At 40.2% G+C, this 135152-nt stretch overlaps 3 protein-coding genes across 13 annotated transcripts; 2 read left to right on the top strand and 1 right to left on the bottom strand.

The window, feature by feature from the left end:
- Window positions 1-3331: 3331 nt before the first annotated feature.
- HNRNPA2B1 (heterogeneous nuclear ribonucleoprotein A2/B1) lies at window positions 3332-13667 on the bottom strand. Of its 7 annotated transcripts, none has more exons than XR_836302.3 (13): window positions 13437-13667; window positions 10540-10575; window positions 10332-10442; window positions 10018-10164; window positions 9548-9758; window positions 9323-9424; window positions 9169-9249; window positions 8460-8522; window positions 7043-7162; window positions 6675-6797; window positions 5930-6012; window positions 4424-4559; window positions 3332-3882 (listed from the first exon to the last, which is right to left on the bottom strand). XR_836302.3 is itself a non-coding variant. In XM_010968639.3 (12 exons), the coding sequence occupies exons 1-11, from the start codon at window positions 13440-13442 to the stop codon at window positions 5951-5953; spliced, it is 1062 nt and encodes a 353-aa protein (XP_010966941.1). In that variant the 5' UTR covers window positions 13443-13667; the 3' UTR covers window positions 3332-3882; window positions 5930-5950. The 7 variants fall into 7 exon arrangements, 1 of the variants encoding a protein (XP_010966941.1); XR_006719633.2 differs by having other exon boundaries at window positions 4487-4559; XR_012508152.1 differs by having other exon boundaries at window positions 4424-5773; window positions 13437-13665.
- Window positions 13668-14298: 631 nt separating this feature from the next.
- On the top strand, window positions 14299-25544 carry CBX3 (chromobox 3). 4 transcript variants are annotated; one of them, XM_074367329.1, is made up of 7 exons: window positions 14299-14450; window positions 15907-15958; window positions 18782-18924; window positions 21273-21435; window positions 22285-22347; window positions 23768-23862; window positions 24221-25544. In XM_074367329.1, exons 2-7 carry the CDS (start codon window positions 15935-15937, stop codon window positions 24345-24347), a joined length of 615 nt encoding a protein of 204 aa, XP_074223430.1. In that variant the 5' UTR covers window positions 14299-14450; window positions 15907-15934; the 3' UTR covers window positions 24348-25544. The 4 variants fall into 4 exon arrangements, with proteins under 4 accessions (XP_074223430.1, XP_074223429.1, XP_074223431.1 ...); XM_074367328.1 differs by lacking the exon at window positions 14299-14450 and adding an exon at window positions 14598-14742; XM_074367330.1 differs by lacking the exons at window positions 14299-14450; window positions 22285-22347 and adding an exon at window positions 14602-14742.
- A 35858-nt stretch (window positions 25545-61402) lies between these two features.
- On the top strand, window positions 61403-124494 carry SNX10 (sorting nexin 10). Of its 2 annotated transcripts, none has more exons than XM_074367327.1 (7): window positions 61403-61613; window positions 97320-97366; window positions 111391-111477; window positions 114496-114596; window positions 115183-115281; window positions 122008-122220; window positions 122675-124494. In XM_074367327.1, exons 2-7 carry the CDS (start codon window positions 97343-97345, stop codon window positions 122754-122756), a joined length of 606 nt encoding a protein of 201 aa, XP_074223428.1. In that variant the 5' UTR covers window positions 61403-61613; window positions 97320-97342; the 3' UTR covers window positions 122757-124494. The 2 variants fall into 2 exon arrangements, with proteins under 2 accessions (XP_074223428.1, XP_010966945.1); XM_010968643.3 differs by lacking the exon at window positions 61403-61613 and adding an exon at window positions 86927-87005.
- The last annotated feature ends 10658 nt before the right edge of the window (window positions 124495-135152 follow it).

The raw sequence follows: 135152 nt of genomic DNA, 5'->3' as shown, positions 1-135152 counted from the left end.
CTGGAGGGATGGCCCCACATCTGGAAGATCGACAGCTCACACACACAAAACGCAAACTTGCTCAAACGTGGAAACACACAAAAGCCCAAGCTAACATTAAGAAAAGTCTGCCCATCAATAATCTAACAAAAAATAAATAAATAAATAAATAAACCAAAATACGGATTAATAGGCAAAGATAGCCTTTTGATAAAAAGATCAGAGTTTGAAAATGAACTAGTCCTAGAAATGGCATTTGAAATGAAAACTCAAGGATATTAACAGTAAACAGGAAAGTTAATTTTCTGAAGATAACTTTTTAGTCTAATTTTAGAACTGAAAGAATCAAGGTTGTCAGATGTAGTACCACAAATCGAAATATTCTTTTGCTCCAGAAACACAGCATATGTATCTTTATCATTTTAAATTGGGCCTAAGAGTTTCAAACCCTAGATTTTGCTAGTAAAATGCTGACCAGTTTTGTACAATGGCCCCTTTTTAAACGTTGATAGGCTTTTTACAAGCACACCTCAGATGTCATGTTCTAAATAGAGCTCCAAGGCACATGAGAAATATAAAATGCTACAGAACCAATTTACTTGTAGGTTTTTGAAACTCCAATTATCACTGGCTCACTTTGAGTACCTGCTCTTAGACTCTGCATTCTTCCTCAAACCCTGAAAACACAATAAAATAGGATCAACTGGGCAAGAAAAGAGGCACACAGTGCAGAGCTGGGACTCATCACAGTAACTGAAATTTAAACACTTTTAAGTATAGAAGGTAATTTGCTGCATTGTAACCAAAGGTCAATGAGCGCAGCTTTCATCAGCCAGTTTAATCTCATTTCCATTGGCTAGTTTCTTGACAATTATCACTTCACACAAAACTCAATGGGCTTGCATACAAACTGAAGCTGTGGAAATCTCACACCATGATTTTAGTTTAAGCTCCCTATTCACAAATTAAGATAAACCGAGATTGACTAAACCAGTTTTTGCGGGTTCAGTGGTCTTGACAAAATATGCCATGTTTTACCATGAGTTGAAAGGAATAGGTGGAGTGTTGAGAAAACTTTGGTTTTAGAAACTATACATTTTATTGTGGGGAACAAAGCTGTTAGGTGTCTGACCCATTACTGAAACATCAGTCTTCAGTTTATGTGAACAAGATATGGATCTAAATTGAGAACCAACTTCATCAAAGGGTTAGGGGCAGGGGAAGACAAATTGTCTCCAAGTATTTGTTGTGGGGTTTAAAGTCACAAACCTCGAGACCAATAGAACTGGACACTTAGGAACGATCAGTAATGTTTTACTCACTTACCTGACAGTTTGTATGTTTAAGTCTTTAACCTCTTGAAAGTACTTTCGTCTAGGCATCACTTACCCTCCTGAGTTCACCGTGAATTGGCCCAAATTAACATTCCATTTTGAATTGCTTAAAATAGTCTTACCTTCCTCAGCTACAGAAAATACTTACTCTTGGAATTGTTCATAAAATAACATCAGCTGAAAAATCAAAATCTGGTTCAACAACCAGATGGAGCTTATCCTTTCCCCATTAAAACCTTATTCCTTTTGGTAGCCATCAACAGGACATGTTGGAATATCCTCACAGGTGAAATAAAATCTATTATATGTGATCTCCAAGCAATGTAGACTGAACAAAAACATCTGGGTGTTTGGGTTCCATTTCAAGGCTAGCTCCACACCAGCACTGACCTTTAGAATACAGGAAGTCAGACCAACTTCTAAAATTCCCAACTCACAACAGTCACCCTATGGAGTAATATTTTTAACAATTATTTTTCATTTACTTTTACTTTAAATAGCTGGAATCATTTCCCCCCTTCCCCATCATCTTCAAAGATCTGAATATATTCCTTTATTTGCAGTAACAGCAGTGTTGCATTAAGATCATATTCTGTGTATCACCCGAGAACATCATTTCCATAAAGACTGATTGTAATAAAAATAAGCCAAAATGCACATGTACTTTAGGTATAGTGTTTTCTACCTTCTGCAAAGGCGCACGCCCACACAGAATTAACAAGCTTTCATTCCTAGGGAACTGAAACATGATTCTTTCAAAAGCTTCCCTCAATTGGCTCTCAGTGCTTTTCAATATTTGACCCAAACAGGAGTTATAATCAAAGTTTAGACCAACTGACGTATTCATCCACCTAACTGGGCTACTGAAAACCACATAGAACCCGTTTCAAAACCTTTCACAAGAACAAATTCCAGGTACGGGAACCAGCCCCCATGATGACACGCAATGCTTGTCTTTTGGATCATATAAAAACCTCCCCTTCCCTACACCATGACAAGACAGCAACTTTCACACCCTGGTTGTATTTTGAAGATTCTTTTGTCGCTTCAACTATGGGTGAAGGAAATAGCACCAACCTGCCAGTCCTGTCAGTAGGCCACTTCAGATGCAATTTTTTCCTAGCCCCAGTCAAGTTTTCTGATTCTTCAACCCTGAGCTTCAGCTAGAATCACACAGCTAAGTTGCAGTTGTTGACCTATGAGTAACAAGTTTACCATGCTCTACGCTACTCTTAAGTATTGGGGTAAATGTGTTAATGCAGCAGTAAAGGGTTAAGTCCAAGATAAAAACCGTTAAAATTCTTCAAAGTATTTCCTTTTAGAACAAAAATTTCCTTAAACCTCAATTTCTAAAATTAGCAGCTCAACACACAACATACACAAAATTATTCAACATCACCTACTATGTGTTTCAATAAACCATTTCAGCCGATCATGTATTAACAGATGTTTCCCCTCATTCGTGCTGGTGTTAAAGGCTATTTTGGCTTGTATTATACCAATTTGATTTGACTTCTTCCAAGTTCAAATTCTTGGTAGAGCTGGACATTTTTAAAACCTTAATTTTTTCCTAGTAAACCCACATCCAAGTTCATAGTTGATAATGGACAGTTACAATTTTAAAACAAAAAAGCTCATCTTCTGTTAGTCATTAGTCTGACTTACCTGTGATAGCCTTTGTTATCAAAACCAAAAGTTAGAACAAGTATGTTTACTATTATTTTTCTGGTTTCTTTCATTGTTTCAGGTTAACATCCAAGTCAGAAAGTTGCTGCTTGCTATTTAATTGTATCCACCATGTCTAACCCTTTAATGACAACCACTTCATACTAAGTGTAAAACAAAAGAGCTAATTTACATTTGTGAAACTAATGACAGATTTTGTTTCAGTGCTCTGCATAGCCACTTAATTTAGACCACTCTAGCTGGTTAAAATCCATGATTTTAAAACCACCACCAGCAATGTTAAACATACAAAGCAAAGCCAGAAATCTGTAGCATTATTCAAACGCTGAATATACAATGTATAAAGAATGCCATTTTATTAGGGACAGCCAATAATGTCCACAATGCTTTTCTCATTTGTCTACCAATATTGAAAGGAAAATGGCAAGATGCATTGCTTTGTGAAACTGCTTTAAAATTCTAGGGGATGGCAATCCTTTAGACAGCTTAATGTTCATAGAACAAGATTCACACATTTTATGTGTAAACATTACACCAAGTATTTGAATACAAAAGTATTTATTTTATAAACTTTATATTTAAAATAGAATTTTAATCTGTCTACTCACAAAACCTAATTTAAAACATGATACATTTTCTCTCTAGCTGATTTGATGTTACTCTTTTACAAACAATGCTCAATTTGTAATTGTTTTATATTAAGAACCTGTACTAAATGAAGTCTGTTATTTTATCAGAAAACATTTCCCTTTAATCTTAAAAGAGTGCTTTTTTAAATGAAGGCACCAACAAGAACTACTTTCAGATGGTACAGAATTTCTTATTTCTTGAAGACTCTGTGGTTGACCACTTCTTCATTAGTTACCTGCAGCAAGACACCTTCCTGCCAAAGGAAAAAAAAAGTATCTGAAGAAGTTTATCATGTTTGTCCAAAGAACCTAAATAACTTCAGTGGTGGTCTTAGGATCAAAGAAGACTCACAGGTGCATACAGTAGAATATGCCCTGGTTATCACATTCCTGAAAAGGCAATAAAGCCAGGCAATCAATTAGACATCTAAGAAAGGAAATTTCAGCAGCCAACCTATATCTCTCCTATAGGGTAGGGGATTGGGAAAGAATTACATTTAAACCCATGTGTTTAGTACTGGATACATACAGGATTTATAATGTAGACACTTTATTCATAAATATAAGTTATCTGAAAATAGATTCAACCATCTTGCCCTACCTTCTCCTTAGCCTGATCCTGGATAAGAATGTAAAGCTAGAACCTTATCAAATAACAGAAGAACAAAATGTTTTTATTTTTAATAAAAACCCCCAGTTCACTCAAAATTCTTGATCCAAGAAATGTGAATACACAAGGGTGTAACGACTGGAAATTGCATGATTTATTGAACTTGCAGCCTAACTTTTACCTACCATTTTACTACCAACACCACTGAAGGAACCAAGAAAAGCTTTATTAATGATCACTTGGCTTGCCTCAGCTGTTGAAATGAAGCACTTTACAGTCTTTGTGGCAGCAGAATATACTTGTCCATGGTTCATATCAATGCTAAAATTCCAGCAGGGAAAAAAATGATATGTTAAGAACCTGAATCTTCATAGAAGGGGAGGGGGATGGGAAAGAAGGAAAAAAAGGGGGGAAAAAACAACCAAAATAATTTAAGTAAACGACAGATTGGAAAACAGGGTTTATAAAATTATTCTCTTGAGTTTATAAATTGTTAAACTCAATTTATAGCTATGTTAAACTACATGAGACCCACTATACTGAAAGACCATTGAAGAGTATTAGTTAATCTTTTGGGGAGGAAAATTAAGAAAGGAAAAGTAAATAAGATCTTACCTAAAGAAGTTTAACTGAAGCTTAGAACTATTTTGCTCTACACCCTCAGCTTTCGTTGGCATCCTTATAAACTACTGTAGTTAAAGCTTTGTAGAAACAGCACAGTTTCTTAAGACTGGCTGAACTTAGTAGTCGCCAAGAGTTCTCTTGTACTAGACCTGTATCCCTGAAGAGTACCTCGCTGGGGTTATTTCCTTTCCTTGCATTGAAGCAGCAGCATCTAAAAGATCTAAAAAGGTGTTTCTCCTTGCAGAGATATCCCTTAAGTTATCTAGGTAATTTAATCCTGATGAATTGCAGACAACACACTTATATCTGACCAGCATTTATCTTATACAAATATAACAACAGCTTTGCAATGGACCTTAATTATACTACCCACTCCTTAACTTATTTAAAATAAAAAGTCTATAATTACACAATTTCCTTTAGAATTATTTTATTAAATCATAAATGTACAACAGCTTCTTAACTCTACACACGCACTTAAATTTTTTTAAAGGAAAAACGTTATGTCTTATTACACCATGATCCTGGCTAATAGCTTTTCAAAACTTTGAGAAAAATCTTAAAAAAGGTTTCACATGTCACCTGAAACTTACAAATTTAACATTATCAAAGAAGGAATGCTTCTACACTCTTACAAAGACCACTAGAAAGAAACAACAATTAAAAAGCTAAGAAACTGTCTCAAAGGCATTTTTTTTTTTTACAATCCTTCCTCCACAGTAAGGTAATGTTATTAAATAATCCAATCCATTCACAAAATGGCTCTCTGCATCTGCTCTGGTGTCTTCTGCCATATCACTGCATATTTATGCATGACTGAGATAAGAGTTTCCTTAACATTGTTATTTCGATAACCTGAAGCTGTTCTGTTACCTCTGGGCTCTCATCCTCTCCTATTTATACAGTGAAGCCTGTTTCAACAGAAGTAAAGAGTAAAAAAAAATAGGTTATGAAATTATCCATCTAACCAGATTTTAAGGAAAGATAACATGATCCTAAAAAGCTTTTAACTCCTGGCAGCTAGGTCTCCCAAGACAATAATAATGTGAAACTTAAAAGCTACTTACCCATGGCAAATAGGAAGAAGCTCAGTATCGGCTTCTCCCTCCATAACCCCCACTTCCTCCACTGCCTCCTGGACCATAATTTCCTAGAATGTTGAAACAAGAGAGAGCAAACTTACTTTAATTTCCCACAATAAGCCTAATTCTATAGCTGATTTTATTTTTATAGCCATACACTACAACAAGCAGATTATTTGACTAGTTAACCTAAGTATTCAGGAGATAAATTATCCAGATTCAGAGATACTACACTTTTGTCCTTTAAACTTGAAAACATTATACTGCTGCTTTTTTAAGGAATCTCTTCCATAATTACCTGAACTTAGATTGGTATTTTGTTTTTAAAAAGTGTACCAAGCATAAGCATAACTGGTCCTCTTAAAAATAACAATGGTTTGAACGAAAGCTCAGATTTACTAAATCTGCTTTCAAAGACAACTCATAAGACTCAAAAATGTGTATCACTTGCAATCCGCTCAGCAATTTAATTTGGCTCTCCCTTAATCAGCCAAAGGGGGAAAACACCCACTGAAAGTAGCTAATCCATTTTGCCACTGAAAATTCCACCTCCACCACAATCCCCCAATATATATTTGTTTGCTGAAATATTTTACCCAAATTTATTCTTAGTAACACTGTGTATTTCATGGGAAGTGTTACACAAGCATAAATTAACAATGTTATCTTCCTTCAAGTCATGGAATACTAATTTTCAAATCATACAAATTTGAAGAATCTAATAAATTACCTCCACCATATGGTCCCCCCATGTTTCTGCTACCACCAAAGTTTCCACTCTTCATTGGACCGTAGTTAGAAGGTTGCTGGTTATAATTTCCAAAATCATTATAATTTCCACTTCCATAATTTCCTATAAAAAATTGGTCATTTTTGCACAATGAACCTCAACACAATCAAATATTAAACCAGTGATACACGTTAAGTATTTAGGACAAATCTCCCATAAAAATAAATCAGAACAAATGGAAAACACCTATCTACAGTTCTACAGTTTTTAAAGGCAACTATTGACAACAATGAAATGAAAAAAACCTCATGTGTTAAAAGTCATTAATTCCAATCCAAATTCCCACATAAAGGTTGCAGGTGAATTACCTCCTCCATAGTTGTCATAACCACCTCCGTAGCCCCCACCCTGGTTGCCATATCCAGGTCCTCCACCACCATATCCTCCTCTTCCTCCTCCATAACCAGGGCTACCTCCAAAATTGCCACCTATTATAAAATAAGCCTTTAAGTAATTACTTAGTATTTTCAATGCCATTTGAACTGTCTTATCAAACTCATTTCCAGCTTTCTGAAACACACATATTTATAAGTAAAATACTTGTTCTATAAAATCTCTAGAATAGCCTCAAGGGCAGATTCTGAATATCTCTCATTGATAAACAGTTGGGGGTGGGGATTACCTACCCATATCCAACTGGATAAAACCTTTAGAAACAAATACCTGTAATGCCACAGACCTCCCCTAATACTAAAGATATTAACGATTCTCTTGAAGATATCTTGAAATATTATTTATATTTTGTGTAAGGTTGCGGGGGGTGGGCAGATAAGGTGTATAGGCTAATGGGACAAAGTAGAAGTGCCACATCTTACTACTGGTCCAAAAGATTATTCCCAACTCGTGTTTCCCTGTGAATTACAATTCTCTCAAATAAAATGCCCACCACCCTTCTCCTGAGTAGAAATGGGGGGGAGGACCAGAAATTAGCAAACTTGCATGTAATTCACAATCTTAAATTGGTAGTTAGTCTCAGATTACTTGCAACAAGCACAAAAACTAATCTTTATCATAAAACCAAATCAGTATTTGGATTTCAAAGCAAAGTTGGAAATAGTGAGATGTAGGAGTAACTTAGTCATGCCCAATGAGTGCAAAACCAGAAGTCAAGTCTATTATTTGGTCAGTTTTTAATGTCCCATTTCCTTCTTAGGACATTGGTCAGCAAGTATCAATCTTTTCTGTACTCCAACAGAACGTACACCTGATACATCACTTGATATTTAACAGTGGCTCACAACCTTAGCTAGACACAGGAGCACGCTTTTTAAAAAGTTCCCTTCAAGACTTATGGGACATTATCCTGGGGGACTTGTAAGAGCTAAGACAACGCAATGCTTACATGTTGATCTTGGTCATATCCACTGTTGTCTACTTTTTCAGAAAAAACACAGGATACAAAATATCACATGTCCAATTGTTTTGCTTGAGAAACAACCAGATATGACGGCATCTTAAAATTTCTCATTTAAAATCTACCCAATTGATTTTGCAAAGTATACTAACACCTACAAGTATACTTTTCTCGAGCTATACAACAGCTAAGATGAAAACTATGAAAAAAAAAACAAATAATTCAACCACCATCAGGTGATCACTTTATAAAAGGTTTTTTTTAAAATAAAGTAGAACATTAAGAAAAATCTCATGTACACTCAAATGGACAACATGCACCAGTATGATTAAATCTAAAGACACATAAACCAAAATGTAGAAGAAACTGACCTCCAGGTCCTCCTCCATACCCATTATAGCCATCCCCAAATCCACGACCACTTCCATATCCATCTGTTAGGGACAGGAAAAGAAGATAATGATTATTTTACCGTGATTCAGGCTACTCATTTTTTACCCTCCTTTCGCCACCACCTTATGCTGTAGCACGTGTTACTCGCTTATTCTTAAAAAACAAACATTACTAACGGGTAGTTAAACCTCATCAGGGTAACTGCCTGATTTGGGGGCTTTGAACTTGCAAGCCTCATCTTAAAATATTCCATTTATTAATACATAGGAATGACACTGGAAAGGGGCAGTGATTTTCCTGTTGGCACTTCACTACAGTAATTAACATACATAAACTGTAAACCACAAAACTTAAAAAATATAAACCTTTTTTTCAAGTCTACAGGTGAAGGCTCTACAGGATTTCCGCCCACTACTCAGGAACATCTCATAAATGAGATGGTTGCAATGTCTTTTTAACTTTTAGACCACAAAAGCATCTCTACATTTGACCTTGATTAGTTACAAAACTAGGTAAGTAATCTCTTGCGCCTAACTGAATCAGAATATCCCACCAGAAGAGAGCCTACTGTAAAAAGTTTTAAGGATAACTTTTAAAAATTAGATTGGATTTCTCCAATAAAAACTTACTTACTGCTTTCAAGCACATTCACCCTTCTAAACTTAGAAAGAAGGTGGACTGACTTACCAGATCCTCCTCTAAAGTTACTTCCTGGTCCTGGTCCAAAATTTCCACCACCACCACGAGAATCTCCAAAACCAAAGTTGCCTACAATAAATACTCTGGTTAGTAACCAACACTGACACAGATGAATCTTAAGAATAAATGAAACTGAAGTTACCTCCTCTTCCACTTCTAGAACTTTGGACTTCCTGCATTTCTTGTCTAGACAAAGCCTTTCGCACTTCTGCATTATGACCATTGATGGTATGGTATTTCTGCACTGGAATGAAAAGTTCAGATTCCATGAATTCCCCATTCTATGCCGGCCAACTTAAAAGTTTACTTTTTACTTAAAACTTACTTGTGAGAGACCCACAACACTTAACATTTATAAGACACTTACACACAATCTTATCCACAGGATCATGGTCATCAAAAGTAACAAATCCAAAGCCTCTTTTCTTCCCAGACTGCCTGTCAGTAATTATCTCAATGGTATCAATTTTCCCATATTCTTCAAAGTAATCTCTAAGATGATGTTCCTCAGTATCTTCTTTAATTCCACCAACAAACAGCTTCTTCACAGTTACATGAGCCCCAGGCTTTCCAGATTCCTGAAAGAGAAAAAAAGTCACCCTGACAGAAGAACCCACAAACACAGATGGCTTCTACCTGTGATCAAATACTAAGTAAGGCAACAGCTTATAAGAGCCTAGTCTTTGAAATAAGCTAGTCTTGAAAACTAAAAATACACAAACCCAACAAAGCTTTTGTAACTGAAAAACTCAGAGCTGAATACAAATAACTTTCAAAATTAACTTTCTAAACAGAATTTTCCTCAAATTACTTACTGTACAGTATGTATTTGCTCACCTCTCTTGCAACAGCACGTTTTGGCTCAACCACTCTCCCATCAATTGAATGAGGTCTTGCAGCCATGGCAGCATCAACCTCAGCCATGGATGAAAAAGTTACAAAACCAAATCCTCTTGATCTTTTGCTTGCAGGATCCCTCATTACCTTTAAATCCAAAGGGGTATGGTTACCATTTAATCTCAATACTTCACAGCATTTTAATATAATGAACATATTTAAAAGTGATTTTCTCCACCATTCACTTAACATCTTAAAACAGAGAAGCCCAACAGTTGAAGGACCACCCGTAAACACGTTCACATTTAACGTACCACACAGTCTGTAAGTTTTCCCCATTGCTCGTAGTAGTTCCTCAAACTTTCTTCTGTAGTTTCAAAGCTCAAGCCACCAATAAAGAGTTTACGGAATTGTTCCTTTTCTCTCTGCAAAGGAAAACATCATTTCAATTTTTATTTACATTTTCTCTTTGTATGCAGGAAATTAAATTCTTAAATATGAGGTGACCTGCTGGCAGAGTACCTTTTTCCTCTCCAAAGGAACAGTTTCTAAAGTTTTCTGGGGGGGAAAAAAAAAACTTACATCAAATTTAAACCATATGTTAAACTGCATATTAGTTGTGTTACACCAAAAAAATTGCCTCAGCTGAATTACACAAGTTTCAAAGTCATTAATGCTTGATCTAAATTTCCTTGACATTAAATTATTTTAAACAAATCTAATATCATTTAGTTAAAAACACTTTCTGAAGAAAAAGGAGCAAATTCATTCCCTGGTAACTGAAAAGTTAATGGACTCTTACAAAATCTGCATTCAATCCTACATTGTAGAACAGAGAAGTTAACTTTTGAATATTCATTTTAAATATACTTTTAAAACATAAAAAACTGTTAGCTTCTTACTTATGCCCAATACTTGCCATTTTTTTCAGGATTCAGTATTTGAAAAGTGACATTTTCTCTTCAATGCTCCCTCTGGTGGTGATTGTAATGTAACTCAATGTTTTAAAAAATGTTAAGAACCTAGTTATGTTTGCCTACATTACATAGCCACATTGTCCATTAGAGAAAAACTTTAAATGTTCACTATATGTACTAAAATATCCTTAAAGTTTACTTCTGACCAAGGCAGAATGATTTTTGTGACCGTCTAAAGCTTAAAAAGTTTTAATGCAGCCGGGTTTTGGCATTTGGATGACAACACTGATACAATCTTAATTGTTACTGAGCTAAAAAAGCAGTAAAAGACACTATAATCATCTCACTTTTCAAAAACCATAGAAACATTTCAATGATCACTGTGACTACCCAATAGCTACATAGTATTACCACTTACACTTCATGTTGAACTTAGTGGCCTTCTGGCAAATTACACTGTATAAACATTTTTACACGTGAAAAGAAAAACTCTGGGCTGAAATCTCAATCCTTATAAACCAGCGAGTAACTAAACTGCATTCCAGCTCTGCATTTTGCACTCAGTTAAAGGCTGAGTTTCAAGTTACTAGGTTTTCAGTTGACTAAGTTAAAAAGCCAAAAATAATCAAAAACGAAAATTATTCTTAATTTCCTCGACCAACTGCTATAAACAATATAAAAGGAATGATCACATGTAATTTTTGAGACAGCAGGTATTTTATCCCCTGCAAATAACATTACAACTCTCAACCCACAATTATACTGAAGGTTCTCCCTCCATGCATCTATCTTCTCCCAACAGGTCAAAAAATAGATGAGCAATTCAGAGACTCTTTTGCAGTTAACTTTTCAAGATTCTCAATATTTAAAATACATGCCCGAACTAGTTCCTGAGACATTTTTACTCCTCTGACAAATTTTTATAACAATCTGTTAAAACGGTTACATTTAAGTTTTTAAGCAAATTTTACTTACTCCAAATAGTCAATAAAAAGGCCTTTTAAAACCCAAATAAAGAGATTTCAAAGACATCTACAACAAATTTTACAAATCACTAACAAAAGGCAAAAACTCGTTACTTACCTCAGTTTTTTTCCAAACTTACCCGCTGTCCACTATCGATTACAAAGTTATTTAATAAGCGTGCTTAGGGTCAAAGAAAATACCCAGGTAGACCCCCTTCGCTTGACACTTTATGCTTATCAATGTAATCATCAACCATGATTGCAAACATAAATGAGAAAAGCAAGTGACAAAGTTCAAACATAGTGGCCCAGCCTAAAACAGTTTTGTATACAGTAATACACGCATTTAAGGACTGAGCCACGTTTTAACCAGAGTACAATTAAAGTCATCTTTATTTCACTTTCATCATAATTTCTAGCTTATCACTTACAAAGATCCGTGGCCTTGTCGAATAAAGATTAAATTTCCCAGTAAAAACAGTATTTTAAAAAACGAATGCATTTTACGATTCGAAAGGAATCCACGAAAATAAAGGATTCGAACCGGAATACCGGCCCCGTAAAGACCTCTTTACCCATGGCCTCCCACATAGTTGGTAGTAGTCTGATCGCTCCAAATTTTGCTTTTTCATTTCTAAAGTTTCCTACGTTCCAACTGCCTTTTTAATCACCCCAGACCCAGAAAAAAATCGTTACTCAGAAAGGGGGGGGGGGCAGAAAACAAAATGTTTCCTTTATACTATGGCTCGCCTTAAAACCCGGCCCGACTCCCTAAAGCATTTGTTTTACCTCTTCTTAAGCCGTGAGAACCAGTCCCGGAGCCCCCCGCCCCCCCGCCCCCCCCCCCCCCGCCCTTCGGTGTGGCTCCTGAACGCAATGGCGCCATTTCATCGAGGGGACGGGAGCGAGCCTCTAATGAGGTGCGCAGGACTTTAAAGATCCAAGCTCACAAAATACTCGGAATCCACCTCGAAACGGCATGAAAACAGCCCGAAAAGGAAAAAACATAGTTAACCACTCCTACTTTATCTCAAACGGGTCAAACTAGTTGAATTTAGAGAGTTAAAAGGAAAACGCTGCGAGGAAGGAGAGAAACGAAAATGGCGGCCGCCAAATCCGGTTCCCGGGAGGGGGGGAGGGGAAGCTCCGCAGCCTCGCTCGCGAGGACCCGAAGCCCGCCGAAACGCTCAAACGCCGGGACGCCGGGGCCCCCAAACCGGCGTGCTGTGAAAGGGGAGTAAAAATTCCCGCCTCCGCGCCCCACTTTCACTAAAGCAGGGCTGCGTCCGCCATGTGGAAGTTCCCCATCCCCCACCCCCAGCAAAGGGAAATGGCGCCGGGAGGCTGAGGGTGGGGATGGCGCTATACAACCAGGCCTCCGCTAACAACCCCTCCTCAAAAACATCCCGAGACCAACCGCTTCTGAAGTGGCCCCATTTCGCTGCCTCTCTCCCAGAGGCAGGCGGCCGACTTCCAATAAGGCGCCAACGGCCTCGCCATGCCCTTTCCAACAACTCATTGATTTCAAACCCGTTACCTCCATCGCGGACTCAGTCGCTTCAGCCCGATTTCCCGCAGCCGAGCGAGATGAGAGAGATCTCCGCGGACGAACACGAACCGGACTCGTCCTGGCGCTGTAGTGAGAACTGCCGCTGCTCGAGAAACAACACCGCTAGGAGCACCTCCACTCCGGACCCCGCGCTGCTGCTACTGCCGCTAGAGCCGCTGCCGCCGCTTTTCTAGAACCTTCCCCCCGACTAACGCGTCTTCCCCTACGTCAGGCCGTTACGTAAACGCCCTAACCGCCGCCAATGGCGGGAACGCTCTACGCCCTCCTTACGCCAAGTGCGTGCCCCTCCCCGCCTTGCGGGCAACAGTGGTATTAGACGCCACTTGCGTAAAAGGGCTCTGTGAATTGCGGAAGGCTCGAGTCCTGCATATCTGTGTGTCTCGGAATTGGGTCCAGCCCCCGCCTTAGCGCAGGGCAGGTGAGAAACGGTCGCGCAGTTTGAAATTAACGCTGTCGGGAGGAGCTTAATCCTCAACCCGAAGGCCCAGCCCCTCAACCCGGGAGGTGGTCCTTACGGCAACACTGTGATAATCTCCCCTTGGCCCAGGTTCTCCAGGTATAAAAAAAAGTCTGTTGTCTCCTCCTGCGTTTTCCCTCCCCCACCGTCTCCCTCTTGCGCTGAGGACTGACTCGGCCCCTTCCAGAAACACCCGAAGCGACCTGTAGTCCACAAATAATTAACTTAACACTCCACCAACCTAACAGTGGCCAGCGCCTTAAGGGTCGACCTATAGGGTTCAGGAGAGGTCTGAAGAAGGTAGCCGAAAGGGCACTCGTTCTTGGTTCCCGATTTCTCCAGCTCCCCGCCCAAACGTTAGGAGGCACGCAACCCAGGGGCGAGGAAGTGGGCGGAGTCTGGTTTTGGCGCCAGCCGCTACTGCTGCAAAGCAGAAACGCCTCCGCTAAGGAGACTCTTGTCACGGTCCTCGCCCCTCCTCTCTCCCCCCCCTCGTGGGACCACCAGGCGCCACGGCGCGGACGGTAAGTGCCGTTGTCGCCGCCGCCTCCTCCCTCCGCCCTTCTCCACCCGCCCCCTGGACCCGAGCTCCCGGCGGGCACAGCGCGGCCCGCGGTCCCTCCCCCCGCGGGGCGCGCGCCCGTCCCGCCCCTTGCAGCCGCCCGTCGTGGGCGGTGCCACCTGCCCCCCTCCCCCCGGCGGCGGCCCCGCGCGCAGCTCCCCAGCCCCCTCCCCCTCGGATGTGGCTCGAGCTTGAGGCGCGCAGGGCCGGAGACGCCGCAGACTCGGGACGTGGAGCAGCTCGGAGGCGGTGAAGTCTGTGTCTTTCTTTCTCTCTAGCTTTCACTCGGTGGTGTTGCTTAAGATGCCACATGCGCCCCAGAGAAACCCCAGTTCCCCGCTTCCCATCCTTTCCCGCCCGACCCCGAGTCGGGAGCTGGTGGGAAGGAAAGGAGAGGCGAAAGGAGACCCCGCGACAGGCCTGGCCCTGGGCCGGTGCCTGTAGTTGGTTAAGGGGTCGAGACTGTTCTCGACAAGGTTGAGAGCTATGGCGACAGCCGCCTTAATTTAGACAAAGCGTATTTCTTTTCTCCCTTCCCCCATCCCAGACCTAGATGAGGGGCCCACCTCCCCCTCCCGGCCTTGGTGGGCGACTCGGGCCTCCAGGGAGGGCGGTGCATTCTCCCGCATCCGCGAGACCCGATTTCGGGAGACTGCGGCGGGCGCTCCGTTACGTGGCCGCCCCAGGGTTGGGGGAGGCCCGGGCCCCGTGGCGCAGTGCCCTTGAGCCCCCGCGCAGCGGCCTTTGTTTCTCCCCGCGGATGCGCTGACCACGAGGCCCGCGCTCCCGTGTGGGGGGCGGGGGCCGGGCGCTAAGGCCTCGTTAAGCCGGGTAGAGCCTGAGGTTTAAGGGGAGCGGAAGAACGTGCAGAAACAGGTGATTTGTTTTCAGAAGTGGCACAAAATGGGACTGGAGCATCTCGGTGTGTTTTGCCTTTAGTTTTCTAACTAGTGATTGGAAAGAGGGAGGTTTCTAAGACGAAACCGAGTTGTGATTACATAGGCGCTTCTTGGGACTGTTAAAAGATACAGAGGAAAAATTCAAAATAATTTTTTGTTGTGATCCTTTAGGCAATTGTTTGATTTGGAACCAAAATATTTGGCCATTTCTTAAAAATGCTAAATACAGTATAAATGGGATTTGGATTGTAAAAACACTTGTCTACTGTTTATTACCCTATAAAGCTTTCTCGGGTACCAGTTTCCCCAGTAAGGTTTTCTAGATACACGTGGTTACAACACATATATTCTCAGACGTGTATCACTAATTTACGCAGAAATTCAAATCTGCTTCTCTTTGGATTGGTATACATGTTTGATAACGAGCTCCTAGGTGGGGGTTGGAATGCAAACTAAACTTGTTTGCTACCTTTTTTGTGTCTTGCAAACTTCTTTTTTAACTGTCATGCGTTTTTCTAGTAATAGCTCTTCAAGTCTGCAATAAAAAATGGCCTCCAATAAAACTACATTGGTAAGTTAATGAAAACCTAAAAATATGTAAGGATCTAACTCAAACTTTTTTTCCAAAAATTATAACTTTGCATCTCTGTGGTTGAAAAATATACATCCCTACAGTTATTATGGAAAGAGTTAGGGGCAGAGGCAAAACTATTACTTTGAGATACTTATTGATTTGGCTTGTGTCTTAATTCATTTAAGAAACCTATTCTTGGGAGGATATCACAATATGAATTTTACTAAGTGTTTTTATCTTGAAATAAAGATACACCAATGTTAGGTGACATAGAGGAATGTTAACAAGCATAGACACACAGAACAATAAAGCTCTTGTTGATTGGTATACTATTCCTAAATCACTTTACTGAATTCTAAAGAAAGCAAGTATTTTCACTATTGCCCAGGTTAAAGAATGGGTACCTTGCACACTTAGATTGAGACAAGTCATTGAATCTTTCAAATTACTTTGGTCACTATCATATTTCAAGCTTGCTTATTCTAAAATACAGAAGGGCCTTTAAATCATTGCAGTGTGTTGTTGTTGTTGTTTTAATATAATACACAAATTGAAAAAAAAAAATCACACATGTCCACAAAAGAAGACTGGGTCTTTTGAGGAATTAAATTTTTTCTCTCCAGAAGTTTCTTAAACCCACAGTTTGCATTCTTAGGCTTCTTTAAAAGTTCTACAAATACGCATTCGCACAAAATACAAGTGTGTATTCAGCCGTGTTAAGTTATAAGTTTCAGCATAACCACTGGAATAATCACATAAAAATTGTGAAATTCAAAGTTATGGTTCTCACAGTATTTAATTCTAACACATTCTGTTAATTGCAAGTATATAAAGGTGTTAACGTCTAAGTAAAGTAGAACGTTTGGTTTTGGTTTGTATATTCTCCTCTTGGGTTTCAACACTAAAAAGGGCAAATTGGTGATTTTTAATTTGTTCCATCATTAGGTTGCACTTTTTAAGTCAAATATGCTGGGAAACATTGAAATAAGACATAAAAAGCCTGTCTGATGAGTCTCATAAATTATTCCCATCAAAGCCATCAATGGAAAAAGCACAAAGCATCTTCTGTGCTCCCTCAGGATTGAACTGTCCTTCAAATTCCATAATCAGTAAGCCAAAGTGTAGATAATTAAATTGGCTTTACAGTCCCAGTATCCTCAAAGTATTGAATGGGGAAGAACTTAGCTGTCCATGAGGATCCTGGATATAGATAAAGAAAGCAAACAGATTCTTCTAAAACAATTCTTTTGCATATAGTTTTCAGTAGCTAAGATTCCATTTTAAAGTAATTTTGCTAATGAGATAATGTGTACTGTAATTTAAATGGAAAAGTGGGTGGGTTTTCTTTTAAAAAGGAAAAGATGAGCATTTGAAACTAGCTTATGAATGGCATAGTAGTAAATACTGCATTTTTTTCTCTTTCATTTTCTGTTTATTTTTGTCATCTTCTTCTGTTAGCCTCTTTCACGGATATAGTTATTTTGTTTTTCATTTGGGATTGGTATTTAATAAGCTTTTGTCTACAGCAATTTTGCTTTGCTCTTCCCACTACTATGCCTACCTCCTTGTACTGTACAGAGGCAGAAAGCTATTTAACTGAGTGCAGTACCCAAGTATCAACTAATGAAAGTTGTAAGGCCTGACTTGGAGATGATGGTATCCAACAAAATGAGATGTTTCATTTTAAAATGAACATAACGTGTTCCCCCATTAGTCTCTTTTAATTAACCATTTCAGCTTTTTGAAAATTTATCCATTTTCAATCCTTATAACCAGTCTGTTTTGAGTTACCAGAAAATAGGTTGAGCTTGGTATCCTGCTCTCTCAAATAGTGTTCTACCAAAAAAAAAAAAAAAAAAAAAACACCTAGCCTAAAAACTTGTTTAAAGTGAGTTTCATTTGCTATCAGTTTAGATTCTTTCTCTTGAAAAACCAAGAAAGAAGGATTTTTTTCACACTGGAGAATTAAAATGATCCAGTATTTTGTCCTCTTGAAGTGACAACATTCTAGGTTTGTTCCAAGTGGTCAGAAATATTATCTACAAAGATTATGGGAATATGATCTTGTCCTTTTTAACCTATACATGGTCTCCTTGGTTGACCCTGCAATTAATATCAGGATTCTGAACCAGGTTTTCATTCTGTAGTTATCTTTTTTTCTGTATTGTTGAGGCTTTTTTTTTTTTTAACAGTGTTTGTTTGAATTGGGAAAGGGGGTCTTAGTGTTTGAGGGCTGTAGTTTTAATGGGTCTGTGATTCACTTAAAATCTGTCACTGCTAGTTACTCCCCTCTGTATCATTCTCTAACAACTCCTAGTTGTTTGTTGCTGTATTGTAGTTAAAATGAGTGAAAACGCTACTAAATTTGGTCTTGTAGACTATATAAAAATAAGACCAGGAAAAGATAAAAGAGTTCTCCAAATAATGTTTTTAATTTTATTATCTCACTGAAGGATGGTGGGTGATAGGTTTGATCTAAACCCACAGTATCAAGCATTTTTTAAAAAATTTTATTGGTTATCAACTTTTATCTTTTCAAAAGGTGTCTGCCTTAGGATACATAAGTGAAAATTCAGGTGGGGGAGAATATAGCTCAATGGTAGACTGCATGCTTAGCATGCACCAGGTCCTGGGTTCAAGCCCCAGTACCTCCATTAAATAAATAAGTAAATAAATAAGTCTAATTATCTCTCCCCAAAACAAAAAGAAACAAACAAAAATAAAAATTTTGGTGTTGAATGCAACAATAATATAAGGAATTTAGCCTTTAAACTGTACTTAAAAATTTTAAAAGTTTCTTAAATCTCTTTTTTGTTTTAGCAAAAAATGGGAAAGAAACAGAATGGAAAGAGTAAAAAAGTCGAAGAGGCAGAGCCTGAGGAATTTGTGGTGGAAAAAGTGTTGGACCGTCGTGTAGTGAATGGGAAGGTGGAGTATTTCCTGAAGTGGAAGGGATTTACAGAGTAAGAAATCTCAGTGCTTTTATCATACATTTAACTGCACTTAATACTTAAAATTTGTTTAGTCTGAGATGTTTTTATCAGTTTTCCCATAAGTTCTTTAAAGACACCTTTATTTAATCCAGGGTTATCTTGTTTGAGATCTACTTAAAAAGAGCCCAGTGTTTGGCCTACAGTTGTAACCTAGCATGTTTGAGACTGGTTGATTACCTTGGAGAGTCAAATTTATAGAATTATAGAGTGCGGTTTACTTTTTAATGTAGTTGGATACTGTACCAATGAGAATATACCTAATCTACATTATTTCCTTATGTAACAGAGGACATTAAAAAATATTGAAGCTTGCTAATGTATACTGGTTGGTTTTATGCAGAAGTGCTCATAATCCAGGTATCCAGGTCCTACACTTGGTTTACTGTATTGTAATCTCTAAGAAGTAGAGCCTGGGCATTTTTTAAGCTCCCTGGTTCCTCCTGTTCCTTGATAACTAATTGCTCTCATAATCCTACTGTTATGTTAATGCTACTGTTCTGTGAATAACTTACATGCAGAAATTATACTCAAACATGTTTATTGTGTACAATCTACTTGGATTCTTCTGTCTTACACCACAAAAACAGCAAGGCTCCATGGACAGTGACTATTGAAAATGGATAGGTGGAGATGGACAACAATTTTCTGAGCATGGTGGAGATGGAGTATGATAGTCAAATAATTAGGCTTCAAGTATCTCTTACCTACTACTCTCATCATTCACATTTAAAGCTATCTTCATAGCAATTTGGGAATTATGAGTTGAATAGAAGATTCAGGTTTCTCTCTCCTTCTAGGACCCTTAGTTGACCTTAAGTATATAAGTTCATAATTTACCACGAGAAAAAAAAAATTCCTACGTTAAGGAGAATCAAGCAAGATAAATCAGTTATTTTAAATAAGATTTCACCAGTTTGCCAAAGAATTGATTACTTTCATATGGCAAGTTTTTTTCCTTCACATGAGATACTAAAAAATGTTTGTCTCTACATCCTACCCATCAGAACACTAGGAAACTCTTACCTCTTTCTCTGCACAGTTAAGGTCACTAGTATGATTGAGAACCTGCTATGTGAAGTATAATCTATTAGGTAATATATGATAAAAATAACACTGCAGAATGGAGGTTTCACTTCAGTTCTTTTGTCCTCCTCCACCTTCTTAATTTAGGTTTGCCAATTTTGGAGTCTCAGAGTATCAACAGACTAAGTTGTAAACAGAGGTTAACAGCTTCCCAGCCTCTCTAAAATGGTTAATTTCATTCTGTCTAGTTCTATAAAAGTTTTTTGGATCAGAGCACACAAAGTTAGCAAGCTTGTCGCTAGTGTGGGATGACCTTACTTTCACATTTTGTAATTGATATTCATTTTCTTTCCAGCCCTTCTGAAAAACACATGTAAGTGGTCATCTTGGTCTTGTATTATATCAAGGATTGGCAAAACTTTTTCCCCTAAAGAGTCATACAGTAAATACTTTGAGCTTGGTGGGCTGTAGGTTTCTGTCACAGTTGCTTAACTCTGCAAATGTAGTACACAAGCAGCAACAGACAGTACATTAAACAAATGAACATGGCTGTGTTCTAATAGGTAACACTTTGTTTATGGGTCCTAAAGTTCAATTTCATAATGATTTTTATTTTGAAATTTTTCCCAACCAATTAAAAATGTTAAAAACTTTTTTTTTTAATTTTTAAAAAATTTTTGTGGGGGACTAGTTAAGGGGGGTTGTTTTTTACAGAGGTACTGGGATTGAACCTAGGACCTTATGCATGCTAAGCACATACTCTACCACTGAGCTATACCCTCTCCTCCTGTAAAAAAAAAAAATTCTTAGTTTGCCTGCCATACAGAAGGCTGGATGTGACTTGGGTTTCCAACCCATTTTAATGTAATTTTCCAATTTGAGCACCAGCAGAAATTGAAAATGCTGTCTCAACATTTGAGAATGCCTCTGAATTATTATGATTTAAAACATAGTATTGGTGGTCTCAACTCTGGACACAATCTGATAAAGTAAATTGAGGTGAGAACCAGGAATCCACATTTTTTAAAAAAGGCTCTTCCAGAGAAATTCTGAAGTGAGTTGTCTGCATAACTTGGAAAAATATCTCATTATCCTTCTGGAGTCAGGTTCATTAATTACTTGGAGATAATAAAGAAGATTGCCCACTTAGCAGGGACTGTGTAAATACAAAAAAGTGTAAGAGTCTCTCAAAAGAATGTGGGAGGTAGGGAGGAATGGTTAATATCTGCAATGGAACTGGATGATAGTGATGACCATGTTTAATTGAATGAACTTTTTTTTTTAACTGAACACAGTGCTGACAATACTTGGGAACCTGAAGAAAATTTAGATTGTCCAGAGTTAATTGAAGCATTTCTTAATTCTCAAAAAGCTGGTAAAGAAAAAGATGGAACAAAAAGAAAATCTTTATCTGACAGTGAATCTGATGATAGCAAATCAAAGAAGAAAAGAGATGCTGTAAGTATAAAATATTTTTCAGCAGACTCACTTTTTCTAAAAGGATGGCTTGATTTTTAAAATACTTTTTAAAACGCAGGTACTTTTAAAATATCATTTAAAAGCCTTTTAAAAATACTTAATATTTAGGACAGCAAGGATAGGCATGATTTAGCCTACACTGTGTAAATGTTCAGTAAGTGCTTATACCACTTAAAATTGTGCTAGTATTATTTTAGGTAGATTCATAGAATTGTTGTGCTAGTGTTATTTTGGGTAGGTTGATAGATTTGACTTCTGATCAATCTTCTCTGACCTAAGACCAGCCGTCTTGAATATTAACACCGTAAAATTAGATTATTGAAATCCCTTATAATACTATGAAAATTTTACATAGCACGTTTTGATTATAGATCGTTAGTGATACTAACCAAAATTTTGGCATGTGATCCTTAATATTGGCAAACAATATTTTGAAGTATATAATCTTTGATAATAATTTACTAATTTTTTATTGGCATGAATTGATATAGTTGGTTCATTCACTACGTGTGTATTCTGAACCAGTCTTTGCTTCACTGATTTCTCTGTGGCTTTGGGCAAATCACATAACTCCTTGCTTCTACCCTCAACTTCAAAACAGAGTATACTTGCCCTGCCTTCTGGCCTAGCATGGCAATTTGGGGAAAAGCCCTGGGTCAGAATTACATCTAGGCTTGGGGACTAAATATATACAATACATATTTATTGATAAGGACTTTGGATTTTAAATTTTATTGTTTAAAATAGATGCTAAGTACTTTACAGATAGTCCATTAAATCTTCATGACAACTCTATTAAGATTATAGGTATTATCCTCATTTTTACAGATGGGAAACAGAGAGGTTGGCTACAAATTTGGTTCTGGATGCTTTAGCAGCCAAAGCAAAAAGGTAATAATGTTAAAAATCAGTGTATGTAAATTGAAAGTCAACCACATGCTCAATATAAGCACTGTTTAATAACAATAGTTATCCTGTATTGAGCCCTTGTAATGTGCCAAGGAGTGTTTTAAATAACTTAATTAGCATTTCATGTGCTTTGAAATGTATGAAACAGTAATAATTATTCCTATTTTATAGATAATGAACCTGAACTATAAAGATATTAACTTGCCCAAAGCCACACAGCTAGTAAAGGTTAGAGCCATCGTTCTAACCTAGACAGTCTGACTCCGGAGCTTGAGATAATGATGTAAAAGTCTCATAGGGAGAAAGGATTTGTTTTTTGTGCATATATGGTTTTTGGGGGGAGATGTGATAGTTAGATTTATTTGTTTATTAATGGAGAAACTGGGGATTGAACCCAGGACCTTGTGCATGCTTAGCATGCACTCTACCACTGAGCTATATCCTCCCCTAAGGATTTGTTATCTAAGCAGTTCTAAATTTTTTTTTTTTGGCTTCAGGTCCCCTTTACACTCTTAAGAAATAATTGATCCCAGGAACTTTTATTTATATGGATTATAACTATCAATACCAACTGCATTAGAAATTAAAATAGAAATTTATAAAATTTGTATATTCAGCTAAGGACAGAAACCTGTTGCATGTTATTCATAACTTTCTATGAAAAATAACTGAGAAGAGTAGCATTTTACATTTTTGCAAATCTTGTCAATGTCTGACTTAAGACAGTTCTACTTAATATTTGATTTGCAGTGGTACGTTGTTTGGTGGAGGTATGTGAAGACAAAGTCACAGATACATGAAAAGAGATCTTCCAGATAAACAGACACACTGAAAGGTCTTGGGGACCTCCCAGGGGTCCTCAGACCACACTTTTAAGGTTTATACTAAGTATTTTATAAGGTCTCCTGTAATTAAGATTGATACAATTCTAATTAGTCTGAGTTTAAAAGTTTTTACTGTTTTGCTGTTTATACATTGTGTGTGCTTTAAAAAAATTATTTAGACTAATGCCTAGAAGTAATTTGAAATACTAACTTTGAAAAATTTATGATTATGAATTAAGAGTTACCAGGGGAAAAAAAGAGATTAGGTTTTTTCTGTAGTCCCTTAGTTCTGCCTTTTGATGTCTTTGAATGAAGAAAGTTTTGTCTGTTTTCTTATGATTCAGAATATTTTTAGACATCCAGATTTGTTTTTTCTACTTGTAAGGTTAATGGGAATTAGTATGTGTTTTAGTACTATATATGGGCTCTTGCTCTAGTCATTTCTGTTTCGCAATTGGAAGGTTTATTTAAAAGTTATGTATTATGAAAACAAATTGGAAGTTACTATTATTAGTATGCCCTATGGAAAAACATATGGAAACATTTATGTAAATGATCATTCAACTTCCTCTAAACAGGCTGATAAACCAAGAGGCTTTGCCAGAGGTCTTGATCCAGAACGAATAATTGGTGCCACAGATAGCAGTGGAGAATTAATGTTTCTCATGAAATGGTAAGTGTGAGGTGATTGCTGTTATATTTTAAACTAAGAATAAATATTTTTTTAATTTGAATTTTTAAAAAATGTATCTAAGTTTTATAGTTTCTATTGTTAGGTAGAGAGTAATAATCTGCTGATAGGATGATTCTAGTTACTTTTGCTAATGATGTTTTAAAGCAAAGCTTGGCAAACTGTGGCCTGTTTTAGGAAATGAAATTTTATTGGAACACAGCCACAAGTAACCACATAACCCTCTTGAAAGCACTTAAATATTTTCTTGACTGAATTATGATCTCTTAAATGAATGATTATCAGTTGACAAAAAAAGGAGTTTAGACTTTTTGACCGAATATTTTTTTCCTCACAACAGGAAGGATTCAGATGAGGCGGACTTGGTGCTGGCAAAAGAGGCAAATATGAAGTGTCCTCAAATTGTAATTGCTTTTTATGAAGAGAGACTAACTTGGCATTCTTGTCCAGAGGATGAAGCTCAATAATTGTTTGCGTTGCTTTTTATATATATTTATATATATATAAAATCTGGGTCTTGGTTTTTTTGATTTATTAGTGTGAAGAAATAACTATTCTAATGAAAATCAAGTTTGATATGTTCGTTTTGAAGTAGTATTGGGAAGTTGTTGGGGGGGTTTTTTTTGCATTCTATAGCACTGGTTACTTTGAACAAATAAAAGCTTTCTGTAGTTGCTTCCTTTAGCAGAAAAAAAGATTTGATACCATGGTATATTACTTCCTCTGCATTAGGGAACAGCTTTTCTAAATGTTGGGGGAAATCCCCAGTCATTACTCAATCAATTTACATTTAACTCATATGCCTAAGGACCATTCTTGGTTTTTTGTGCATATATACATAAAATACATATGTAAATGGCTTTCTTTTCATTCTTTTTGTTTGTTTGGTTTTAATACATTTACCAAAACAAACAGTATTTCACAACTGTGGATAAGCCCATGTTTCTAGGAGTCCATCATTTTGAGCAATCTAATAAATCACTTCAAGTTAAGATGAAAATTTTTGGAAGTCTTAACTTTTCAAATTAGATAAATAATTTTCTAATTAATTGGACAGTTTAAATAGAATGTAAACGATTTAAATTGGACAGTTTTTTAAAGCAGCCGTATCAGAATCTGTATCCATGTCTGTAGTTATATAAATGCAATTTTATATGCAAAACCCCTGAAAGAAAAGTTTTATCACTACTGACAACCTCCCCATCATCCAAATGAAAAAATTAGACAAATTCTGTTGTGTTTTAATTAGCCAAGCAAGACTTAGTTAAATGGACATTTAAGGGTTCCTTCTGGTGAACCGTTCCTTTACAGGAAATTGAAGTCCCTGTGCTATATTTACTGAAAGCTCGTGATTCATGGAATGTGTAAGACTTGTTCATGGAAACGTAATCAGATGGTTAGAGACGTTGGCAATTTAGGATCTGCAGGAATAAATGAGTGAACAGACTTCTGTAATCTAAACTCTTGACCTGCATGTTTTTTCTTTACTCTAACCCATTCCTTACATTGTAGGCTCAGTCTTCTCAGTATTTGGGCTACTGGTTCAGCAGAAGCCAGGAAAAACAGTAACTTTGTAGTAATCAGAATGTTATTCAACTGTATATTGTTTACTTTATTGTAAATACTGGTGAACAGTGGTCAATAAATAGTTTTATATTCCTCTATGTGATTAGACTTTTTTTCGTCTAATTGCCTTTGTAGTGAGTAAAAACACACACATTGTACATTGAATTGGCTTCTTATTTATAAATAGTATGATACCACTAAGGCATTAGAGTACCTGTCTTAGATCTTTTGAGTTTAGGAGTTTCCAACTTAACTAGAATATATATTAACACAAAAAGGGTTTCTTGTGGGGAATTAAAATTAGTTTCAGGTAATACCTAAGACGAACTTGTTTCATTTGAATTTTGATACTTAGACTCTAGTTTGTTGAAGCTGCCATCTGAAAAAAAAAAATCATAGGTATTCTGATAGGACTGATCCTATTGTGATACATACATTTCTACTAATTTCCAAAATCTATATACAGAAAAAAAAGGAAATTATCTATACTAAAGTGTTTCTTAATATTTTTGTAGACCTAACACTGCTCTTAAAAAGGGAAATGATACAGAACCTTTGTGCAGATCAGAGATTGATGGCCCTACACTGAATTTTAGTTTAATTAAGGGCATTTCTGGAAACAATATGTTGTCCATATATTTTAATATCCCCTGTGTTATATCTGTTTCTTATTGGTGCTATAAAAAATTGTTACAAACTTAATGGCTTAAGATAAATTTATTACCTTAGTTCTGGTGGTCAGAAGTCCAAAATAAGTCTCACAAGACTAAACTCAAGGTATCAGCAGAGCTGGTTCTTTCTGGAGACTGATGGCAAAATCTGTTTTATCGTCTTTTTCTGTCTCTAGAGGCTGTCTATATCCCTTGGTTCCTAGCACCTTCCATCTTCAAAATGAGCAGTATAGCATAGTCTCTCAAATTCCTTCACTTCTCTGTGCCTCAGTTTCCTCATCTATAAAATAGAGATAAATCAAGGCTTCTAGAAAGATGAAATATATGCAGGTGAGACACTTAGAACAGTGCCTTGTGTGTAGTAATAAATATTTTTTATCTATTTTTAATAGGGACATTGTAGGCTGTTATATGTAGGTTCCCCAACTTAATCAATTGCTGGGTATGAGTACTTAGGTTGTAGTTTTGTGCTGTTCAATGTAGTAAACATTCTCTTATGTAATGTACAGTGACACTTCAGTAGATAAAGATGAGTTCCCAGAAATTAGTGAAATCAGGCTTGTACTGGTGTACTCTTCCATCAGTAGTCAATTACCCCATATCCTCAGTTGTGCTACAAATTAAAATACTAAATCTGATTTTTTTTTGCCAGTGCCATCTTGTAATTTGCATGTCTGTGGTATTTTTGTTGAGCGTTCTTTTTATGCTTGACAACTGTTTGCATTTCCTCACCTATAAATTTATTGCCAACTTCACAAATTTTTTAATTTGTAGGATACCAAATTATTTTTGTGGTCAACTCTTGTCAGTCTTTACGTCTTGTTTAAAAATACCTCTCCCATCCTAAAGATGAAGTTAAATGGATATTCTTTTAAACTTTCTTCTATTTAATAATTTCATTTTTGTAGTCAGGTCTTAAATTTGAGATTTTGTTGAATATTGTGATGAAGGTTTCTGATTTTTGTTTCTCAAGATGGACATTCATATCTCTGTGAAGATATAGCAAAATTTCCCTAATCTTATGGATCAAAGGAAATAATCATTATGCCACTAACAAAAAATTGGGCCAATAGATAATACTGAAGTTTTTCCTTTTCATAAAAGCCTGAAATCTTTTCAGATGCCTGGACAAAAGTGTTGGTTTGGCAAAGCAATCATGAGTTTAATACCACTGAGAACAGAATAAGACACATTGACTTGGAGTTTATTACCAATAAGCTACTTTTAAAACCTCTCAAGTTTTAGTACTGTGATCCCTCACTGCTTTTTTTCCCTCTCCATGTACTTTCCTTTTGTAATTGAGGTCAAATGAATATCCCTTCTTTATGAGCCAGAGATCTGTTCTTGGTAATTCTGACAGGACCTGATACAAGTTATCTCCCACATTTGGAAGTTTGCTTTATACCAGCCACTTTGCTTTTACGAAAGACCTACTTTAGTGCCTGTTTTCAAAGCTAACCGAAAGAAATCTGAAAAAGATTTTCACCTTGATGAGGACAGCACTGAGCATTTGTTTTGCACTGAGTGGCTGTAGAGGCAGCAGGCACCCTGAGCTGTGAGAGTGGCAGCACCACGCTCCTTCCCCTGGAACCACTCAGCATCTGGCCATAGCTTTGAACCATGTCTGTGCTTCACCTTGATTTATTTTGTGCACCTGTTAGCAAGATGTGTCCTAAGGTAATTGCTTCTTAGTTTTACACCATTTCAACTTAACAAAAGGTTTCATAGGAATGCTCTACTTCCAGATAGTGGGGAAACCTGTACTGCACAGAGTGCTTGTGTAGTAAATACCATGGATGGTAGTGGAGAGGTATGAAAATCAGTAATGGGAAGAAGTCCTTCTGGGTAACTTAAGACATTTTAAAATGTGGTCACCCTATCCTTTCAAGTTCTTAAACCTTAACTAGGCAATGAACATATGATGGAAAGGAAAATGTGAGGAAGTCATGAGTTTGAGCTTGATCATTATTATATTTTTCGTTTTCTGTGTCTGTCACACAAATAACAGCTCAGTTTTGTCTTAAACACCCACCCACAGGCTCCTAGCTGAGCTCATATTGGCTACATTCCCCTAGAAGGCTAATGAAGACAAGTGCTTAATTCTGCAATTTCTGAGTGTGCAGTCAGAATGGCCATCATCAAAAAGTCAATAATAAATGCTGGAGATGATGTAGAAAAAAGGGAACCCTCCTACACTATTGGTGGGAATGTAGACTGGTGCAGCCACTATGGAGAATAGTATGGAGGATCTTCAAAAAATTAGAAAGTTACCATATGATCCAGCAATCCTACTCCTGGGCATATATTCAGAAGAAATTAATTCAAAAAGATATACAAACCCCAATGTTCATAGCAGCACTGCTAACAATAACTAAGACATGGAAGCAACTTCAATGTCCATCCACAAATGACTGGATAAAGAATTATTCCATTTAAACAGTAGAATACTACTCTGCCATTAAAAAGAATGAATGCCATTTGCAGCAATATGGTTGGGTCTAGAGATAATCATACTAAATGAAGTAAATCAGACAACGACAAATATCACGGTATCACTTAGATGTAGAATCTAAAAAAAACCAGTACAAATGAACTTCTCTATAAACAGAAATCAACTCAGACACAGAAAACAAACATGGTTACCAAAGAAGAAAATAGGGTGAGGGATAAATTTGGAGCTTGGGATTAACAGATGCATACTGCTATACATAAAATAGATAAACAGCAAGGTCCTACTATATAGCATAGGGAACTATATTCAATATCTTGTAATAACCTATAATGGAAAAGAATCTGAAAGAGATATATATATATATATCTATATATATATATCTATATATATATATCTATATATATATCTATATATATATATCTATATATATATATCTATATATATATATCTATATATATATATCTATATATATATATAACTGAATCACTTTGCTGTACACCAGAAACTAACAACATTGTAAATCAACTTTATTTCAACTTTTTTTAAAAAGCCTGAGAGCAAGAGAATACAAGACATTCAGAAAAATACACAATTCTTTTATACACCTGTGCTACTAACTATAAGCAGGAATTGAACCTGTATAGTCAGTTAGTGATGCCTACCTTACCTGCCTAATTCCCTTCCCTCCCAAATCTGTTTTAGGAATAAGTACATCTTACATCAGCAATAATAGAATTTATCTAGTTTAAAGTTTGTTGATTATAAAATAAATACTTTGATATCCTAAAGAAAACCATTTCTGACATGCAGTCATTGTATTAACTTTTATGGAAAGTTCGGGGATATAAACTGCTTCCACGGATCTTTTTTAACAGTGGATTGTGCAGCAGCAAGGTCAAAAGAAACAGGTCCCTGAGTAAAAAAAAAATTTTCTGAGTGTGTATTTTAATAGATAAAGCTGAATGGCTATCTTACATTATATATTACAATACACTTTGTTTTATTAAACTAATATGGAAATTGGGTATCAAGATAAAGATAATAATCTCTAATATAAAGTTGAATATGAATAGTATGTGTTCTTGTATGTAACCTATATGATACACAGACCCTATTAAATGAATTTGTACCTTTGAATATTCACAAAAGGAGGAGAGCAGTTTTAACAACTTAACGCTCCAGTAGTTGATTTGCTATAGTCAAGGAAGTAGTAGCAGGTGCTGATATCTCATTAATAATCCTTCACAGATTGATCCTTCTTCTGAATGTAGTATCTCCTGTGAATGTGCTGCACTTTTCAGATACATGACAATCATTAGCATATCTGCTAATAGAGAATAAGAAGGGGGGATTTAGAGTTATTGGGTTTTTGGTGGGATTTTATGGGTGTGTTCTAAGAATTTATATTACATTAAAAGACTTCGGCAAGCAATCATACATGTCCACCTGGAAAAGTACAAAAATATGAAGTCATATTCATTTGGAGTAGCTATTTTATATAAACAAAATAAATAAATAATGCAAAGAATTTCAGCCAATTTGAAAATACTTTAAAATACTCTTTGTCCTTGCCTTTTAGAAAACTTCAAATGTGAATATTTTCAGTGTCCTAGAACATCCTACTAACTCTACTTTTCAAGTGAAGGTTGAAATCTACCCTTTTCCTTAAATTTAAGTATTGTGGGGTGGGTGTTGACCTGAGAGCAGGACAAGAACAATTTTTATTTAAAACTGCTCTTGTAATTCTATGACTGCATACAGAATTTTCACTCTTTCTAGTTTTACTGAGAAGTACTTGACATACATTACTATTTAAGCTTAAGGCACACAGCATCATGATGGTTTGATTTATGTATATTGTGAAATGATTACCACCTTAGAGTCAGCTAAAATCCATCTCATATTGATACAATAAAAATAAAAAGAAAGAAGGAAAGAAAAATGTTTTTTCTCCTTGTGATAAGAAATTCTTAGGATTTACTCTCTTAGCAACTAACCTGTATACGCTCCAGCAGTGTTAGCTATGGCCATCATGTGGTAAATTACATTCCTAGTGCTTATTTACCTTTGGACTACCTTCCTCCAGTTCCCCCTCGCCCATCCTCCACCTCTATAAACTACAAGTCTGATCTCTTTTTCTATGAGTTTTTTGTTTGTTTTTGTGTTTTAAGATTCTATATATAAGTGAACCACAATTTCTTTATCCAATAATCCATCAATGGACACAAGTTGTTTCCATGTCTTGGCTATTGTAAATAATGCTGCTATGAACATGGGGTGCAGATATCTTTTTGAGTCTGTTCTTTTTTCCTTTAGATGTATTCCCAGAAGTGGAATTGCTGGATCATACTTAGTTCTATTTTTATTATTTGAAGATCCTCCATACTGTTTTCCATAGAGGCTGCACCAATTTACAATCCCACCAACGGTGCACATGGGTTCTATTTTCTCCACATCCACATCAGCATTTTTTTAATCTCTTGTTTTTTTGATGACAGCCATTCTAACAGTTGCAAGGTGTTAGCTCATTGTGGTTTTAATTTGTATTTCCCTAATGACTATTTCATGTACCTGTTGGCCTTTTTGTACATCTTCTTTGGAAAAATTTCTATTTGGGTTCTTTGCCCATTTTTTAATTGGGTTATTTGTGGGTTTTTGCTATTGAGTTCTCTGAGTTCTTTATATATTTAGGGTATTGACCCCCTTACCAGATATATGGTTTGCAAATATTCATTCCATAGGTTGTTTTTTCACTTTATTGATGGTTTCTTCTGCTGTGCAGGTTTTTAGTTTAATGTAATCTCACTTGTTTATTTTTTTGTTGCCTGTGCTTTAGACATCAATCCAAAAAAATCCCTGCAAAGACCCATTTCAAGAAGCTTTATTCCTATGTTTTCTTCTAAGAGTTTCATGGTTTCAGGTCTTACATTTCAATTTAAGTCTTTCCTCCATTTTGAGTTAATCTTTGTAAGTGGTGTAAGATATGTGCCCAGTTTCATTCTTTTACATATGAATATCCAATTATCCCAGCACTATCTACTAAAGAGATTGTCTTTTCTTCATTGAGTATTATTGGCTCTTTTGTCAAATATTAGTTGACTATATGCTTGTATTTATTTCTGGGCTCTTGATTCTGTTCCTTTGGTCTATTTGTCTGTTTTTATGCCAGCACCATACTGTTTTGATGACTATAGCTTTATAGTATAGCTTAAAATCAAGAAATGTGTGCCTCCTGCTTTGTTCTTCTTTCTCACTTCTTTGACTATTCAGGGTCTTCTGTGGTTCCATATAAATTTTAGGAGTGTTTTTTTTTCTACTTCTATAAAAAAAAATGTCATTTGAATCTTGATAGGGATTGCATTGTATCCATAGATGGCTTTTGGTAATACTGACATTTTAATAATATTAATTCCTCTAACTCATGAACACAGGATACTTTTCCATTTATTTGTGTCTTCTTTGATTTCTTTCATCAGTTCTTATAGTTTTCAGAGTAGAGATCTTTTTACTTCCTTAGTTGAATATATTCCTAGTATTTTATTGTTTTGGGTGCTATTGTAAATGGGATCAATTTATTTCTTTTTCAGAAAATTCGTTGTTAGTGTATAGAAAGGATATTGATTTTTGTATGTTAATTTTGTATCCTGCAACTGTACTGAATTCATTGATTAGATTTAAGTTTTTTGGTTGCATCTTTAGGATTTTCTATATATGAAATCATGTCATCTGCAAATAGACAATTTTACTTCTTCCTAATTATTTGTGGGGCAGTTTTTTTTTTAATTGAAGTATAGTTGACTTACATTCTAATTCTGATTGCTTTCATATCTTTTTTCTTGCCTGATTTCTCTAACTAGGACTTCCAGGACTATGCTGAATAGGAGTGGTGAGAGCGAGCACCCTTGTCCTGTTCCTGGTCATAGAGGAAAAGGAAAATCTTTCAACTTTGCACCATTGAGTATGATGTTAGCTGTAGGCTTGTCATATATGGCCTTTATTATGTTGAGGCATATTCCTTCTATGCCTAATTTGTTAAGATTTTTTTTTATCATGAATGGATGTTGAAATTTTGTCAGATGTTTTTTCTGTGTCAATTGAGATGATCATATCATTCTCTTCTTTCACTCTATTAATGCGATGGATCACATCAGTTGTCTTGCATATGTTGAATCATCCTTGCATCCCTGGGATAAATCCCACTTGATCATGGTGAATGATCTTTTTAATACGCTGCTGGATTTGGTTTGCTAGTATTTTATTGAGAGTTTTTGTATCAATATAATGCTGGCCCTAAACAATGAGTTTGGAAGTGTTCCCTCCTGTTAGATTTTTTGCAAGAGTTTGAGAAGGATTGGTGTAAATTCTTTAAATGTTTGGTAAAATTTACTAGTAAAGTCACCTGGTCTTTGCCTTTCCTTTGTTGGGAAATTTTTGATTACTGATTCAGTCTCCTTACTAGTAATTGGTCTTTTCAGATTTTCTATTTCTTCCTGATTCAGTCTTGGTAGGTTGTGTGTTTCTAAGAATTTTCCATTTCTTCTAGGCTGTCCATTTTGTTGGCATCTGGTTATTTATAGTAGCCTCTTAATGATCCTTTGCATTTTCATACTATCAGTTGTAATGTCTCCTTTTTCATTTATAATTTTGTTGATTTGGGTCTTTTCTCTTTCTCCCTTGGTTAGTGTAGCTAAAGGTTTGTCAATAATGTTTATCTTTTTAAAGAACCAACTCTTAGTTTAACTTTTTTTTTTTTTTTTTTACTGTTGTTCTGTTCTCTATTTCATTTATTTCTGCTCTAATCTTTATTATTTCCTTTCCTCTGCTATCTTTGGACTCAGTTTGTTTTTCTTTTTCTAGTTCCTTAAGGTGTAGAGTTAGGTTGTTTATTTGGGATCTTCCTTGCTTCTTAATGTAGGCATTTATCCCCTCTTAGAACTGCTTTTGCTGCAGCCTATAAGTTCTAGTGTTTCCACTTTTGTTTGTCTCAGACTTTTTAATTTCCCCTTTAATTTCTTCTTTGATCTTTTGGATGTTCAGGAGAGTGTTTAATTTCCATGTATTCATGAGTTTTCTAGTTTTCTTTTTGTTGCTAATTTCTATTTTCATGCCATTCTGGTCAGAGAAGATATGTGATATGATTTCTGTCTTCTTGAATTTGCTAAGCCTTATTTTGTGGTCTAATATATGATCTATCCTAGAAAATGTTTCATGTGTGCTTGAGAAGTATGTGTAATCTACTGTTGTTGTATAAAAAATTCTGTATATGTCTGTTAGATCCATTTTATCTATTGTTTCTTTAAATCGTATATTTTCTTATTCTGAATGATCTATCCATTGTTGAGAGTGGGGTATTAAAGTCCAACTATTATTGTATCATTGTTTATTTCTCCTGTTAGCTCTGTTAGTTTTTATGTTGTATATTTAGGTGCTCTGATGTTGGGCACAGAAGTAGGTTCTAGGGCCAGGAAACTCCTCATTTGAGGACCCGAATCAGGCAGATCTGCACCCTGCCACATTCTCTAGTCAGAGTACACCGTAGACTTGGTTCTGCAGATAAGCAGAGCTGCTGGTTGGGATTATTACCTGGGCACTGCAGGGATAAACTTGGTCTACCAAGATCTGTGGCTTGTTGTTGCAAGTCCTTTCCTCTTCTCCATCACAGTCAGATTCCCAGTGGTTGAGCCCCACAAATTGTCCTGCAATCCCCATGGGAGCAAGATCAGAGTTGGGGGTCCCACAAAGCAGCCCCAGTGCTAGAGGGGCTGTTGTCATCACCCTGGATTTTTCCCCACTGCAGGAACTGGAAGTTCAAGAGAGACCTCTCTGCATGGCCCTGTGGTGCTTCAGCTTCATCCCCATGTTCTAGGATTCTCTCTCTGATGTCTCATTCTCAGATAGTTAGTCGTTCTTCTTATAAGCAGGGGCAAGGTTAGGAATGACCTATTTTGCCATCTTGGTGACATCATTCCTTACTTTTAAAAAATAAAACCACACACTCAACCTTTTATCCTTATTCAGAAGTCCTACATTTTAGCTTCTTAAAGGAAAAAGTAATGTCACTGAAACTAATATTAAGTGACCTTTCATAGTAACCTTTTTCCTTATCATGATATTTCAATGTCTACTATAAGGATCAAGCTCATTGGTATCTGCCAGCTCCTACCTATCGCCTGATGCCCTTATTGGATACTGAATATAACACCCTAATATAATATTCTGAAGTGGTTGTTGTGGTATGTTAAGCTAATATTTTTAGAGCTCCAAGGCCACTTTTGATATCTCAAAGCTCTTAGCCATTTTGAGGAGCAGTAGGAAAGAATTAAGTGAGAAAAGAAATGAGGAGCAGATATCCAGGGGAAAAATCTAGGTGAGAATGGGCATTGAGAAATTTGAGAATGAGATTAGTAAGCCAAGGAAGATACATATTACATTCAGGATCCATGCCACCACTTAACAAGGCCTTTTTGGTATTTCAGTAACTGAATACCTTTGGATAGACCCCAAGATAGACTCACTTTAAAATGAATTCATCTTTCTAGCAAATAACGTAACAATGAAGTTCCCTTTATACCTTCTCACTCCTCTATTCTGTTTAGCTTACATGGATATCTGATTCCTCTGCACCAGGAAAACTTCCGGAGCAGTAGAAGCTTACCTCTGATGTGCTGAAAGGGATAAGAGTTTGTATCTTTTGCAGAGGGAATGCTGGAGCTCTCTTGCAGTTTGCTACAGAGTAGCCACACGATGAAAAATCCAGTTTTATTCTTAAATTCCAGTTGTTCTCCACAGAAAGCCATGCTCAGTAACTTTCTAGCACCAGAGCATTCCACCTAATAGGAGAGGGTTTTTAAGTTATACTTCTGTCTCTCTTATATTATTATAGGTAAATATGATATCCATCTATCTACAGGTTGTTATGTAACCGAGGGCAGAGGAAGACTCTAAACGTTTGCTTTCTCGTCTTCTAGAATGTAAGCATCATGGGAGCAAGCACACAACTTTCTCACTGCGTATCCCTAGCACCTAGAAGAGGGCCTGGTATCAATTTGAGGGAGGGAGTGATGGAGAGAGAGGGGGCCCTGGATTTAAATTTAGACTTGTAATATTGTGTTTCTACCACTCAAAAATTCAAAAAGGATCTAGCAGAAGAGTAAACCCCTAACACAAAACAAGCTCAGTATGTGGACCTCATATTAAGGCACGAGAGGGCCAAATTATATATTTTAAACTTTAAATACTGAAGTTTGGGTGAGTGAAGTGCCTGAATTAATAAAATAGATCTAGGAATGTTCATTTTTTTTTTCAAAATCATGAAGCCTACTATAAGTTACTTCCACATAATTTGCAATGGCCTCCCTTGTGCTTACTAATGTTTTCTAAACTGTTGATAATTTCTCCTTCTATTACTTATTAGTCTAACTAAAAGTATAAGTATTTGTCTTCAGTAGCAAATATGTACTCCCCATTCAGCATATGTATTCCAAGAAAAGTGGACTAGAATGGTCCTATTTTGCTATTTTGACCTGAAATAAGTGAGAGTAAGGAGGAGAAATGAGAAGAACTTAGACATTGTGAGTACATGTTCATTTTCACAGATGAATTAAATCTATGATGGAAATCACTATCATCCCTTCCAACAGTTTCTAATTTAAAATGGTATAATTATTATGAAGTAAGTGTTGACCATTTGCTCTGTTCTTGCTTGGTACTGTCCTAGGTGTTGGACCCAGGTCTATTTCAGACAGACATACTTCTCTTCCTGGTGGCATTTACATTTTTAGACAGACACTGGTGAGAACACTCAGTCAGGCTGACCTGAAAATAAAGGATTGAATAAAACAGACTTGCAGCCATGACACCTTGTTCAGCCAGCCAAAAGGAGGAATGTGCCACATTGAAGAGTCATGCCTCTGGTCGCACAAACCCGTGAATATATTCAAAGCCATTTAATTGTACACTCTATGTGGTTTAATTTTATGGTATATTAATTATATCTCAAAAGTTTTTTTTTTTAAAGACAAAGCTGGGGTATGAAAAAGCTCTTAATTGAAAAAAATACTTTTTAAAAAAGTCATGCCTCTTGGGTTTTTTTTCCCCATAAATTATTCAATTTGATCATGCCATCATTTTCTGTCACCTCCTTGAAACTTTCTCTCTCATTCTTGCCTCCAAGTCTTCCTTTCCTCATACTTGTGTGGTGTCACATCTCTAAAATAGTCATGACATTATCCATCTCACAGAGTTGACAAGATGATTATGAGAGTGTTTGGCACACAATGACCTGAACTGGGTAAATATCTTGGAATGCCCTCCACTCCACAAAGCTGGGCTGGGGTTAAGAGACGTTCTTATAGGCAGATTTCCCAGTCAACTATTGTGGAAAGGTCATCTGTTAACTTACAACACTGAGAACCTAGATGCTGTATATGGGTGCTGGCAAGAGGGCTCTGCATTTTGTTTCATATTCTCAGCCACATCTTTGGCTATTGACTCTGGGATTCCAGGTTAAGTCTTTTGGGGCCCTTGTTAGATTGTTTTGATTCTCCTGGGGTTGTAGTGATTTCCTACAGACTGAAAACCTGAAAGCCTTCACAAGAGATAAACCAGGATGAAATGGACCTTTTGAACAATTCCTGAACTTTAGCAGACTTTCCAGGTTTTGAACAGAAAGTCTGAAAATAACTCCCACCTTTTTTTTTAAACAATTTGTTTACTGATTGATTTTTACTGGTTCCTCTTTGACTCCTGAAAAAAAAATTCCAAAATCAAAATGCAAAGCAATCGCTAAAGTAACCCAAAGAAAAATCCTGCAATAAATTTCTTTTAAAAAGCTGGTGAATGTTTAGAATAATTTCTCCTAATGTGTCAAGTTAACTATTATTACCAACTTGTTCCTATGCAGCAACAAGCCAGCAGTTTAATTCTCAAACACAAGAAGCAAATATTTTTAGGATAAAGACTCTAGTTAGAAGATTGCAAATCATAGAAGAGTCCTTAGACCTTGACAGAAATTTTCCTGAGAGGCTTCACATTTCATGCTCATTGAAAGGACTCTTGTAATAAGTGGCCAACTAAATTATAGAAGAATTATTTTAAAAAGCAGTGTGACTGTTAGAGTGCTCTGATTTGTAGCATCAAAGATGCTAGTGATGCTAAAATAAATACAACTGTACTGAAGTCTGGCAGAATAGCTACACATACCAACCAGTGAACAGAAAATTCCAGTAAGGGGTGGAAGGTAGACTGACTTAACTATAAAATTATACCTTGACTTTAATATCCCTTGTTTTTCCCCTTTATTTTAAATAAGCAATCACCCTAGATTAATACTTCATATGTAGATTTATTGCATATTTTAAATCATCGTAGCCTTACTGACATGTTCCCTAAAGATGAATACAAAGGTGAGTACATGAGATCTTTGTAAAGAGCTATCTGTAGTTGAACTGGTATATAAGAAATTAAATGACCAGTTTTTATGAGAATAATTATTTCATTGATATTAGCCGCAATTAATTCATATCACCACTTAGGTCTTCTGATGCCTCCTTGCTTTATTTGAAGCAGAGGATGGCAAACTTTGCCTGTAAAGGACCACATAGTGCATATTTTAGGCTTTTGTGGACCATATGATTTCTGTCTTAACTACCAGCTCTGCCACTGTAGCAGGAAAGCAGCCATAGATGAACGAGGGTGGCTGTGTTCCAATAAAATTCTTTACTGACACTGAAATTTGAATTTCATATGCTTTTCACAAGTCATAAAATATTCTTTTGCAGATATTTTTTCAACCATTTTAAAGTGTTTACATTTTTAACCTATTCTTTGCTTTTGAGTCACAGAAAACCAGGCAGCTGGTCATATAAAAACAGACAGATTTGGCCCAAAGGCTGTAGTTTGCCAATCCCTGTTCTACAGGATTAGGTGTGTGGATAAACCTTCCCTCCAAAAGAATAGTTTGGGATCTTTCCCTTACATTATCAATGTGGCACATCTTCTTGTACCACCGTACACTACTACCTTCCAGGGCCAATGTTTGGAAAATCATGAGATTTCTGCGTCCCTCCTTCTCACTTCCTAAGATTCCCCTTCCCCTTCCCCGGTTCCCCTACAACTGCCCAGGGTCTCCTCCATGGCCCTCCACTGGGGACTACACACATCTGTGCTTTAAACCCGTGTTCTTAACCTGATGCCAGAGGCCCCATGAATTTAATGCAAAACTGTGTGTGTGTGTGTTTTAACCGTTTTGGGGGAAATGGTCCATAAGTGGAACATATTCTCAAATAATTTTATGACTAAAAGTTGGTTTAACACTACTGTTCGAATTCTTTTCTGCAGCATTTTTCAAAACCACAGGTCCTGTTTCCTATCTTTCAGAATCGTATCTAAGTAGTATTTGCAGGCATGTTAAATAAGATGTAGGGGGTAGGATATATATAGCTCAGTGGTAGAGTGTGTGTCTAGCTTGAACAACGTCCTGGGTTCAATCCCCAGTACTTCATTAAAAATAAATTAATAAATTTAGGGGAGGTGAGTATAGCTCAGTGCTAAGCATGCACAAGGTCCTGGGTTCAATCCCCAGTGCCCCCGTTGAAAGGAAAAAACAACAACAATAAAAAAATTAATTACCTCCCCCCACCAAAAAATATCATCAGAGTAGTCACAGGGGGCTTCCATGACATCTGTGGATGGAAGAAAGGCAGTCTCCTTGCAGAAGAAAGTATTTTTACTCAATTGTATTTGTTAAATAGAAAGAAAAAAAAAAAAGCAAGAATCTCATGGTGTCTTCTGTGGTGGAATTTAATTATTGTGTTAAAAATAATGATATATTCCCAACTGCCCCCCCTTCCAAGGTGAGATAGGTAAACTAGGGAAAATACTTTGCCCTCCTTCCCCATCCTTTTAATACATGTGCACTGTAACAGTGTCATTAAAATGACGCCCACAGAGTTGGAATTACTGGTAGGCTGGAGGTCTCATGGTACCCCTTAGAATGTTCATGTAGAATCTTAGACGTGTCCTACCCTTCTGTGATCTCTCCCTTCTTTTACTTACCTCCTCTATTTCTTACCTACTTCTTTCTGCGTTCACTTATCATCTACCTACTAATTTACATTTTTCACCTAAAAAGAAATGTATGAGTTAGACTTCCTGCCGTAAGCCTCCTGTCTCTACCCCGTCACACCTCTTACCTCTCACAGTATTGTCATTGCTAGTTCATTTTCCTGTCTTCCTATGACAAGCTCCTAGGCTGCAGGGACTGTATCTTGTTCAGTTTGAGCCTCAGTGCCCAGCACACACACAACTGGTTCTGACTACCACTTGATACATATATGAATAAAATCTCAACCAGTTACCTATTCAAGCACCAGACACATCCACATGCTCCCAGAGCCTGAAGACCATTTCCATATAAACTTTTAGGTTTATTCTTTGTAATGCCCTTACCTGCCTTTGGCCAAAAAATTCAACTCACTTCACAAACCAGACACTTCCAAACCTAGACAGATGCAGTTCATGTAGGTATATGACATCTTGTAAAATTCCAAATACTATCTCTAATATATCATAACAGTGTATCTGTACCACACAGTGTTACTGTATCATAGCAACAAAGGAAGCACTAGTCTGATTATTTATTGACTCCATATCAATAATTCATAGCTCATTTGCTTCTACCTACAGAATCCATTGTTCATCATCTATAAACATGAGATAGACTCCCAAAAAGCTATAAAGAAATCCACTCTTCAGAAAACAAATTGGGAAGAAGGACAAATTGCTTGAATTTATAATATTTTTAACTAGAGGGCTAAAAGCTCTCTGATTTATTTTCACCTCCTGATGGCAATTCTAAAGCACCGAAACAATATTTTAAATGCTCTAATAAATAGTAAAGTTTAGGGATTACATTATCCAGTCTCTCACTCATTCTCAGCCCTCTTCTTTCTTTAATTTTTCCTGTATTTAAATTCTTTGAGTGAGGAGGCTGATAACTGCATGGATTCTGAAGGGAGATATGAACTGGAACCACTAGAAACCAGGGTATAGCCTGTGAATGGAATTGCTGACTGGAATGCTCAGGGAGGAAGTTCCCAGGAAGATATCAGCTCTGACAATGATTGCAGTGTCTACTAGGTGGGTCATTTCTATTTGTCTACGCATCTGACTGTTGCCTGCTTTCCCCCACCAGAATGTAAGCTCCATTAGAGCGTAACTGTTTTGTTCTCCACCGTAGCTTTATCAACTAGAACGGGCCCAGGTAGAGCAGATGCTTAGTAAATATTTGATGAATGAATGATTACTGGGGAGATAGTGTCTCCAGTACATAATTAACCCAATTTCACCTTTTCCTTCCTATTCTCCATGGATTGTATTAAATTGGCTTCAAGATCCTCAGGGATCATGGCTAAAGATTTCTTAATGGGTTATACTCACAACTTAGCAACTATACGGAGCAGTTTCTCAAACATTTTGATGGTGATTCTTAATAAGATAAAACTTTTACATTAGCATAAAGTATACACAGCCACCCACACACATAACTGAAATTAAAGTTTCACAAAATAATACTATGTGTTTTCTAATCCTTTTTCTTTTTTTATTATGACAATTATTATTGTTTTGCTGGTCCAAGACCACCACTACTTTCATGTACAACCCACTAATAGATGGGAACCTATAGTTTGAACAGCACAGGCATAGAGCATGCTCAGTCCTGCCCAGCTGTTCCTGATCAGCAGTCAGAAGAGCCCTGCTCGAGGCAGCAGGTAGTAGCAAAAAAGACCACCGTCTTTCTAAGCTGAAAGAAATGAGTTCCAATTCTCCTCCCACCACAAGGTGGAACTAGGGCAAATAACTTCTCAGCCTCGGTTTCCTGGATAAGGAAATTGAGGAAAGGAAAAGGTTCCTTATCTGGAAAAATAAGATAATATCCTTGTGGGGCTTTTGTGAGGGCTACATAAGACAGGCTATAGCATGCTTTCTCAACCTTGCCATGACTGACATTTGGGGTCAGATAATTCTTTGTTGTGGGCCATTCTGTGCATCATAGGATCTTAAATAACATCCCTTGCCTCTACCCACTAGACACCAGTAACACCCCCTCCTGCAATGACAACCAAAAATATTTCCAGATACTGTCAATTCTTCCCTGGGGAGCAAACCACCCCTGGTGAGGATCACTGGTGTTATATTAAGTGTCTGCCACACTCCCTGGCCACCATTATTCCCTAATGCTTCTTGCGTTGAAGAGACTGGTTTAGTTTATGGGAGAGGACATACATGGAACACAACATGACGCTGTGTGTCCATCATTGTAAGTGAGGACATAGCACTGTGGTAGCAGGAAGACAGGCATGGACTTTTCCTTGGACACTGTGCAGTAATACATGACTTGTACAAAAATCCTAGTAAGCAAAAAGAAGAGAAAACTATGCCATACAGCAAATAAAATGTAGGTTTCTCTTTATAATTCCTTTTTTAACTGTAAAGAGCAGTAACCTAAGATGGTATCATTACCATCACAGTTAATATCTTTTATTGTGCATTTGTATCCTTTATTGAGAAACAGAACACCTAGGACTGTATGACACAAGGGGAAAGCAAAAGTGTTAGTATTTTTTCCATGATCTTTCATCCTTTTTTGTAGAATATTAGTTGCAAATACTTTTTATCGACAGACTTTTAAGTTAAACTGTAGGTTAAGTAATAGAAACTTTTATTTAGGCATAGGAAATTTAAGAGTAAATTATACAGCTGTATGCCCACAATGCCCACAATGGTATGTGTGTTTCTTTTATAATATATGCTGAAAATGTGAATTTGAGCTCACAATAAAACAAAGATTCTATGAAAAGATGTCATAATTATTAAAATAAAGTTGGAAACCTTCTGGGGAAAAAAAGCATTTAATGTAAAAAAAAAAAAAAACAACACACACACACACACACACACACACACACACACACACACAAAAACCACATCAGCAATCTTATAAGTAGAGAGCTGGTAGAATGTTATATGAAGTTAGTTACTTCAATAGGGAAATAGAGACCTACAATGAAGTAACAAATACCAACAGTACATTGTATACAACGTCCAGATCTCAGATAAGCACATGTGCAGATTAAATACCACCAAGAGAACTAGGAAATTTCCACTCCCTGCAACATATATCTGTACAAACCACATGGGGCTTGGTAAACCATGGGTAAGCTTACAATTCCCAGAGTGACTGAACAGGAAGTGCATTGTTTACAAGTGAATTGCGTTCCCCTGTTTCTACTGATCTTCGAGAGGCACAGGCGGGTCGCAGCGGCAGGAAGTGTTGGTTAGATGCTGTGGTAGCCAGCCTCCAAGATGGCCCCCAATGACCCTGCCTCCTGGCATTCACGACTTAGGGAGTTCTCTTCCAAACTGTACCAGCCTTGGTCTGTGTGACCAAAAGCATATAGTAGAAAAGATGGTATGTCTCCTCCAAGATTAGACTACAAAAGATTGCAGCCTCTGTCTGGTGTTCTCCAACCACCCTTCCACCCCCGCCCCAGATCACTTGCTCTCTGGTGAGCAGTCCTATGGAGAGGCCCTCCTGGCCAAGAACTGAAGCTTCTAGCCAACAGCCAGTGAGAAACTGAGGGCTGACAGCAACCTCCTGAGTGAGCTTAGAAGCAGATTCTCTGGACAGTGGAGCCTGGGGATGACTGCAGCTCCAGCTAACAGCCTTACAGCAACCTTCTAGAGAGACTCACCGAACCACTCTGCTAAGCCACTCCCAGATCCTGGACTCTCAGAAACTAGTGTGAGGTAATAAATGTTTGCTGTTTTAAGCTGCTAAATTTTGGAGTAATTTGTTATGCAGCAATAGATAACTAATACAAATGTCTTCCTTATCTTTCACAGAGAAAACTCTCAGAAAACTGGATGAAGCTGGTTTTGCTAATCTGACAGACCACCAGTATGGGAAAAAATAAACCCAGGAAAGAAAATCAAGCAAGATTAATTTTATAAATACGGATGGCACTGATATGCTGCTAACTAAAGAAGACGCAGCTGTGCATATACCAATGGAGAAAAGTCTGAAAGGATGCATGCCAAAATATTAACAATGGTTATGTCTGAGCATTGCTGTTTCAGTAATTATTTGAATTTTTGGCTAATCTAGATTTCTGATCCTTCTACAATTAAAATGTACAGTTTCTGTAATTTTAAAAACAGGGAGAAACTTAGGCATGCAACTATGCTGCATATTCTTTTCTTATCTTCTCTCCTTGAAGAACAAGATGCCAGTTTGATGTCCAGGTGGCATATGGACAGTTGCATTGAGCCCCAGTATATACCCCTGTCAGATGCACAGATGGGAGCAGCTATGGAAACCTGTGGCCCAGAGGAATGAGCAGTGATCCCAGAGTTAGTCTTAGTTCTACCCCTACTTCCTCAGGGCTTTGGACAAGTCCCTTAACTGCCACCTCTTAATATTTTTGGAAGCAAATTGAAAATAAACCATCATAAGTAAGCAAAATCAGTTAACTTCCCCGAGTCTTATTTCCCTTTATTTACTAAATGAGAAAATAATACCTGTTCTTCCTATTTTGCAGGGTGGCTTTAGGAATCAAGTGAAAGAATAGGAAAATATTTCTAAACACATCAACATCATCACTTCAGAATAACAAATATGCACATTATAAAACAACATGGGAAAATGTTTCCAAAGTGAAAAAATAAAACATCACATCCTTGCACATACACACTGATGACAGTGATGTAAGACAGGTATTGGGGTTGAACAGTGATATTTTTGCAGTACTTTTTTGAGATATAATCTATACAATAAAATGCCTAAATCTTAAGTGTACAGTTCAATGGCTTTCTTCACAGGTATACAACTACAGGACCATCACCCAGATCAAGACACAGAACGTTTCCTTCTTCCCAACGAGTTCATTCATAGCTGTTTCCAGTCAATCCTCACCTCCCACACACCAGAGGTAATCTGACCTTCATTTTCATAATAAAGTTAATGTTTAAAAGTTGTTCAAAAAATCCATTCAAGGATATTTGACATAGAACTCACAGTCCTGGGTTCATGCCTGTTATCTGCCGTTTCCTAACTGTGGCCTATCGCAAAGTCAAAAAGGCTTTTTGTGCCTCCCATTTATCATCTGTTTAATGAGAATAATTCTCCCTCAGCCTTCAAGGCTGTGGGAAAAATAAAAGCATCACAAGTGAGTGCCTGATACAGTCCCTGCTCACAAAGGCACTTTACAAACATCTGTTGCTTGTGTATTTTTCCTGTAGTGATTAGTGCTCCAGGGGCTGGAAGTTCTGGGTTTGGATCTCTGCCATCTCCCAGACCAGCTGAGCCATCTTGATCAACTTTTTACTCTATATCTTCCTCAATTTCATCTTCTGTAGATTAAATACTTTATGGCTTTCAGAATATATACCATACAGAGAAAGACATAAGAACCCCCATGCAAAAAAGATTTTGAAAGCTGGGGCTAGGGCACTATTCCGGACACTGGGAGAGCTTCTCAGGTCACTGTTTTAAACTCTTTTGGAAACAGGCACAGAGGACCTGGGACACGGTGGATTAGTGATGGAAGTAAGATCAGCTTTGTGTCACTTCCACCAGGTTTGACCTTCACACCAGCAGACATTTCTCCTTGTGGCCATATAATTTAAAAAGAACAATGAACTGACCATACTTCAATTTAAAATGTTTTTAAATTTTTAAAAAGAACAGTGAAAGCATAAAATATGGAAACCACTGTCAAATTTTTTTTCACTAACAATTTTTTTTTTAAGAAAGGACTACTTTGTCTTAGAGACTACATAATTACTTTTTGTTATCTTGTCATCACATACTTCTAAGCCAACTTAGTGTCATCTATATCCATGACAACAGCTTCCAGTGCCGACTTCTGCCTTCACCATGGGAACATGGAAGAACATAAGCATAACTGAGAGAAAAATCCCCAGAAACCCGGATTTAATTCAAAGTAAAAAAGATAAGCTTGGCAAAAGCAATAGCTATTATAGTAGAAACACCTTGACAGCAAAAGCAAAGTGGAAACTGAATAATAACAGTAGATTATTAAAGGCAAACAGTAGAAGTTGAGCTCAGAATCACTTCTAACAGCACTGTTTTATTTTTCAATTCCAAAGGTAATTCTTATTTATTCTAAAAAAAAAAAAAATGAAAAGAAATGCCAAAGTTGCAAAAAATTCACTATGTAAATATTTTGATATATATTCTTCAATCTTTTTCACACATACTTTTATAAAAATCTTAGAATCAGTCATTAGATACAAACTCAGCTGTGCAAGAATTATACCTTTTTAAACTCTTGTGTATAATTGACCTTAATATTTTTTTCAAGACCTCTTCCATCTAGGAGTAGAAATTAACTCTCAGTTGATTAAATGTCCCTCTTTTTTCTCTGCCCAGAGTTGAGGGAAAGGAAGAGAAGGTTGGCATCTGGTCTGAGCTCATTGTTCTCTGTCTCCACTGGCTACTTCATCTTTGAATCTTAAAAATATTTTTCTCTTCCCCTGAGATAATGGCTACCACATACTGAATGGGAGAGAGCAAATGGTTCTAGGAAATGTGGGGGACCATTTCTTAATATCTCAAAAACGTAACTGTATTTTCTTTAGCTGCATACTATTCCACCATGTAGATACTATAATTTACTTAACTACCTTCCATAATTAGGCATTTTAATGGGAATTTTTATTTGCTTCCTTAGTACAAATTCCTTCAACTTATTCTCAAATCGTTCAGAAAAATATGTAATATAAAGATAATAATAAGGCAAATATAATAAAATGTTAGCAATTGGGGGAACTGGGTAAAGGATATATGGGAATTCTTTGTAGTGTACTTGCAACTTCTCATCATGAACATGGGTGAGAAACCCTAAACAAAATGTTAGTAAGCTGAACCCAGCAATTTGTAGAAAAGATAACACACCTAAACTAAGTTCAGTTTATCCAAGTTTCATTTAGCATCTAAAGTTTCATAAAGGTAATTCATTACATTAATAGATTAAAGAAGAAAAATCCTATATTCTCAATAGTTGTAGAGAAAGCATTTGTGACAAAAACCTTGGCAAACCAGGAAACAGAGTGAAATTTCTTTAGCCAGATAAAGAATATCTACCAAAAAACCCTACAGTCAAAATAATTCTTATTAATAAAACATTAGAAACCTTCTCCTTAAAAATCAGGAACAAGAAAAAGATGCTCACTATTATCATTTCTGTCCTACAATGTAGTAGGGTTTTAGCCACTGCATCAAAGAAGGAAGGGAAAGAAGGAAGAGGGAGGGAGGAAAGGAGGAAGGACAGTAGGAAGGAGGGAGGGAAGAAAGGCAGAAAAACATTAGGGTTAGAAAGGAAGAAACAAAATTGGCTTTATTCACAAATGATAATGTCTACACAGAAAACCCAAGATTCTTCAGACAACTTTATAAGTTTAGTAATATGGTGAATATAAAGTCAATATACCAAAAAAAAAAAAACCAAAAAAACAAAAAACCAAACCCCGTTATACTTAGATACAACATTCACAAAGAAAATTTAATTTCCAAAATACCATTAACAATAGCAAAATATAAAGCCTAGTAATGAGACAGGCTGGGACCTGGGACCCTTTACCGCAGTGCTTGCACTTACTAAACATCTCCAGCAACAGAATACAAAGAAACCATAAGGGACTAAAAGTAACTGCATGCAGGGGAAGTTGGGGCAAATTATGAACAAGATACAAAAAAGCCAAAACCCAACTGCCTCTTCTGAGGTTCGGGGAGCAAAAACAGGACCCTGTACATGGTCCCTGCACACAGCACCACCAAGCAGGTAGGCAGACCGTCTAAGCCACCCCTTCCCCTTCACTACCCAACAATCTGCCGCCACCCTCATCCCTTTTACGGGACCAGCTGGCCCTCCCTCCATGAGGGAGCAAGGGCGCCTGTTACTTGTTCTGGCTCCCTCCTGCTGCAGGAGTCCCAGTAAACCCTTGCCTGAATTCCTGGCCTGGCCTCTCATCAATTTCTATTGATTAAAGATCCAAGAACCCAGGTCGGTAATGGTAGTAAGTTTAATAAAAATGTCCAAGGAATTAAAGAACACTTCAATAAATGTACGTATATCCATGCTCCTGGGATAGGAAGATATCTTTAAAATTTGACTTCAGAGCATAAACTCTGGATCCAGATTAGATTGCCCCTGGCTCTGCCACTTTGCGGCCGGCAAATTACTTAACCTCTCCCTATCTCCGTTTCCCTCTCAGTAAAACAGAGGTAATAACAGCACTTACAGGGTTACATGAAATAATGCATGTGAGAAGTTTAGAACAGGGCCTGCCACGTAGGAAAACTTCTGGACCAAATGGTGAACTTGGGATGGAAGCCAGGCGCTGTAGAGCAACAAAATAAACAGAGTCCCCTAACCAACGTGTGGAGACCTCTCAACTCTTACCTGAGAAAGTGAAATACACTTCCATCTTGTTCAAGTCACTCTTGTTTGGAGTATTCTGTCCCTTATCGGTGAGCTTTATCCTAGCCAATACACACACTAACCCAAGCACCAGGGCCGGAGGCCCCACCTCTCCCCCGTCTTCCGCCGCGGTGCCTCTCCCGGCTTCTCAGCCGCGCAGGGAGCCCGCGTGAGCCTGTTTGACCAATAGGTTGTAAGGGGAGCCTGCAGAGGCTTCTGGGAAATTCCTCCCCCCAACACCTTTCCGAACCTTAGAGCCCCAGGGTAATAGGGCTCCTGGTGCTGCTGTCCCTGACCTTCTGACCTTCTGTCCTAGTGGGTTCTCCTAGGAGCAGACTTTGAAACAAGGATTTGAGCATCAGTGGTTTATTTGGGAGATGTTCCCAGGAAACGTTGGTAGGGAAGCGGGGAAGAGAGACCGAGAAGGACAAGAAGCCACTAAGAGACGAGTTATTGTTACAGAGTCCAAGCTCGGTCTGCTCGCTGCAAGACAGGCCAATAAATCAGGAGATGAGGTGTTGGGGCAAGGAATAACGACTTTATTAGGAAAGCCAGCAGACCCAGAAGATGGCAAACTAATGTCCTGAGGAACCATCTTCTCCAAGTCAGAATTCAGCTATAGGCAATATTCTTTTACAAAAGGTGCAGAACAAGGCCAGAAAACAGAGCACCCTCCTGCAAAGGTGCCCCAGCTTAAAATCTTTACATTTGGGTCCCAGACCCCCTTCCAGATTGCAGCCTGGGTAGTTTGTCCTGGCTACACACAACCCATCTTTCTGAGCCCTGTCTGAAAGGACTGGGTAGCTGTATTTCATTTTCTGGCAGGCCCAGGGCCCTGGGAGGCCTATGGGGTTGGTGGTAACTTTAGAAGTCAAATGACCTCTGGGCTTTACCAAAGATCCTTTCTTCCTATCAGACTTGAAAGAGGCAGAGCCGGGCTCTGAATCAATGGGTGATTAGGTAGTAACTAGGATAAATTGTTATCTGATGATCCAAGCAAGGCCTCCTTGGTACCTTGGCACTATGTAGGACCTTTGCCCAACCACAGCAGGCATAGTCCCAAGAATAACTAAGACTGAATTTCACATAAGTCAAGTGAAATGGAGAACCAGGGCCAGTTGGTTTAATAAACCAAGTCAAGATATTTCTTACACACCTGAATTTCTAAAGTGTCATTAATATGGGTTACTTATAAACAAGGAAGTTAAAGCTCAGGGAGTTTAAATAACAAGTCCAAGACTACACAACTAATAAGTAGCAGAGTTAAAAATTAAGTGTACTTTTCCTTCCACAGTCCAGGCTTTTCCCATTCTAACTTGCTTACCTCTCTGGCATTACGAGAATGGTGTTCTTCTTTTCTGAAATTACTGCCAACCAAACCCTTAGAGTTAACCGAGACTGTCAATCTTGCTTTCTAAATACTTCTCAAAAATCTTCATGTTCTCCATATTCACTGCCAACACCCTAGGCCATCATCTCCTACCTACACTTTGTAATAGTGTCCTAACTAGTCTCCTTGGAGTCACTCTTTTCCTTCCCACTCCCATTCCCATTTCAAATACAATCTGGAGTGATCTCCTCATAACAGAAAGCTGATCATATTCCTGTCCTATCTGAAATGCTTCCCTGGCTTCATGATGCTTTAGAATTTAGCCCCAAATCCCTAACCTGGCTATACACCTCTGCATTACCTATCCTATAACCACCTTTGCAGCTTCAACTCCTGCTGTCATCCCCAGCTCTGTGCTTCAACCACAGGACCTTTGTACATGCCATTCCAAATGCCTGAAACACTCTCCTGTGTTCTTTCCCTACCCTTTCAGATCTTGTGTCAAATCCCATTTTCTCACTGAAATCTCCCTTGATTCCCCCAGGTTGGGTCATTTGGTTTTTACTTTCATAACATTCAGTACTTTTTCTTCACAGCACTTAACACAGATGATACTTAATTACTAATTCTTGTGGTTATTAGGTTAACATCTGTCTCTCAGATTGTTAACTTGGTGAGGACAGGGACAATATCTAGTGAACAAAGTAGCTTATGGACTGACACATAGTAGATGCTCAATAAATACCTATTGGATGAATGAACAAACTTTGAGAAGATAAATATAAACCAAAGCAGGGGCAAAGGAAAGGGTTGTGATCATCTATGGTCTAGGTTTTCTTTGACGGCCTTTCAAACATAGAAGGAACTGTGGAAAATAAAGAAAGACATTTCAATATTTTTTTTAAAAATAAGTAAGTATGGAGGTGATGTTTTCTAACTGAAGTATTGATATACAGCTAAAGTCTATTAATTTCTATATAAGAAAAATACTCCAGGACAGCCTGTGACTGGCTTCATCTGGTCCACACTAATTTCCAGGAAAAGAGAATCACAGTGAGACTGAAGAAGGAAAAATATTCCAAATGAGGCACTGGAACGGGAGAGACTGTTATTAGCTTTGTCTCAATGCTGCCTCACACAATTCAGTGCCACTTGTATTGATTACAAAAGGAACTGAACGTTTCTATTGTTAATTTCATTTTCTCTCAACTGAAAATTGAAACAGGCTCTCTGGAGAGTAACACTTTGAAAAATTCCAGAACCAAGTTATAATTTCTTCAGGGCTTGACAAAGGTGTACCTGAGGAAGAAAAGAAGAGAGCCACTCTTTGAATGACTCTTATCTTTGATTGATGCAAAGATCTGAGCTGTTTGTTTTCTTCTCATAAAATTTGTGGGGGGTTTTTTCCCCCAGGTTCCCTTTACTTTATGTAATGAGTATCACAGGAAAAATCCTCAAATGCTATCTCTCTTCTTTACATGATTCTATTATTCAGTTGGAAATTTATTTCTACAGGGGAAAAAAAAGATTACCCCATGTGTTAAAAATACACCTAGAATTTGTTTTAATCAGGTGTAGTAAGGCAACAGACATGGACATGACTGTCATGAAGGCAGATGTTTATCCTCACTGATCCCTAGATGCAGGAGACATACCACGCCTACCACACAGGGCCAGGCGGCAAAGGACCAGAGATGGTCAGAAGGCACAAGAGTGAAAGGGCAGAGCATGGCCCAGAACCTTTATTCGGATTCTCTCAGGAAGGAATGGGCCCAGCAGAGTAGGTACACTGAATAGATTAAGGATGGGATGATTTAAATAAAATTGGGCAGGCTCTGGTCTATATGGGTGGTCCCTAGTTGCTAGCACTGGGCTCTGGGGTGACTTAGGGCAGGGGATGACTGGCTCCGTGTGTGAGAGTTTGATAAAGGGGAGGGTTGGGCGTGGGTTCTGGATTGGTTGGTTCGTTTGTACATCAAAGGCGCACTTGCAGCGGAGTCATTTGCTTTTACCAGGAATTAGCTGCACCATTAAAAAAGAGAGAGAGAAAAAATTAGTCAATACACCTTAGGATCTACCAACTGGGGCAGGGTTTCTTCAGAGCGTCCCTTTCAGTTTGCTTCCTTTCTTCTTTCCTCTCCTTCCCTCATCTCTTCTCTGCTTCCATCCTAATAACTGCTTATTGAAGACCTACTGCCTGTGTGTCAGGCACTGTGCCTGAAGCTACAGAGTTTATACAGCCAGAGTCCCTGCCCTCAAGATGCTCACAATCTGGTGCGGAGGGTGGGCATCAGCCTTGGGGGTGGGTGGTTGGAACTTCCGGAATTTTTTCAGACTTGCTTTCAAATTTCTCTCTCCTTGCTGATGTTGTCATATCTACCTCTAACGTTTCCCATCCCCTTCTGCTTTCTGGGCTACCAGATAGTCAAGAATTGCAATAAATAGACAAATGCTGGAGAGGCTGTGGAGAAAAGGGAACCCTCCTACACTGCTGGTGGGAATGCAGTTTGGTGCAGCCACTGTGGAAAACAGTATGGAGATTCCTCAAAAGACTAGGAATAGACTTACTGTATGACACAGGAATCCCACTCCTGGGCATATATCCAGAAGGAACCCTACTTCAAAACAACACCTGCACCCCAGTGTTCATAGCAGCACTATTTACAATAGCCAAGACATAGAAACAGCCTAAATGTCCATCAACAGATGACTGGATAAAGAAGATGTGGTATATTTATACAATGAAATACTATTCAGCCATAAAAACTGACAATATAATGCCATTTGCAGCAACATGGATGCTCCTGGAGAATGTCATTCTAAGTGAAGTAAGCCAGAAAGAGAAAGAAAAATACCATATGAGATTGCTTATACGTGGAATCTAAAAACAAACAAACTAACATAAATACAAAACAGAAACAGTCTCATAGACATAGAATACAAACTTGTGGTTGCCAAGGGGGCGGGGGGTAGGAAGGGATAGACTGGGATTTCAAAATGTAAAATAGATAAACAAGATTATACTGTATAGCACAGGGAAATATATACAAGATCTTATGGTAGCTCACAGAGAAAAAAATGTGACAATGAATATATATATATGTTCATGTATAACTGAAAAATTGTGCTCTACACTGGAATTTGACACAACATTGTAAAATGATTATAAATCAATAAAAATGTTAAAGAAAAAGAATTGCAATAAATAAAAGGAAAAGAGGTCTGACTGAGTTTTAGGGGTGTCATACCTGTGAGCTGTTGGCTTTAGTAATGGGGTTTGTCCCTCCTTTGTAATAATTATGGAGCTTTGTTGCAGGCAATAGTGCTGGCCAGAATCCTCTAGGTGAGAGAGGGTATTATTCTTTTCTATCCTATCTCATATAGAAAGTGTGGAGCACTCTATTTTCCAAAGATGTCAAGTAAATGAGTTACTACAGAGGCAAAGTAACATATAACAGGATATACCTGTATTTTCCCCTATTTGACATTTATGTACTTTGACCACTTGTATGGCAGGGGTTGAAGGATAAAGTGAGGTGGTTTATAAGAATGCCTGGCACATGGGACACCAACTCATGGCAGCTCTTTTCAGAGCCAGTGCATTTTCTTGGCAACAACTGATCTCACTGTGGGCCAGAGCTGTGGCTGCCTCAGGAGCCCTGATTTTGTCTGTTTGTGGGTAGGAAATTCCCTTTGTCTTTGTGTACCTCAAATTTTGACCTCACTCTTGAATGATCACTCAGCTGGATAAAAAAAAAATTCTGGGTTGTGCGTTGTTTTTGCTAAGCATTCTGGTATCTGTTGCTGCCAATGAGAAGTCTGTGGCCAGTATAAGTCATTCCTGTCATCTGCTTTTTTTCTCTGGTAGCTTCATAGATTTGCTTTGATCCCCAATGCTTTGGAATATCGCTTTTATAGCTCTAAGTGTATATTTATTTTTATTTTTCCTTCTTCGATTTGAGAGTGAACTTTCTATCTGATGAATCACACCTTTCAACAGTTGTGGATAATTCTCAACTGCCTTTACCTTAAACATCACTTCACTACCAATGTCTTTTACTGGAGCACCACCTTTATGTATTTTGGAGTCTCTCAATGTATTATCCACATCTCTTAACTGTCTCTGTGATATTTTCTGGGCAAATGCTGCAATTATGTTTTCCAGTTGAATAATTCTCTCTTCACTCATATCCAGCTTAGAGCTTATCCATGTATTGAGTTTTAAATTTCATTGACTACAATTTTCCTAGGTGTTTTAGTTGATAATCTTTTATACTCAATTATTCTTCTGCCTATTTTGCCTCCATCACAGCAACCAGTGGGCGCTCCCTTGAAGTAGATTTATGGGCCATGGACAGCAACATGTGATTGTTGGAGCAGGAGAGGAAGAATATGGTGATTCCAGGTGGTAACTGAGGTTTACAGTTTACAGGCGCACATGAAGACCCCTTTGGGAGCTTCCAAAGATAACTGTCAGAAAGGTCTGGGGAGAGGGAAGCTGAGGTTCTGCTCTCAAGCAGGTGACGATTCAAAGCATTATGATTTGGTAATTAATGTAGATGCACCATTTTTTATGCTTATGGATGGAGCTCATTTGGGGGGCCTTCATCTGGGGTTCTTTTTAAACCCTAGGGCATCTGTAGCACATTTGTACAAATTAATTATCTGAAAATATGAAACAAGAGGTATATGTGGTAAAGGTATATGTTATGGCCACTCAGAAGAAATAGAACGGATCCCAACCCAAAATCTGGTTGGGATGTTGAGACTGATGATGTCACATACACACATCAAAAGGACATGAGAAATTTTACTCACTGGGGAGAATAGGGTGGCTCCTAAGCAGGTCTGAAAACAGCTTGAGAGAGCAGGGAAAAGAGACTGGCTTGAGAATATAATGATGTCTGGGGATAAGGCCAAGGTGAGGATTCCGTGTGTGTTTGAACTTCCTGCTGTTTCCAAAGGAGGGAGCACCAGACTTTCTTATCAGCTTGCCCAGTTGTGGGACACAAGGGCAAGAGCAAGGTGAAGACTTAAACGCTGTCAGAAAACATTAAAAAAAAAAAAAAAAAGAGTCGAGCTCTTTATTACAGTATGTGACCCTGTCAACACAATTATCTCGATACCAGCTTTTTGAAGCTGATGTTGATGTTTTGACATAATATACTTTAATGCAGACAAAAGAAATCATTAAATTTGAGTTTTCTTTTCAAAAAAAGACTGAGTCACATACACAAAAGACACCATACTCTATCCCCCCATCCCTGAGCCTCTCTCCTTCCTACATTCTTTTCCTTTTGATTAACTCCAGGAAGCTGCCCCTGCTGCTGCTTCCACCAATTATGATAATAATGCCACCATGATCTACAGTAGGTTATCAGTTGTCTCTGAATCAGTCAGGAGGCCAGGGAGGCAGGGCAGCATGCACAAAACTGTACACAAGGTGTGTTAAATGAGAAAAATGCTTCACAGTACAGGAACTAATGCAATAGTCACATCTAGTTGAGATTGTAGAAAATTTGCTCACGAAATCCATTTATTCCCCTTTGATAAGATTCAACCAAAGAAAGTCATTTGCTATTGGCTCAAGCATGCTTCACAGAGCTGTAAAGTGCGCTGTGCTGGCCCAGGGAAAATTCTGCCTGTGGGGAATGAAGACCTTTACAGAAGTCACACTGCTCAAGTTCTTATTGCTGGGATTCGTGCTCATGTAAATGTCGAGCAGGGACATTCTTGAAGCTTCATCTATATTTTCCAAAGATATTTATAAGGACACCTGAGAGGCAGTGAAAAGAAATTTCCAAATATTGAAACAATGAAAACATACTCTCATGGAGGGGAGGCCAGGACCATTACCAGGTCCCGCAAAACCATGGACTTGAAACTTCAGTGGTTATTCTGGGTGCCTAGGATGTCAGAGGAAGACATCTTACACAGTGGAACACTGCTTGGCATGTGACCCTCCCAGGGGACATGGGCCCTTAGAATTACCTAAGTGCTTCAGCTAGGAGCCAACAGTTTCCTATTCCCAAGAGGAAGTTCTGGGAAGAACCTTCATAGGAAGTATAAAGAGTTTACAGGAGGGAGATTATATACAGCAGTCTCTTGGCTGGTGAGAGCTGAGCTGCAAGATGTGTGAGAGAAATCAGATCAGACCTTTGTCTCCCTCTGTGAGTCCTGTCTCCATATGCCCCGGTATGGACACCAGCCAGATCAAGAAATAGAATATTATCTCATGCCCTTTCAGTCACAACCTCCCACTGTCATGAGTCAGAGTGCTGCAGATGACTTTGGCCCACTTTGTATTTTATATACTCTTTTGTGTTTGGCTTTCACTAAACATTATGCGCTAAGAGTCATCCACATTGCTGCGCTTAGCATGCATTCACTCTCAGTGTTACATGACTACGCCACAGTTTATTTCTCTTTCCTGATGCTGATGGTCATTTGGGTTGTTGACAGTTTGGGGTCATTATGAACAGTGTTGCTAACAACCTTCCTATCATCCTTACATGTATTTAGGAAACGTGTGTGCGTTTTTGTTGGGCATCTAGCCAGGAATGCATTTACTAGGCCATATGGTATGTGTCTGTTCAGCTCAAGTAGATAGCACCAAAGGGTTTTCCAAAGTGGATTTTGAGAGTTCTAGTTGCTCTACATCCTCAGCAAAATTTGGTATCATTAGTCTTACTCTGGTTGGCAGTTTTAACGTATATTTCTCTGATAACTAAAAAGACTGAAGACCTTGTTACATGTTTATAAGTTTATTGTTTATTGAAGTATCATCCTCTGGGAAGTTCAAGGCTTTACTCATTTTTCTGTTGGGTTATCTGGCTTTTCAAAAATTGATTTTAAGGCGTTGTTTATATATTCTGGATATAAGTCCTTTGTCAGGTTTTATATACTGCAAACATCTTCTCTCATTCTGGTTAATTTTTTTCACTCTGTTAATGATGAATAGAATTTCTTAATTCCAATGTAGTCCAATGTATCAAATTTTTCTTGATGACTAATGCTTTTCATGCCTTAAGTCCAACAAATAGGATTCTAAATATTCACTAGAAGCTTAATAGTTTTACCTTTCACATTTAGGTCTATGATACACCTTGAAATGATATTTCTATATGATGTGATACTAATTTTATTTTTTATATATGTATATATCTCCATAAATGTGCCCCTAATGTTTATAGGTCCTGAGCCAAGAATAAAATGAAGATGTGTATATCATATGTCTAAGTATTTGCAAGTTATAAATCAAGCTGACAAACTGTTAAATGAAATATAATCTATTCTTCTACTTTGACAGATCTACTTTCATAATGTCAGAATTGAAAAATATGTTCATAGTCATGTTTTTATGTGATTGACGTTTAGTAAAATATCAAAGATGACTAAATTTAATTATTATTATTGGACATGCCTGGGTGTTCTGTTGATGGGCTGGTGATGTTTTTATGAGTGATAAAATAAATACACTCATAATTCATAAATTATTATATATTTATTCCATAAAGTTATTTTTCTTAACTTTATTTTAGCTAAGTCATTACTTTTAATATCACAGTGAGGATGTTTTATATAATTTGTCTTCTATTGACAGTAATGATCTAAAGAATTAAAAATAAAATGTAGTTATAGTAAAAATAAACAGTATGTATAGTTTGCATATATTTTTATCAAAAGTTTTGAGTTTTTAAAAAGTTATTCTAAGCACTCACTAGCACCTATTAAAATTAAAAAGCAAAATTAAATTATATTTAAAAACATAAATTAAATTATTTTAATCTATTAAGTTTAATTATATTTAAACATAAATTATTTTAATAAACTGATAATTTTTCAATTTGATTCTTTGGAAAAATTAATGAAATATTTAATATTTTCATATAAACAAAATTCTTCACAATTTTAACATTTACTATCATTTGGGATCACATTTCACCCATGTGGGTCTAAACCCACAGGTAGAAATTTAAGAGTAATTTTAATTAATACTGCAAAAATGTTTTAAGCTGCTCTTAGCAATGACAGCAAATACCTTAGTAATTTCTATTGCCTTCAAAACAGGATTTGAAACATAAACAGAAGCAAGAAAATGGATGCCTGATGCTACTGAGAAATGATAACTTTGTTATACAAGAATTTTATTGTATTCCTGACATCTAAAAGGAAGGCTCTGAGAGGTAATGAATGTGTCTTGTCTGGTACCCAAGATTACTGCTGCTCAAATCCTCCCTACACTTGGAAGCTTTAAGTCTGATGCTGGCAGTGATATAACCCACAAACCTTACTGCATTGGCACTCAGCTGCCTTTGTTTACATATTTTTGTTATTGACGTATGGTTGGTTTACAATGTTGTGTCAGTTTCTGGTGTATAGCATCATGTTTCAGTCATACAAATACATACTTGTATTCCTTTTCATATTCTTTTTCATCATAGGTTACTACAAGACATTGAATATAGTTCCCTGTGCTATGCAGTAGAAATTTGTTGTTTATTTATATATAGTAGTTAGTATCTGCAAATCTCGAATTCTCAATTTACCCCTTAGCACCCTCTTTCCCCCCATAACTGTAAGTTTGTTTTGTATGTCTATGAGTCTGTTTCTGTTTTTGTTTACATATTTTTGAATGCACTCTAAAATATCTGAAAGGTTCAGAAGGATATAAGTAAAAGGCAATCTTGACACCCTTGCTCCCATCCCCCCCCCATTTCTCCTTACCAAAGTGTATCTTTTCAGAGATATACACAGCCTAGTTGTCTTTGAAAATTAAGGCCTGTGCATATCCATTCAAAGAAAATTGTATAAATGAGTATAAGCATATCCTCTTCTGCAAAAGTTGATGTAAGAGATTTGGATATTAGGCAACCATTTACGCAGGAAGGATGAGATGCGCATTAGGGACAACAGTGCCTATTTAGGAAGCTCTTTCTTACTCTGTTGCAGCACTGGGTCAAGTTAGTTACATACATGATCTCCTAACGCCAACCCTGTGGGTGGATCCTTTTTCACAGATAAGAAGATTGAGGCTTGAAGAGATGAAATGACTTGTCCAAGGTCATCTGGCTCCTAAGTAAAAGCTTTGGGATTAGATTCTAACATTTGGCTCTGGCGTCTTAGCCACTGCCCTCTACTGCCTCCACATGGCTATTGGCTGTACTGTACCCATGATCTAGAACCAGTACCATGTGTATAAAAAAAGGCACCTGGCACATGCAGTGCAGGAACCTATAGCTGTTCTGTCCAAGAGGATGGGCTTCTCCACTGGTCTCCTGCTTTTTGGTTGACTGTCGGTGCTAATTATATCGCAATGCAGTTTCTATCAAAGGCCTAGAAATTAGAAAATTTGGGACTGGATTTATGTTTAAGATATGCTCAGTAATGCTAGGGAGGTATTGGAGAATTAATGGAGGTACTTTAACGGAGGAATTGGGATTGAACCCAGGACATTGTGCATGCTAAGCATGCACTCCACCACTGTGCCGTTACCTCCCATGCCCCTCGTTTCTGGTCAGTTCTAACCAATAAATTTGTTATATTTAGTTTGTAATACTAAAATAAAACCCCTGTCCTTCAGGGGGAGGAGAGCGATCGGAGACTGAATTAACAATGAATCATGCCCATGTGATGAAGCCTCCATAAAAATCCTAAAGTCAGGCTTTAGAGAACTTCTGGGCTGGTGAACACATCTACATGCCAGAAGCGTGATGCACCCCAATTCCAGGGAATATAAGTTTCTGTGCTCGGGGTCCTTCCAGATCTTGCCCCTTGTACCTCTTCACTTGGCTCCTTATCTCTACTCTTTATCACATCTTTTAGTACCTAATACACTGATAAATGTGTTTCCCTGAGTTCTGTGAGCCATTCTAGCAAATTATTGAACCCAAAGAGAGCATTGGCACCCCAATTTACAGCTGGTTGGTCAGAAGTACAAGTGACAGTCTGGAACTTGAACTTGGTGTCTGCAATGCAGGCAGTCTTGTGGGACTGAACCCTTAGCCTGTGGGATCTGATGCTCACTCTAGGTAGATAGTGTCAGAACACCCCAGCTAGTGGCACAGAATTGCTTGATGTGTAGAAAACCCATACATCTGGTGTCAGAGGTGTTGTGAATGTTGTAGTAGTGTGAGAGTAAAGGAGAGATACAAGAGGGTTTTTTTCTTTTTTGTCTGTTACAGTTGTATAAAGACAAGTGAACATGTAGCATGTCTCATGCAAGAATTCCCATTCTAAACATGACAGCACTTGTTATAAGCATTGGTCTTCTTACCTGCATTTTCTGATTGCAATAAAGTGTCAAAAACTGTTGGATATTCTTAGATATTGTTAGTCTTTTGTTTCATCTTTGAAAAAAATTGGCTTTCTTTAGCTCAGTCCCCTGGATTGAGGTTACACATTACAATTCTTAAACTAGAAACCCCACTCAGCTGCTGCCCTGATGAAGTGGATTAAAATCCAGTATTGCTTCATTCTATTCTAAATTACTTTTATATTTTTCCTTTATGTTAAGACTATAATTCTAACAGATATTTAAATAACCTTCTATAGACTCTCCAAAGGTTTTTTGCTGCTGTGTCCACAGTTGTAAGGTTGTGCTCTTGCTGATAATAAATCCAGAAAGAAGTTACTTTTGCAGACTCTCTTAAGATCTTAGACACGTTTTGCTGCATTTGTTTTCCAGTCAATGCTTTTCTTTGTGGAGCACAGGGAAAATAATTTGAAAAACACACTTTAATTTGATTTCCAAAAGTGATCATGTTTACATTCACTTGTGTATTATAACTTGGCTGCAATTTTAGGAAATTAAATACAAATGATTCAAGCTTCAGCAATGCAAGGGTCAGAATCCAAGTTGCTAAGACACAATATCGTAGATTAGAAGCTTTGTTATGTAAAACCAGTTTAAGTGTGGAGGATAAACATGTATATTTTCAGATGGGCCTGGAATGGCCCTGAATGGTCATCAGCAGCTGATTGCATCTAAAGGGAAAATTTGTGCTTAAATAATGAAATACTGGTCTGCTGTTAAAAAAGAGACTCCAAATGGAGTCACTTATGCTAAGACATCACCAAATGGAAACTTAGTACCTAACTTAATTACAATTTCAGCCTCTCCCACTAACAAAATGCAGTTAATCTGCAATTACCTGGTCAGCACTAGTGAGATCATCTGCCTGACAGACCCCTGCCTTCTCCTGGGAGAAGTTGACCTTGCCATAACCAATATGTTTTTTTTGCTAGGATAACTTTCTTGTCCTGCCCCCTTATGCCTGTAAAAGTCTTTCATTTTATACAGCTCCTCCTTACAGCGCCTTTCTATTTGCTAGACTGGAGGCTGCCCAATTATGAATCATGAGACAAATCCAATAAAATCTTCAAAATTTACTCAGCGGATTTTTTTTGAACACTACCTTTATTATTCTGTCACGTTGTCACCTATTAGCGGTTTCAGTGTTATTGGGGTTTTCCAGGCAAACAGGTGGGTCAGGCGCAGCTCAAGGTGCCATTTGGGAAATAGTTTACTGATTCAGGCCCCTTGGTAATCTCATTTCTTTTCCCCCCAAATTTTGAGAAAAACTTCAAACATACAGAAAAGCTGAAATAGCTTTGCAGTAAAGACACGTACGCCCACCACCTAGGTTCCACCATTGACAAGGTAGCATTATCTATCCATCCCTCTCCCCACTCATCAAGCCTCCCCAAACTAAGGCGGTGCGGCGGGGTGAGCAAGCTCAAGGTGGCTTTCCAGTGGCGATTCCCAAGGGTGCGGCTCGCACGCCGGCAGCCTCAGCGTGGGGCCTACCGGAGGCCTCCTCCGCAGCCCCGTCTCGCGGACCCGGGAGGCGGAATCGGGCACCGGAACCGCGGCGCCCCCCCCCACCGGCGACAGCACCGCTCTCCCCAGCCCCTCCGGCCTAGGGGCGGCCTCCGGATCCACCGCCGGGGGCGGGCCGGGACGGGCTTGCGCAGGGCGGCACCTGGGCTGGGCGGTGCGGTAGCGGCGGAAGCGGGCGGCGGGCGCGGAGCGCGGGCGCGGGGCCGCTACGTGCGCGGGGAGCGCGGGGAGCGCGGGGCTGCGCTCGTGTGCGCTCCTGGGGGCTCGTCGCCGTCGCCGCCGCGCCTTTGAGTCAGCAAACTCCGCCGCCCGCCCGCCCGCCCGCACGCTAGCTCTGCCCTGCCCTGCCGGGGTCTCCCCCGAGGTGCCGCCCGTAAGTGACAGGGGACCTGCCGGGGAGCCTCCCTCGCGCCGCCGGTGTGGGGACCGCGGCCAGAGGCGAGCCGGCCACCCTTTCTCTCCTTTCTTGAGTCGTGGGGCCCTTCCCGCCGCGCCGGGGTGCCGCTCCCTGCGGGCTGGGAAGAGGTTTGGGTCTCCTCGGATGGGAGCCCGGAGCTGCCTCCTTTGCAGCCGAGGTGCACCGGGGAGGAGGGAAGGGTTGGCTTGTTTGCCAGGGGAGGGCACCGATCGCATCGATCCGGCTAAAAAGACACCCCAGGGAGAGGTGGGGCCGAGACGAAATCCTGGATGCACGGAAAAGTGCTGAGGCACCTTCCACCAGGCCGAATTGGGGTTGGTGGTTTTTAAAAAATTTTTTTTTTATTCACGAAAGAGAAGGTTTGAGTTTAGAAACTGGGAGGAGTAGGCAGGTTTTTTTTTTTTTTTTTTTTTTTTTTTTTTGTGGGATTGGGGGATTGGGGGAAAAGGTCCGAGAGAAAATCCACGTTGACTGATTACCAGGTCTGGTGCCACAGGAAAGCAACAGCCTGTTTTTCAGTTCTGATGCATCATACTTCTGTAATGATGCGTATGCGGGTGATTGAGGGGCATGGTCATGGGGATGTAGAGCCACATGTCCTGCATGAAAGGAAGGCTTCTATTTCTGCAAGGCATGTTTCTTTGTAAGAATAATGGAATTAGAAATTTGGAGCAGGAAGGAGGCTTCATGTGATCTTTAAACCTTTTATTTTAAGGATGGGGAAGCTAAGGCCCCAGCGTGGGGAGTCATTCAGCCAGGTGAGAGCAGAAACAGGCCAAGATTCTGGGGGCTTCTGACTCTCCATGCAGAGTTCTCCCCACCTTTGGGGGCCTGGGGTGGGTCGAGGCTTGGAATGCATGAACTTCCTCTTCTCCTCTGGGGGTGGGCTGGGCCAGAGGGTGAGTGCAGCTCCTGATGAGAACTGGCTGCTCCATCTGTGGACCAAGCTCAGCTAGGGCTCCTCAGTCTGAGAATGGAGGTGAGTGAGGCGCTCCTGGTGTTTCTGCCATCACTTCCAGTGATGCCTAGTCCTAAGGCCTTTTTTTTTTAAAGGCATGGTGGATTTCATATTGATTAATGGGACTATTTGGAATAAAGATGCAAAATAAAATGCATCCGGAAGTGAATATATGTAAGATAAGGTGATTAGCACTGACCTGTATTTTACCAGATCATCCTGTTACTTCTGTTGGCCTATTTCATTCTAATTTCTGAGGTGACTTTTTCACAAATGAGGAAATTGGTGTTGCAAGCGTGGGGACTTGCTCAGGTGACTCTGCTCCTCACCAGGGGTCTCTTGCCGGGCTGGCACTCTGCTTCTCCCCCCACCACAGTGGGCTGTGATACGAACTTCCTCTTATTTTACCTGGGGGAAGGCCTCCCGGAGCTTGGTATCTGAAACACAGAATTAAACACCCTTTTTCTTTCCCATGTAAAAGTATTGATTAAAGACTAATGTTTGTGTTCCACTACAGCATTTCTACGTGGTTTTGGAGCACTCTTAGTAATAGCTTTTCTCAGCCTTACGGTCACTACTTTCATTTTAGAGGATTCACTTTGTTAGTTCAGCTGTTATGGGAAATGGCTTCTTTTTCCTCTTTTGGTGTCAGGGCTGTGGTTTAACCACTACTTGTAAGGGGTTTAGAATTGGTTGAGACTGGGGTCCAGCCTCTTCAGCCTTCCATTTCTAAGACTGGCAAAGGAGGGCTTTTGGCCAAAGTCATGGTTGAGCTCTTTGAAGAACATCCTGCACTTTGTACTGTTACCACCAACCTCTTTTTTTCTAGAATCTAGTAGGTATGACTCAGCTTTTTTGTTCTCTAAGCCCTGTTCAAATAAGAGATTGTATGTGGTAGTGGTTACAACTTCTGGTTTCGGACTCATTAGAGTTGAAATCTAGGGACAGTCATTTGCTGGCTGAGGTGCTATCAGCAGGGCACCTAACTCTCTAAGTCTGATTTATCCTTTATTCAGATATTAAAAAAACTGATAATCCTTGCCTCCCAGAACTGTTCATAACAGTAGCTGACATTCACTGGGCACTGACCATGTGCTAGGCGTTGTGAAAAGACGATGTGGCAGCCTCACTAATCCTCACAACCAACTTCAGAAGTAGGTTTTATTTACATCTGAGGGAAAATGAGGCTTCAAGATATTTATGACTTCCTTAAACTCTCTAGCTCACAATTTTATCCACCCAGCAAATGTGTCCCAGATTTCTATAATAGCAAGTAATTATTTAGGGCTTAGTGTGGGCCAGGCCCTGTGTCAGGTCCGTATGTATATTAACAATCCTTGAGATAGGTATTGTTTTTATTCCCACTCTCCCTTTTTATTTTTATTTATTTATTTATTTGTTTATTTATTTACAGATGAAGAAACAGGCACAGACCCTAAGTCAGACAATTCGTAAATGATGGAGCCCAGATTTGACCTAGGCCGCCTGGCTCTGGAGTGGGTACTCTTCCTCAGCCACTCCTCTGTGAATCTGTGTAGAGGGCTTAGCCAGACCTCAATCAAGGGCAGCTCTTAATTGGCATTTTCATTTATTTTCCCTAAGTGACCACTTCCTACTCCTAGTCTCTGCAGAGGAGATGCTTTTAGTTCTGGAAATGATTCAACTTTGTGTAAGGTTTTGTGATTCTGCATACATTTCTGTTGTATCCTGTCTTATTTTTTAAAAGCGTGTCATAGGTCTCGGTGATCTTGACCCTGGGAATACAGAGATAGGCTTTAGGGAGTCTGTGAACTCCCTGAAAATGTATGAGCTCATACTCGTGTGCAAAAGTGCATTATTCTGGGGGTGGGAATCCTCAGCTTGCTTTTGATTCTTAAAGGGTCACCCATGGTTGTAAGAAAGGTTAGTAATGACTATGCTGTTGCAATAATCTCGTTTTACAAATGCGGCAGCTGAGGCCCAGTGGAGAGGCACAATAGCTTAATCTGAGCTATGTAGCTGATTAGACATAGAAAGGGGACTAAAACTCAGGTCCCCTGACTTCCAGTCTAATATTCTTTCCATCACACCCCAGCACTTCCCTTTGGTGCCAGGTGAGTAAGTTCTGAAATGACAAAAGACTCCTGACTCTCCCTTTAGGCTTCCCCAGTGTGGGAGAGACCAGCAGAGCTTCCTGGAAGCACTATCAAAAATATATCATCCTTTGGCCTGTCATCTTGTTAGCCAAACCACTTTACAGTGATTTAGGATGGGAAGCTACAACACTGAAAGATATGAGCTAGGAGGATAAAATTTGTTTGGGGAGAAGATGAGGAAAGATTTAGAATATGCATTGGTTGAGGTACAAGGAGGCCTTCAGGCCTCTAGGTAGAACTGTAGGATTGGAAAGTTTTTGCTGAGAGATTTGTAAATTCAAACACAATTCCATGAAGCCTGAGATTTCTGTGTAATGTGTGAATCACTGGGAGGTAGGGCCACCTCCTAGCCAAAGCTTGATGCTCCAGTGACTGAATAAGACTATTACATTGTGGGTATAGGTTGGGTTTAGGTATAGCTCAAGTGGTAGAGCACATGCTTAGCATGCATGTGGTCCTAGGTTCAACCCCCAGTACCTCCTCTAAACATAAATAAATAAATAAACCTAATTACTCACCCCCCTCAATAATAAAAATAAGTAAAAAAAAAAAAAGACTATTAGGTCATGAGACCTCTATTAGTGTAGGCCAGCCCTTTAATTTCACTTACTTTTTACAAACTGATTAAGTTTTCCTGGGAAAATAGATTCGTACTAATAGACAATGCATTTTGGAATGTATTATTCAGCCAGACATCAAAATATGTAATGTAGGACCAGGAATAAGAAGTCCAGAACTGGCTCCACAGTAAAGTTGGGAATTAAATGTATGATTCAATTGACTGCAGTAAAGTCTGTTGGGACAGATACGCTTAGGAAAAATGAGATCCATGCCTCACACGGTTCACAAAACTAATTTTCACTTAGATGAAAGATTAAATGTCAAAATCAAAATTATAGATATTAAAAAACATATACATGTATAAGATGGTTTTAAAAAACAACCTTGGAGTAGGAGAGACCTTGCCAAGTTTAGTGAAACTGAAAAACTCCAGAGGAAAAGAGTAATCTAAGGTTGTGAAACATTTTACGTCTATAAGGAAAAAGATTCCATAAACAAAGTTAAAAGACAGATGGTAAAGTACTTAAGCAAATAGTTGCAATATATATAACATACATGAACTCTTAGAAATCAATAGGAAAAAAATAATCCAGTAGAAATATGGGCAAAGGCTATTAATAGGCAATTCACATTTGTATATAAAAATACATAATCTCATTAATAATCAGATAAGTGTGGATTAAAAACAACCATGAAACCATTTTTGCTTAGGTTGATAGTACCCAGTGTTGGTGAGGGTGTGGGACAATAGATTGTCGCCATCTACTTTTGTGGGGAGTGTAAATTGGTACAACTTTCTGGAAAGGCACTTAGGCAGTATTTATAACATTTAGAAATTTGCATACTTTCTGATGTATCAGTTCCTTTTAGGACTTTATACTTCAGAAGTACTTGCCTACTTGAACAAAGGAGGAAATTGCTATGAATGAGCTGATACAGAGAGTGTCCTTTATATGTTAAGTAATGAATGCAGACTGCAGAGCAGGAAGTATAGTGTGATCTCATTTTGGGGGGAAAATAAAAGTCTGTGAGGAGATGCCTCTAATCATAGTGCTTACCTTTGGGAAGTGGGATTAGAAAGGGGGATGGTAGTTTGGAGGATTTCATCAATAGATTCCTATTTTTAAAAAACTTTAAATTTTGAAATAATTTTAAACTTACAGAAAAATGACCAAAGTAATAAATCCTTTATTTTTAAAAATTGTGAGTATATGTACTGAAAAAAAAAAGCAGTTCTTAAGAATGCCTGTGATACATCCTAGTGTTCACAGCAGCACTATTTACAATAGGCAAGATATGGAAGCAACCTAAATGTCCATTGACAGATTTATGGATAAAGAAGATGTGGTATATATTTACATATATATATGTGTATGTATGTATGTGTACACACACACACACAATGGCATACTACTCAGCCATAAAGAAGAATGAAATAATGCCATTTAAAGCAACATGGATGGACCTAGAGATTATCATACTAAATGAAGTAAATTAGACAAAGAAAGACAAATATCATGATACCACTTATATGTGTAATCTAAAAAAAAAAAAGATACAAATGAACTTATTTACAAAACAGAAAGAGACTCAGACACAGAACACAAACTATGGTTACCAAAGGGGAAAGCAGGGAGGAGGGATAAATTAGGATTTTGGGATTACCAGACAGAAACTACTGTATGTAAAATAGATAAACAACAAGGTCCTACTGAATAGCACAGGGAACTATGTTCAATATCTTGTAATAACCTATAATGAAAAATAATATGAATAAGAATATATATGAATCACTATGTTGTATGCCAGAAACTAACACAACATTGTAAATCAACTATACTTCAATAAAAATATAAAAAAATTTAAAAAAAAGAATGCCTGTGATAAACAAAAATAAGATAAATGACTTACAGTGTTGATAAGGCCCTCCTGCCTGATTAGGGGCTGGCCTCCCCGTGTTTGGAGGACCCAGTGCCCTGGGTTTCCAGGTGAGTATTCCCAGCCGTCCTTTCTGTTACTCATTCCAAAAATGTGCCCCCAGCCTCCACTCCTGAAGGCAGGAGTTACATGTAGCAAGGAAATTGCTCAATTTAGAAGCACACTTGCCCTAGATTATCTGTGGTTGTTAAGCGTTTAAAAAATATCAGTATTCCTCTCTCAATATTTAGTTTTATTTCTTGGGTATAGTGCAAGACTAGTTCCTTTACCCTTTCACCAGTATTTTCTCAGCACACCCCCTCCACCCGACCCCAGTAAAAGTTTATCCTTGGGCTTTCTGACTTTGGCAGTCCAGATCTCATATTACCTACCCATGCAGTCAAAAACTGCACTGAAGAAATATATTCTTTTGAGAACATAATCTCTTGCAGAAGAGAATATATAAAGGAAGTATATTCTCTCTCACTCAATGAGTCTGGCTCATTAATAGCAGAAATTATAATGAATTGCATATGTAAATATCCTTGATTTCCCCCACCCTTACCCCGCCCCAAGACAGCCTGGATACCTTTTAGAAGATAAGAAAATTAAGTCTGGAACCCATTTCAGATTCAGATTGGGAATTCCTAATTAAATTCCTAGTAGCTGGTGTCCTCTTTTAGGGAGCCCTGGGTTCCTGGAGATGGAAGAACAGAAAAGGGGAGGGGGAAAGGGAATACAAGGGGGCACCAGAGGACAAGACAGACTTTACCCAGGACCAGTCCTGTGTCCAGGCTTGTGATAAAGCTTTCTGACTTGTTTCCAGGAAAATTTTATATGTGTTTGGCACGATGACATGTTTTAGAAAAGCGATGGAACATAGGAAAGATACCTACACGGTGCTCACCAAGTACCACACACGGCTCCGGGCACTTTGATTTACATCATGTCATTGACTCCTGTGAAATGGGAATTATTACAGCCATTTTCTCCTGTTGAGAGAGATTTCATGACTTGACCAAGTGGAGGAGGCAGGATTTGAACCCACAGCTGCTTCCATGCCTGATTTTTTTTTTCTTTCTGGTATTCTATTTTAAGATTCTCACCATCGTGTTTGCTTTCAGGGCCAAGATGGCATTCTCTCTGATAAAATGATTGCGGGAAAATTTTGAAATCCATACTGGGTGCATTATTAGCTATAGGACTCTGAGGTTCCCACTTCTGATCCTCAGGCATTCCCCATGCAGGTGATAAAAGGCTGTAATTTGGGGGCTGCGTTGTCATAAATTTTTTCAGTGATGTCACAGGCAGCCAGGGCTTTATCCTGGTTACTTATGAACCAGGAGGTAGATGGTAACACTTCAGAGCATTTTAGCCTTGAAATCAGTGACACGAAGTTATTTTCTTCTCCCTTTTTCCACCGTCCTTTCCCATTTTCCATCTCAGGTGTGTATTTTCCTTCTTTGGGACTTTTTATGCTTCTCTGATTCCACCAAGGCCCCTGTAGCATTTGGCCCACGTTTCCTGGGTGGCAGATCAAACATTGAAGGATGCAGTTCAAGCCTCTGGGGCCCAGAACCTTATGGGGCTGTCCTCGGTGTAGGGTGCTGGTCCCGACTGAGCCAAGCAAGATGGGGGTGGACGGCTCTTCAGTCTTTTTAATACATTCCTTTGGTGTTTAGATGTTAAGTAGTAAAATTAGACTGTCTTTAACTTTTGGAGAAGAAGGATACATTCTCTTTTAACCTAGGTGTCATGGAGGGGCCTCTTGTTCTTAGAGAACTAATTAACCTTGGTGGGAACCCACAAGCCCATGGCCCAGGGAATTCCAAAGGCCCCCCAGGAAGGCCCAGGTGCTCTGTGATCCTCAGGAAGAGACCATTAGCTTTCTGCTAATTCCTTAGGATGTGGGTGGAGGAGAGGGCTCACGTGCTCGTCCTGTTTTACCTTGGCATCAGCCCTGACACGGTGATAGAAGAATCCCTCACTGATGGGGAAATCCGCCCCGCCAGGTGCTTTGCTTGCTCAGAAGATTAGTAGGGAAGTCACCTTGTGGTGCTCCTGACCTTCAGCTGTCTCCTGGGTCCCTCTCTTGGCCTTTCCGCCCTGCCTCTCCCTCCCTTCTTTTCCCATGAGTTCCAGTATCTTTTTCCTTACGACTGTGGATGCTCCCCAGTTCCTCTTAAACTTGCAAATCCAAATGGTTCCAAGCGCAGAGCAGAGCAGGAGGCTTTGTATGTAGGGAGCCTATGCACCTTAGAAGTTATAAACACAGTTTTACACAAGGAGTTTTCTATCACTGAGAATTATCTTCTCCTTTCTTACTGATACAGCGGCTGACTGTAGAGTGGCATTTGGGACAGCTGGGGAGAAGGCAGGTGTTTCTGCAGCACCTCGGGGCAGTGTTAGCCCAGCTCTGGGTTCTGGTGTCTCCAAGCAGGAGATGCGGGGCCTTTCTGTCAGCCCTCTGTGGTCGATCAGACCCAGAGAAGCTGGGCTCCTTCTGTCCAGGTGTATATTGAAGATTCCTATACCAGGAAATCAACTTAATTATTCACAGGGAAATGCGGACTGGATGCTGGCTTTTCTAGGCAGCTCATTTTCATGATGGTTAGGAAACCTAGCAAAACTGTGACCTCTGTTTTGAGAACTTTGCCAGACCTAGTCTATGGACAGACACGAGTCAAATGTCCTTGGATTACAGTGAGTGCTTTGGGCTGATAGTTTAAGGAATGATAACTTTGGCATTTTACCCACTTTCAAAAGGACTTTCTCTCATGTCTTATCTCAGCCTTCTTGGGTCACGGCCAGGGAATGGCCAGGGTGTGAGCTTCACACGCGTAGGCTGTTTCAGAGCATATAGGTTTAAAATATTCTGTTCCTGTCAATATACTGTCCCATTTGACAAATCAGATACTTAAGGGAACATTTTTAAAAAGGCACAGGTGTGCTGTGATCGTCAGGAAGAAACCTCACCATTTCCCCCCTCAGCGGTCCTGGAAAAGTATAGGATGAAAATGGGCAGTGACAGTGGCTGACAGTGAGCTCCAGGCAAGTGCCTTCATTTTTGCTCATTTGATCTTTTTTTTTCTCTATATCCTCCCTCACTGCTTATTTGATCTTTACAGTAGATCCATGAGGTCAGCTATTAGCCCCATTTTACACAGGAGGAAACTGAGGCACAGAGAGTGAAAGACTTTCTCCCGGCAAAGGACAGTAAGAATTCACAGCCAGGCTGTTTGGCGCCCACCAGGCCCTTCCTACTCTTGTTATGGGGACACTCCTTGCTCAAAAGTGAAATCTCCCTTCTTGCTGGTCCCTCAGATGACTTGCCAGTTCTTCTCATCTGGACTGACGTCACTCTGGGCAGAGCTGAACTTGACCAATAGCTCACAGTCCCTGGTGCTGCTGTCCTCCCACGTAACTGAACTTGCCTCCCCAGTTCTTTGTGACAGAGGAGGCGAACTTGGCGGGCAGGTTGTTATTTCCAGTGTGTTGCAATGATTTTCCTTTTTGAGGCTGTTTGTCACTCAGTTTAAAAGAGGAACATTTAATGCTGACTTTTGTGTCCAACTTGCATGCCTGTACCCTTTTCTTATCTCAGCCCGAAACTGTTCTCCAGGTGCCTCAAGACTGTTCTGTGTGAATGTCCGTCATCGTCCTTACCTTGTTCCCAAATGAACTCATCTTCTTTCTCTCTTACCTCTGAAAAAAGGCCCCCCTTTCCAACTTCCCCATTCTACCCCAGTCTTCTTCCAGTCACCTGGCTGGTGAGTCATCCTTGACTCCCTTTCCACCATCATGCTGTCTCCAAGTTATTCTTGTTATATATATATTTTTAGAAGACTTGATTTTTAAGAGCATTTGTAGGTTCACAGCAGAACTGAGGGAAAGTACAGAGAGATCCTGTACACTACTTGCCTCCCCTCCCCATGACCAACCCCCACAGCAGAGTGGTACATAACGTTATTGCCATCAGTGAACCTGTATTGACACATCATTGTCCCCCACAGTCCACATTTCACATTAAGGTTCATTTAACTCATGGTGTTGGACACTCTGTAGGTTTTGACAAATGTCTGACATATGTCCTCCATTGTACAGAATGGTTTCTCTGTCCTGCTAAATCCTCTGGGCTCTGCTTCTCTGTATTTTCAAATGTGCCTGGCCACCCCCTCCTCATCTTGAGTCTGTGATCTCTTCTGTGGGCTGGTGCATTCCAGCAGCAGCTCACCGCCCGTCACTGCATCCTCCACCCTATCCCCACATGAGTCATTGCCATCACGGCAGGCTTCTGCCTGCTGCATCCCTGTCTTTGGACAAAAGTCCATATTCCTCCTCTCATTCAGGGACTTCCTCATCCTAGAATGACCATCAGAGCCCTTCCAGACTTACCTCCTTGTGATATTCTGCCAGTGCAGGCCCTCCACTTCTAGGGAGCTGGCCCCTCCAACCACCAGGTCTACTGAAAGTGGTACTGCTTCTTCATTACCCCAGGCCGGTGCTGCTTCTCTGCTTGTCCTAATCAAAGCATCGAGGACTTTTCAAATCCTACCTTCTCTGTGAAGTTTCTCCCTCTCCACTCTCCTCCTTCCTACCACCCCATACCAGTGCTATTTCTTTGGGCACATAGAGTGAGCTTTGCATTATGAGTGAATTGTTTCATATCTGTGTCTGGACATCCTGAGGTCTTAGCACTCAGGGAGTGTGATTCAACCATTAAACGCATACTGCTCACCAGGACCAAACCTAGAACTATACACAATAGGCTCTCAGTGATTGCTCATTGAATCAAATTGTCATTGTCCTTTAGTTATTCTTAGGGCGTCCTTTAGAGCTAATGACCCTAAAGAGGTCTGTCATGTGATAGCACAAAACTTCTCTCAGTATTACCATCTTTCCAAGGATGCAAGTCCTTTCCATATGTGTGGCTGTCCCTGTTCATATACTACTACTTGCCTTGTGGGGCTGCCTTGAGGATTAGATGAGATAATTCATGTTGCAATCTTTGCACAGTGTCCAGCCACGTAGCTAACTGTTATTTTTAGTTGGATTGTTGTTTTTTATTATGAATGGTGTAACTTTAATATCATTCTCCAATCTCACCTGCCACAGTCCAGTGGAGGTAGGTCAGGAGGAAAGACAGAAAACAACAGAGGAAGACACATGGCCTTCAAGACATTCGCCTCTGGGCTGTTGCTGGCTAAAAGCTTTCTTTTCTCCCAAGGTGAATGATTAACCACGAACAAGAAGAGGTGGGCGGCAAGGGATGCCTTGCACACTGTTCTGTGTCCCTCCTCCCGGCCCACGTGACTGGGCTGTTGAGAAACTTGATGGTGATGCAGAAATGGAGAGAATTTGCTGGAACTAATTCAGTCAAATGTAATTGACCCAGTAGTTATTGGGCACTTACTGTATGCCAGGCACTCTGCTGAGTGCTAGGGTTATAAAGTGTGAATGATTTGGACATGCCCTCATGGGACTTTTGAGAGGACAGACACTAAACAAGAAAATAGATTCATAGATAAAACAATACAGAATGTGATGAATTCTAAGGAAAAAATAAAAAGAGCATTACTGGGGGAGTTTGCTTTAGTGGGTGGTCAGGGAAGCCCCTCTGAGGAGGTGGCGTTTAAACCAAGCCCTACGAATGGGAAGGAGCCACTTTGGGGGTTGGGGTGGGGGCGGTGAGGGGAACGTCAGAGGGAACAAGATGCACCAAGAAGGGCCTGAGGGGGCAGTTTCAGAACTGACCTGGTTAGGGCGAGTGGACGCCTTGAGTGTGCAGAAGCGTCAGGGTTGATGGGAGCACCAGACGAGTGTGGTTTCCTGGGATTGTGTGGATACAGACCCTGTCTTCTGGACAGTGATTTTCAAAGATTTTCTACCATCCATACACTTGCAGGAGCCTGCACTATGCTCCTGGGGCGGGGCTGTTGGGGGCTGGGTGATGTGAAAAGAGCCCTCCATAATTGATACACGAGGCACCTTCTCCCTCTCTGCAAACTGAGAAGCACTGCTCCTGGTGATCCACTCAGAAGCCTTGGGATTTGGGAACATTTACGTCTCTTTTCAATTAAATTTTGCAGGGTTATATAGGCACGCTATAGGAACATGGAATTCCGTCCGTTGCTGAGAACATTGGCACGGCATTTGAGGATGAATCACCGTTTAATTGGATCACTGTGTGACCCATTTACATAAATAAATACTGTTTTTGAATAGAAAAGTTATTGTCATTCTTTTGAAGTTATTTAGAAGTGCCTTTGGAGACATCCTTTAAGATTTTAATGCATGGGGGTGTTGTCCTTTGTGAAGAAAGGCAGTGGAGGGGAGAGGAGAGAACAGCTTCCAGCTTTCCAGAGTCCTTAGTTTGAATCTGGACCACACTGTGTGGCTTTGGGTGGTAGCTTAACCTCTCTGAGTATTGGCGTGGGGGGGGCTATCTTCTGTAAAATAAGACAGAGAAGCCTTGCGCTGCCTGTCTCTCCGACGGTCATGGGACAGTGCTTGATAAACTGCAGAGTATCAGAAAATAAAAGTTACTTTAGAAAAATTAAAATTTGTTTGCAAATGTTATGGCCAGTAGCACATTATGGCTAGGATGTAATTCATGACCATAGAAAAGAACTTTTCACTGATCGTAGATGACTGGTTTCTGGAATAATCCACAGGAGAATATCTGTATAACTTTGCAGTAGGAATGGTTTTCTAAATATGGAAGCCATAAGGAAGAGATTGGTAAAATTCATTACCTAAGAACAGCACGGCAAAACCGTTGTGAGCAAAACAAAAGACAGATTACAAACTGGAAAAATATGTTTGCACTTCATTTTATATATTAAGGATTAATTTCCCTAATACGTAAAGAACTACAAATCAATAAGGAAAAAACAACTCTATAGGAAAATGGTCAAAGGATGTGAACAAACAATCCACGCAGAATACAGTGCCCAAAGCCCCTGCCTTTTGCTGCCAAAGCCGCATTCCTCTCCCCCTGCCTGTGCACAGGCCCGGGAAGCAGCCCCACATCCAGGGAGCACACCTGGGCGCCAGGCTCACTGTCAGCTGTAAGCCCCGGCAGGGGGAAGAGGACCCTCACTATGTGGCGAAAGGAAAAGCAAAGCGCTTGCAGGCGGCTCCCCACCACCGACCGCCCAGGACCGGGGAGACCGCTAGCCCAGGCTGCTGCTTCACGAGGAGGCCTTGGTCCTGGTCAACAAAAGGACACCATTTAAGTTAACAACTTGGCCCTGTCCCAGACCTTACCGTGTCCCTGTAAGCCGCCATCACTTGTGCTTTTGTTTCCTGTTAAGTGTCTCCGTAAGAGCAGGGCAGCATTGTGTCTGTCTGATTACTAATTTGTATGGGTTGCTTGGCACAGTCCCTGCCACCATGTAGGTCCCCAATTTCAGGGACAGATCCCTGAGGGGCCCTGGGCATCCCAGAGTCAGAAAGAGGAATCTAAGCAGCTGTGAGGGAAGAGGGGTTTCCAAAAGGCAGCGGGAGAGCACAGGGGAGAGGCCCCGGGTCTGGGAAATCCGGATTCCCATTTCTGCTTAGAGTGCCCCGACCTCAGGGTCATTCTCCCCAAGAACCCTGAAGAGCCCGTTGGCTCATCTGCTCAAGAAGCAGCTCTTCGTGTACAGTTGATTTAAAATGTTAAAAAAAAAAAAAAGAAAAAGAAAGCAGCTCTCCATGCTGAGGGGCCACAGCCCCAGATGGCCAAGGCCGAAAGGGAGCTGGCTTCTGAAAGACACCATGGCAGGCCCAGGCTCACCCCGGGCCCAGCCTTCAGCCCTGGGGGACCTGCCAAAGCCACACAGTTGAGGTTTCTGCTCTTCCTCTGTGGGGACACAGTAGAGGCAGAAAACTGGCTTTGAAGGAGCAGGTAACCATGAGTGTCCACACAGGAGAGCCAGCTGTAGGCACCAGCGTGTTCTCTCTCCACAGACACTGAGCCCTGGTGGGCTAGGACTGATAAGGTGCTAGGTGGTGAATCCAGACCCAACCCCACGGTGGCCCGGGGAGCAAAGGGGAGGGGTGAGGTGTGATCATCCTGGTTGGAGGGCAGGCTGCTCAGGGTGAGGGCGTAGAGAAGACGGGAGGGGGAAGAATATTCTGAAGTCAGGGCTCAGGAACTAAACCCTCATCATGAAGAGCTGCTGGCTGGCTGGCTGGCTGGCTCGCTGGCTTTCTTTTTAATTTTAAACAAACATGTGAAGCTCAGACCTAGGGGTTAAGAAGTGGAAGTTAACTGGTAAAAGAAGGAAGCTAGTAGGGTGTGTGTGCGTGTATGTATGGAGGAGGCCTAAGGGGCATGTTAGAGACACTGGCATTTCTTTCTCTCAGTCCTTCCTGAAGGGCTAACTAGAAACCCACTTAGTGGACACCTGATCATTTAATTTTTTTTTTTTTTGAGATAAGATCACTTAACGTGAGATCTACCCTCTTAGTAAAGTTTGAAGTGAACACAGTGTTGCTAGCTGCAGGTACAAGGTTGTACAGCAGATGTCTACAAGTTATTTCTCTAGCAGACCTTGTTAGAAACTGTAAGTGGAATTCTTTCCTCCCCAAGGCTATTGTTTCACTCACCTGAGGCACTTTTCTTGGTCGAGAGGTTGCTTAACTGGGATTTTCAGGATTGCTTGGCCTGTCTGGGGGAACCTGCTATATCTATAACTCTCTGAAAAGAATATGCAGAGAAATTATGTACCTGTAGAGACTGCGTGTTAAAAAGGGGCAAACAGTCTGGGCCTTATATGAGTCTGGGGCTCTGCCAAACCAATGTGGCTAAGTGTGTAAGTTTCCTTTCTCTCCTGAACGTTCATATAACAAAACCCCACCTCCTGCTTGTCTCCCGTGTCTCTGTCCTCTTAAAGTTCACTATTCTCTCCTGACATAAAAATAAAAACATTGTGAAATCGAGCCTGCCATCGACTGACAATCAAATCCTGAACCCCTAAGAACCTCACTTTTTGACAGGTAGCAAATAAAATTTTCTTTTCCCTTTTTGATCTTTTTAGACTAAAATAGCTTGGATGTGTTTTCAAAGGACAGTCCATTCTCATAAAGGACTTAATGCTTCTCCTGGTTTAATATTTTTGTATTATGAATGAATATAATATGGAATAGTGCTGTGTGACTTGCTTAAAATTTATTGCTCCAAAACTCTTGGGCTTTTCCTTGTGACAGTGACTTGTGACAAAGTGCTGGTATTTGATAACTCTTTTGTTGTGTATGTAGCTTCCTTTATTTCAGTTGCTTTCAGTTTCACAGTGAAGTGTTAAGAACCTAGCCTGTGAACGGCAGGTGATTCTGCTTAAAATCTTTAAAGAAAAAAGATGTTCAAGGAAGGGACTAGAAAGCAGATTAAATAGCAGGAAAAATAATCAAAACAGAAGTAAGCCACATAGAGAGGAAAGAGTTGGCCAAAATGAATCAGAGGAACATTTATTGTTAATAATATATTAATTGGATAAAAATATATATACACAAAAATAGTATATCAATTGGGTGGATGAGGAGTCCAGACCTCGTACTGCCCTCCTTCAAGTGCAGAGATGCTGCTTTGTCTGTCTCACCACTGCAAGGTTTTGCACCTGAAGTCCTTCCTCTTGCAGTTCTGAAGAAGACCTCTGTCCCAGCGTTATCCTGTCCTCTCCGCCCCCTGAGTGGGCAGCTGGCTTTGTGGGGCCCACACGTGGACGAGCACCAGCTGCCTGTGCTTCCTTAGTGCAGTGCCCAAGCGGCTGGGTGACTGCTGAGCACGGTTTTTCCCCATTTATTCATTTAATCAGTGTAAATGTGTGAGGAGAACCCATCATGTGCCTGGTACTGTGATAGGGGTTAGAGATCCGAAATAAAGAACAGTGAGAGCTGTGCTGTCCCCAAGCCTACTGTTGAGTGGGGACACAGACATTCATTCAGTTTCTACACCAATAAGGGTAAAACTATCACTGAGATCAGAACTACAGAGGAAGACGATGGTGCAGGGGAAGTGTCACGAGGGGCATTTGGCTTTGCTGGAGGGAGTCAGGGCAGGGTCCCCTGAGTGAGTGAGATTGGAACTGAGATGTGAAAAGTGAGTAGTAGTTATCTGGTGACAGATAAGTTTGAATTGCAGCATTGCCCTTGAGCAAGTCGGGGATCTTGCAGTGGTGACCTTGAGCAAGTTACTTTACCTGTTTAAGCTTTAGTGTCTTCATCTGTGACCTGGATGATTGCGAGAATTAAATTAGACAATGCACATAGTGTCCTCAGCACAGTGCCAGCGTGTAGTTGACGCTCGTAAATGGTAGCTGTTTTTATTACTGTCTGTGCTAAATACCTTGAGAATAGTTAACTTGGAAAATGGAGACTAAAGGGAGATTTAATGATGGTCTTCAAATAGGCCAGGTGTCCTCAGCATCCAAGATGTGGGGAAGGCTCTTATGGAGCCATTGGTGTGAAGTCACATTCAGAATGCTTGGAAACAACTGTAATACACTAGGATTTTAAGACACAAGTATTATTAGATCCCATCTCCTGCATTTCTCATGGCAGTTAATCAGGAATAGCTAGGCTATTGCGTATTTTCAGTACCAACACCATGTTTTATGTGCCCAGTGATTTTTGCCACATTGTGTGTAGTTATATGTGGATATTTCCTGCAGTTAAATGTGCAGGGGTCCTTTTGCATCCTTTGAGAAAGGCAGGTCTTGCTTTTCTCTCTTCGATCTGCGGAGATGTACATGTATATGGAAATATCCAATTCAACTTTTTGTTGGAGTATTATAGTTTTTTGCACCTTCCATTGTTCTTAAATTTTGGAGAAAAAGGTACCAAGACTTAATTTTTATTGAACACTTGCTAAGTGCTTTAGGTACGTTATCGGATTTAATTCTCACAGGAACCCTACGAAATAGGCACTATTAAGAATGCTTTTTCCCCGTTTACAAGAAAACTGAGGCTCAGAGAGGTTAAGTAACTTGTCCAAGGTCAGAACAGCCATGAGTGCCATAGTTGGGATTTGAACTCGGATGTTAATACCTCCAAACCTGAATTCTAAACAGTTTGATGCTGCCTTTTAAGCTAGTTTTTAAAGATTATCAAATCCCTGTGTCAGCAAAGTAGGTATGTGTCAAAAAATTTATTATACTTACATGGTCATGAGAAAAGCTTATAAAAAATGTTGGTGGCCTTTGAAGAGCACGGGGAAGCTTGTTGAATTTAGATCTATTTGTTCAATGAATCAGAAGTAGATACTGTAGCAATGTCTTTCTGGATTATTTTCTTGATTGTTATAATCCTTGGTTTTGCAGTACAGACCTTAAGAAGTATTAGTGTACATCAACCAAAAATTAAATATGCTTATGAATGTTAGGAGTTTATACTTGAAATAACAATTTAGCTTCTTCCTCATTCTTACCTCAGTTCCCAAGTTAATAGCTTTGCCATCTTCAGGTTAGTTATTGTTTGCTGCCTTAAATCTATTGGGGAAATACTTCACATTCATTTGGTAGCAAGGGGAGGGTGTATTATAAATAAATAATATACTCAGAGATGGGTGCAGGCTGTGTGGGTGGAGTTGGAAAGGCGTATCAGCGAGACCATTGGCCAGTAAAGCCGTTGGCTGTCAGTGCCTAATGCTGCCGCAGACGGGGCAGAGCTTGTGCCCAGAGCATCTGGAGTTGCTCTGCACTTTTTGCTTTGTTTTCTGCTAATGCAAACCCTGCTTCAGGAATTAAGTGTTCTTTTTGATCCGAACTAAATGAAAATACAACCTGACGTGTCAGCTCAAGGAGGGAGAAATATCAAACAACTGCTGGAGAGAGTTGAGAGATCACTTCTCCAGGCTTGTTTTCTTTCCTAATAATTGATTTTTCCCGACTCAGCAAGAGGAGTAAAGATGACTGTGGGGGTGCTTGTTTATTTTATATATGTTAGATATATTTACATACTTATTTTATCTGTATTTTCAAATCACAAATGTAATATATTAAAAATAAAAGTTGTTAGCAATTCAAGAGTGTATGAAGGAAAAAAAAAACAAATGAAACACGAAGTCCTCCCCTGTCCCAGTTGCATGCACTTTGGCATGTATCCTTCTGGAATCTTTTTCTGTGCATCCCCAAGCATATCCATGTACACACTTAAACAGTGAGATCACATTGCACATTGTTCTGCAGTTTGTTTCCACTTGTGGACATCCCCCCACGTCAGCACTTACAGATTTCCCTTTTTTGAACAGCGACAAGGTAATCCATGAATACGTCCCACTTTGTTTAATCATTCTGTTACGAATGGGCATTCAGTTGTTGCAACTTTTTCAGTTATTAACACGGCCATAGTGAGCAGTCTCACACTCAAAGTGTGGCTTGGCACCTGGGTGCTGGCCTTTCTTAAGGATCCCTTCCCAGAAGTAGGGATGCTGGGTCGAAGGGTGCATGCGCTCTAGACTTTAGAGCCAGTAACCCTGCGTTCCGGTCAAGGTGGCAGCGTGAGCACTGGCCTGACTTGGGTCGGATGGTGTCTTCTGTTTCCACGAGGCGGGCAGAGCAGCGGCAGCCTGGAGCCCCGTGCCTGGACACCGCTAGTTTGTGGGTGTGATGATTCTCCTAGCTGGTTCACCCTTTTCAAATTTGTGAAGGTAGCAATTTTCAATTTTGACTTTTGCTTCAGTCCAGATGAATTCACAGAGAACTCAGCTGTGCCAAGCCTGCTCCTAGAATAAGGCCAGTCTTGGTTTTCTTTCCCACTCCCCAGTATTTGTTTTCCTTCCCAGTATTTTGTTAACCTTTGGACTTTACATCGTGGACAAGATCACAAGATTAGCCTTCTTTGAAAAAGACTGCCACTGGCTTAGTTTAATTTGGTCCATTTTGTGACTCCTTCCCCTGGGCCCTCTCCTGGCTGGACCACCTTGGCCAAGGTTCCTTCCCTGGGGCACCTCAGTCCCATGAAGTCAGAGATTCAGCACTGACCGCTTCCCCCGGTTTTGGCGAGGCAGGCAAAAATAACATATAAACAAATAATATGGATTCAGACTGTGTTGAGTTACATAAGGAAAACAAAATAGTGTAATTGAAAAAAGAATGACTTCGAGAGGAAACCTTAGTTAAGGGTTTGCAGCAAAGATGACTCTGGTGACATTTGAGCTGGGAACACAGTCGGAAAAGATCTAGAGAAAACCGTTCTAGAAAGAGGAAGTAGTAAGTACTGAGGGCCTGGGATGGAACGAAGTTGGTGTGTATGAAAGATGGGGAGAAGGCCCGGGGGCAGAGCGTAAAGAAGAGAGTGGAAGGCGGTGAAGCAGGAATGTCGGCCAGGATCAGACTGCGTGGGGCTTATAAGTCATGACACAGGATTTGGACTTTATTCTTATTGCAGGGGGCAGCCGTGGCGGGGTTTTAGGCAGGAGAGGTGTTTGATCTGAATTTTGCACAGAGAGGATAACTCTGCAAGTCTGGAGCATGGGTTGTATGGGCAAGACTGGAAAGCCATGTGGGAGGCTGTGTCAGCAGTCCAGTTGAGAGGTGATGGTGACCAGAACTAGGTTCACCAGCACAGATGGTGATGAGATCAAGGATACGTTTAGAAGTGGTGCCGACAGGCTGTGTGTCTATACACCTCCTACCATGGTGCCTGGAAATAGTGGGTGCTCGATAAGTATTTGTGAAAGGGAATATGATATTGTGATTTATAGGAGAAATATATGTTTGGTCATTCAGATGACCTCAGTTCCTGGCTCACAGCTCCCAAAACTTTGGAATTTCCTTACTAATAAGAGCAATGGGATAATATTTAGTCTCTTGTCCTTGGTTCCTGAAAACATTTCAAGGAAGGTGACTTTTGGATCCTACCCAAGGGTGGGGGCTGTTTGCCAGGAGAGCCAACTGCCTGATTAGAGGGCTGGAACTTTCAGTGTCACCCTCTGATTTCTAGTGGGTGGGGAAGAGGAGCTTGAGATTGAATCAGTCACCATGGGCCAAGGATTTAGTCAGTCATGACTATGTAGTGATGCTTCCTTAAAATTCCAGATAGACAGCCTGTTGGCTTTTTCAGACACTTGGGAACCAAAACACTTCCACGTGCTGCTGTGCCAGCCCCAAGCTCCACTTGGACAGAAGTGCCTTTGGTTGGGATCTCGCCCTATGTATCTCTTCATTTGGCCGCTATTTGCATCTTTTAATATCCTTTTGTAATAAGTTGGTGACCTAGTGAGTAAATGGGTTTTCCTGAGTTCTGTGAGCTATTCTAGCCAATTAATTGCACCCGCGGAGGGAGCCATTGGAGCAGCCAGCTTGCAGAGCCAGGTAACAGAAGCACAAGTGACAGCAAGCTGGGCTTGCAGCTGGCATCTGAAGCGGAGGGTGGTCTTGTGGGAATGAGCCCAGTTCCTGTAGAGTCTGATTCTCTCTCTGGGTAGATTAGTGTCAGAGCTGAGTTGACATCCTACTGGTGTCCCGGAATTGCTTGTTGGTGTCCACACACATATGCTGGAATTGGGTCCAGGGACCCTTGGTCAGGGAATAATGAGGTTAGTTGGTCTAGAAGGGAACAGGGGACTACACTGGTCATAAAAATAGAATTTGTGAAATTCGCTGCTAATTATTATTATTTTTTGCCTCTTCTTCACTTGGGTTGGAGTTTCTCTTGAGGTTTGAACACTGGTCCTCTAAGTACCCGACAAATTCATTTCCTTTAAAACTGTCTTGAGGCCACCTAAGTGTTCAATACTAGAGGAAAGGTAACATCTACTCAGTGGAATCCTGTGACTTATTATCCAGGAACATGCAATGCTGTTGTTGTAATGAAAATGGAAGAAAAGAAGATACAGGCTTGTGAAACCATTTATGATGATAGTGCTAAAAAATATGCACATGAGAAAAAGGAAGAAATATACCAAAATTATCTGTTTGGTTTAGTTTTTTGGTTGGGGGAGGTAATTAGGTTTATTTCTTTATTTTTAGAGGAGGTACTGGGGATTGAACTCAGGACCTCATGCATGCTAAGCATGCGCTCTACCACTTGAGCTACACCCTCCCCCCATACCAAAATTATGATGATGATTGTTTATGGTGGTGGATTATGCCAGGGTAACCAGAAATAACTGACCATTTTAACCATGACACTTTTGAATACTCCTCAAGTGTCTGTGTGCGTGTGTGCAAGCTGTTACTAGTTGCGTGATAAGTATAAACCAGGGTTGCCCTGACTAACCTGGGCTTATATGGTTATGCCCAGTTATGCGTGATAATTTGACTTCTCTTTTTTTCAAACTTCCTCAATTATTCTATTTTAAATCTCATTTGAATTAAAATATATGAAAATAATAATTTTCTGTAGAATATTTACTTTCAGAGGTCACAGAACATTTCTTTGGGCTTTTTTACTTAGTCTGTCCTCCTGACCATGGGGAATGACCATGTTGGTCTCCTTCGAGCTGGGAGGCTTTGAAGCTGTGACCATACCCCCAGCCAGGCCTGGGTTTTCACGAAGGAAGGAACTGGAGTAGCACTTGTGGGTTCCAAGGTGACCTTTTCCTGTGACTGATGAGATTACAAGTCTGGTAGGTTCAGAATGGCCTAAGGGCTTACTTAGATGACTTGGCAGACTTGCTTAGATGACTTGGCAGACTGGGTCTTTTTGTTTCTTTTTTCCTCCCCTCTTCCCAAAAGCAGTTGGATATGCCTTTTCATTTGTTTTTACTAAACCGTTCCTAATAGAAATTTATATTTGACCAACTTGTAACCTCATAGAAGTGAGGCAGCGCATTGGCTCACACTTACAGGACTGTGAATAAAATCAGAGAAAGACTTAAAAAAATATGCGTAAGCTTTTCAAGCTAGAAGTGTGTCAAAGATCCATGCCCAAGAGTCAGGACGCTGGTGTTTACCTCGTAGACTACGGGGGAGGTTGTACTGTCTAGTTAATAGTAAGACCTTGAACAAATCAGTTATTCCTTTGCCTTTTTAGCTTCCCCACCTTCAGATGCAAGAGAATTAAATTCCTTGGTTAAGAAAACGGTGAACACGCTCCTCCAGCTGTTCACTACCTTGTGGAAGAGGGAGGCACTTTACACATCAAACAAGACAGGCCCGTGGCCCTGGACCAGGTGACAGGAAGCTGCGTGTCTGATCCCATCTTTTCTCTGGGGTCTCACTTTCCACTACCCCTCGATCCCAGCCACAATGAGCCACTTCCTGTTGCCAAATGTGACTTGCACTTCTTGCCTCCCTGAGGGTAATGGTACTGTTCCCTCCACCCGGAGCCCACCTCTGCCGTCTTACCTCCATCATTAAGACAACACAGCATGAGGTTAATTCCATCGCATCCATGGCTGTATGACCTTTGACAAATTACTTGTTAACTTCTTGGTACCTTTGTTTCCTTAACTATAAAATGGGGATACTACTCATAGGACTTTTTAATGAGGATATATGTAAAGTGCTTAGAACAGTGACTTGGTCAGAAGCGCTCTCTGGGCGTTGGCTATTATTAGCTTTCGAAGTCTGGCCTGTCCTGTAAGCCTGCGTCCACTAACCAGCATGAGATTTGGGGCCTGCGGAGGTTCGAGCCTGAACCCTGCCCCTTATGAATTGGGTGACCTTGGATGGTTATTTAACTTCTTTGAATGTCAGTTTCACCATCTGGAGCACAATATATCACATGGTTGTTGGGGGAGTCATGTGTGGACTATGTGTGAAGTGCCAGGTTTAGTAGCTGACAACTGGAAGGCAGCCTGTGTTGTTTTCCGCCCCCCTCGCCCCACAGCACCTCTGTCACCTGATGCCTAGGGCCGCCTGGTTGCCTCTCCTCCATTACACTATATATTCTTAGTTCTCTTGTTTCTACACAGTGTGCATGATTCTTCTGTTTGATTTCCTCACTCATCTGTTCACTCAATCCTTCTCTTCATTCATGCACTCTCTCATTTGTTCAAAAGTCGTTTATGAGCACTTGCTATGTGTTGGGCTCGGGAATCTACCACTGTTCCAGCTCGAGTCCAGGAGAGCAATGAATAGAGCCTAAATTAGGCCAGTGACCTTGGAGGCTGAGGGGAAGGGATGGACTTAGGAGGCATTTAGAGAGGATGGTCAAGGCTTGCTGACCAGTTGAATCTGGAAAGTAAGGGAAAGGAAGCAATCAAAGACAGTCTCTGTGATTCTCACTTGAGTCCAATTGTGGGTGCTGAGACCATTAACTACAGTGGACAACATAGGAAGTGGGCGAATTGGCTGGTTTCTAAAGGGCCAGGAAGAGGTGTCACGTGACAGCTAGCCTGGATTAGACATGGTCAGTTTGAGGTGCCTGCAGGATGTCTGGATGGGGATGTCCGACAGGAGGTGTCCAGGCCAGCCTCCAGGGCCCTTCTGGTTCTGAACTCCTTTGCATGGGGTGTGGGGGTGGTGGCTGAGATGGAGACTGCGTGTGGACAGGAAGAGGGGAGGGCTTCCAGTGGCCCTTTGGGGAACTTCTCTGACTAAAGCGGAAGATGACAGTGAGTCTGTGGCTTCTGCCGAGAAGCCACGTGTGGTGCCTCACCACGGAAACTGCTCACGTCCCCCAGGAACACGACATCACTGTCTGCAAGTCAAGATGAGCCTTCAGGGTGTAGTCAGAGGTGGGGAGAAGAATGCCCTCTCCCTCGTGTGGGCCTCACTGCAGGCCCGGAGCGGCAGTGAGTGTCTGTCTCCTTCCCCTGCGGCATGTCTCACAGAGCCCTTCTTGAATAGATGCTGTGGTCCTCTCTCCTAGCAACCGTGGTCATCACTTTCTCTTCCAATTGGATAAGCACAGGTGAGGGAGCACCACCACCACGTCCCCTCGTGTACATCTCTGCTGCTACTCCTGTGTCTGAGCCACCATCACCTCTGCTCTGCACCCTGTCAGTAGCCCCCCAGCAGGCCTCCCTGCTCCCTCTCTGGTCCCAGATAGACCACTCCCTGCCCAGCAGCCAGAGGGATCCCATTAATACATAAGTCAGATTATGTCTCTCACCTGCTGAAAATGTCCCCATGGCTGCCAGATTCTTCACTGTGGCCCACAGGGCACCTGCCTCCCTCTCTGAGCTCATCTCTCTCATCTACTACACTCCAGCCCCATGGCTTCCTTGGCTCCCCAGTTAAGCCAAGCGCATTCTGCCTTGGGGCTTTGGCACCGGCTGGTTGCTTGTCCTGGAGTGCTCTTACCCCAGACTGCCTTGTACTGGCTCCCTCCCGCCTTTCAGGTTTCCGCTCAAATGTCACCTCCTCAGAGAAGCCTTCTCTGATGACCCGAGTGTGAACCAGTCCCCACCAAATCCCCGTAGTCACTCTTGATCACATCATCCTGTTTCATTTTCTTCATTAAGCTCTTCATTATTTTTTTTTTAGTAGAAGTATAGTTGTTGTACAATATTTTATGTTTCAGGTATGTGATATAGTGATTCACAATTTTTAAAGGTTATGCTCCATTTATAGTTATTGTAAAATATTGGCTATATTCCCTGTGTTGTACAATATATTTTTGTAGCTTATTTTTTTTATTGTTGCATAATGATTTGTACCTCTTAATCCTCTACCCCATATTGTTTCCCCCTTCCCTCTCTCCACTGGTAACCACAAATTTGTTCTCTGTATCCATGAATCTGCTTCTTTTTTGTTATAGTCACTAGTTTGTTGTATTTTTTAGATTCCATATATAAGTGACATCATACAGTATTTGTCTTTCTCTGTCTGACTTATTGCACTTAGCATAATGTCATCCAAGTCCATCCGTGTTGTTGCAAATGGCAAGAGTTCATTCTTTTTTATGGCCGAGTAGTCCATTTTGGAGAGTTTGGTTCTCTCACTCTGATGTAAGTGAAACCCGGGCCCTGGTTGTCTTGTTCATTGCCCCATCTCTGACGAATGCAGCAGTCCTGGTCTTTCATAGGTTAATGAATTAGCCAGGGCTGCCCATCTACACCGGGATAAGAAGAGCCTGAGCTTGTTTGTTGGAGAAGGAGGAGGGACTAGTGAAAAGAAAGAAGTTGGAGTTCTTCAAGGGGTGGGATAATGGATGGACTGAAGTCTTGGAGAAGGTAGGGGAGAAAAGATCATGAAAACAGGAGTTTTTTGCTTTTCTTTGAGACCAAGGGAAGTGGGTGAATATGTGGGTAGATTTCAAGGGGTCAGAGGACCAAGATGAAGAGTGTAAACCTGATGGTCTTTCTGTTCCATGAAGTGGGAAATGCAGTTCTCAGATGACAGAGGAGGAGTAGACCGGGAGGAGGGAGGAAGCTGGAGGCGAGAGGTGAATGCCTGAAGCTGCCTGGATGAGTGGAAGGACTCCTGAACCCTGGAGGGCCCCACTTAGGCTGGAACTCACAACCTGGTGATGGAGCCTGTCATGGAAACGACCAGATTTTTCCTCAGTAGTGGTCAGGACAAGAGAGAAAGTGGAGGAGACAGGCTCTGCAGATCGGTGTCTGGGGACTGACAGAGCAGCTGTGTGTCAATGAACAGGAGAGTAAAGGTGCTGGCAGGGAGAGTATATGAATGGCGGAAGGAAGTGCAGCCCAGAGGGAGACTAAGAAGGGCAGGATCAAAAGTTCTGGAGGCTTTTCCTTCAAGTAAAGAGCAATGAGATGAGAATGAGGAAGTGAGAACAGGAAGGTGGTCAGAGGGGACTTTTAGTTTTCCATTTCAGAGAATAGTTCCTGGTTCGGATGTGGCCACATGGTAAACACGTTGTTGGTAAACAAAGGGTCAGGTCACAGGAAGAAAGGAGACAGACTAAGGCGAGACCAGGGACTGTTGGGTCCTCCCGGTGAGTGAGGTCCTCCTCGGGGGGATCAGGAAAAGTGGGGAGGAGCAGGCTGGAGGAGGAGGACAGGAACCTGGAGGGAAGGGAGTCATGCCAGCAAGTGAGGAGAGGGGCGTCGGTCACATTCCTGGGTCCTGGGTACTGTCTGGTGGGTTATTGTCTGGAGATAACAGTGGCCAGGGGAATTTGATTTCACCTGGTGCTGAGAAATGGGCGTGCTGAGGAAATGAGCACTTGGATGTGGGAGGGTTTCCAGGGAAGGTGAGGGTGGAGAAGCCAGAGCCTTAGCTAAGATAACAGCTGCTGAGATGGGCAGATATGGGGCATTAGCTGCCTCCAGGCTGAGAGTTCCTGGGGCACAGTGGACATTTACAAGAGGAGATGGCAGAGGAGGGATGGGGTCAGAGACAGGTAGTGATGAGAGAACCCAGGGGAGGGTGATGCCTGGGGAGATTTCAGCTTGGCAGACGTTGTGGTTTGCAGTTTGAGGGACGTGAGAGATCTTGAGTGAAATGGGTGGGTCTCAGGGTTTCAGATAGTACTTCCTTTTTTTTTTTTTTTTAAACAGCTTTATTGTATTATCTACACACTGTACAATTTCCCAAGTAAAGTGTGCAAGTCAGTGGGTTTTAGTATATTCACAAATCTGTGCAACTACTACCACAGTCAATTTTAGGATATTTTGATTACCTCATTTCATTGTCCTTTAGCTGTCACCTCTGTTCCCTCAGCCTCCACCCCTCCACCCTCTGCACCCAAGCACCAAGCATCCTGGAATCTATTTTCTGTCTCTATAGAATTCCCTATTCTGGACTTTCATGTGAATGGAGTCATTTACTATGTGAATTTTTGTGACTGGCTTCTTTCACTTTAACATGATGTTTTCAAGGTTCATCACCGGTGTGGCATGTGTCTACTCCATTCTTTTTTATTGTTGAATAATATTCCATTGTATAGCTATACCACCGTTTGTTTATCTGTTCATCCACTACTGGACATTTGGTTTGTTTCCATCTTTTGACTATTATGAATAATGCTGATGATATTTATATACTAATTTCTCTGGGGACATATGTTTCATTTCTCTTGGGTATATACTTAAAATTTAAATTGCTGGGTCAAATGGTAACTATGTCTAATTGTTTGAGAAACTGCCAGACTATTTTCCAAAGTGGCTGCACCATTTTATATTTCCACCAGCAATATATGAAGGTTCCAATTTCTCCACATTCTTGCCAAGATTTGTTATTATCTGACTTTTTGATTCTAGCCAGCCTAGTGGGAGTGAAGTGTTATCTCACTGTGGTTTTGATTTGATTTTCCCTGATGACTGACGAACATCTTTTCATGTGCTTATTGTCCATTTGTGCATCTTCCTTGTCTATTCAGGATCCTTTGCTCATTTTTGAATTGAGTTACTAGTCTTTTTTTATTATCATTTTTCCAGCTTTATTGAGGTTCATTTGACAAATTTGTAAGATCTTTAAAGTATACAATGTGATGATGTGATATATGTATACATTGTGAAAAGATGTTTCTCCCGTCAAGTTAATTAGCCCATCAATCTTCTCACTTATTTACCTTCTTCTTTTTTTTTTTTTTTTTTTTTTTTGGTGAGCACGTTTAAGTCTACTCTGTTAGAAACTTCAGTTACACAATACAACGTTATCAACTGTAGTTACCATATTATACATTAAATTCTTAAGTCTTTATTACTGAGTCGTAAGGGTTCTTTAGTCTGGTTACCAATCTCTTATCAGATAAATGATTTGCAAATATTTTCACTCATTCTATGCATTGTCTTTTCCCTTTCTTGATAATGTCCTTTGAAGGACAAAAGTTTTTAATTTTTGTGAAGTCTAATTTCTATTTTTTCTTTTGTTGGTTATATTTTTGGTATTATATCTAAGAATCCTTTGCTAAATCCAGGGCCATGATTTATCTGTTTTCTTCTAAGATTCATAGTGTTTGCTATTAACGTTTAGGTCTTTGATCTATTTTGAATTAATTTTTATATATGGTATAAGGTAGGGGTTCAACTTCACTCTTTTACATGTGACTGTCCACTTGTTAAAAAGACTGTTCTTTCCCCATTGAATGGTTTTGGCATCCTTGGTGAAATCAGTTAACCACAAAGGTATGGTTTTCTTTCTGGACTCTCTATTCTATTGATCTGTTTGTTTCTCCTTGTGCCAATTCCATACTGTCTTGAGTACTACTGCTTTGTAGTACTTTTGAAATCAGGAAGTGAGAGTCCTCCTATTTTGTTCTTCTTTTTCAGGGTTGTTTTGGCTGTTTTTGACCTCTTGCAATTAGATATGAATTTTAGAATAAGCTTGTCAGTTTGCACAAAGGATTCATCTGGGATTCTGGTAGAGACTGCATTGAATCTGTAGATCAGTTTGGGGAGAATTGTCATCTTAACAATGTTAAGTCTTCCAGTGCATAAACATGGGATGTTTTTCTGTTTACTTAGATCTTCTTTAGTTTCTTTCAGCAGTGTTCTGTAGTTTTCAGAGTGTATGTTTTACGCTTCCTTTGGTAAATTCAATCCCAGTTATTGTGTTCTTTTGATGCTATACTTCAGGTAGTATTTTGATGGGAAGTCATGGTAGTAGTTCTGAAAAGTCCTCTTACCAGGTGAAGGGGTAGAGTGAGTGGAGAGTTGAAAAAATGTCTCTAACTGTTGGCAGGAAGGAAGAGCAGGGAATTTTCTGCTGTTCTTCAGGAAGTGTGTTCTTAGGTCTCTCATAATCCTGTGGCAGGGCACTGAGGGACACATGAGCCTGCAAAGAACTCTGTAAACCCCAGAACCAATGGTTTTGTGTGATGGTGGAGGTGCGGGAGGGAGGTGAGTAGCTGAAGATTTATCGTTCTGGGTTGATAAGAATGCAATCTCGTTGGACTAATTTACACTGACATTTAAATTACTAATTCCTCTCCCCCAACTTTTGAAATTTATCTGCTTTTCTTAAAGGGGAAAATGAGAATCCCAGATGAATCACAAATTAGGAGACACTTAGTAGCATAAAAAAGGAAGGGGACTTTTCAGGAAGTGTAAAAAGTGTTTTTGGATTTGATCTGGGAGGTTAGGGTTGTTTTGAGGAGAGAGAATGTCACAGCCCAAGTTAGGAAGTACTGCATTACCTGCCCGTCTGCTGTAGTGGGCAGCTCCTGTCTCCTACATCTGCTATTTATGGCGTCTTTCCTTCAATTCTGTTTATTCTCCTCATGCTTTGTCATGTTCTGGGTGGCTCTCCTTAGCGTGTATACGTAGGAAGGTGGAGGTCGGGTCCAACACACACATGCCTGCGTCCAGAGCATCTGTAAGTCCAAGGTAGCACTTTTTGTAGATGCCACCAAAGTAGTCATGAGGGTAAAATTCTCTATATAGTTTTTCTTGTTTCTAGATTTGAAACCCTAAATTTGGCCTAGCATCATATTCATGACCACAGATGGAACCTGTGTAGAGATTAGCCAGTTAACGGTTTTTATCTTATGTGTTGTGAACCAGCATTTTTTAGACTGCTTACCCTCTTTAATATATTTATGTGTGTGTGTGACAAATGCTGGAAAAATTTAATGGTGATTTTATTTGTCTTTCCAACTTTAACTGAATTTCAGATTTCTGCTCGTTTTTCCATTTTGGTTTGCGTTTTTAAAGTTCTGAGATCAGACTGAGGAAGAACTGCTTGGGCCTAGTTTACAGATGGTTCTGCACACCTGGCCGGCCCCCCTCGGAAGTGCATGGCTGCCCCACTTCAGTCCAGTGCTCATGTTTTCTTTTGCTTTTTTGTTGAGTTCTTTTGATCACACAAATTGGCATCTCCTCAAGCTACCTCAAGTAAAGGGGTGCTTATCATAAGGATGCTGTGCATGGGAACCCAGGAGACACTGGGCACTTAAACCACTGGGGAAGTAAGAGCTCTGTGCGCTGGCTCCAGGCTGCCCTGCGGACATCAGCAGCTGAAGCCGGCTTCTAAAATTCAGCCTTTCTGGTGGCCAGTTTCTTTACTATCTCAAGAGATCTTTTTTCTACATCATGGCTTTTGTCTAAGTTCTGATCCCTTAAAACTCCAGTTAAGATGTCATTATGTCTCCATTTCCTCATCATCGTTTCCTAGCTTCAAGACCCGGAGAAGCCAAGTCTCGGTGTTTCCTAGTCCACCTGCTGGGAGGGAGCCAGTGCCCAGCCCTCCTTGCTTTCCGTTCCAAGCTGTGCCTCAGTCGCCTGACTGAGCTGTGGACGGGCTTGCCTCCAGTCTGATGCCTGTCACTGATGCTGTCTCTTGTATCTGGGGAGGATCCTCTCAGGTGATAGAAAACAGGGCTACCTGTTGAGTTGCCCCTCCACCAAGACTCTGGCAGAGAGCCTCCCCGAGAGATTTGGGAGGGCCATGCCGCCGCCCCTCACCCCCGCCCCCACTCCTTACCACAGAAAGGACATAGATAGCACGGAGAGAAGATCTGGGGAAAACTGGCACTAAATTCTACTTTGAATTTTAAATAATTTCGCTGATGGCATATCCTTATATAGATGAAGGTAAGAAGTCAGTGATTTTTTTATTTAAATAGAAAAATTTCTGAACATCATAGGAGGAAATGAAATAAACATAGAAAGTGAAATTAGCTGTTTTTGTTTTGGGGAAGGGGAAATAATAAAAGTAATTGAGTAATTAAGTTTTACTTTCTTTTTAAAAATATATGGTTTTCTGTAACCTATAATGAAAAAGACTATGTATGACTGAATTGCTGTGCTGTACACCAGCAGCTAACACAACATTATGAATCAACTATATTTCAATTAAACAAAAGAAAAAAATGGTTTTCTGACTTTAACAAACTTTTGGAAAAATGCAAAAAGGAAGGAAACAAAACCAACTAGAATCCCACCACTCAGAAGTGACCACTGTTGACTTGTCATATGTAGGCTCCAGGTCTTAAATAAATAAGTAGGAAATAAAAATATACTTAAAATATCACTTAATACTTCTGGAACAGTCCCGATTATTTAATATTCTTCTGTAATGTAGTTTGGAATGTCTACAAGGTGATCTGTTATGCAGTCCTACCATAATTCAGTTATTCTAATCTACTACTTATGGACATTTAGGTTTCTATTTTCTTTGATTTTTTTTTATGAAAAATATTCATTGTGAATATTCACATAAAATTTTTTTGCACATCTGACAGGTTTTTTTAGGTTGAGTTTCCAGACATGGAATAGTTGAGTCAAAGAACATAAGCAATTTAAAAATGCTTTTGAAATATATGGCCGAATTGTCTTTCAGAAATATTGAAATAGCTCACATTCCTACCAGCAGCATTCAGTCCCATTTCACATGATTCTTGCCAGCAACAGCTGTCATTAAAGAAACATTCTAATTCCATAGACAGAAATGTGTTATTTCATTTTGATTTGTACTTGTTTATAGCAAGGTTAAACATTTGAAATTATTGGCTTTTTTTTCAAAAAATTAAAAAATTTTAAGAAATTTTAAAATATAAAATTTACCATCTTGCCTGTTTCAAGTGTACAGTTAGGTAGCATTAAGTATATTCACGTGGTTGTGTGACATTGTAGATCTTTGGATCGTTTTCATTTTGCAAAACTGAAACTCCATACCCATTAAACAAGAACTCTCCATTTCCCCTTCTTTCCAGCCCCTGGCAACCACCTTTCTACTTTCTGTTTCTATGAATTTGACTACTTTAAAACCTTATAAAATAAGTGGAATCATAAAGTACTTGTCTTTTTGTGACTGGATTATTTCACTTAGCATAATGTCTCAAGGTTCATCCGTGTTGTAGAGTGTGTCAGAATTTCCTTCCTTTTTAAGGCTGAATAATATTCCATTATATGTGTAGACGCACCACGTTTGGCTTATCCCTTCATTGGTTTATGGACATTTGGACAAATAAAAGTAAATTTGCGGATGGATTAAGTTTTACTGGAACACAGTTGTGTTCATTTGACTGTTTATCATCTGTGGGGACTTCCTTACTACAAGTTGCAGACTTGAATAGTTGCAGCAGAGTCTGACCTGCAAAGCCTCAAATAGTTACCATTTGGCCCTTCATAGGAAAAAATGGCTGACCTCTGCTCTAGAGAATTCTATGTTTCACAGTCATTTTCTATTTTATAGAATATTTAGTCCAAGGTGGATAGTGGAGGCAGGTTTCTCCCGAAGTTTCTGGTTCTGGCAAGTCATGCTCTCAAGGCAATGATGCAGTTATGAAGACACATGTTGGGCTTCCTAGACAAGTCTCTGTAGCTGCCATGTTCCCCAGGGCGGGGTTGGGGGGCCCCATGTAGATCTGTTATCCGTGTGTGCCCAGCTCTAACTTGAACAAGGTTTCAGAAATCATCCCTGTTGTTTGGGCTGGTTGTGAGATTTAATAATTCTTCTTTTTATTGAAGTATAGTTGATGTACAGTATTGTATAAGTTACAGGTGTACAATATAGTGATTCACAATTTTGAAAGGTTATACTCATTTATAGTTATTATAAAACATTGGCTACATTCCCAGTGTTGTACAGTGTATCTTTGTAGAGATTATTAATTTTTGAGAGGAAGGGAGATGGGAGGGAGGATGGATTGCAGTGGGTGAGCACATGTGTGCACTGTGGCTCCCAGTGGTGGTGAGGAGAGAATATGCTCCGAGGTCAGCCTTGCTGATGGTCACTTGGAGGCAGATTTCCACACTCGTTTGTGTAAGCCTTTCAGTGAGGCAAGAATTCTCCATGTCCGTTATTATGACAGACACATGAGCTAGCCTGGGGAATTTGGAGATCTAAACAAGTCTAAAATTTTACAAGCCCCCAGAAGGGTATAGTTGTCAGGGGGGTAATTTCTGATTAGCGGCTTTGGTTTGCTAAATTATAGGCAACTGACCTTTTATCTCAAACCATACTATGTGCTATCATTTAATTTCCTTCTCCCCGTCAGAAAATGCCATAGTAAGGTCCAGTACCAGGTGACAGTTTCTCTTGTCTCATGAAAGTAGTGCCTCTTTGTTCATTTGAATCTGCTATTATATTTTACATGCAATAAAAATCTTCCATAATTTATGTTTGGGTCACCGTTTCTTCTGTTGAATAACAAAAATTCAACCAAGTAGATTTTAAAGATCTAATCCGCATTATTGAACGATCATGAATTGGGCAGCAGCCCCTCTAACAGGTAGAGGGGAGCTCCAAAGGGCTGCAGAAAGGGAGAAGGTTTCAAAGGCAAAACAAGAAAGTCACAGCAAAAAAAAAAAAAAAAAAAATTTCTGGCCTAGGTAACATACCTGTGGGGGACAGATGGGGTCATATGATAGATTGCCGTATCTTCCTTTGAGGGGTGGATAGAATGACCTCACTGGTGCTGACTAGAAAATTCCACACTGACTGGCTGGGACTACATTCCTGGGGAAGGTTGTAACTATAATTAGGTTAGGGATTAAGTCTTGGTTTTAGCACAGGTGTCTCCATTTGGGGTCTATCATTTCTTTTTTTAAAACTTCTGATAGAATTGTGTTAATTTTTAAACAATTGTAACTTCCAAAAGTGTAAAATAAATTTGTGTTCACTGGAAAAATTCAAACAGTATGGAAGTGGATGGAGTGAACAATGAACGCTTTCCCCTCTTCAAATTCACCCCCATCCAGCTCTCGAGTTTTAAATTATTAAAGTTTGACCCTGTGTTCTCTGTGATGTTTTGGAACTGTTTAAAGTTTTCAGCTCCCTACTTTGACAATTTGACTTGGTCTCTAGCATCTCAGGGTGACCAACACCTTGTGAGAATTGCAGAGTCCTTCTGCCTGGTGGGAGGGAAGTAAAAGCCCTTTGGGGAGAATTAAGACCCAAAGTTTGTCAGCCAGTCATGGAGGCACCTTCAGTTAGTGGGAAGACCAGTGTTGAGAAGCAGACCGGTCGGCTTAAGTTAAAACTGGACCTGAGCTCTCTTCTTCGCTGTGTGACCTTGGGCCACTTAATCTCCCTGACCTTCTGTCTTCTTACCTGTAAAGTGACGAGGAAACACAACTGTGCTCTGCTGGAGAAGTTCAGTTAGTTGGGGGAGACAGAGAATGTACAAATGTGATGATGCAGGTGAGGCTAGTGCCAGCAGGTAATTTGCATAACACGTTGTGTGATGGTGGCAAAAACCTGGGACAGGAGGAGGGAAGTGATTTCTGAGCAGGATCGTGGAAGAGGAGTGGGAGTTAGTAGGGGGATCTGGAAAGGGTGGAGGCAGGGGGGTCGAGGACCCACCTGATCAGTGTGTTGGCTGTGTGTAGGGAACACGGCCAGATCCCGAGACGGGTGCAACCCATGGCCTAGCTTGTAGCCAATACAGGAATCCCTTCAGTACCCTGAACTCTTCCAGCCCACACCCCTTTGCACATGCCTGTCCCTCTGCTTAGAATGCCGTTGTCCTGTTGCCTTCCTGGCTGACTCTCACCACCTCAGGCCTCAGCTCAAATGCCACTTTCTCAGTAAAGCCTTCCCAGCTGACATCGCCCCGCCTCCTTCTTTAGTCTCTCCATTCTTCTAAGAGGCTGTCCTTTCCTTTCCTTTCCACATTATAATTGTGAAGTTATAATATTATGTATTACATATAATAATGAAGTCATCTCATAAGCTCCGAGTCTGTTCTACCCTCCATTGTAAGTCCCAGTCCTAGTCTGGCACATGGCACACAAATAGTGAATGAATGAATGAACGAATGAATTCCCCCTGCCAATTACCACCCCAACCCATCTTTCTGATCTAATCCCCACAGAGCTTCTCTGAATTAGGTAGTGTTTTGTGGCTGCCGTAAGAAATGACCACAAACTTGATGGCTTAGAACAACAGAAATTTACTCTCTCACGATTCCTAAAGCCAGAAATTTGAAGTCAAGGTGTTGGCAGGACTGGACTCCCTCTGGAGACTCTAGGACAGAATCCTGCCTGGCCTCTTCCAGCTTCTGGTGACTCCAGGTGTCCTTGGCTTGTGACTGCATCCTTCCAGCCTTTGCCTCTGTCTTCACATGGCCTCCTCTGTGTGTGGTTGATCTCTTCTGTCTCTTATAAGGACACTTATCACTGGATTTAGGGCCCACCCACCGGCGAAGACCCCTTTTTCAGATAAGACCGCATTCACAGGTTCCAGAGGTTAGGATACAGACATGGCTTTTTGGTGGCCTCCCACCCTCCCTGAACCCTTGCCCTCAGCTGCACTGGCCTCGTCACCATCTCTTGACTGCCCATCATGCTTTGTCTGCATCCTCTGTGTAGGCCATCCTCACACCTCTTCCTCTTCTTTCCGTGGACACTGAAATTCCCCTGCAGGTGAAAGGAACTTCCTTCCCCTTGGAAGCCCCACCTGCTGCTCATGGTTCCCTCTCCTCCTGCGGGACTGCTTTCCTCTGTCTGCTCTGCTCTTGGTTAGCTCCTCCCCGGTGCCACATGGGACTGGAGGCTGGAGCTGGGGTTCTTGCTTCCTAGTACTCCTTACAGGTGGCAGAGACGTCAGTAGAGACTGAGGAAATACTTGTGGATGATAATAAGTATCTGGAAAATGGGTCAGATTATATTATCAAAAAACAGGCAAATCGCGACTATGCAGCCAAAGCCTCATTTCCATAGGAAGACACATTTGCATGCATGTAGTCAGGGGGGTTAAATTTTTTCTTTTTTTTTTTTTTTGGCGGGGAGTAAGTGTTAACTCCAACAAGCTTTGGTAATAAATGGGGTTTAAAGAACAATAGACAATCTGAGGGACATGGAGGGCCTGGAATCAACTGTACTGACTTGAGGGTCAGAATCAAGGTCCTGACCTTCATCCCTCTTGAGGCCACACCATCTATTATCTAGACTCTGGAGCAGTTTAAATGTCACAGCGGGGACCTGTTCCTTGAAAGTGTCAGCTCCTGGTAGAAGAGCCGTTCTCAGTGGTGGGCCTCTGGGCACCTTTTCCATTCCTTCCATCTCACTGCCAGCCAGCAGCCCCTTAGGCCCTCATGGCCCCTCCACTCCCCCATGTCTCCAGCCTCATCTGATTTCCCCAAGGCTCCAATTCTAGCCTGACTCTGCCTGGCCTTCAGTTTGAGGGCCTGTCATCACCCAGCTGCCTTGGCTTTGCCATGTCCCAAACTCCCAATCCCCAGGTGGGCCGATGTTCACCTTAGTCTGGTCAACAGGGGCCGGGTCGGGGAGGAGTGGAGGTACACTCTCTTGAGACGGTGGGAGGGCAGGCTCTCAGAGGGGATTTGGGTGGGAAGCTGGAGAGGCGTATCTGCTCCTGTATGGAGGTTCCAAGTCACCGAGTGATGTGTCTTATTTTTCAGGTTGATCGTGTTCTCTGTTGAAGATGTTTCCGGAACAGCAGAAAGAGGTATGGCATCAGAAGTCCAAAAATAAATAATCCATGCCCTTTGACTCGCTGCAGGTCAGTCTTCATTCTCTAACATGAATTTGTAGAGGAGTCAGAGAAGGGGACTAATGGAAGAACAAAGCCGCGGCCCTCCAGCACCCGCTGGTCCCAGCCCCGGCATCGGTGCCTCCCTGGTCCTTATTCCTTGCTTCCAATGACTGAGCTGTCTCTCTGCTCACTCCCACCCACTGCTTGTGAAAGTATCTTTTTCCATGAGTCAGAATTCTCCCAGGCTCTGCCCCCCCCCCCCCCCCCTTTGCCCTGAACAGGCTCCCTCTGGCTGCTGACTTGGTTTTCTGCTCTCTTGACTCATCCCCCACCAATGGTACCACCCAGTGATGCTGGCTGCCAGGCTGTCTGCTGCTTGTTTCAGCTTTGCCCTGCTTGTGTCCTCTTGGATCTCTGGGCTGGGTAATTCAAGGAAGGCTGCCCCTTCTCGAACCCAGCCTGGCCTCCCTGGCTTCCTGCCCCAGCTTCCTGAGGTGCCTTCTGACTGGGAGGATGGTGGCCTGACCACCACACCAGCCTTGCGCTGAAGCAGCCTCCTCAGAAGTACCCGTTTGTCTACCCTGCTTACTGTGCCACACACGTCGTTACTCGGGGAGCTGAACGAAGCTCAACAGTGGCATGTGGGCCTTTGTGGGGAGTGTGCGTGCGTACACACACACACACACACAGACGGTCATACATGCACACACCCGTCATGCATGCAGACACACATAGTGACAGACGCAGTCACACGGCCACATGGGCCTTTGTTCACCTTGCCCAAGTGTAAAGCACTAACCAATCCATTCAGAGAATCCTTCCAGAAACTTCTTTGCTACAACTCTCACCATTTCTTTTAGCCCCGTTTGGGTTCAAGCTGTCCTTATAGTCCAGCCTGCTTCCACTCTTTAATTCCAGGCTGCGCTCCCCCATTTTCAAAGGCAGTATTTCTGTTTGTTTGTTCTTTAACTTCTAAAAATTGAGTGTAACACATGTGCAGTAAAATGCATAAAAGGCCCTAATCTTATGTGTACAGCTCAGAAGATTTTCACTTATGAATACGCCTGTGTAAACAACACTCGGCTCAAGGTGTGGATGTTCCCTGCACCCCAGAATGTACCTTGTGCCCCTGTCAGGTCAGCCCCCCGCCTGTCCCCCACAGAGGGAGCCCCACACAATACCAAGGTCAGGGGTGCTGCTTCCCGTCCCTGTACTAAGCCTCTCTGGCCTCAAGCTGCTTTCTTCAGGAATCACCTCCTCTGAGAAGCTGGCCAGACTGAAGGTCCCTGCACGGCTTCCCTCGCTTCTGACACCAGTTTCAAGTTTGGGGGTTCCCCAGACTGTCCTCAGTTTTGATTATTCACAGGAAGGACTCACAGAACTCACTGAGAACAATTATACTCACGGGTATGGTTTATTACAGGGAAATTATACGAATTAGAATCAGCCAGAGGAAGAGACTCAGAGGACAGAATTGGGGAGGGGTCCAAATGCGGAGCTACTGGTTACCCTCTCCTTATGAAGTCAATGCCCACAGTGTCTGGTGTCCAGTTTTATTGGGGCTCATACTGCCTGCAGGGCTGATCTTTAGTCTCCACTCCTTCTGGCTCAGGCTAATACCTTTAGTCTCCAGTGTGGCCCTAAGCTTCCACCATATTCACATTGTGAGACTATTCGGTGGCCAAAGCCCAGGCAAACAGAGGTACTCCCACCAGGCAGGACACTCCAGGGGCTGAGAGATCGCCTCCCAGTGGCCGAGGGCAGAGACCAGCTCTCCTTTTGGGTAAGTTCAGTCCTTCACTACACACCTGTGTCGGCCTGAGCCCTGGGCAGGCAGTACCAAGGGAGCAGGGTCGCACAAATTACATACAACTATTCCAAAGGCACATTTTAAAAATTGTTCTCTTGGGAGTGAAAAGCTACCAGTGAAAGCAACAAAGATTTTTTTCCAATTAGAAGAAGGTTTTTTTTTGGCTTGGCTGGTTTAATCACTTGATTTTTATTTTCAGTTCATTTCAGTTAATAAAAACTAGACACAAATTTTAACCGACTACATAAAGAAAGCATTTTATTACAGTGAACTGTAGTCAATAGCTTGTAATAACCTATAATGAAACAGAATATGGAAGGAATATATATGTATAACTGAATCACTATGTTGTACACCAGAAACTAACACCACACTGTAAATCAATAATACTTCAATAAAAAAGGCATTTTATTGACCTTGCAAAAGTCCTTTATTATAAATAATTACATACTAATATTATAACATTAAGGAATTTTAAACTGGAAAGTCCCTCAACTGAAAAGAAAAAGAAGTCCATAATGCTCAGAAATTCACTTTGGCCTCTGTCAGCAAGAAATAAGGATAGCAAGGTGAGATTCTGGTTGTGCTGTAATGTACTACTGTTCATCACATGTCAGTTCAAACTCACATATCAGTATCGGCCAGTATGATTTCCTGGCTTCTAACACATTGCTGTCAGAACAAAGTCCAAGGTCCTAAATGTGCTTTCTACAGCATTGTATGATCTGACCTGCTTCTTTCCCCAGGCTCACCTTCTGCCCCTTCCTCCACCCTGAGCCCTGCTCATTCCTTATTTCGGAGACTTGAATGCCCTGTGCGCTCCGGACGCCTGGGCTCTCACAGATGTTTTTCCCACTGCCTGGAATAATCTCTCTCCCGCAGCCCTCGCACCCTGTTGACTGGCTAACTCCTCCTTATCTTTCAGCCCTCAGCTTAGAAGTGAACGCAAGGCTTTTCTAAAGCCTCAATTATCAAGGTATTTTTATCTCACCACCTACCCCAACAGCACCCTGTAGTCACTGCCAGTTAGAAGGGGAGGAGGTTTTGATCGAGACTTTAAATATCTTAGTGGCTGGCGGTTGTTTAGTGGCAAATAATTCAGGTCCCACCTAACTGCGTATGTAAGGGTTGAATGCAGTATCACTGATGGTCCTAGAATCTAGACCAAGGCGGAGTAGTGTGTGCGTGTAAGCACTTTGCACTTGGTGCCCCCAGGAGACATTCCTAATTAACCACGAGATTGGCACATGAATTGAGACCTAGTTACTACCATCCTTGTTCAAGACGCAAACGGCTCAAGACTGACATCTTGTTTCCACCTAACTGGTAGTGCCAGCCTAGAAGTTTGGTAAATTATTAATTTTTTGAAAAAGATTTGGAGGAGGGGGTGTTGGGGAATCAATTGCAATCTCTCTTGTTAAAATAGCTTTATTGCTGCAATAAATCTAGAGAGAGGAGAACAGGCTGGGAGAGGCTCCCTTGTTAGTTAAACATGTTCCATTTGTGCATTGGTTTGAATTCCCAGGAGAGCAGTATCCGAGCTGATGGATCTTCTCCATAAAAAGGCCTTGGCATTGGGCCATTGTAAAATTAAAATGAATTCAGAGTCATTCATGCATGCAACTTTAATTTACAATTAAAATATTATGGTTACATATTTTAATAAGAATAATTAGATGGACCCAACTGAATCAACTCTTCTGTTTAATGAGACAGAACCCCCAATCCTAATGGAAAGTCAGGTGGCTGTGACAGGAGACACGGTTCAGGACAGTGTCTTTTGTTGGAGTCAGGCATTTTTGTTCTTTTTCTATTTGAATGTCCAGAATGAACACTGATTTTTCTATATTACTAAGGACCTTTGGGTGCAGCCATGTTGAGCTCATCTTATGTGATATGTGAATAAGCAGTTTCATGCAGTCTGACATTCTAGCCCCTCCAAGGCACTGGGTTTGTTCCTCTGCCCAGGGCTCACTTGGTATGAGTGGGGTGGTCCTACATGGGTGATGTGACTGGAAGGGTGGGCTGAAACCTCGTGTGTGTGTGTGTGTCTGTGTGTCTGTCTTGTCTGTCTGTCTCCCCAGCTCTCCTGGATCATGATGGCTGAATTCTACCTTTAAAAATTCATATCTCTTGGGTATGAGTTTTTTCTCTTTCAAAATGTACGTACTTCATATTGGATATAATGGCAATGGACCGGTTATTGACATCCTAGTGACTGTAAATTCATCAGCTCCATGGCAGGGGATACCCTGAGTGGAGCAGACCCAGTGGGTCCGGGAAGGTTCCAGGCACTGTGAGGTCCCTCCTGCGCAGGGCCCTGCAGGGAGGAATAGAAGGATGTGTTGGCTCTAAGCTTAACATTTACGTGTTGGAGATACGCTTATGCTGACTGATGGTAACGTTTTGGGCTTGCTCTTGGAAAGCATGGTTTCGATTCTGATTTTCTGATTGGAAACCAACTGAACTGGAACCATTGAATGTCATTAAAGAACATCCCAGAAGCCAGGCCTCCACCTGGTGTCCTGTGGTGCTGGGGACTTTGAAGGGAAGTGACAAGACCAGACCAGACAGATTTCCACTCCCCAAAACTCAATTCATTGTTGTTCCTTCCTCCTTCCCTCCCTGCCTATGTGATGTGATGTCATAATAGGGAAAACTGGGTATGGGAAATTCTCTACTATCTTTGAACAATTTTTCTGTATATCTAAAACTGTTCTAAAATAAACAAATAACATTGAATTATATATGCTCACATATAAAGATTTCTAAAAGATTGTGCGATGAATAAACCAATGTATGAAACAGTATTTATAGTATTTATATGCTCTCATTTACCTTAAAAATTATATATATACACACACATACATACATATATTTGCTAATTATGTACATAACATTAAAAATATATAAAAGTCCTGGATAGGTGGACAAGAAACTGGGAGTCCAGGAGGGTCCAGTAGGAGGAAGACTTCATTTTCATGGTGTACTCGTCTGTATTTGAAATTCTCTCTCTCTTTCTTTAACCACATACATGTTTTATTTTTATAATAATGAAAAAATTCTTGTTTTCTAAAGGTAAATAAGTGTTAGGATACCATTACATTAATGGTGTCAGTACACAATGAACTCACGGGTAACGCGTTTAGGTCCATGTTTGTGACTTACTTTCACTTTCAAGTGCCACACGTGTCTCTTTTCGTAAAGCAGTCCCCTGGAGATGGCCTCCCCCTCTTCTTCCCTTCCTCCTTTCCTTCTTTTCTTTTACTTTTTCTAGTTTTAACTTTCCATTATACATTTTAAAGTTACACAAAGTAGAGAGAATGATGTGATGAACTCTTCTATTCCTAAGGGTTCACAGTTAACACATTATTAATTCACCACCAAGCCATCTCCCCACCTCCACCCATTTCCTCCTGCTACCAAACAGTGAGTAATTTGAAACAAATTTTAGACCTGGCATAATTTCATCTATAGATATTTCAGTATGCACTTCTAGCAAATGACCCTTCTTAGAAGCAAACCACATGATCACACCTTAAATAATTAACATTAATTCCTCATACCATCAAATATTCAGCCAGTGTTCAAGTTTCCCTGGTTATGTTGAAAAAAGTATATACTTGGTTGTTCTAAGCATGATCCAAATAAAAACTATGCATTGTATTTGGTTAATATATTGCTTAAAATCTCTTATTCTGCCCTTTTTCCCCTTGTGCAATTTATTTGTTGAAGAAACTGCATCTTTTGACCCATGGAGGTTTTTGCATCCTGGATTTTGCTGATCGTGTCCTCTAGGTGTAGTTTAACACGGGCTGGCAATTATTTCTTGTTGCTTTTTCCACTGCAGTTTTCCTAATGTATTATGAGATACAAAAGGGTAACTCTCCTTAATTCTGGGCAGTCCTTGTGTAAAGAAATTTACAACATCATGAACTATTATAAGTTATGTAAAAGGCAGGTCTAGTTGATGCTCATCCACAGTTATTTATCCTGAAGTAATAAGAGCTCTCTTAAAAATCATGATTCAAAATTGCCAGAGCAAGGCATTTAAACACACTCTGAGCTATAAAGCAGCAAGTGACATCCCCTGTAGTATGTCTTTTAGGTTACTTGTCATAACTATTATCAGGAAATAAAGGAAGGTTACTTGATACATTCCTTCTGCCTTTCAAGCTTGTTATTTATACAGAATGTAGCATGTGTAAAATGGGCTCAGTTTTAGTTTTAAGATAGTTACGTGGGAGTCCTGTGTGGAAGCCTGGTGAATGAGGCATTGGTTAAATCCTGTTGTCATTACTTGTGCAGAACAGTGCCTAGCACCGAGTCAGGACTCAGTGCATTTTAATTGAATGAATTAAACTCCAGTTCAAATACATAAGCATGTAAAACTGTATATACTTTGGAATAGGAAAAAAAAGAAAGTCCTGAGAAAGTAAGCACGAAATGAAACCAGTTTTCATTTTTGTGATAGGAAATTCTCATCCAGGCTATGAAAAACTAACAGCTCGAGAATCTGCTTTATTAGCTTTTGTCTCTACTCCTCTTTTTGTAATCTGAGTAAATATTTTAATGGCACAGAGTTATTTATTGTGCTGTAAGGGTTAAAGCTAGATTACAGTGGAAGCTTTTAAAAATACACCTATCAAGATGGCTAAAATAAAAAATAGTAAGAATACCGCTAGAAACTGGGGTAGTTAAGGGGGAACATCTCATTGTGATGCGAATTTGCATTTCCCTAACGGCTAGTGATGTTGAACATCTTTTCCTGTGCTTGTCTGCCATCTGTATGTCCTCCTTGGTGAAATGCCTCTTCATGTGTTTTGCCTATTTGCTAATTGGTGGTTTTGTTCTTTTCTTTAACTGTTGAGTTTTGAGAGTTCTTTATATATTCTAGCTGCAAGTCCTTTGAGGGATGAGTGATTTGCAGATATTTTCTTCTGCCTGTAATTTATCGTTTCAGCTTCTTCACAGGATCTTTTGCCCAGCATACGTTTCTCGTTTCAGTGAGGCCTCATTTATCTCTTTCCTTATATGCGTTGTCTTTTTGATGTCAAGTCTAAGAACTCTTTGTCTAATCATAGGTTGAAAGTTTTCTTTTTTTTTTCTTAAAGTTTTATGGTTTTATATTTCCATCTAAATCTATGGTCCATTTTGAGTTAATTTTTGGATAAAGGGCAAGGTTCAGGTCAAGGTTCATCTTTTGGCCTGTGGATGTCCAGTGCTCCAGAATCACTTGTTGGAAAGGCTATCCCTCCTCTATTGAATTGTTTTTACACCCTTGTCAAAAATTGGTTGGATAGGAGGAGGGGATAGCTCAGTGGTAGAATACCTGCCTAGCATGCACAGGGTCCTGGGTTCAATCCCCAGTACCTCCACTTAAAAAATAAATAAATAGAATTAAGAATTTAGTTTTAAATAAACCTATAATATTTTATCTGGAAAAAAAAATAAACCTAATTACCTCCTTCCCTAAAAAAATCAGTGGGACATATTTGTAGACGTCTATTTCTGGATTTTCTATTCTGGTCCATTGATCTGCCCACCTCCACCAGTACCACACTATGTTGATTACAGTAAGAAGCTTTGACATCAGGAAGGAGTCCTTCTCCTTTCTTCTCTTTCACAACTATTCTGACCATTCTAGGGCCTTTCACTTTCCATGTACATTTTAGAATAAGCTCATCTATGTCTTCAAAAAAAATCTTGATGAGATTTTTATGGGAATTGCTTTAAACCTATAGATTAATTTGGGGAGAATTTATCTCTTTACTATGTTGAGTCTTCCAATACAAGAACACAGTAGAGAATAAACGTATTTAGATTTACGCAAAGAAGTAGATACTTCTTTGATTTCTTTCAATAGCACCTTATAATTTTCTGCATACAGAACCTGTATATCCTTTGTTTTTGAATCTTCTTCAAAACAATAAATTGGTTAATTAATTCTCAAACATTAGCACTTACAAATGAGCGCCAATACTGTGCTTGGTGCTAGAAATATAAAAAAGAAGACAAGGCCTTTGAGAGGCTGGTGGGACAGAGTTTTAGGAGAGCATGTTGTTTGAACTGAAATTTTAGCTAATAACAAAGAAGGTCATTTTTTTTCTCTCCAAAATAATTCATTGAACGGTGAAATTGGAGATTTATGATTGCTAAAAGAACCACCAGATAGAACATGTTTGAGAGCACAGGCTTTGGAGCAAGGCAGGCCAGATTTTGAAACCTAGCTCAGCCTATTGGCCATTTGACTTTGGGTCAGTTGCTTAAGCTTTAGAAGCCTTATTTTCATCTGTAAAATGGGATGATAATCTTGCTGACCTCTTAGGATTGTTGTAAAGATGAAAGGAGAACGTGTAAAACACTTACCACCATGCCTGGCCGCCTGTGTGTGCTTCGTACAGTACGGTTACTTTTATTGTTAATTTCGTCTTATATCAGGGCTAAGTTAAAAAAGACAGGGTAGCTGGGTGAATAGTTCAAGGCTGAACCTGGGATGGGGTCGGGGAGGGAATAGGGTACATTGAAATCAAAGAGTGATTATTATAAGACAAAACAGGAATTAGATATTTCAAAGAGTGTAGCAGTCTCTCTTTTTTCAGAAGCCTGTTTTCACATGGAGAACAGTAGGGATCAGTTAGCTTAAATTTTTAATTCTACTCTGCCTGGCTTCTTCCTTCATGCTAGGCATAGTCATTAGGCCCAAGAAGTCATTAAAGTGTTTAATAAGGTTATTAAATTGACTAACTGCTGCTACTGAAGCAATTTTCATAGGAAATCCATATGATTCTAGGTATGGAACTTGGAGCTGTCCTTTGTGGCTGACAGACTGTCAACATTCCTTTGAAGCATGGCAGGCAGCTTCATGAGGGATGCGTCTAATTAAGAGATTGTAGGTGAACCTTGGCTTCCTGGGTGTGCTATTCGTAGCTGGAAGTATCCTGAAACTTCCCTAATTCCTACTAATTGCAGAGTGGGGGAGGGGAGGCCCATCTGAATTATAGAATATTTTAAAACAAATGTACTTTTATTACTTTCAAGGACGTATTTTAACTCCAACTAGGCAAACAAATTGTTGTCTGGTACAAGTCTTAGGGGGCTCAAGTTATTGGCACAATCAGAATGATTTTCAATTGTTTCTATGTAAATAGGTGCTTCTGGCGTTCTTTAGGGTGCTTGGAAACAGTTGGTTCTCACAGATCTTTAACGCTGCTCTTGTGGCCATGTGCTGTTAATTGGCACATCCTTAGAAGAAGGGGTTTGTTAAATGAAGATAAACTTTAGACCAGCTGCTAAATTACATCATTAATTCATGGGGTCCAAGAACCCAAGTTGGTGAGGTTTTTATTTCAATTGAAGTTTGATCTTGTTTTTTTTTTATTTTCCCCTGAAGGCAGTTTATTTATTCCTGTAGGCATTCATTTATTGATTAAATGATATTAATGGAATGCATTGTTTGTTTCAGGCACTCAAGTTGTACCGACAGCCTAAGTTACCCTATAGGAGCTTAGCATCTGGGAGAGGAGGCCGACATGTAGTTATAGTCCGGTAAGGCCTGCCCAGAGGCAGTAGGGGCTTGGAGGAGAGTCAAAGTAATCAGACTGGGTGAATCTGAAAATTTCCAGAGGAATTCCAGAACGATTTCTAGAGACTGATTTGCACTTTGAAAATGGATTACAGTGAGCAGAAACTGAAAGAAGGAAGACGATGACCACGATGAAGGAAAAAGCGGAAGGTGGGGGTGGAGACAGCAGTCCAGGCTGAGAGAACAGCGTGTTCAGAGGCGTGGAGGTGAGAAATGGCATGTTGCGTATGGGGACCTGAGCTTGGCCTTTGGAGATAAGCAGAGTGAAAATCATAGAAGGCTGTATTGTGCTGCCTCAGAAGCTTGAACTTGATCTTGAAGGTTATGGGGCAGGTTTTGTAGGATTTTCAGCAGGAAAATGACATCATCACATGTGTGCTTTGGAACCATTCTTGTTTTAGTGTAGGGGGTGAATTGGATGCAGGCCCAGGGATCAATTAGCAGACCTTGTTTTGAGGTTGGGCAAGCAGTCCTTGAGTCAGAGTGCTAGCAGAGAGAATGGAGTTGTAGGTGGTTCACAGGAGGGTGAATCTGGAAGACTTGGTCAGTGAGCCAGAGATAGAAGCCCGGGGACTCTGAGTTTCTGGCTAGGGTTGTCAGGGACGAGCTGGGCAGCAGGATGATGTGGGAAGGGTGTGGACTCTGTGTGCTTATTGGACTTCCAAGTGAGCTGTCTAGCAGGAGGCTGGATGTGTGGAGAGATGTCTAGGGGATAGAGAGAGAGTCATCAGCTCATACTGAGCGCTTGAAACCCCATGTTTGGATGAGGTCACCCTGGAATCGTGACAGGGCGAGAACTACAGCCGGATGGCTCCCAGGGCTGCTGCAGTGTTGACGGGAACAAGAAGGAAGAATTCAGCATTTAGCACTCCAATCAAATCAAAGATTTTCAGGATTGAAAAAAATACTTGGAGCCTTAGCACCGTAGTTAATTTTGAGTGTGCATTTAAAATGCACAGCTGTGTTCTTAGAAAAAAATTTTTTCCAGCATGTCTTTAGAGTATGTATTGAATATGCCCTTCCCTACATAATGATTAGCTGTAATGAGTAATAATAATAATGGTAGAATCTGAGAACTCGACCCATTGAGATGAGGAAGATAGATCCTTTAATTTGTCATTATGCTGTCCATTCCTTTTACAGATAATGTGAGGGGCCTGCTCTGAGCAAGTTCTATGAAATCTTGAGGTCACTTTGCTTCAATTTTTGCTGAAAAATTACACTGTAGAATGTTTGCTACTGGGTTCTTAAATGAATAAATTATGCTTAAAAAAGATATACAACTGATTTAGCATTTATGAATTGCTTATGGCCAACGCCTATGGGAAGGCCTCCATGCTTTGGATATATAAGCATTTTCCCCTCTATGTAATAATGCTTTACATTCTTATAGCACTTAATGACAAATTTCCCGGTGCTTTCACAGGTAGTTTATAATTTGATCCTGCTAACGAACAGCTGAGATAGGTTGGATGGGCATCATTCCTATTTTACAGATGTAGAAACAGAGGCTCAGTGAGTAAGTTCATAATTTAGGAAGTAGGTGACTCAGAATTTACCCCTTGTCTTGTGGCCATAAATCCAGTACTTCTTCCCCAAAAAGGAACATGTTACTCAAAGTTTATGTGTTAATTCTTGGGCAATAGCAAACAAGTAGGGAGATAAAAAGCTCTAATTTTTTTTTTTGAGAACTATTTGTCATTTCTACCATCAGCAATTAATAAATTAATAGTATGTTTTAAAAATCTACTTATTTACTTATTTTTTTTAATTTTGGGAGGAGGAAATGAGGTTTATTTTTATTTATTTTTTTAATGGAGGGACTGGGTATTGAACCTAGGACCTTATGCATGCTAAGCATGTGCTCTACCACTGAGCTTTATCCTCCCCTCGCCAATTAATAGTATGTTGAGTGGTCAAGGGGTCTGTGACGCTGTAGTAACTCTGAATTTTATAGTTTTAGTTCAGAAACCTTTTTTTTTTTTTTTGGAATGACAAGTTTGTAGCGAATTGACAAATGGATTTCTTTGTCTTTTCATTTTGTTTAACCTGTGTGAAGGCCCATTTCAGTAACAGGTGCATGTCTTCTCCTGTTATGTGGAACATGGAGCTGTTGGAAATATTTAATTTCCTTGTGGTCTGCCTCTCCAGTGGAAAAATGGAGCTGCTGGCACCTTGTGAGGGAGCGTGGCTTCCATGTGACCTGATGACTAGGAGCCTTCTCCCTTGGTCCTGCTTGTAGAGGACAAGATAACCTTGTCAGCTATTGTCAGCATCCTGCCCTGCTCAGAGTGTAGGACCTGGGGCCAACTTCTCCATGTGGCTCCGTGCCCAGCACCCAGACTGCTTTTAGGGGCCCATGAAAATGTTTGAATTTCTTGCAAAATCAGAAGAATGAAATGAACCTTTAGGTCAAAGAAAAGACTTTACTATATAATAATATATTCATCTTTATGCCAGGGCAGTTGTAAAGTGTGATTTTTAATATTCTTTTGTGGAGGAAAGGGCCCATGAAGGTCAGAATGCAGCCCTGAATGGGTGGGGGCATTTGGAGGGTAGGGGTGGTCTACCATTGCCTCTGGTGTTTGTCCTTAAGTTCATTGATTCATTGATACTTGATTCATTCCTACTAAGACCTATGGGTATCCGAGAAGCACTCCAGCAAAATGAGTCACACACACACACACACACACACACACACACACACACACACACACACACACACACAAACACACACATACAGGGTGCCTGGGTTCTGTTTCATTTCCACATCTGGGCAGGATCTAGTTATCCTGACCCCATCACACTGTATGTAATGAGGGGCTCTTAACGATATACTTCACTTGAACAATTGTTTCGCTTGAACAATTGTTTTTATAGTCCTGCTTGAAATGTAGAAAGCGCTTTTAAGAAATAATGGCCAAAATGTTTAGAGCATTGCTATATTGTGTCTTGTTTTTATGATCTCTCTGTCTTCCAAATGACTTTAAAAACACATAATGAAAAGATGTTAAAATAAGACTTATGGGAATATTAACTCACAATCCCTGTCTGTAAACGGAGGTCGAGCTTTGGGCAGAGGTCGTCGACGCAAGAGCAAGGCGTTGCTTTAGAAGTTGAGACTTGATAGGTGGCAAAAGCTATTTAAGGGAATGTGGACTCTTTTTCTCCTTTTCTCTTAATCCTCTGTCCTGAAAATTCTCATTTGATTATCTGCATAACAGAATGGAGATGCTCTGTCCAGAAACCCCCATGATCTTTCTTCCTCTTCTGCTCTAGAGCGTTGATGGCCCACTTCTCAGATGTGCCTCAGCAAATCGGGAAGGCCTCAAATTTCAGCCCCGAAGCCGTTTTTTTGTTTTTTTTTTAAAGAAAGAGTTAAAATATTTAAAAATGAAATTCAATTAGCAAATTTATAATCACCAAGTGAGTAAATGATACTTTTAAAGTTTATTGTGCCACAGGGAACTACGTTCAATATCTTGTAATAACCTTTAATGAAAAAGAACATGAAAACGAATATATATATGTATATGAATGGCTGGGACATTGTGCTGTGCACCAGAAATGGACACATTATAACTGACTGTACTTCAATTAAAAAATAACTAACTAAATAAATATAGTTTATTGTGCCAAACCTAACACTTTTTTGTTGTACCTGTTTTCATATTTTAAAACTAAGCTAATTCAGTAAAGAGCACTTTTTAAAAAATAGTATATTTTAAACTTTACTCCGTATTTCCTATTCTTATTATCTTTAAAAGGGAACAAAATGATCTACTTTGTATTTTTTTAAACTTCTCTAACTTTTAGCTATCGCATGAAATTGTTATGACGATGAAACGATTTAGTATATGGGAAAGTAGATTTAAAAAATAGAAGTGTGTCAAAGGTGCTCATCTTTCTGTTCCTAAGTTAGTGCTGCTGCTTCTCAGAAGGCTGGGGTGCACAAAGTCATTTCCAGCGCTCACGGCTTGCTTTTCACATAACCTTTGCCACTCTCTCTTATTTGTGTTCTAGCAAGTGGTTTAACAGGCAGGACTGAAGTTTTAATTCAGAGAGTTGAAGAAAGTAAGAAATAATCGCTGTTAAAACTTGATGAAAAATGTGAGCCTATTTTTCATGCTTAAAAATTAAAAATCAGGGGGGAGGGTATAGCTCAGTGGTAGAGCGCAGGCTTGGCATGCATGAGGTCCTGGGTCAACCCCCGGGACCTCCATTAAACAAGCAAACAAATATACAAACAAACCTGATTACCTCCCCCAAAAGAAAAGAGAAATAAAAATTAAAAAATAAAAACATTAAAACAAAATTAAAATAGTTTTAGAGTATCCTTTCTCATTGTCTTCACATAACCTGTAAAACTGTCCCAAAGCACACCCAGCTCAGTTTTGCGTTATTCTAAAAATTCCATTTCTGGCAACAGTGTTTTTTGGACTTCCTGTGGTGCCTGATTCATTAACTTTACTTCTTGTTTTTTTAAAAGATTGCAACCATTAAAGCTAATTTCAGTTTTATTCCAGCCCCTTCATTTCTTTCAGCTTCTTCCAGCTGCATGCAGTTCTGAAACACGTTTCTCTGTTTGCGATGCCCTTACAGGAATTTGTAAGTGTCTGGGTTCGAGATCCTCGGATTCAGAAGGAGGACTTCTGGCATTCTTATATTGACTATGAGATCTGTATTCATGTAAGTATGCCGTCAATAGTCCAGAGAAGTCACAGTCATTTTTAGGTAGCATACATTTGGTGAGATACTATGATATAATTGAAATTTATAAATAATTTTCCAATTCACAGGACTGAATTTGAATGATTACAACTAATGCTTGTATCTTAATGAAGTAGTACGATGATTCCTAAGTTGAAAAATTAACTTATTTGAATTCCTTATTGTACCCTTGTTAATATTAATGTTTTAATGTTTATTGCCTTCATATATGAAGATGTGAATACATCTAAAATTCACAGTTTTTATAGCTCATTAATGATATTTCTTTATGATCTGTTGTAGCATATTTCTGGACACTGTATTACCTGATGAATCTTAAGTTTTGAGAGGATATAGAGTTCTCTGGAAAAAGAGATGTGCCATGTTTTTTACTTAGAACAAGAAAGTAGGAAATGGCTCTGTGCGATTATTTTACCTTAGCCTAGATTCTGAGTAATTAAGATAAGTAAATAACTAAAAATTACTTATTTTATTTGGAAATAATACTGTATTATAGTCTCTTGAACAGTGTCATGTGGTGTGTGGCCTCCTTTAATTATTTTGAGTAAGAGTCAGCAATCGTCTCCTGAAAAGGGCCAGATAGTCAATGTCTTCAGCTTTGTGGGCCATAAGGACTCAAAGCTACTCAGTTCTGCTGTTATAGGGCGCAAACAGCCATAACAGCACATAAATGAATGAGCATAATTGTGTCCCGATAAAAATGTGCTTATAAAGACAAGTGGTGAATGGTATTTGGCCCAAGGGCTGCATATAGTTTATTGACCTTTGATCATGAAGATCGTCACTTCTTCTGTCTGATTTAGTCCAGACTTGAGGGCATAGAAATGGGCTCAGATTTTATCTGTGACCATATATATAGCACAAATGGGACAGAGTTTAACCATCCTTTAAGCTTCCCATTGTTAATAGCTAAATTGGTATATTGGTCACCCATATACCACCCACAAATTTCTCTCTTTTTTTTTCTCTCCTTCCAAAGTTCCCCAACTTAGAAAATAAAGTAAAAACTCAGAACTGCTTTTGTGATGATTGTATTGTACAGGGATATGCCTTGTATTTCGATTTTGTTTTGGTTTTACTCATAAGGTCACACCAGATGTACATTCTGTGTGGAAAATTATAACATGGGTGTGTAAGACTAAGCATTTGAAAATGAAATGAAATTCTTTAGTTGCCTTTTAACTTCCTCTTAAAAAATGTGTGGGTGATGGTACATTTTAGAGGAGATATGACATTGAATTATCCTCAGGGAGTTAATGGAAGTCTAGAGCCTTCTCTCCTACATAAATAATATGATGTGAATTCAGAAGTGTCCATCTAGACCCAGAAATGATGGGTTCCACAAATATTATTTGGCGGTGCTCTGAAGTGCTAATAAATTGACAATGAATAAATCTGGGCTTGATAGGTAGCAGAAACAAGCCAAAAGATTTCGAAGAATTTCAAGTAGTGATCGCCATGTCATTTGATCCCAAGGAGGCTTCAACCTGCTGCACGGTTAGGACTGGCCGGGGAGCCGGCAGAGTTCTCGTCAGCCCCGTGTACATGTATACTCGTAGGGCTTTGCAGGTAGGGAGGCTGGGGTTTAACTCATTTAAATTACCCTCGAGGGAAATGATGCTAGGCGACTCTGAAGTCTTCGCATTTACTTGGAGTTTTAACCAAATGGACTTGAGAGGTAGGTTGTCCTTAGTATATACTCTCCTGAGCTTGTCCTGCAAATGAAAGACTTAGATAAGATATATCCTCGTCTGGTGTGGGTACCAGATGCCAGTTATTGGCATCCAGTGATGCTGAGCAGAGAAATGGAAGGGAGTTAACTAGACCTGGCTGTACCTGAGGTGGCAGCAGTCCCTGCCGTGGCCTGGTCCTCTCTGGGGAGGGCGCACTGAAAGGAGGCCTGCCCAGGCCTTGTTAGGGGAAAAATTCTAGTGTTTCAGCGGCCTGCTGTCTGAGTCCCCAAGGGTTACATTAGAGGGAGGCCCTGGTGTGTTTTGAAACCCACACAGAACGTTATTTTGCACAAACTCCATCCAGCGTGTTGCGCTGCCGTATCGTCAGTGATGGGATTTAGGTCAGTAACTACTTTGGGGGCAAGTCTCTTAACCCTCTGCATCCTGAGGCTTTTTTGCATTTTTATAAAGTTCAGGAATACCAGGAAACATGCCATACATTTCCTGGGAATAGTTAAGAACGAATGCACATGATCACTGACATTTCCCAAGGAAAACAACTGCTGGGTGTGTGTTAAGGGGTAGAATAATAATACAGGTTTTGAAATAATCTGTGTCTTGGAGGCAAAAAACTGTTCTCATTTGGCAGTGTAAAGATGATGAAATAGAACTTATGCAGAATAGAGATCTTCTTACAAAACTGATAGACAAATACTTGCCAGTCTGTTGTTTTACCCAAAGGAGAAACACACATATTTACCAGCCTTGTGTTTACTCAAAGGAGAAGCATCGATGTTTTGCTTCAGGTAGGGACTCTGAGGGTGGCTTTTCCAAGTCTGCCTTAGGGTAGCTGGAAGGAAACCAACGTCTACTAACTGATAGTAATATTAATAGATGACATTTGCTACCTGCTTATTGTGAGTCCAGACAACCGCCCTGTGAAATAGGAAGGTACAAACCCCATTTTACCATTCAGGCAACTGGGGTTTAAGTGACTTGCCCTATAGCAGAGGCAGGACTGGAATTTGGGTCCCCCACGCACATGCTTGTGCTGGGCACCGCACGCCTCTTTTCACTCGATCACACTCCTTTGCACCTCTGGTAGAGAAAGGAAATGCTGTTCTCGTGTTTAAAAGTGATTGATGGGTTATATGCAAGACTTGAGTCTGACATCAATGCAAATGTATTGTTGGTTTTTAAAATCCTACTTTAAATGGATATTGGGGCATATGGTGAGTTATAGATATAAGAAAAGCATTTTTTTCTTCAAGTGAGGCTTATATTTTTCATTTTCTTTAAACAGACCAATAGCATGTGTTTTACAATGAAAACATCCTGTGTACGAAGAAGATACAGGGAATTTGTGTGGCTGAGGCAGAGACTCCAAAGCAATGCTTTGCTGGTGTAAGTGATTTAAAGAGTGTATTGAGGAGACTTTATTATTATATTCAATATTTAAAATTTTGACACACTACTATATATGAAATAGATAAACAAAAAGGATGTACCGTACAGCATGAGAACTATATTCAATATCTTGGAATAACCTATAATGGAAAAGAATCTGAAAAAGAATATACACACACCCATATAACTGAGTCATTTTGCAGTACACCTGAAACTAACACAATATTGTAAATCAGCTATAGTTCCATGAAAAAATTGACGTGTGTTAAGATATATAAAATATGAAGGATTTTGTAGTATCTAGCTTTAGTTAGTTTTTTGGCTACTGCATCTGAATTCAAAATTTGTCACTTGAATTATACATACATTTATGAGCATTGACTATGAAAGACCTCAAAAATGCTTTAAAATGTTTTTCTTTGAGTTAACTGATATCCTCATACCCTTATTATATAACCATATAGTATATATAACTGTATAATAGTTGTGTCATAATTAACATATGTAATTTGCTTTCATTTTGAGGGATTTCTGTAACTAAACCACTTTGATTTGATGATTAATTTTTTTTCTTTCTCCTAAGACAACTGCCAGAACTCCCATCTAAAAACCTGTTTTTCAACATGAACAATCGCCAGCATGTAGATCAGCGCCGTCAGGGTTTGGAAGATTTCCTCAGAAAGTAAGTATGCAGAAACTCTCGTGGGCAGACAGGAGATGCGAGTGAAGCGTTTTGCAAGAGCTGAGTGTCCCATGGATGATGGCTGGGCAAGAATGTTTCTGTTTCTGAAATGCTAATGATCTGCTCTGGAGCAAAGCTCAGTGATTCATTTCCTATATTAGAGCTCCATCTTGTGGCTCCCATCATACAGTGCATCTTCAGGACAAACCTTCCAGAAAGAAAACAATGAACTGAGTCAGATAACAACATATTCTCCCTTAAGCTATAAAGCGGAGCCAGATTACTTGGGAGTTTAGCTGACAAAACTAAAATTTGCCAGGAAATTAATGTGATTTATTAAAAAGGCACTTCTTAAAAACTGTCTTTATTTACATTTGGGATTGACAGACCAAAACCAGCTCTACAGTGGGCTGCTCTAAATGAATAGGTGAATGCTGTGCTTTGGAGGGAATGTTTACAAGGGAGTACTTAGTGGTGTTTGAATGGTCTCAGTGGGTTATTGACTCTGGAGTACTTGGTGATGGTTGGTACGGCAGTTAAGGTGACGTGAATTCACACTACCGAAATCCCTCTTTCCCCCGACTCTGGAATGCTGGAATACCCACCCCATGGGACAGCACACTGGTTTGCACGCAGACTCTGAGGCCGGACTGCCTGGGTTCAAATCTTGCTTCCGCTACTTATTGTCTGGGGTTTGGGCAAGTCTTTTACCTCCTCTGTGCCTGTGTTTGCCCATCTATTAAATGGGTAGTAATAGTATCTACTTCATAAGGTTGTTGAGAGGATTAAATGAGTTAATGAATGGAAAGCACTCAAAACAGACTGACGTATAACGTGTGGTATCCAAGTGTCGGCCATTATTTTAATATACTTAGACATGAAATAGCTTGGAGCTGATTTTTCTGTCTCCCTATTTGATAGATAAGGAAATAGGCTAAGTCTTAGCACTACTAGTTAGTGAGTGGCAGGGCCCCGTCTCCGGAACTTTCTTTTTCTACTAGCTTCAGGATCTAAAGTGATCTCCTTTTGAGTTTACTATGTGGTACCTTGGAGCTCAGCTGAAATAATATGTTGCCCTGTCCCCATATGGCTCAGTCCTAAAGGGTTGGAGTATTAAGTATGCACATGAATATTCATATTTATTCCTATTACATTGACATCACTCCTTTCCTTTGAAGGGGTCAGGGAGACATACAGAAAAACCCAAGATTATAAAATGTGGGAGGGCGGGAAAAGAAAAAGCAGCCAGAGGAATAAAAATGACAAGACACCAGAAGAACCGATTAACTGAGCCAAGTCGTTGGAAAAGATCACAGTGTACTACTCTTTGCGGTATCATAGACATGACGGAACAAAGACCTGGCCAGGTTTTCTCTGCCCTTTCCCTTTGGGGGCAGCTCCAATATAATTGTCTGCATGAGACCCAGGTGGCTGATGGCCTTTCCCTTAAGATGTGGTCCCTGCAGCCAAGTTGGTGGAGTGGGCTGTCACTGCAGATGCTGCTCGGGGAAGCTGCGGACTGACCATTGCCCGTGAGGCCCGGGCAGGGCTAGTGAAATCCCGCAGTCCCCGTAAGCACTGCGGATCTGAGTGTTTTCTCTAGAGAAGCCTCCTGATTTGAGATCAAAGGACAGCTTGTATCTCCGTGTTTATGTTGTTGGTTAAGCGTAGGGCATATGTTTTTTTGATCAGGAATCGCTTCATTGTTTTGAACATGACCTTTCCTTACAGTTGATCAACCAAATTCATGATGGAGTGTCGTTGGGCCACAGGGGTTGGGGCTTCCTTGAGGTTATTTTTGGATGCTGTGTTGTTTGGCAGTTTGCTGGTTGAAGCTGATGCAGAGGTCACAATGGAGGGTGTCCTGGGTCAGGGGCTCGAGGAACTGGGTTCCAGGTCTCCCCTAATCTTGGCTCCTGATGTTTGTCTGGCTTTGCGACCTTGGACAGGCCTCTGAATCCCGTGGGCCTGGGTTTGCTCTAAGGAGTGTGAGAATGTAACATGTGCCTTGCCGACCTTGTGGGTCATTGTGTTCCTCAGATGACAGCTCAGAAAGGACTCAGAAAACCTATTTATTAAATGACTCCTTTGGACCAGGCTGGGTCCTGGGGTTATAGGACTGCACAAAATGGACACATATCCTTGTCTTTTTGAAGCTTTCCTTCTAGTGGGGAAGCAACTGTATACATACCAGGGGATGGCTGGATTCAATAAAATTGGATCTGGATTATCATCCAGAAGTCAAATCATGGATCAGACAGACACCAAGTTCTCTTGTGCTGTTTGTTTCACTGGGGTCTGTGAAGATTAGTCTCCAAGCTGATGAGTTTCACAATAAAAATGAAAGCTGGTGCTTCTGTGTGATTTGAACCTGAAGGAAGCGAACAGTCTAATACCACACAGTTGGATTCAGTCCTGACCTAAATGCCCTAAATACTGTGGCCCCTCCAAATCCTTCCCACCCTTTTCTGTGTCCCTCAGATTTTTATGCGTCATCCTGCTGTTCTTAGTCTGGTTGGTGTAGAAATAGCATCCTTGCATGTCTCTGCCTGGGGCACCCCCTTTCCCTCCAGCCCAAACCCACTTTGGGAAACTGGATGTGATATGTGACTCGGCCATCTTGACACTGTGTCCTGTGCCCTCTGAGGCCCCGCTGGTTATCCGTTAAGTAGGGCCACCATCAGTATCCTGTGTGCCTTGTTTGTAGAGCACTCGGGGAACTTGAGAGGGAAACACCATAGCATTAAAATGTGAAACATGCCTGTGTTGTAGATATTTAGCATGCACTTTTAAAACTTGGGTTTTAGGTAAGTTTTGAAGTTATGAACCAAGAGTACTATGTATGTTCAAACCCTTTGAAACCAAAATGCTGCTGTCTCTGTGCATATGTGTGTGTATATAATATGTATTTTTTCATTTTAAGATCATTTGTGAAATAATACATATTCAGTAGCAAAGTGCATATCCAGGCCAGTTTTCACAGAGGAATTAGAAACTTGTTTTTTTTGACGAGGCACCAAATAAGAATAATTTATGTACCATTTTATTGAATACTGGCTATATGTTTAGCTTTTTATGTTTTAACTCAATACTTAACAACAACATTAGGAGTCAAGTTTCATCTCAATTTTATAGACAAGGAAATTATAAGAAAGGTGGAGGCACTGTATTAATCCCAGGAACTGGAAGGTTTATAATTAGAAGAACTCGGAAATGCTAGCTAAATTTGGTCAGTATGATTGTGAGATTTTCCAAACATATTCATTTTTCTTCCATCTTGGCCAGAAACTTTTAGATTCCACCCCTTCCCCCCCACCCGGGCTAATTATAAATTGTAAGTCACTTTTACTAATAGTTGTGAAAAAAATTGTAGACCAAATTATAAACTCTGGCATCCTACTAATTTTTTACATTTGACTGCTGTCACAAATGGGAGCTGGGCTTTCCTTCTTGACTGAATTCATCCCATGCATGTAACTACATGTACTTCTATATTACTGTTTTGTATTCCTTAAAAATTTAAGGAATTTAAATCAAAAAAATTTTTTGCAAAAGGGTACCTTGGAAACACTACAGCTAGTTTTACACACACACACACACATACACTTTTTGTAAGTCTGTGTTCAGTAGAGGGCACCACAGCACAGATCATGAATGCCTTCAATGAAGATTTGTATGTTTTATTTTTTTTCTCATGGTAACAGGTAAACAGGCCGAATTAAATTTTTTTCCTACATCAAACCACTAACCTTCCACATGCTAAACAGATGTGTATGTATATCATTACATTGGGTTCAGCAGACTCAGGGCATCCTTAGTTAGGATTACGTGGTTTTGCACAGCGATATATGTTCTCAGCTGAACCGATATATAATACACCTAATAAAATCATCTTGAGGAAAACCAGATTTTCAACTGTGTTTAATTCAAGGAAAAACAGGTTTTGCTTTGTTTAGTTTAAAGTTCTTATGGAGAAAGGAATAACTTTTGACTTATGTTGTAAATATCTCTTCAGAAATTCCCTTAAAATTCTAGAGGCTATTTTTTGTTCCTTTTATAAAGGCTTGAAAGTTGTATACATTTATTTTTTATGGAGGCTTACAAAGATGATGTTTTATTGACTGTTTTACAAAGTACTCTTTATATTAAGTTTGAAGTTGATTTTCTGCTGTTAGATTTGTGGAAAAAGTGGCACAAACATGACTAAAGTAAAAAAATGATTTAATATTATGGTGGCGCTCATAACTCTCTGTGATATACAGTAAACCAGATATTACTTAAAATGAACTAATTATGCTCACTGAACTGGATGGGAAAACACTCCCCAAATTTTGTATTTTGTATTTTTAATTTTGGAATGAAACACTTGACTGAAAATAAAAATCATAAATACAATAAATTATTTCTGCTTATTTAAAACTCATATCCGTGGAGTCTGGTGGCGTAAATTTTGCCAGCCAGAGAGAGGGAATTTAGAAAACCTAAACTGTGCCCTGCAGATGTACTGTCTTTGAACGCTGGGCCTGCACGGGTGTTCAGATGTCCCCTCCCCAGCCACACCTTTCTCCGGGTTCAGAATTGTGAGCTGGGTGATGTGCCGGCTCCCTCTGGCTGTTCACCTGTGTGTCCTCCAGGTGGCAGTATTCAGCGGAAAACACTGGGAAATAATGAGTCTAATGTACAGTAAAATTGGAAATTGAATTATAGCTCAAGAAAAAGGACGGTAGCCTTGAGGTCCCGATCAGCCTGGACTCTGATCACTTTTGTTTGCTGTACCCATGTGTTAGGTTACTAGCAAGTTAATAACAGCGCGTGAGCAGTTCAAGGCTCGGTAGAATTGCTTTAGACATGAAATAAAGCTAAAATGAATTTGTGTCCAATATCATTGGCATTAGTGCTCATTACTTTTGTGGTGTAATGCCTCGAACCATCTAAAATCAATTTTAAAGATTACCCATTATTTTATAAGGAAAATAGAACACATTTCCAACAGAAACAAAGCAGTAAGTATAATTCTATGAACAGTTACTTGTACCATTGCTGGCAGGAAACCACTGACAAAAGGACACAGGAAACACTCCGTTCAAACTTCACAGCGAATGCAAGTTAATATTAATGGCTTGTTGCTATATAAATCTTCTCTTGATTTGAAGCATTTAAAACAAGAGCGGTAAACATCTGTAAATGCAGAAAATAAATCTGAAAGTGCAGTGAAAGGGACTTACTGCTTCACTACTTGTACTTGGCAGATTAACCTTTATCATGTGATACAGTCATCTTCTAGGAGAACCCAGGGCGGAGGACATGGAGGCAGTGGAAGTGTTTAGCTGCTTTGCTTGAGATTCTGCCTTTTAAAAAAGCACAAAGGTTTTACTTTTCCTTTCAGTAGGTCAGTAAAGAGTATTTTCTCATACTACATTTGTAAGCCTATTTGAAGCAAAGGCGACAGCTAGATTTTGGTTTCGATACTGTGCATTTTTAGACATTTGCCTTCTTGAAGAAATAATTCTATTTTGTTTGGAAGAGAAGGAAGTATTGGGGATTTTAAGTAAATTGGTATGAATGGCCAAAAGAGATTTACGTGTCTCATTACTTATTTTAAAATGCAGAATATAAGGTAAGTTTCATTTGGTCTGGAATACATAATCTGTTTTTCATAGCTCTCTGTAGGAAAAATCCCATGTTGGGCAGAAATATACTTGAATTTCAGTGTTTCAGTTCTGTCCCCTACATCTATCTGGTCTTAGTGTCTCATGTTATATCATTATTGAACTGTTAATAGAGACTAAATGATCATACATCAAAATCTTGGCTAAAAAGCTGAAACCAGTTTTTATTTAAATACAGAATGTTCTTTGACTTATTTTCCTGTTCCAAGACATGCATTTTGGAAAAAGGCACATTCACGGATAATATGAATTTGAGCATATGTAGATTTTGCTCCATGATGGTTTTTAAATTCTCCATGTAGTTCTGATGCCCTAGCTGAAATCTGTACTCTCTTTGTAAACTTTGATCCTGAATGTCGGAAAGCTAGTAGGTACTGATTACAAAATTACCATATTTGAAAGATATGTATGGTAAAACTAGCTGGGAGCAATTTTATTTAGTGACTCATTTTAACAACATAGATACGCAATACTGCTGAAGCTTTTGGAGAAATGTCTAGTCAATCTTAAGTATTCAAAAAAAAAAAGCCACCTCTCAACTGAGCCCTTGTAAAGATGTATATAAGTATACTTGTAAAATTTTAAAGTGTAAAACATGCTGAGAAATGTACTGACTTTTTAATATAATTTTTAATAGTAGTTGAAAGTTTTGATGTTTCATGACAGCCTAGCCAATAAAGATCACAGAATTGACGTGCTGCTTGGCAGTAAATTTTTTTTTAAGTAGAATAAATTTCTATGACTATATAAGCAAAATATTTCCATAATTAATCCACATGGTCATAACAGATGGTTAAATTGAAGAAATGTCCTTGAAGTTATTCTTTTAACAGATGTTCTTAACTATTAGCTTCATGTTTTTACTTACTTAAATTTCCAAATAATTGAATAAAAGTTAACATATGCTTTCATCCCTTTACTAGGCAGAGTCTATAACTGATGCAAAGTTTGCCATACTAGAGAAATGACTTCGTTGCCACATTTCTAATGCTTTTCTCTCTGCCACCCTCTGTCCATCCCTGTCCACTGATTATTTCTCCTTTCATCTTTTACATAGGGTCCTGCAGAACGCACTCTTGCTTTCAGATAGCAGCCTTCACCTCTTCTTGCAGAGCCATTTGAATTCAGAAGACATCGAGGCGTGTGTTTCTGGGCAGACTAAGTACTCTGTAGAAGAAGCAATTCACAAGTTTGCCTTGATGAACAGACGTTTCCCTGCAGAAGAAGAAGAAGGAAAAAAAGAAAATGATGTAGATTATGATTCAGAAAGGTATTTCCTGGCATTTTGATTTACTGTACACGTATTTATATAACACATCGTGCACATATGCATGTGTATAGATATATACACACACTTCACTCTTTTGTTGATGTAATACTAAGATAATGAAAAAATTAATTGACTGAGATTTTATTGAGCTGTGACAGCTCATCATAGTAGTCTTCACACACACCTCCACACTGAATTAATGAATGCAGTAGAAATTCAATTATCTGCATTCTGATTATGTGACTTTCATTTAGTCAGACTTGAATTATTCGCGTTTAAATTATCTAGCTAAAAAAATATCCAACTGCACTCCAAATGGCTAATTAAAAGTCCAAATTTCCTGTCTCTCTTTGTGACTGGAGATAATTAAAGTTCTCCTCTGCTACTCAGGCTTTGAGTGTGTTGTGAAAACCAATTTCCTCTTTTTATTATTTTCCCCTCTCTTCTTTTCCAGTTCATCCTCTGGGTTCGGACATAGTAGTGATGACAGCAGTTCACACGGATGTAAAATGAGCCCAGCTCTGCAGGAATCCTGAAAAATAATTCTAATGTTACCATTTTAGGAATAGCCAATGATGTCCAGTCATAGAGAAAAAAGCCTGCAAACAACATATGCTTACCTAAAGCTTACCGTCATATTAAGTATTTAAATTTGTAAAGATGTGTTGTTTATTAGTGGTATTTTTATGTTGTCTTCTTGTGCCTAAGCTTCTGTAAACAGCTAAAAGCCTGTGGGTGCAGTACCTTCCTCGACAGGCATACGTTGTTGGTAAATCAAGATCCTGCCCTCAAATGACATGATTTATATGTTTTAAAAAGCCTAGTTGGTTTTATTGAATTTTAAAAGATAGGTAAGTAGGTAGCATTTAAAATCCAGATAGAGCATTCCTTCTTGGGGCAGCGTCAGTGCAAACCCAGCAGGTATGATCCTAACCACTAGGAAGACTCATGGCCCAGGACAGACCGCCTCTCTCCGACAGGCGGCTGATATTTTGTGGGTGCCTCCCCTGCACTGGGAAAACATTTTGCTTTGGGGTGTTGGCTTGAAATATTTTAGGCGTTTACCACTTCCAGTATTCTCTCTTATACTTAGACAGAAAATGTATCTTATGAATAGAGACATGTTAAAATAATGTTGACATCTTAGGGAAAAAACCCAGAATTAGTGCTAGTCATTTTGCTTCTATTTGCAACACATCGATTCAGAAATACATTTTCATTGTCCAAAATCAGCTTTAACACATGGTTTCTGGAAGCAAATCATTTGTTTTCATTATCTGTGTGTAATTAGAATTATAGGTTAATGATTTATTTTCTCACTTAATGTGCAGTTTCTTATCACCAGATAACTTTCAGTGTCAGTGGTGGTTGTGGTGGTTGCTTCTTACTTATCTTTAAGTTAAAGTAGGAACTTATAACAATAAATTTTGCCAATAAATATTCCCATAATTTAGAAAAGGATATGAACTTGCTAATTTCAGAATTAATTATTCATTTTTAAAAAGAACTTTCTTTTAAGGCATCTGCTTGAGGATTGGTATAATTTAATAAAATGTCTTTTTTTTTTTTAGTGGTCCAAAGATAAAATGTCTTAAACTACATTGAACTTCAAATTTCAGATGAGGCAGCATTTTTTTTTTTGAGATAATTGTCCAAGTTTCTTCCTTGTTGAATGGTACAGAATATCTCTGAAATTAAAAGGAAGATATTGTTACATAACTGCGATAACTTGTTGCTTTAACTAAATGTTTCCTCACCTTATTTTATTTTAATGAGGAGTTTAAAATTATTATATTATTTAAAAAGTTTTTGAAATGCTTATAACTAAGAACCTACAGGAGAAAAATTAAATTTAGAATACAAATGATTTCCTTAATTTCGCCTTTTTGTTTTTTGTTTGGTCTAAAACATTATTGAACTTTTTGTAAATATTTTGATTTAATGTATCTTGGATCTTGTTACTTTGTCATCTAAGATTAATCATTTAATACAGGGGGAAAAAGACTTAGCCATTTCTTTTTATCCTGCTAGCATGTAAAGTTTGCCATCTAGTTGTTTAAGCGCGATCTCCAGCTCCCTGGTCATATGTCCGTGCATTCACATTATTTCTGTTTTACAGCAGTTTTGAAAAGCATATAATGTGCCACCAATTGTCATGTAATTTTAGATGATGTAACTATAGCCATCAAATTGATATTAAGTAATGCCTAATACTACGCGTTGTAAACTTCATGCGATCATCATTTTCACATTAAACATAAAAAAAAACTTTAATTTGTTGAACTGCTTATTTTATACAAGAGAGTATATGTCTTCTCAGATCTACATTCAGTGTGTTTCTGAATGATCAGTAATTTTTAATGAATAACTTTGCTAAAATTTGTTTTAATATTCACTATAGTTGTATATATTTGAGGCTTTTAGCCTTGGTTTGGTTTTGATATCTAAGCACTTGCATCTTAAAACTGATTTCCTGCAGCTGAGATATTTAAATGGGCTTCAGCCCCCAATGGCTTTCTTGCTTTGTTCAAGTCTCTTATTTTTCTCTGGCAAATTTTTTTTTAAACAAAGCTTTCTTTAGAAAAATGAAACAATTACTTAAATAACTAAATAGAATAGATATTTATTCAAAACTATTTTATATGTAACAAGTTTAAAGAATTCTAAATCCTGGATGCTTTTTGATTTACATATAGCAAAACTGTATTTCCCTGGCCAATTCTGAAAGGGCAAACTATTCGCCTATAAAGCTCATTTATGTGTTTTGTTTGAGAACTGGTTTTATATGTAACCCAAAGATGTCAACAGTGAAAGTCAACAACCTGTTACGTAGGGCTTTTAAAGTCTCGCCTGGAAGAAAGTGATTTAAACTGTAGTTAAACTTTCAAGTTTTAAAAATTACTAAGGAAAAACAAAAATTTTAATCTTCCAGTAGTTATGTTGCTGAAGATATCAAATATCTTGCAGCTTTTTGAGCCTAATTCACATTTTACTTAGTAATTAAAAACAAACAAGTGATATGCAATAACCTTACTATAGTAAGGTAAAAGAATAAAATTTCTCTTATGGCTATTTAAATAAATTCATTTAGCCTAGCCACAATTACCATTATATTCAACAGTAAATTGAATATAGTCTGGAACTCAGTTTGCTTTTTAGTGCCTTAAGGATTCTTCATTATTGAGCTACTGTGGTACAAATAAGGTTTTCAGTATTTCAGCTGTAAAGGAAGACCCTTTTTCACAAAAGGCCTCTAAAATTTTAAGACAGAAATAACGAAAGCTTATTCTGTTTCTAAATAATCTTCCTTTTAATATTTAAATCACTTAGTTGGTATCCTACGAATACAATGCAGCAATCTTTTAAATGGAAGAAACAATTTATTTCAATATAATTTCCTGCTTTTGTTTGGAATATAGACCTTTATATCTACGTATATAGATATACATATTTTCAAATACAATATTTCAAATACAAAAAGTTATCTGAAATTAGTTATTGCGATTTAACATTCAAAGCATAGTTAACAATTTTCTTTGTACATGAAGATCATAAAAAATTAATACATTTTAGTAGAATGGAGTTCAGAAATTTCAGGATATAAATAAGCAACAATTTCTTTAAATTTGAAACATTTACAAAGGATTTTGGCACTATTCTTTGCCATATGCATCTCACAAACGAGTCACCATTATCCCTTTAAGTCAGACACAATTGCTCTTCACTCTTGCTGGAAACTTTTCTAGATCATTGTTACGAACAGTGCATTGGACACTAATTTATTTTAGCTGCGCAAACTCTGGTAGTTAATGACCCTTCTCTCTTTCTTCAAAATTCCGAAGACTTCTTTCAAAAGATAGAGAGGAAACGAGAAAAAAAAAAATTAAGCTACAGTTTTCTGCTGAATTTAAACTCCAGTCTAAAGACACTATGCAAATGGCTTATGCTAAGAGGAAAATACCCCTTCTCCCCCGACGAGAAGTGTAGATGCATCCAAAACCCCTCACCGCTTGTCTCTGCTGCCAGAGGCCCAGTACGGGCACAACTTGTGGTTATGTTTTGGCTTGTTTCTTACCTCCGGGCCTTCTTTATAGCTCTGCCCCCCACCCCACCAGCGGCGGCGCTCCCGCGGCGGCACCCAGGCCGCCTGTTGGCTGCGGCGCCCGGCCGGCTCGCGCACACTCCCCGCGCCGCGGCTCGCACACGCGCGCTCCCGCCTCTTCCCGCCTGGGCCGCTCCGCCGGCGGCGGAGGCGGCGGTGACTGGGTGGCAGGTAGCGAGCCAGCCGGCCTCGGTCCGGTAACCCATGGCAACCGCCCTGGTAACCCATAGCAACTGCGCGGCGGAAAGAAAGAGCGGGGGGAAAAAAACCCGGGTGGAGGGGGCGGCGGGTGGTGAGTGGGAACAACTACCGCAAAGAGACAGGATTTACTGCACCGACCCGCAGCACACACCCCTCCGACCCGCAGCACACACCCCTCCCCCCCGCCCACGTGCCTCGGACGTGGGTACCGCGAGGCCCTCTTCCCAGCGTTAGAATGACAGCTTGGCCGCTTGAAAAAAAAAATAACAATAATGCAGAGGGGTCTTGGGTGGTGGGTTTGGTGCGGGAGGGAACTTTGAATACCGATGACCCCCTGGGCCCCGCTGGTTTGGGAGCGCGCGTGGAGCCGCCCCCGCCGCTCGGGTGGGTTTCGGGCTTGGCTGGGTCAGGGCGGCCGGGCCGGAGCCGGGGAGGCGGCGGTGGCGGCGGCGGCAGTGGTTCCCAGTCTCGGGCTGGACCCGAGTCTTTGTTCTGCAGATTCTTTTGCGGCGCTGCGGGCCTCGGCCCCGCCGCCGGGACCGAGAGGGGGCGACGACGCCCCGCCGGCCCGGGTGTGACTGAGGCCTGGAGGGGCCCGGGAGCGCCCTGGGGTGGCGGCGAGGTGGGCGAATCCCACGCGTTCCGAATGTTTTATCGGCGCCCGCACTGCACACGTTAGTTAACCCTTTTCCCCTCTAGTCTCCCTAGAACCTTAAAACCTGCAGGTGGGCGCGCTGGCGCGTTCATCCGCCCACCTCCCGCGCCCGGTGGCGGGACTGGGTCGCTGGGGAAGAAGCGCGTGCCTCTGGGACCAGAAACTGCCCTGGGTCAGGGTTTAATGTGTGTATGTAGGTGGGGAGAGAGGGGGTACGTGCGAGGAGAGACAAGTCCCCCACCCATTAGGCCGGGAGTCCAGAGGCCGAGCTTCCTTTAACTTGGAAAGAAGCAGGCGGGCGGTGGCAGACCCTGTGCAAGGCCACTAGAGGACAGAGGGGGGCGCTGCCGGGCCAGAGCAGCGCCGCTTGGGGTCTGGCTAGCTTGTCTGCGCGGTGGCTTCGTGTTAGGGCTCCCAAATGGAAAGAACCGACGCCTTACCTAGGTTTCCGTAGCTGTTTGGGAGCATCATCTGCTCGCTCGTGTATTCGCGAAACACCTAACCCTCAATAAGATGATGCAGGAAATAACCGGAACTGGTTCCCTTCTACACAGAGCATAGGTACATAAAAAGTCCACTCCTTGAGGAAATGTAGTGCGGTGAAGAGAGATTGCACTAGAAATCTGGACGCCTGTAGTCCTAGGTGTAGATCTAATTGGTTGTGATAACAGGTGCATTTTGATGTTTTAAAAAGAATAAGGTCTGGATAAATTTTGAAATCTTTACCCGTTGAGATCTTTATCCTCAATTATTCTCCCTCTGTAGGTGTGTGCCAGTTACAAATGCAGATGGCAAAGCCAGCAGCGACATCCTGCACAAAGACCTGCACACACATATTTGTACAGTTTATGTTCCGGAAAAGGTGATTAGATCAACAGTGTTTTATATATCGAATACTTATACTGGTAAACAAAAGGGAAACTGGCTATGGAAAGAATCCTATTTTAATCCTTTCATAAAGAAAAAAGTCTTCCGACTATATATTTTTGCTGCAACAAATCTTAGGGAGACTTGGTTTATTTTCACAAACAGGCACGTTCTGGGTTCTTCTGCCTATCGGGCACCAGGTACAGAGGGGGCTGTAAACTATTAGACCTGTGTAAACTGTAAAAGACAGCTAGCTACTTGCCTGCCTTGGGATCCATTCAGTACCAATCCCAGCCCTCTTCATAGTGGTGTACTGGGAGCCTTGTGCTGTAATTTAATTTTTTTTTTTTAACAAAAGCAATTACAGAAAAGTGCAAATTTAACGTGTGACATTTAACATTTTGCCGTGGCAGGCAGCCTCCACTTAAATGGGGCCTTTCTGCAGAACAACAGGAGCCAAAAGGCCTTGTGTCATGGAGTAATGTAAGACACAATCTGGGCTGCAAACGCACAATGAATCGGGAAGGATTTATGTAATTAATTGACCAGTCTTAACCTGTTATCGTGATGTAAGGAATTTGGAACTCATTAATTTGGGCTCTGACAGATTTCATATTAGAGCTGGCAAATATGGATTGAGCCTCTTATTCTTGTAGCAGCTGGAATTTCCATGACAGTGAGGATTAGTGAAGAAGACCTATTGCTGGAGTCAAACTGCCTCTTTGTAATCAGTAGCCCTGCTCTACATTGAAAGGATAATGAAAAAAAAAAAAAGAAAAAAGAAAAAAAAGGGAAAAGCATATTACCTGGTGGAAGGAGCAGAAGGGGCTAGTGCTCGCTCTGCTAGTATGTGTGTTGAGCTCAAGCATCTGCAGTTGAATGAAAACATTAATTTCAATCATAAAGTTAGGTGGTTTCTCTAGCACCTTGAGAAAATGAGGAAGTAGGAGGCTCCCGGGGTCAGGTTTAGTATTGTAGTCAAAGTTAAAAGGGATTAAAAGACGGAGCCTTTGAATTTCCTCTGTGTGCACACAGAGATGTATGAAGAAGGACATAGAAATCTTATGAGGGGCAAATGGCATTTCTTGAATGTCATATCCACAAATGAGCAATTCAGAGCCTTGAAGGAGAAACTGGCTTTCTCGGGAGCCACTTACTGTCTCCTGGTCAGAGCTCCTTCATGGACCCCCATTCAACCCAGAATGCACATAATGAGCACTTCGTCGATAATCTCATCTGTGTCCTTTTCACAGTAGATGATGTTTAATGAATCACCCATTTGGAAATGTCTAGTTTCTTCTTTGATTTTTAAGATAACCCAGTAAAAAAATCTAACTTTCATTTTCACCCTCCTTGACAATCAGAAAATTGCTAGGTTGAAAAAAAAATCCAAGATTAAACTAAGTGCTTTTTCTTTTCCTTCCTTTCACAATAGGTTTTCTCTATTGCTGTGCAACATGATAAGGTTAATATAACAACTGCCATAAGGATCATTAATACAGGAAGATAAGCAAAGTTGCACGTTTAAAACATTTTCAGCGTATCATTTGCCTCCTTCTGCTGATAAGGCGGACCTTGGTAACAAGTGCAGAACGTAGGCACTGAATATTTAACTTTTTAGACAGAAAGCTCAATTGACCTTTTCTAGTATTAACATACATTATTCATAAATACTCTTCAAAGTTGGGTACTGACTGCTTTTGAAATATGTTTTTAAATTTGCACACTACCTTGAAAAATTTCCAAACAACTTTTTTTAATGTCTTTTTTAAACCTTTTTTTAATCTTCTTTTGAGGGGAGGGTAATCAGGTTTATTTATTTTTAATGGAGGTACTAGGGATTGAACCCAGGACCCAGTGCCTGCTAAGCATGTGCTCTACCACTGAGCTATACTCTCCTCCCAGTCAAACTTTAATTTTAATACAAGAAATATTGTTATAATGTGAATCTTTGCAAAAAACAAAAGGATTTCCGATCTCCTCCCCTACTTTTTTGTTGTTGTTGTCTTGATTCAAATCAAATTCCACAGTAGTTTTTTTTTTTTTTTTTTTGTAGTTAGTGATACTGGGAGTTGATCTTGCAATGAAGTGCTTGGTACAGAGATTTGTGTTGTGATTATCTTGTTAAGGAATGATTTCTTCAGTTCCATGCAAATGCGTGCATAAAGATAAACACTAGAAATTTACATCAATATATTAACGTTATCCTTCACACTGAGAGCAAAAAAGAGCTAGTAGTTGTTTATTGGTATTATTATTTCAGTGAGAAGACTGATGATAAACAGTTGATATCAGCAAGACTTGGATAACTAATATAAACCATGACAAGGGCGATTAATAGTGTGTATAAACACACTTCAAATTTGTATACATGATCTCAGCTCTCACCTAGGGATTTCTTTGTATTTTTTAAAAGGGTAATTTGTAAGTTGACAATTACAAGGTTATCAACTCACGTGCTGTGTGTACTGTTTATATATTGGAGGTATGGAATGGACACTTTGAAGTGTGATTTACCGAAGAGGGTGTTGACAGGAAGGAAGTCTGGTGAATGGAATTCTGACTCTGCCACTAACATATACCCAAAGGCAGCTCCCACCCTCTGTGGACTGCAGTTTCCTCATCAGTACAATAAGAAGACTGAATGCAGAATGTCCTTAAAAGTGTTAATAATTGTTACTAAAAGAAAAAAATAGACAAAAAAAAGGGAGGTAGGGTGGAAGTTTTCACGGTCTATTACATTATTTCTGCAGGACTTCTCAGTGCCTTTCATATGTTGATACACAGTGAGTGAGTGAGTGAGTAGGGGTGTGTGTGTGTGTGTGTAGCAGGATACTGAATGCAGTTTTCTTAAACTGTATACAGGAAGATCATAAAAATGCTGTGATATTTTGAATCTATAATACTTTGGATTCCTTCCCAGAATGATTAAGGGACATTTGTGTTCACCCTAAGTGTTTTGGAAGCCAAAGTGTGAGGGATGTGTGGAGATCGCCAAATGAGGAGGATTCCCCTTTAAAGTCCAGGTTCTGTAAAGAGGCAGGGAGCGTGGTGCTAAGTCCACTGTTTAAAGATGAGTGACTTGGGGCAGGTCCCCCCACCTTTTGGAGTTTGTTTCATCGTTGACAACATGAGAATAAGAATACAACATGAGAGCAGGTGTGTGGTGCTGATGAAATGACTGCATGTTCCCCTGCTTGGAAGGGTTTTTTCCTTTCCCCTCCCGTGCCTTCTTGCTTGGCTAATTTCTCCTAGTTATGCAGGACTCTGATGAAAAGGCTCCTGGCGCTGATGCCCACTGTGCCCACACCCCCTGCAAGGGATAGGTCCGTCCTGGCAGCGTTTTTACTGCAGGCCCCACCACACGTTCGCACGTGTCTTTCTGGCAGCACTCATGCCCCTGCGCTGCAGGGTTGGTCACCCATCTGTCTGTCCTTCTCTCCAGGCAGTAGCCCCTGTAGGGCGAGGACTGCATCTCATCTCTGACCCGCCCTGTCCTACCGGCACCAGCCACCGGCACCTTCTAGAGTCAGTGATGAATTACTGTCCTAAGGTAGGCAGAAGGCCAGCAGACCCTTCTTAAAACCCCTTTGCTGTGACAGAACCAGCAAGAGTAGCAGAAGAAGAGCTTCAGGAAGGGTAGTAGGTAATGCAGAGATGTCTGCCTCCTTAAACTTGAAAACGCTGGTCGTCCTGAGGATGTGTGAGACCCCTCTGTTACCATGCCTCATTTCCCATCTCTCTTCTGCTGTAGACCTTGAAGTGGTCATATAATTGTCCGTTCTTGAGGTCTGCATAGCAGTTAATAAATGCTTTGCCCAGGAATCCTCTCTTAGTTGATCAAAAAGACTATTTGATGAAATACTTTGGTAAAATACTTCTTTTGGTCTACTTGCGTATAAGATGCGCTGTGCCTAGCACGGTGTGTATATAATGAGTGACATTCAATAAATGGTTGATGATTAAGTTGAAATATTTGACTACGTGGACAGGCTAGCATTTTCTCCACATGCATGCTGCTGGGTCACATAACCCCATATAAAGCTGAAGCCCAGTCTGACTTCTAAGAAGCAATTGAATAATGATTTAAAGCTTTATTAAGTTCTTCTTAAAAAACACCAGAAGATTCTAATTTTTTAACATTTGCGTTCTTTTTTATTGAAGTATAGTCAGTTTATAATGTGTCAATTTCTGGTGTACAGCATAATGCTTCAGTCATACACAAACATACATATATTTGTTTTTATATTCTTTTTCATTATAGGTTACTACAAGATATTGAATATAGTTCCCTGTGCTATACAGTAGAAACTCATTTATTTATTTTATACATAGTAGTTAGTATCTGCAAATCTCAAATTTTAGCCTCCAAAACTTTCTTAAAAGCCTCAGTCCTCTTCTCTCCTGATCGATCGATTGATCGATCTATCTATCCATCCATCCATCCATTCATCCATCTATGCTCACCTCATATGTCTTGTCAGCTTTTTTTCAAACTGCTGACAGCTTCCAAATCCCAGCCCACACTGGCTCTAGTCTTTCTCCTCCTTTTCTCTAACCTTCCTTGCTCTTCTCACGGTGGCTCTGGATGTAAAACCAGTCCTCCCAGTTTCTGCCCGCACTAATTCCAGCCCTGCAGCCACAGCCCAGGAACTAGCCTGGCAAAGACAGATTTGTCCTGCAGAGTAGGAGCAGGCAGGCGGGGAGGGAGCGTGGAGTGTGCTGGGGGCCCCGGGAGGGAACAGGCCAGCTGCCCTCATGGGTGGTTTTTCTTTTCCCATTAAGCCCAGTCTATGGCCAGGGTAGCTGTGGAAGGAGGCTGGTGTGAGGCCACAGGGAAGGGCAGAAACTGCCGGACTGGGGAGCACCTTTCTGTACGCACACTGCAAGCCACAAGGCCCAAAAGCACTGTGCTGGGCTGTGCCCGTCCTGGAGAGGCGGAGACAAGCACCGATGGGTCAGAGGCAGCCCCCAGGGTGGTTTAGAATACAACTACATTATATGTGTAGAAAGTTCAATTTTTTCTTAACCTTGAATAATTTATGGTTCTTTTCTGAATCAAGTTTGTCCACGACTGTACTAAATGGTAGACCTCCAAACTCAAAAGTGACATTTTTGTAAGGGTTTTGACAGTGAGTTGTATTGTGAACAATTTAATTTAAGGTTGCCTTAGTGCAATCTAGGTATTTGTGTGGCTTGTGGTTGAGCCTGATCTCCAGAGGAACCAAAAAAGTAACCGTAGTAAACATTGATTGAGTTCTTATACTCTGCTGACTTACAAAACAGCCAGAGAAAAGGAAAGATATGGGGAAGGCAGGTGAGATTATACTGTCTGTTAGAGTAAAGGAGACTGTTCTGAAATAGAATGTAAGTAAATAAGGAGCAGGATGGAGGTATGTAGAGAGCTCTGTAGCTATAACAAAGAGGCCCCGAAATGCAATGACTCAAATGAGCGAGAAATCAAGTTCTCTTTCAGTCGGTCCCCAAGGCAAGTGGGGCAAGCCATGCCCCAGGACGTCAGCCAGGGACCCAGGCTGTGGGAGGGCTCGGTCACCCTCCACAGGTGCTTTCCAGGGTGGTTCTAGCCATTGCTGTTTTCACCCAGTAAGAAGAAAAGGAGACACACAAATGGGGCAAGCACCTCTGAATTTATTTTTCAATAGAAAATTCCAAACAGATCCATATCAGTGTAGGGATGATGTAGTGATAATACATCCCCATGTGCCCATGACTCAGCTTCAAGTTGTCTTCACATGGTCCAGCTGGTACTATTACATCTCCCAGATATGCCCTCCTTCGCTGGATTATTTTAGATCAAATCCCAGACATCTTTAAGCAGATGATCTGGAACTGGTACACATCACTGCATCACCTGGTAAGAACTCAGTCACATGGCCACGTCTGGGTGCTACAAGGCTGGGCAAAGTGTCTAGCTGGGCGGCTGTAACCCCAGGAAGGAGGAAAGAATGCCGTACTTGAGATTACAGGCTTTGATGGGAGTCCTTGAGAAAGGCCAGAGAGGTGGAAATTCAATGACTCCAAGACTAAGGACATTTTTACACGGCAATAAAATCCAAATGATGACAACTGAACAAAAACAGAACAGCAAAAATGAAGTGGCTTAGAAAGGCACCAGAGAAGCTTGATTTTTCTCACCTGTGGAAAATTAGCCGAGAGAGTGATTTTAGAGGAGAGTCAATACATGTATAAATTATGAACATAGGTTATTTGCTTCTGCTGTTGACATCCAGTCTCTGAAGGTGTTAAAAGGTATTATGTGTGTTTGAGATTTTATGTGTTTCCATGTAGTAAAGGGAACAAGAACCACAGAACTTAAAATGAGTAGGAGATGAACTTGTTTAAACTAGTTTAATGAAACAATAATGTCAAGAAACATCTATTGAGCATATAGTATATTCTGAGGGTTGTCCTGAGTCCTCCAGGAGATACAGTGATAACAAATACACAGTTCTTGTTCCCAGGGTCTCTCAATCTAAGGGCAGATACACAAGAAAACATCTAATCATAACAGCAGACAGGATGAATCAGGGGCCATAGTTGAGGGCAGGAGACATCATTGCTTTCCTTGCCCACTGTCTGCTCTCTTCCCACAAGTCTCCTGATTTTCTTCAGGCCACCCTTCCACTCTCAGTTCACAGGGGAGCTGAATCAGCCTCCATGTCCAGGTTTCTTTACCTGTAAAATGGGTACAATCCTGACCCTACCTTGAAGCATAATTTTGAGGACAAATGGAATTACTGTATGTGAAAGGCATGTGTATATGAGTTATTACCATTATGACTGAATTGCTGTGAGCAGAGTAAATATATAAGAATAAAGAAAGTCTTGAAATGTTCTATAACCATTATTGTTTGGGAATAATTGATTTCAAGATGAAACAAAATACACAATGATTCTTGCTGTCATTTATAAACACCATGCCTATTCATTTGAAAGTGAGCACTTTGTATTTATGAATTTGAATTGGAGTTTCCCATGCCCCTTCTCACCCAGGCTATTTATGCACATGCACCTCCCTGAAGCCAGGAGGCAACACTTCAGTCCTCAGACAATTGGGCTGAAGAGTGACATGCAGTGATGGCCTCC

The sequence above is a fragment of the Camelus bactrianus genome, chromosome 7, assembly GCF_048773025.1.
Source record: "Camelus bactrianus isolate YW-2024 breed Bactrian camel chromosome 7, ASM4877302v1, whole genome shotgun sequence".
Lineage (NCBI taxonomy): Eukaryota > Metazoa > Chordata > Mammalia > Artiodactyla > Camelidae > Camelus > Camelus bactrianus.
Note: the sequence above shows the minus strand (reverse complement) of the source record. Positions and strands in the feature narration are given on the sequence as shown.

Bases quoted from the DNA above. Each gene is read 5' to 3' on its own strand.
- HNRNPA2B1 (XM_010968639.3), bottom strand. The intron at 9,759-10,017 runs GTGAGCAAATAC...TTTCTCTTTCAG, and splicing joins AACGTGCTGTTGCAAGAGAG to GAATCTGGAAAGCCTGGGGC. The intron at 6,798-7,042 runs GTAATTCACCTG...AATTTTTTATAG, and splicing joins TTATGACAACTATGGAGGAG to GAAATTATGGAAGTGGAAAT.
- CBX3 (XM_074367329.1), top strand. From the start codon at position 15,935: ATGGCCTCCAATAAAACTACATTG. The intron at 15,959-18,781 runs GTAAGTTAATGA...TTTTTGTTTTAG, and splicing joins CCTCCAATAAAACTACATTG to CAAAAAATGGGAAAGAAACA. The intron at 22,348-23,767 runs GTAATAATGTTA...TCCTCTAAACAG, and splicing joins TTAGCAGCCAAAGCAAAAAG to GCTGATAAACCAAGAGGCTT.
- SNX10 (XM_074367327.1), top strand. From the start codon at position 97,343: ATGTTTCCGGAACAGCAGAAAGAG. The intron at 97,367-111,390 runs GTATGGCATCAG...ATGCCCTTACAG, and splicing joins TTCCGGAACAGCAGAAAGAG to GAATTTGTAAGTGTCTGGGT. The intron at 122,221-122,674 runs GTATTTCCTGGC...CTTCTTTTCCAG, and splicing joins GTAGATTATGATTCAGAAAG to TTCATCCTCTGGGTTCGGAC.